This window comes from Acartia tonsa, chromosome 11, assembly GCF_053477335.1.
Source record: "Acartia tonsa isolate MP-2025a chromosome 11, ASM5347733v1, whole genome shotgun sequence".
NCBI classification, from domain to species: domain Eukaryota; kingdom Metazoa; phylum Arthropoda; class Copepoda; order Calanoida; family Acartiidae; genus Acartia; species Acartia tonsa.
The window spans coordinates 8398849-8543027 of NC_137270.1; the positions used below are offsets into that span (position 1 = coordinate 8398849).

The window sequence follows — 144179 nt, forward strand, 5'->3', positions numbered from 1 at the left end:
ATATTCCAGGTACGGTTATCAAAAAAAAAAAAAAATTTCCCTATTGTTCTATTCAATAGGGAATACAAATATATAGAGCACCTTATCGTTCTACTACTTTTTTTAGGCCTTATAACACACACTTTTACGGGATTTACTAGAAAATGACCTCCCTCTTTCTTGTATTAATAAGAATGGACGTACAAAATTGATTAGATAGAGTTTATATATAGGAAATATATTATATATCTAACAATAAGTTCACAAAACTTTTATTTAAAATAAAATTCAAATTGTAGCATGCAATACCGACTTACCAAGTAATTGTTGTATATTGGAAGCACTTTACAACAGCTAATATTATTATCACATTTTGCACATAGTGTAATGGACGAACTGATAAAATTAATATTATAGTAACTACACCACTAAAACTATTCACGCATTCATCTTTTGGTTATGTTTGTTTTTACAGACGAGAAACCCTTAAATATCTATAAAAATGTCCCTGAAAGTTTTGGTCGGTTGCAAGAGAGTCATTGATTATGCCGTTAAAATTAGGTAAGATATAGATTACCTAGCTTTTTCTTAAAACAGTTTTATGAATATTTGAAGTCTGTAGTATGTCTTAAATGAATGGTATTTAATCTTACGGTCGGTCATGTAATTTACAGCTAGTTAAGTCTTTCACGATATGTTTTTTTTTTACTTATAGAAGGTCGATTCAAGGTAGTTACCTAACTTAAGTATGATCGATCCTTCAGAAATCCATTTTTTGTCAATTGCAATATTATTGACCAACTTCTCAAAAAACATTATTTTTCATTTGTGGATTTTGACATCCTTGTATGTTATGATATTGTATTCTTTTTAGAGTTCGTCCTGATAAACTTGGAGTAGTTACTGATGGAGTTAAGCACAGTATGAATCCTTTCGATGAAATTGCCGTTGAGGAAGCAGTAAGTAACGTTAGATAGAAGACATTACAGAATTGTAATGAAAATATCTTAGTTGAAAAGCAGAATGTAGAGTATTATACCTATAGTGATGTGAAAAAAAGACTGGATTAGATAGACTGAAAATATTAAGATCAATCCTCTTGGAGAGGGGGGTGGAAACATTTACTCCCTGAAAAATATAAATTTGGAGAGATACCTAGTTGTAGAAAATTGTCAAACCATTCTAAAACGTTTTTGAGGTATTACATCACACACAAACTAACATCTAGTTCTTTAGCATTTGAATATTATATTTTGTAGGTTCGTCTAAGGGAGAAGAAATTGGCCAAGGAAATTGTTGTTGTTAGTTGTGGTCCAGCTCAAGCTGCGGTAAATATATTTTAATTTTAAACAAAGAAATCTTTATGTCTGTATCCTATCCCATAATACTTCCTATTTTTTTTACATATGATTTCCTTAAAAGCTCTTTAACCTCTGAACCGATTAAGTTTCCGTTTTAGGTAAAAATCACTTAGCTCCTGGGGTGTAACTACTACTACTACTACTCTTTGCAATTCCCTAAATGTCAGGGGCAATGTCATGTCACTATTATTATCTTTTAAAACTTCAAAAAGTTTTTCTATGTAACAAATACCTAAAAGAAATAAAAATAAGTGATAATCGGATTACCTAGTCGCTGTATAAATTTTTAATTCATACATAAATAATCTCATACAGATTCAAGTATTTTATATCAAAGATACCTAGGTATATTGTTAAACATTTTCTTTTTCTTTTTAGCCCATTAACAAGAAAAACTTATAAGTTTTTATGGTAAAGACTTTGACGTTTAAAATCCTTTAATTTAAAAAAAAGGTTTTAAAATTGTCTGATATATGTTTTAATTTAATTGGAAGATTTTTTTTAAATATAGAGTTTTTTTTTAGGAAACCATCCGTACAGCTTTAGCCATGGGAGCTGACAGAGGTTATCATGTTGATATTCCAGCTAATCAAATGGATACCCTTCAACCTATTCATGTAAGTTTAATGCTTTATATCATAATGCAATGGATATAGAATACGTAGATATTGTGAGATATTCTCGCAAACCGCGATAAAATATTTCTCCAAGGGGCTAATATAACGATACAACCGGCAACTATTATGACTAGCCAATACCCTGTCCACGGAGGAACCTATCGACCAATATCTGAGCCTCTGAGGACTTCATAAGCAATCCAAATTGATGACAAAAATACATTTTTACAACATCCACTTATTTTATATTTATTGTTGATGCGTTGACTATATTAAAAATAGATGGGGAATGGGGCACCTCGGGGCTAAAAAAACTGGTTTTAATCTTATAATTGTACATTCTATATCAACGGAAAGCTGTTTATAATACGATGCGAGAAATAACTAATACGCTGTGTAGAAATATTATTGTTAGGTACCAGAGCTTACTAAAAAGCAACTTAATCTAGCCTCAGTGTCTTACTGTAATCAAGAAACAAAAAAGCTTATTAAGATAAAACTAACAAATACTAATAAGATATGCATTTTAAGATGGTTAAGAATTAATTTTAAACTTAAACATCAAGTATTGAATGTTTTTTTTCTCTTATCCAAAACAAATACCTATTTAAGGTGAGCAAAATCCTGGCCAAATTGGCTGAGAAAGAGAAGGCTGACATTGTTATGTTGGGTAAACAAGCAATTGACGACGACAGTAATCAAACCGCTCAAATGACCGCTGCCCTTCTCGATTGGCCCCAGGTATGTACATTGTACAACAATTAAATATTTGTCCAAATGCAGCACAGCTATAATAAGATAACAATAGTTGGGAACAACATAAATATTGACATGTATTTAAAAAAATCATTGTAATTTAAATATTTTTGTGTTCTTTTCATCTTGAATTAAACATTTTTATGGGTGCCTTGTGAAAAAGCGAACATACACATTTTTTCATCCAGATCTGACATCTACAAGTGTTAACGTTCGTTTATCCTACCATTTCAGATCTTTGCTTTTATAGATGTTGTTATCCTTGTTTTTGGACACTCGTGTAATTGTCTTGCTTTGATAAACATGAAATCTGCAAATCTCAAAAGATTTAAATTGCTCTGATAAAATACGTGAAAGTTGTTAGCAACAGAATTAAATGAAAAATATTTGGAGAAAAATTGAATTTTTATTGTACAATATATGCAATGCATGCATTGTGTATATCAGAAAAAAGTTTCAAAAAAAAGTTTCTATGATTAGGGTCGGTTCACATGTCCAGAACGAATAGCTCTAAACAATAATTAAGGCAATCAATTTTAAACTTGGATTTTATCTGGGAAAAGCTTTTTAATGTCATATTTAAATCTGTTTTTACTGTTCTTTTAAAATAATTTTCTATCTCATTAATACTATAAGTGCAGTCATACTATATTTGTCAATGTTAATTTGGATGTATATTAATTTATCGTCCATTGTTTTTTCTAAGGTCCCTGTTTTTAAACAGATACTCACGTCATATCCAGTTATTTTACGTAGAGATAAAAGTAAGAGAAATCAAACAAATTATGTTAGATGTAATATCGTCATTAAGCTTATTTCTACTTTTATTTAGGGAGTTTTCGCATCTAAAGTAGACAAGGATGACCAGGGTTTGACTGTTGTGCGTGAAATTGATGGAGGTCTGGAAACTGTCAAGCTTACTCTGCCTGCTGTCCTTTCTGCTGATCTCAGGTACGGGCTATACACATGGAGGAAGGTGACAGTGGGCTGTTTATGACACTAGTCCCCAAAGTTTTATAATGTTTTCTCATTTGTTGGCTTAACAACTTTGGGAAGTATTATTGAATTTTGATTGGTTTGTTTATTAAGTTTAGAATCTAAACGTGTCAACCACTAATTGTAATCTACGGAAGGGGAAATTTTGTGTATCATTAATTTCAAAATTGAAAAAAATATTTCTAAAAGGAGAACGCCGAAAGTTCTTTCGGTACACATAGACCTACAGACACACATTCTAATACTTAAATGTTAGAATAATATTGTTTATAGATTAAATGAGCCAAGATATGCTACTCTTCCTAACATTATGAAGGTAAACTTTATCCGTTATTAGACAAGTAGTATTGAATTAAAATTATTTCTTAGTTAAAGGGGACACTTCCACGAAGTACAAGTACAGTAAAACAACTACTTTCAAACTGTATGAATTTTCTTCGATTAATTCAAAAATATTTACCTATCACATTATATTCTACTAATATAATTAAAATTTCAGTAAAATCGTCAATAACTTGGTATATTCTATTTATATAGTAACTATTTTTATGTCTGATCCTTATTTCAACATGGAATGTTATGATTTAGGTTGCCAAACGAAATGCTTCTATTTAGGCCAAGAAGAAGAAGGTTGATAAAGTAACTCCCGGAGACCTTGGAGTTGATATTTCACCAAGAATTGAGGTTAGTAACTATCTATCTATTTCTAGAGTTGATAAAGTAACTCCCGCAAATCTTGGAGTTGATATTTCACCAAGGATTGAGATTAGGAAATATCTAATCTATTTACCTCTAGAGTTGATAAAGTAACACCGCTATTGCTATCGCTATCTGATAGATTATTCGAGTTATTTTAATAATAAAAAATGTTTAATTATATATTTATAACCCAGACAACTACCTAACCTGCAGGTTCAAGTGGTGGGGACCTTTTTAGTTATTAATGCAGATATGATATATTCTGCAATAGCTGGGAGGGAGGAGACAAATGGCTGTTTATTACACTAGTTCCTAAAGTTTTACATTAACGTTTTTTATTCGTTGGCTAAACAACTTTGGGGACTTGTATTGAATTTTGATTGGTTTGTTTATAAATTGAGCGTCCATTTCAACCACTAATTTTAATCAAATTGTGTATCATCATTGGGGATGTACATAAATTTATCGGCAATTGTCTTATCCCGTTAGATTCCCGGCAATGCAATAAAAATTAGTTTCGCTTCTATTTTTGTCTTTCATCTCTATACATGAGAACACTTTAGTAAAACAACTATGAATGTATCTAGGTTGTAAGTGTAGAAGACCCCCCTGTCCGCGAGGCCGGTCAAAGTGTTGCTGACGTTGACGAGCTGGTCGGCAAACTTAAGGAGAAAGGATTCTAAAATGTTGTATCTACCCTCAGTCCAAACTCGCTACATCATTGATTTTCTAGGGAAGCAACTTATCAGAATTATCTCCCTGACTAATCCATATTTATTCTATGCCTTCTTATGCCGCTTAAAAAAACATGTACGTTTTGGCAGTTGGCAGCTTTTTAAAAATCATAGTTTTAATTTGAGATACAGTAACTGATTTATCATGAACTGCACTAGATAATATACTAAATTCTTAATAATTTTTTTTCGTGATATTTTGATGTAATTTTTAAGCCTTGCTTTAATTTCTCGATTAAACTTCCTAGCTAGAGCCTGCTTTACTAAAGTTGTAACGACATAATATGTAACATACAAAAACTGTAGAAATGCTTCGCCTTTAAAAATGTTTAAAATCAGTTGCTTCTTCTATTTTAGACTGTCCAGAAAATACATCCTGCAACTTTTGACATCTAAAAAAGATGAAAATATTGTCGACACCTCTTGGTGGTGGTACGACCTGTAACATCATTTTTAATCATATTATGTTGACATTTTTCATCCGTTTCTTGTGAAGAATTTTAAACTATTATTGTAAATAAAATTCCTATTTTACAGCAATACTTATTTTAATTTATTTTAAGATATGTATTTCATTTTTGTTTAATGAATCTTTTGGTACTATTAAAAGAGCTTAAATTGCCTCCATTTCTTTTAAAATTATAATCTACTGAAAAGACAAGCATTTGTTTGGTTTTAAAAAAGATTATTTTTGATTGAAAATATTTAAGGAAAGTGCCATTTTTATTCCTTTATATTACCAATTAAAAATATTTTTCTCTAGAAAGTGCAAGAAAAACCGCGCTAAACTCAACAAAAACATATAAAAATCTAGTTCAAATGAATTTACAATAAGAGTATAGTTTTACTTATATTTATGATAGCAACAAAGTAATGAAATAATAATAATGTGATTGATTTATTTAACATTATAATATTGAACTCTGCCTTATTACAGATTATTTTAGAATATAATGTTAATGTTATAACATTAAGTAGTCAGATACAGAGCCTACAAAAAAATCAGGTATTGTATGATAAACAAAACATGAAAAACTATTGTTTTTGTTGGCTTATTTTTTACTAGCGGCTACGCCCCTAGAAGCCTCTAGGTGCACTTAAGGTTGGAGGGGGAAAAGTCGACCTTATCCCATTTAAAATTTGAGTTTCAAAAGATTTAAGAAAAATATATTTGGGGGGGGGGAGTGTTTACACCCTCCCCAAAAATAGTTTAAAACCTTCCCAGGACCTATAAGAAGCTTCACTGTAAAGGAGAACAAAATGGTTTTAGCGGGTAGCGAGATCCTTCGGGACAGACAAAAAACGCTTACTACTATAATAGGATTGGGTACCTAGTACGATTTTTGTTATTTTTGCGCTACGTTATTCCCTGGAAGCTGCCAGGTTCTTAAACCTGGCAAAAACTGATGATGATCTAGGCTGAGAAGGAAGGGCTTCAAAAACAAACAAAAAACGTCCCCTAGACGTAAAAATCCTTTTTAGGAAGATGTATTTGGGGTTCTTTTGTATAGGTTTCGTATAAAAATTCTCTTATGTGTGTAAAACTTTTACACACATGGGGGAACTTTGCCTACATTGATATGGAGGTGAACGTTAATTTATCATACATTGTCTTGCCCATTAAAATCTCGGAAAATCCTTATCAATGATTCCAAAATTGACTCTGAACGTACATTATCTAATCCATTTGGTTATTTAGATGTATTATATCTTGTTTTTGTTTTATAATGATATATTTTTTTTAGAGTATTAGAAATGGCGCAAGAAGAGTTTTTATTGAAATGGAACGATCACCATGTTTCCTTCTTCAATATTGTGGAGGAATTGTGTAGGTCAGAGCAGCTATGTGACGTCACGCTTGCCTGTGGCGGTCAGGTGAGTCATAATTGTGTAGGTCTGAGCAGCTATGTGACGTCACGCTTGCCTGTGGCGGTTAGGTGAGTCATAATTGTGAAGGTTAGAGCAGCTATGTGACGTCACGCTCGCCTGTGGCGGTCATGTATGACACAATTAGGAAGATTTAAATTTATTCTGTGTTTATTTTCATGGATTTTTTGTATATCTTTAGCTTTATTTCGCTTGTTTGCTTGCTTTAATTAAGTTGCCTCTCAATGTTATAGTATTACCCTTTTTACCGTTTTATTTAATTAATATCATGATAAAGCCATTAAAGACCCTAAACTCGGCTGTCTTGCTTTTTATTTATTCTTTATAATTGAAGTTCCAGTCGTACTATGGAGTTTGTACTTATATTTATACCAATATTTATTTATCCTAGGTATAATGTACCTATAGTAGCAAGGTTTGTTTGTCTGAAGCAGAAGATCTCTAAAAATTTTGATCCGAATTGCCTATACTTTTGAAGGAGCCTATCTATATAACTGTCTTTATGGTGGTGTGGTGTTAGGCTATTTTTCTGATCTTCCATGTTCTTCTCTAATAAGGGCTAGGGGCGAAGTAGCTAGTATTTTATGAAGTATAAAGGTGTGAGATTTTATGAAAACTAATATTATTTCATTTTTAGGTGTTTGAGACACATAAACTTATCCTATCAGTTTGCAGTCCTTTCTTCAGAGCTATGCTAAACAGAACGGACAAGTAAGGGTTTTTTTTCTTGAGATATGATCTTTATCTCTACTATTGGAATCTTTTTTTTTTCTCAAAAACTCGTAGTTTGGGCACCGTAATATGTTGTAACGTTACCTTTTTTTGTGTCGGGGAATGGGGTGTTTTTTTTACATACCTAAAAAAAGACAAATATTTTTTGCTTTTTATGTCATAGCCTATTTTGATTGTATCACAAAATAACTGTTAAAAACTTCAGTTTAACGTGATTGAATATAATATAAATATATACTCCGACGAGCCCCGGGCCATATATGAGGTGCTAACATAAAAATAAATCAAACTTCTTTTAGGTGTCTCTCAATCTATACTTTAAAATGACCCTCCCCCTTCCCCCTCCATTAAAATGCTACCAATCCTTAATTTATTTAGGCATCCTATTGTATACCTAAAGGATGTGAACCCGAAGCACCTGGAACTATTGTTATCCTACATGTACAAGGGGGAGATCAACGTACTGCAGAATGACCTGGGTCCCCTTATTGAAACAGCTAAAGGCCTTCAAATTAAGGTAAGATTAATCATTTATGTAATGCTGTTATTTTTCAATATAATATACAGGGCGACCACTGCATACTATATATACTATTTATACTATATAGGATCAATTTGGATACTATATCATACTATATGACCAAAATTTACTATATATACTATATAATATTACATTTATTTTACCAAAATTTACTATATATACTATATGATATTACATTTATAAAACAAAAAACGAATATTGTCAGTTTTGTGACAACGCCTCTTAAGGAGCGTTTTGTCTTATTTTTACAGTAGGTTTTCTCCTATTTCTAGCCCTTGCGGGGGGCTCTAGCCCTGCGTGGCAATCATTAAACTTTATCTTACCTAACCTAACCTAAAATAACCTATCAAAAGATACTGTGATAGGACAAAAATGAACAAAGCTCTACAGTAATAAAGGGATGAAGAAAATCCCTGAAAATATATTATTGTTAGTGATTATGTTTAAAATATCAGTTATTTTTCATAGAATTAACTTAAGGGGGAGGGGAAGTTTTGCCACTTTCGCTTACTCTGTGATTATTGCTCTGTGAGGCTAGGTAATAATGTGAGACTACAGGTTATTTGGGATAAAAGTTTACTTTTGGGTAGTAGTTCACTTATATTTAATCATTATTTGGATAGGTCTCCAGGTTCAGGTGCTGCAGGTTGGAAGGTGGTTTCCGGACAGGTAAATAAAATTTTAATTTTTTGTTTGAAGATTTAGAGATCAATTTATTATACAAAATATGCATCTTTTAGAATGTTATTAACATAACTGAAGAAAAAAAATTAAAAATGGCCTCCAGGTCCACTCTGGACAGGTTAAAAAGTAAATTTCTTATCTTAGGAGTTAGAGGTCAACTTATAAAACAGAATAGGTATTTATCTTTTTGGATGTTAGTAACAATTTTGAAGAAAATATTAAAATTGACCTCCAAGTTCAGATCCACTTTGGACTGGTAAAAATTCAAATTTCTTGTTTGAAGAGAATATGCTTTTTGGATATTATTAACATAACTGAAGAAAAATTTTAAATTGGCCTCCAGGGTCCACTCTGTACAGGTAAAAATCAAATTTCTTATTTTAGGATTTATTGGTCAACTTATAAAACAGAATATGTATCTTTTTGGATGTTATTAACAATTTTGAAGAAAATAATCGACCTCCAAGTTCTGGGGTCCAGCAGTCCTCCAGGTCCACTCTGGACAGGTAAACACTCAAATTTCCTATATGAATAGTTAGAGGTCAATTTATATAACAGATTATGCATTTATTTGAAGAATATAAGCATATCGGACTCTAACTTCAAGGTTCGCCCAGGACAGGTAAAAGATTCAATTTTTTATTTGAAGAGTTAGAGGTCAACTTATTAAACATAATATGGACTGTTTGAATGTTATTAACATATCTGAAGAAAAATTAAAATCGGCTATCAAGTTCAGGTCCTGTAGGCCTTCAGGTCTTCTCTGGACAGAGTCTACATGGAGGTCTTCAGCACCTGAACCTGGAGGGCAATTGTATTTTTTCTTCAGATATGCAGGGTGGCCACAATGTACGGATGTACGGAAATGTACGGAAATGTACGGAAATGTACGGATTTTTAAAAAAGTGCTAAAAAAATGTACGGATTGTACGGATTTTTCATTTTGGTGTACGGAATTTCCGAGCATGGTGTTATAATTAGTGTATTATCTTTAAAAATTAAGTAAAATGTATCATTTTTTGGGATCATGAAAAGAAAACGAAGTTTCCGGTTTTGTCGTTTTTTTCACAGTAGCCTTTCTCCTATTTCTAGCCCCTGTCGGGGGCTCTAGCCCTGCGGGGCATATTTTCTAACCCTGCGGGGCAATCATTGACATTTAATTAACCTAACCTAAAATAACCCTTCAAAAGCTGCTGTGAAAAAATACGATAAAACCGGCAACTTCGTTTTCTTTCCATGATCCATTTTTTGTTCTGTATCATTATAATATTTGTAAGTTACATTTAGATTTCACGGGAACCAGTTTGGACAAGAATGGTGTACCAGAAGTTGAATTATTCAAACTATTCAAGATTTGTCTTCAAAGTTTCTATTCAAGGGGAGGGGGGGGGGGGGAAGTTCTGACACTTTTGCGTAAACAGTGATTATAGGCTTTGTCTTTGGAGTGAGAGGATAGGTTATTTGACAAAAAAGTTTCCTTTTGGGATGTAGTTTTCCTATTTTTAAAAAAATTTTGGATTCGGCCTCCAGGTTCCGGTACTCCAGGCCTCCAGGTGGATTCTGGACAAGTAAAAAAAAAATTTCAAGAACAAAACTTATTTAACAAAAGTAGCTTCTTTATAGATGGTATTAACTAATTTGAAGAAAATTTTGAAATCGGGCTCCAGGTTCAGGTACTGCAGGCCTCCAGGTGGATCCTGGACAGGTAAAAATTGAAAATTTTTACTTTAAAAGTTAGAACAAAACTTATTTAACAAAAGTAGCTTCTTTATAGATGGTATTGACTAATTTTTAAATATTTTGAAATCGGGCTCTAGGTTCAGGTGCTGCAGGCCTCCAGGTAGATCCTGGACAGGTAAAAATTGAATTTTTTTACTTTAAAAGTTAGAACAAAACTTATTTAACAAAAGTGGCTTCTTTATGGATGGTAGGAACTAATTTGAAGAAAATTTTGAAATCGGGCTCCAGGTCAAGGTACTGCAGGCCTCCAGATGGATCCTGGACAGGTTAAAACTGACATTTTTTTCTATTAAAGTTAGAACAAAACCTATTTAACAAAAGTTGATACTTTATGGATGGTATTAACTAATTTAAAGAAAATTGTGAAATTGGGCTCCAGGTTCAGGTACTGCAGGCATTTAGGTAGATCCTGGACGGGTAAAAATTGAAAATTTTTACTTAAAAAGTTAGAACAAAACTTATTAAACAAAAGTAGCTTCTTTATAGATGGTATTATCTAATTTAAAGAAAAATTTGAAATTGGGCTCCAGGTTCAGGTTCTGCAGGCCTCCAGGTAAATCCAGGACAGGTAAAAATTGAATTTTTTACTTTAAAAGTTAGAACAAAACTTATTTAACAAAAGTGGTTTCTTTATAGATGGTATTAACTAATTTGAAGAAAATTTTAAAATCGGGCCCCAGGTCAAGGTACTGGTAGGATCAAGGTAGGATCAAGGAACAGGTAAAAACGGAAATTATTTACTATTTAAGTTAGGAAAAAATTTATTTAACAAAAGTTGTTACTTTTTAGCTAGTATTACCTAATTTGAAGAAAAAGACGAAATCAAGTTTTGTTCTAGCTTTATTAGGAAAAATTTTCAGTTTTTATTTGTTCAGGATCCACCTGGAGGCCTGCAGTACCTGAACCTGAAGCCCGATTTTAAAATTTTCTTAAAATTAGTTCCTACCATCCATAAAGTATCAACTTTTGTTAAATAAGTTTTGTTCTAACTTTTAAACTAAAAAATTTCAAATTTTACCTGTCCAGGATCTACCTGGAGGCCTGTAGTACCTAAACCTGGAGCCCAACTTCAAAATTTGCTTTAAATTAGTTAATACCATCCATAAAGTATCAACTTTTGTTAAATAAGTTTTGTTCTAACTTTTAAAGTAAAAAAATTCAATTTTTACCTGTCCAGGATCCACCTGGAGGCCTGCAGTACCTGAACCTGGAGCCCAATTTCAAAATTTTCTTTAAATTAGTTAATACTATCTATGAAGTATCAACTTTTGGTTAATAAGTTTTGTTCTAACTCTAATAGAAATTTTTTTCAGTTTTTACCTGTCTGGGATCCACCTGGAGACCTGCAGTACCTGGACCTGGAGCCCTATTTCAAAATTTTCTCCAAATTTGTTCCTACCATCCATAAAGAGCAACTTTTGTTAAATAAGTTTTGTTCTGGAGGCCTGCAGTACCTGAACCTGGAGCCCGATTTCAAAATTTTCTTCAAATTAGTTAATACTATCTATAAAGAAGCTACTTTAGTTAAATAAGTTTTGTTCTAACTTTTTAAGTAAAAAATTTCAATTTTTACCTGTCTAGGATCTACCTGGAGGCCTGCAGTACCTGAACCTGGAGCCCAATTTCACAATTTTCTTTAAATTAGTTAATACCATCCATAAAGTATCAACTTTTGTTAAATAAGTTTTGTTCTAACTTTAATAGAAAAATTGATCTTGATCAGTACCTAGTATGAAACCAATTTTACTAAATAATATATTTACTACATAGTAGAAAAATGTACGGAAATGTACGGAAAAATGTACGGATTTTTTTTTTAGCATGCACGGAAATGTACGGATTTTTTTTAAAAACCTTGTGGCCACCCTGGATATGTAAATAACGCCTAAAAAGATGCTGGTGTTTTATAAACTAACCTATAACTCTACAAATAAGAAATTTAAATTTTTACCTGTCCAGAGTCCACCTGGAGGCCTGCAGCACCTTAACCTGGAGGTTGATTGTCATTTTTTCTTTATACACATAAAATTTATTATACACATAAAAGCATCTAAAAAGATGCTTATGTTTTTTAATAAACATAAGATAATTTTATGAGGAAAAAAGTTTATCTCAGATGATTGAGAACTGTCTAATTTGGCGAAAAAAGGCAAAAAATTCGGAGGGAAACGGCGGTTTTAGGCGGTTTTCGGCGGGAGGTTCCGCCGCCGTTTCTTCACAGTTCCATATTGTTCTTCACAAAAGCAACTGCTGTGCAGAATTTTAGAGTTATAACTCTTTTATGGGCTGAGATCATGCACGTTTTACTTTTGGTTTCCAAAAGTGGCACATCCGCCTCCCCCCTTTGAATTTTACTTGTCCAGAGTGGACCTGGAGCCCTGCAGGACCAGAACTTGGAAGTAGATTTTAATTTTGTCTTCGGTTATGTTAATAACATTTAAAAAGATGCATAATCTGTTTTATAAGTTAACCACTAACTCTTCAAATAAGAGATTTGAATTTTTTACCTGTCTAGACTGGACCTGGAGGCCTGCAGGACCAGAACTTGGAGGTCGATTTTAATTTTTTCTTTAGATATGATAATAGCATCCAAAAAGATGCATATTCTGTTTTATAAGTTAACCTTTAACTCTTCAAATAAAAAAAATGATCTATAACCTGTCCAGAGTGGACCTGGAGGCTTGAAAGACCAGAACTTGGAGGCCTATTTTAATTCTTTCTTCAGATATGTTAATAACATCCAAAAAGATACATATTTTGTTTAATAAGTTGATCTCTAACTCTTCAAACAAATATTTTAATTTTTTTACTTGTCCAGAAACCACCTTCCAGCCAGCCTGCAGCACCTGAACCTGAAGACCTATCCAAAAAATGATTAAATATATGTGAAATACTATCTACCCAAAAGTAAACTTTTATCCCAAATAACCTATAGTCTTACATTAAGACCTAGCCTAATGGAAAATTTCTTTGATAACAGCTTTGCTTTGAGTTATTATTGATGATATATATTACAAAATAATTCAAATTCCGATACTATATCATACTATATGAGTAAAAAAAAATATACTATATATACTATACGGATTAAAAAAATATACTATAAATATACTAGGTATACTTTTATTGTTTTGGAGTGGTCGCCCTGAATATATGTAACTTTAGTACGTAATCGGAATCCTGATATGAAAGAATCAGGATGTTTGTACAAAAAGATCTTGCTAACCGCTTGTTCCATATGATTCTCTATTAAAGAGCAGCTTCATTTGAGTCCTGGGAAAATTATTGAAAAGCTGCACAGGCTTAATACAAGCAATCGCACTTAGAACCATCCCCGCCCTCCAATAAGAAAATATATAGAGAGATTAAGGTGTCCCTGGATGTGTCTAGGGGCGCAGCATCTATTTATACATTGGATTATTAACCTAATAATATTTTCATTACTTTTTTCACGCATTCAAGGATATTGATTGAGGTAGGTTTTTTTTCTATTGCTTTAGAATTGATTATATACCTAATGATTTTAAATTATTCTACAAGATTTATTTTTAAACTACGTAAATACTATATCATAAAAGTAGTAATATGCAGTTAAGGAGGGGACTTTGGAATGAGAATTACACTAGTACCCAAAGTTTTATTAATACGTATTATTATTTGGTTAAAAAAATTGTTTGCTTTTTTATTAAAGAGTAGTTGCACGAAATGAATAATTTAGAGAACCACGTACATATTTTTTCCTGTTCAATGGTTTAAACTATCTTTATAGGGCTTATATTTCAAAGAATTTATTTTTTTCTACCACGTAGTTTTAAAAATATCGAGACTAAAATCGTGACTTTTATCTGCAAAAATTAGACATTTTAGGACTTAACACTAAAACTACCTGGTAAAAGTTTATTATTATTTCAAATATCTTCATGGCTAACCTATATATATATCATATTATACAAAAAAAACAAAACAGTTAAAGGTTCACTTGTACAATTAACCCCAACTCGTTAAATGTATTTCGTGAAACTATCCCTTTCAATTAGTTGTTTCATTAAGACGATTATACAAACATTTCAACCAATAATTTTAATTTACATAAGCCGTAAGAATTAGATTATTTTTCATCATTGGGATGTTCATTATTTTATCGACCATTATCTTATCCCTTAAGATTCCCGAGATGTTTTAGTCCTGTTTTAACCAACTACATAGTAGAAACTCAAAATATCAAGAATATTTTCCAATTCCTAGGGCCTTGCAGACGCTGGGGATGACAGCAATGACCAGTCTCGCCCGCCCCCCGCGGAAAACGGTGGACACCCCCTCCAGCTACCATCCCAGCAAGTACCGATGTTGGGGGGTGTCAAAAGGCCCACCCCTCCACCCCCGAAAAGAATATTACAGAATATCACACCCCCCTCATTTCAACCAAAGATGCCGAAAATTGACAAGGTAAAGCTTTTTTCGATGACAATTCCTACTAATTGAAGAAGAAAAAAACACGACATCCTCAAATTTTGTTTAAGGACGTCCCTGGTTTGCAGACTTGAAAGTCTTTAATCCCAGGAACATTTTACTGCGATAAGATTCAATAATATTTATTCTTTTGTTTTTAGGTAAAATCCGTGATAATACCTGATCTGGCACAGAGTGGGCAGGGCCTGACACCCATTCCGCCCGCCCTCACCTCTGCAGCTGTGTCTGGCCCACCTCCCACTTCAGGAATACAATTTTGACAGCGATGCATTAGAATATGTCCGCAATTTCTCTCAATTCGAAATTCAAAATAAAAAGGGATGTGGAGTTTTTTTTACATTTTTAATTATTTATAAGGTCAGGTTAGTTTAGGTTATATTGTGTACTGTGTGGGGGCATGAAAAAAAAAGAGAACAAAAAAATAGCCCTTCCCCTGCAGCCTCTTATTAGACTATGTAGTCCACAGAAAACGGCTACCCTGTTCCTCCATGTAGTCCTGTCCTTGGCATGTGCTTTAGCTTCTACCCATGTCCATCCTAGCTCTTTATTTTTTTCAGCAGTGTTAGGCCTCCAGGTCGTTTTAGGTCGTCCCTGTCTACTTTATATATACTGAATGTAAAATTGTATCTCTAGTCGGAGCTCCTAGAATACTTACACCTACAACCATTGCACACGGAAATAAAGAATTACAGACCAAAAAATCAGATTCAGGTATAGAACTCGATAGATAGATCAACAAGGATGACAAGTTTCCAAGCCCAAAAAACCGAGGGTATGATGGTGCTTTCAATAAGATTTTTTTTTTATAAATCTTAACAAAGATACTAGTGTACTGTTTTATGATTGTATGAGCATAAAATACATGATTTCTAATTTGGACGTACTTACATTTTAAGACGTACATATAAAGATGCTATGCTTATACTAAAGTTGATATTTCCATGTTTAGGACCACCAGGCTTGGTAAAGATGGAGCATGATGTGGACGTTGACAACAATGAATGGACCGGTATGGAAACATTTGTCCTTGTTAAAAATTTATTATTAATAGCGCGGCTACTCTTTAATTAGGGGTTTCATTCTCTGAAAAAGACGTTTAGACGTATAGCTCTGTTTACGTATTAATTTCCGTTTTAAAGATCCATTTAATTAAAGGGGAGGTATTTGCTGAGAATCTTATTATCAACTCTGGTCACCTTTAAAGGTCCTGTATTGACATAAATTTAATCCCTTAATATTTTTTTTCTCGCAAATGGTCGTTCCGCATTAATTAAACATAATTCATACATATTTCTATTTTAATTACCTATAGGAATTGAAGAATATCCCCGCGAAAATATCCAAGAAAAATCGAGCTTTGAACAGGTATACATTCATTCATTGTAGTGCAGCATAATCCATTATAATGCCCAAAGGATAGGTTATTAATGATAAAATCATTCTTATATGATGAATTTCACGAAGTTTTAGGATTTTTTGGATAAGCCTCCAGGTTCCGGAGCTCCAGGCCTCCAGGTGGTCTCTGTACAGGTAAAAATGAAAAAAAAATTCCAAGTCACAGGTCAACTTATAAAACAAAATATGCATATTTTTTCTTCAAATATGTAAATAATATTAAAAAAGATGCATATTTTGTTTTATAAGTTGACCTGTAACTTAAAAAAAAAATTTTTTTTTTCATTTTTACCTGTACAGAGACCACCTGGAGGCCTGGAGCTCTGGAACCTGGAGGCCTATCCAAAAAATCTTAAAACTTAGTGAAATTCATCATATAAGAATGATTTTATCATTAATAACATATCCTCTCAGTCCAAAGATAAAGCCTAGGTGCCAGGTTTAAGCAAATGTGTCAAAACTCCCCCCCACCCCTCCCCTTATTCTAAGACCAGTTTACCTAATAAATTTGGAACTAAACAACCTACTTGTAAAATAGCCTTAAACCTGCCCTGCTGAGGCTTCATTGTTATAGACATATCAGTAAAGTGTTAAACGAGATTTTATTGAGAACACGCATAAGTTCACCTACTCTAATGAACTCGAGTGACTTAGCCCGTAGCCTTTTTGATCTTTAGTAAAGTTTTAGTTTTATAGTGAGGTTTTTTCTTTCATAAGAGGGTAATGCAATTTCCCACACTGCCCTTAAACCGTTTCTGATATCTTATATGACATACAAAAACACTCTTTGCCTTCAAAAGTCAGTGTACAAATTGTCATAGGAATTACAGCAAGAAGACGAGCAATACATCCAACCAGAAGGATTATCCCAACAACAAATCACCATGCTGCAGCGAGAAATTCAGAAAAAATATCCTTGCGAATTTTGTCATAAAAGGTTCGAAGGTTTTTCATTTAATAGCATTCAAAACTGTCTGTCCTAAAAAAAATGTTGATTGACAGAAATTGAAAAAAAAGAATGAAGATATACAGAAGGAAAACCAATTTGTTTTGAAGACCTCGTCCTCGTACATGCTTCCTATTCTGCTTTCCTAGCCTCTAGGGAAATCTTGATTTGGGGATAAATAAATTAAACCAATAAAAGCGCCCCTTAAATCAAATCGATTTTGCCTAAGGGAAGATCTTAATGTACAGACAAAAAGCCTCACTGCCCTTATGATTGTATTAAGTAAGTTATCGTTTATAAATTTTAAACTCGTCAATAAATAAAATCATATGAATGCGCTAAAAAAGTTACTAAGCATTTTTTACATATTTTTAAAAGCGAAGCTTTTCTATAATTAGGGTCGGTCCGTCCGTACGTCCGTCACAGAGAGTTAGCTCTTTTCATTAATTTAGGCACGTTAGAATTGTCCTATCGAATTCAAACTTTGCATGGTGATTCCTGTAGTAGTTAGGTACGAAAAAGAAAGCGTAGCAACTCTATAATCATTACCAGAATGTCCGTACGTCCATTTTAAACATGTTGAATTTTTTACTTTTTTAACCACAAATTTTTATGTGATCTAATTATCCAATTGATCTGATTTTTCGGATACTGATTCCTGGGACAACAAAGTACAATATTATACGCGAAGCAACTCTATCTATAATCAAGTCCTAAAAATGTAAGTATGTCCATAAACATTAACCTGTATCAAGCAGTTTTTCAACAAATTTACTTATAATTTTGCTTTGACTCTTATACATTTATATTCTTATTATTCAGTTCTGACACTATATAAAAAAATGTAAATGTCCGTTTGTACTACCGTTTTAGTGCTTCGCTTTTATGGATGTTGTCATCCTTGTTTTACTTAATTTTATATTATGGAAAAATTGACAATTCTTTTAGGTTCCCAACTCCAAGTAAATTAAACAGACACAAGCTCGTCCACAGCGGGGAAAAACCATACATGTGTCACCTGTGCAAGAAAGGTTTCACACAAAAGGTAACTTTTCCAAAACTGATTAGGTAAAAAACCTTTATTTTATCAGCAAGGCTGTTGAAAAAATATTTATATTTTTGTGCTCTTACTTTTTAAATTAGGTAGAGTCTTTTGAATTTTTGAAAAGTCTTTTAGAACTATGTCTGTCTGTTTTGGATATAATTAAAAGAAATGATTGATTATCTGAAGCTTAAAAATTAATAACCTCCGGACTGACAAGATTTTTATTTCTCAGGATATATATTGGTCCTGCGGTGGTTTTAATCTATTTAAAAAAAGAATCCTATTTTTTTTTGGTAAAAAAAGGATTTTGGGAAATTAGAAAAAAATACATTTTTAAAATAAAGGACCAGTTAGCTATTTAAAACAAAATTGCCCCAGTTTTGATGAAAAGTAATCTTGTTTTCAGGTGCATCTGAACACACACATGCGACAATCCCATCCTGCCGTCATGCAATACACAGATCAATTGGCGGCTGCGGGCGGCGGACTTGTCATGGGACATCAGGTTCGATTCTCCTGTTTTGTAATAAGAACTCTATAAAAAAGGTTCTGAATGGTGCATGAAAATGTTCAAGGTTTTTTCGGCTTTAACAACAGATCTATAGAATAGATGTTTGTTTAATGACCCAATTGAGAGTCGGCACAAGGACATTGTGATGGGGAGATACAGTCTAGTGTTTTACTCTAATCCTTCAACATATAGTGTAAGCATTGTACGTGACTTTTTTATCAGAAATAGATGGGATGCATTGGCAATGAAAGATCTCAGAAACAGTATTTTTATTTAGATATCTGGAGATGACAGTAACAGTGCCTCTGGGCTGGGTGACAGTGGACTGGAGGATGGAGAAGTTCTACCTGGATCTTTAGGAACATATCACACAGAAAAATATATACAGATCTATTAATCTTACCCGCTGCTTTTGCGTACTTGATACCTCACCTGCTTGCGGTCAGGGAAGTGTCAGGGTCGAGTCAGGACCACACCGCGTCATATTGGAGCCGTTAGATTAAATTGTACCAACTCCTGATGCTGTATATTCCTATAAATCATGGATACTTAATTTGGACTTGCTTACTTTATTGGGAGTTGGGTAATCATAGAATTGCAATGCCTACAACATTGAGCCAAATTTTTTACAGAAATCAACCTTTAAAGATTAAATTGGATAGGCCATTGTATTATAGTTTAAAATTATTGTTTTATTGTAATAGGTATTAATGCAACGCTTTCAAAATTTTCCTTAAAGTTACAACTTACAGGAATCTTTATACAAGGGTTTTAAACAAAGAAAATAAATGAAAAATAAAATTTTTAAATGTGTGTGTGTTTGACGGGTATAGGAGGAACAGTGGACCTAAAGCCTACAATTATAGAGGATGAACTGAGTAGGGGAGAAATGGGGGAGGAGGCTGCTAGTTCGGATACGGAGAACCAGCTTTATATTAATATGGATGTGGCGGAATAATCCTATTTTTACAGATTACATCTAATTATAAGGGGTGCATGATTTATGGCACAATCCCGTAAAACTGAGTATTTGATTTCTTAAAGTTTACAGCAAATCGATAAGGTATATTTTTTAATTGTTAAAAATTTAAACAGTTTACGATAAATTGCTGTATGTATTATATATTAATGGTAAAAAATGAATTTTTGGATATTAATTTTTATTATTTGAATGTTTTTTTTTCAGAACGCCCAGTTTTACTGGATCGTGTCATATATTGTGCCTCCCTTTGTACAAAGAATGAATTTAGAATGTGAAAACTATTATTTTGTTAGTAATTTTTGAGAATATTTTTAACTTTATATAAATGACAATTTTTTATATGATTATATTTTTGCTAAAATCTTCCAGTTTACATACACCAGAAAATTTTGCATTTATTACCTAAGCATTTTATAAGTTTATATTTTTATAATTTTATAAAAAAAAAAACATCACATATTTTTTAATGTTGAATTTGTTTAAGAAAGTATAGGTACGTGTTTGTAATTTCGATTTAAGAAAATTAATGAAACTTAATATTAATACTCTATTACATACCTACTTAAATGAAATTATGACAAAACGTTACAATTAATTGAGATATTTTAAATTGACAAAAAATATATAATAATTCACCAAAGAGAATAGGTAAAATTCGTCACATTTATTTAATTATTTAGCACATGTAAAAACGCACCCTTTCAATTTTATTGTTTATTTTTAAGCTTTTTCTAGGTTGCACTTTTTCATTGTTTGTATAGGTAGATTATATATTATTTTTTAAGCAAATTATTCAAAATTTTGATCATTTTTTCCATTTTCCTCTCATCCTTTGTGAAAAAAAAAAACTAAAATGTGTGGGATGGGGGATAATATAAAAAAGATAAAGAGTTTTGAAATTTTTTTAAATTTTACCCCTTCCTTGCTTGAAAAAAACCAGGAGGGACAAGAAAACAAATTTTGCAGCAGGGGAAAAAATGAATCTTGAGCAGAATATTATACACCTCTGGCTATTTATTCCCATCCAAAAATTAATAATCATTTCTATAAGATATAATCCATAAGCAAATATCTATCCCAATAGATTAATTTCTCAACCAAGATGATTAGAAAGCCACCCCCCTCCCATTCCCTTGTTTACCTATCTAAGTACCTTAACTGAAACTATTGCATTTAATTTTTTATTATTATTTTGAAAGTTCTATTTTAACTTGTTATGAAGGGTTTTAACAGGAATATATAGATTTAAATTTTTTTCTTGCTGTTAAAATGATTTTATTATCCTTGTATTTCTGCTTTTTAAAATGCGCTTTAAATGAATTAAATGAAGAAATTGAAATTTAATAATTTTGTATTCCACAAGGAAATAAAAATGCACAATAATGTACAATAACATGAATAAAATTGCAATAAAAATGATACCTATGTAATTATTCAGTAATAAATTTTGGAAAACTGCTCCGTAATATTTATACCTAAATATTAATTTTGTGTAATGATTTCAGATTTTATGAAAATGACTTTTTAGTAAAAATGTATTGATTAATATTATATATACAGGGTGCGCCACATAAATCCGGACTTTTTCTTATTTTTAAAAAAATGTACATAAAATCGTCAATTTAAAAGATTTTATTGAATTTTAAAAACTGGGAAGCAAACTAGCTATATGACTATTAGATTATTCAATAAAATCGCCGCCAGCCTCAATCACCGCCTCTACCCGCCCCCTGAACCGCCCCCAGACCCTGGTCACCATGTCCCTGTCCAGGCTGGCGAAGTTCTCCTTCATAGTGGCAATGAGGGAGGTCTTTGTGGTATGGGCGCGTCTATTGGTTCATGATTTAATGGCGCTCCAGGCCCAAAAGTCAATTGGATGAAGATCGGGGCTGCTGGGAGGCCATATCTCCTTAGGGACGCGAGTAACTGCAGGATCCAAATTCACTCATCTTTCAAGCTACCCTTCGACACGGCGGCTCTCATTTGGGCCACAATTAAGCTAGAACAACGTGTAATACCTTTTTGGAAATGGCATGAAGATTAAGCTAGGGTTATCATCGCAACACATAGTCTAAAACGAGTTTTAAGGTTACAAATGGGCCCATGTAGTCGAGAACCGAGAAATTTTCACGAATTTTCACGATTTTTGACGTTTTTGACCTCTCAAAATCTGCCACGTTTCACTTTGATGGAGTACTACGGCCAAGCCATTTCAGATAGAGAGCTCTAGTCTTTTTTAGTGTCTTACTTATGTATCTAACAGTATCCCCAGCAAGTTGTATAACTCTACCTCACCTACAGATGGGCTGAGGTCAGATTTAGTGGGCCCTAGTCAAGAATCCAGGGTAAACTATCAGCGCGTTTCGATTCTGCCATGTTGAACATAAGCGCTGCCAGCTTGGAGAACACGTCCTCCATCGTCTAAAAATTTTTATGAGCAAAAAGATAACTACCCAAGCTTTTTATAGTGTGGTCAAACGTCATGATTGGTCAAGTAGTTTTGGTGCTATGGCCGTTTGAAAAAAGTCCGGATTTATGTGGCGCACCCTGTATATTTTTAAAAAGGCATTGTTCTATGAATTAGATTACTTTCTTTCCATTTCATTAGAGTTAAAATGGAAGTAAATACTATAGAAAGCTGTAAAACATATATAGCTTTCTAGGAAAAGGAATTATCCAGCCCAATTGAAGAAAATGTTAATTTTATTCGACCGTAAAATATCGTCAAATGTGTAAGTATATAACAAAAATACTTCTCTCTTTCAAATTTATGTGTGAAATGTCGCTGAGGTGGGTTATACCTAATTATAGGGGTTATAGGAAGACATTTTCTTTAAATTCAAACTTGATTTTTCTCTCCTTTCTAGTTCTTATAATTGTACCATTAAACCTCATCTTTGGTAGTTTATTCTTTTTATAGCAGAAAAAGAATGGTAGATTTTTCACAGATATTTCTAGGGAGTCAAGTTAAACTGGTACCCAAAGTTTTATAAACATGCTCCTTCATTTATTGGTTCCAAAAGTTTGGGTACAAATATTAAATTCTGATTGGTTGGTACAAACATATATGCAATGGACAAAAATATCAGGGGTGTATATTCTGCACAAGATTTATTTTTTTCCCCTGCTACAAAATTTTTTATTTTTCTTCCCCCCCTAGTTTTTTCTCACCAAGTAGGGGGAAAATGGAATAATATTTAAAGAACTCTAGGTATAGGTATTTTATTTATTTTATTCCTCCTACCACACATTTTAAAAGTTTTTTACACCAAGGAGGGGGGGGGGGGGGGGGGAAATGGAAAAAATGTTTTCAGTTTTCTTAATTTTTACATTATGATTTTTTTTCCCTCTAACCACTTATTTTTTATTCCCCCCCTCCCCCCTGAGCAGGGGATCCCATGTAGAATATACACCCCTGAAAAATATTGAAACTAAAATCTTACAGAAAGGATCATTGGGGATTAAGTACATCAATTTTTCTTTCATTGTATTATCCCTTAAGATCCCACCGTATTTCACAGAACATCTTCCCTAGAAGGCTGAAGAAATAATGTTGAAATCTCTGCCCAAAGTTGAGCTTCACGCTCACCTCAATGGATCTCTAAGCTGTGAAACTATTGAGAAACTACTCGAGTATCACAAGACACAGTGGCCGGATGAAACTATGCCCGAAGGTTTTCATTTTTGTTTGTCAGAGATCTAATATTAAGCTGAAGTATAAAAGTAATAGGATGTCTGTCTTTATGTAGTAAAAGATATCACGAACTGCTGGACCGATATGGTTTTCCTTTGCAGTAAAGTTTAGCTTCTTATAAGTTAGTTCTGAGCAATATTTCAGCCTTTGTAAGTGAAGAGTTCCTTGCCCCTAATTAGTTAGGCCCAAATTGGGCGAAACTCTATAAAATGCACTGCACAGTTAGGACTTTCAGTCAAAGATCGTGCAATTAAAGGGTTTGTTGTCTGAAAAACTAATATATATTTGTCGTGTTTTCTTTTATTTTGCAAATTGAACTAAGCAAAACATTTGATATTTCGGGAAAATCGCTAAAATTTAGTTTTTTAAAACTGCTGGAAAGTTCTAAATATCATTTGCTCTAATTCTTTTAAAATCAGTATTTTTGTCAGGATCAGAAACTTGGCTGGCTACTGGCCTCCAGGGTACTTTGGATGATCCGTTCAGAGCCTTCGGCCTCATTCACAGGAACATATATACTTGAATATTGTCTGATAGTATAAAATAGTGTAGTTATACTTTCAATTTTATCCCTTAGGAAGGTAGGGGAAGATCAATGAACTGTAAATTATATTGGTAACCAACGTTTTATGACCTCTTTACATTATCCGTTGGCTCGAAATTTGAATTTTGATTGGTTGGCTCCAAACTATTAGTGTCCAAACTTTTCAACTAAGAATTTTATCTATAGAATCTCTTACTAACAATAGGGAAAGGATACAGAGCAACTTATCGTTCATTGTCATATATCCCTTAAGTTCCCTGTATAGAAAGAGTTTTTATTTTACTTTTATTTTAGGAGTATTTGACGAATATATAACATAATTTGTTTTTCATTTACTCTATTTTTCTTTCTTAAAAATTTTGCCTTCTCTTATTGCTGTGTAACTAAAGGACACATTTTACTTAAATATTGAAGTATCTCGTAATAACCAGGATAACAGATAATACCTGGGCAGCATCACAAGCTACTAAAGATGTCATTAAGGGATTAACACAACATACGTTTTTGAATATCCATTAATTCTTCAAAAATTGATGTGTTTCTATTACATGTTTTGTCTTAAAAATGATGAAAGGCTGTTTTTATGCAAAATAACTGTAGTTAATAGGTACTAATAATAGAATTTAATTTTTAATACACTTGAATCCTATTTTTTTCAACAAAATAATCTTTCATTTTTCATACTGGGGTGTATATTCTACATGGTCTTCCCTGCTAAAGGGGGGGGGGGGGAACTAAATATTTTGCAGCGTTGAAAAAAAATCTTATGTAGAATATACACACCCCTGTTTTTATAATGGTTTAAACATTTTGGTAACTAGTTCTACTTCCTAGAAAAGTTCAAAAACTTTGTTCTCTTAGAAGTCTTTTAGCAGTTTTTCCTACGATTATCATATTTCAATTCTTCTCAAATAATCATAGGTACTTAGTTACCTAATTTGTAGTTGTGTTAATCTATGAAGGAGTTTTATGAGGATGGTGTCGTGTATTTAGAGCTTAGAACTACACCAAGGCAGGGTCCAGGAATAGGTTAACATAAAGATGATAACATTCTCCTACAAGTGTTGAATGAACATATATATAAATGTGGTAAATTAACAACTCATTGATTAAATGACTTTTGTTCGTATGTATGTCAATTTTAGAATATTGAGAGGTAGGTACCTACTATATTTAAGGCATTAGCAGATTGGCCCCTACCGTCTATCTCCTGTGTATTCAAAGGAATAAATTGGGAACACAAAAATAGCCTAAAGCAATTCCTGGACTTTTGTCAAGCTTCACTAAAAAGGAAACTTAATCAATTCAGTAGTTATTAAATTATTAAGTTTCAACAAAACAACCTGTAAACTTTATAAAATAGGATTCGGCAATTATTTTGTGTAAAAACAAAGATGTTAGGTACCTATTCATTGAACCTTGGTATTAGAAAAGTGGAAGGACGCATGGAAAAAGAGGATTATCTACGAACAGTGCTAACAGAAATAAAAACTGCGTCATCCCTGTATCCAAACATGATAGTAAAGGTGTGCAATCACGTCCGCTAGAGTTTTATACCTGCAAATTCAATTGTCAAATATTACATAATCCTTATAATAAAGTTACAGGATCTGTGTGTGCCTGTACCGAAGGATCTAGCTAAATGCTGAACCAATATGGTTCTCCTTTACAATTTAGCTTCTCGGAGGCCTGGGAAGGTTTATAACTAGATACCAGTGTAATGTCCCTTCCATCCCTGAAATTTCAGCCCGCAATTAAGGTATCCAGGTGAATTTTATAATTAATTCTACCTTCCCCTGGAACTACAAGCTTCATTGATAAGTCCTGTGGTAAAGGAGAGGTCTTTCTGCAAGTCTCGTGTGATAAATACCATTGTCTTTAAGTAGACGGACATTATATCATATGAAGATTTTACAGAAATTATGTCAGCTTTTTTTCCAGTTGTATTGCGGTTGCAAAACCATGCTTTTGCAGACGTGATTGAAATGTAATTGTAAAGTTGTTGATCTCTGTGGACAGACGCAACTCTCATTTCTTTGATGAACACGTAGAGCTATATCATCAAATGAAAAAGGCACAACATCCATTATCATTAATTTTGTACCTAAATAGATTCATTGAAAAAATATTTCAGTAATGAAATGATATTGGTAGGGCAGTTCAGGTACAGGAACTTTAATGGTCAGGGTTAATCTCCTCTATTTCCCACGGTTTATTTTAAAAAAAAGAGGAGGATGGGGGGGGGTTTATTAGTGCCTAACAGTACCGTTGTGTGAAAGCACCCAGTGAGGGAGGGGACATTGGGCTGTTTATTACACTATTCCCCAAAGTTTTTAACAACGTTTTCTTCTTCGTTGGCTTAACAACTTTTTTGATTTAATTACATGTTGATTGGTTGGTTAATTAAGTTGAGTGTACAAACGATTTAATGTAGAACAATTTGTCTTATCCCTTTATATCCCTGGATTATACCAAATATCAATTACAATGGATGATGTTTGAAAAGGAGTTTGGACCTCTGGTGGCAGGAATAGATATTTCTGGAGATCCTAGACAACAAGACATAACTCTTCTACTACCAAAGCTTACTAAACTTAGAGGAACACTTTTAGATTATTTTAATGTGGTAGAAGATGATTTGATTTTGACAGAAAAGTAGGAAAAAGGAGTTCATTAATTCTGAAATTTAGAGGCCATTGGGATAAACTTTTAGACTTTCTTAAATAAATCTTCTATTACCATCAAGGCTTGAAGGAACAGTCGTATTTTTTTTTATTTTATTTTTTGCCTTTTTCGCAACTTTCTTATTTTTTTGAAATGAAGAAATTCAGAAATATTTAAATTTCATTCATGGCTTTGCTTCAGTAGTATAGTTTTTGAAGGGGTTAGGGCGGGGGGGGGGGGGGGAGTTCTTTCAAAGACCATTTTACTGTGAAGTTGAGGTGCCTAACCCTTAAGATAGCTTAAACCATCCATAAAACAAAATATTCTTTAGAATGGTTAGCAAGATCTTTACTTACAGTCAGATATAGACATCCTAGTACTTTGAAAAGGGATTTAGAACAGACCAATTGAAAATCTAGAGTGTCCTTTCTATGAACAGAAGAAAATATTAAGTTAGCCATCCACCTGGCCGAGGTACCTAATGAAAAAGAAGTCGAAGAGTTCCTCAAATTCAAACCAGACAGGTAAAAGGGATCTGCTAGGATAACAACCACCATAAGTAGCGAAGCTCACAACAAAAATATTAAAATAGTATACACTAAAGAACATTAAAATCTGCGCTGTGTATTGAGACCTAGTGAGTTCGAATAGAATAGATGTTTATTAGGTAGTCAGGGAAATCTTTAAAAAAATATTAGTGTACGAAAGTTTATCTTCATATTATTAATTTGATGATTCTTAGATAGAGCACTACTAAAGTGTCATATGTACGCTCATTGTTCAGAAAAGTTAAAGTCTATGTAATTTAGTAGCGGAGCTTTTCAATAATTCGGAATGAAATTCCCTACATAAAGAATCATCCAGTATATGACCAAGTTACATGGCACAGTTATGGAATCTTAACGACAAAGATTTTTTTATCCAATCTTGACAAGAGAGGTATTTTTGGAAAGAGGAATATATATAGAAAACGCCTATGAAAATAAGAAAATCCGCAGAAATCATATTTGCAAGTTATTTGCAAAAATCTGCAATGCTAATTTGCAAAATTAATTTTATGCCTTAAATGACTTATTTAGAAATTTTTTTTTTTGAAATGTGTTTATTTATAAGTTTAGAACATAATTAGGGCAAAAAAAATTTCTTTAGTGTTACTTTTTTCACCTTATATATGAAAAAAGCAGTTTCTCACATTTTATGATATAAAAAAGGTATAGGAACAAAAAATATGATTTTTCTTGATGTAAACACAATAATTGGCATAAAATCTATCATCCTAAATGTAAAAATCAGATATAGAATCCTTTTTAGAGCTAATATAGTGCAAAAAGTAACCAAGACATTTTTGCAAAGTATGAAAATCTGAAGAAAATAGTTCTTTTTGCTTTTGATATACATATCAGATAAATGTATATAAAATTAGTGATTAAAAACTATAAAACATCTTATAAGTTTTTTCAACATTGTCATTGATTAAATTGCACTTTTAGGTTTAAGAATTACCGAAGTAGTGCATAAAAACTCTTTTTATGATGTAATTAAACAAAATAAATGCCAAAAAACCAACTACAAAATGGTCTAGTGCATTATAAAAAACGCCTAATTGTTGATTTGAATTTATTTTGTTTAATAACTTAATAAAAAGAGTTTTTATGTGCCACTTTGGTAGTAAGTAAACCTAAAAGTGCATTTTAATCAATGATAGGGTTGAAAAAGTTAAAACTTGTTTTATAGTTTTTGATCACTAATTTTATATACATTTATCTGATATGTATATCAAAATCAAAAAGAACTATTTTCTTCAGATTTTCATACTTTGCAAAAATGTCTAGGTTACTTTTTGCACTATTTTTGCTCTAAAAAGGATTCTATATCTGATTTTTACATTTAGGATGATAGATTTTATGCCAATCATTGTGTTTACATCAAGAAAAAACATATTTTTTGTTCCTATACCTTTTTTTATCATAAAATGTGAGAAACTGCTTCTTTCATATATAAGGTGAAAAAAGTAACACTAAAGAAATTTTTTTTGCCCTAAGTTTGTTCTAAACTTATAGATAAACACATTTCATAAAAAGATTTCTTTTTAAATAAGTCATTTAAGGCATGAAATTAATTTTGCAAATTAACATTGCAGATTTTTGCAAATAACTTGCAAATATGATTTCTGCGGATTTTCTAATTTTCATAGGCGTTTTCTATATATATTCCTCTTTCCAAAAATACCCCACTTGTCAATATTGGATAAAAAAATCTTTGTCGTCGAGATTCCATAACTGTGATGGTCTGTCTTGTATGTCAATCATACTACAAACTATTTCATTATTTTCTAGATATTAATTATCTTTTTCGGATCATGTTACTTGTCGATGCAGCGCTGCACTTACAAGTAACATGTTTAACTTTGCTGCACTTACAAGTAACATGTTAAAGGGAGATAAAAAAAAGGACATAGGCAGACAATGTTAGTTATATTTTTTTATTGAAAATAAGCTTTAACCAACACACAGGCCATTGAGTCCTACTGGAATACCAAGAAGACTCATATCAAAGCAATGAGAGGTTGTCACAGAACCTTCTTACAACGTTATTTGGATGAATACATGTGGAGGGATCGCTATAATGATAATGTATTTTACAATTTGTGCAACCAGATTGCTATTCAATATCATGTGTAATTATTTAATAATATTTTTGCATATATTCTAAACCATTACTAATAAATGTTTAGCTAACGAATTAATTATAATTGTTTCTATTTTAATTATATTAGTATCTCTATAGGGAATGGAGGGGGTTATTGCTGCATCTACAAGTAACATGTATGAGTTTGCTGCATCTACAAGTAACATGTGATAAGCGCTGCATCGACAAGTAACATGATCCTCTTTTTCTCTCTCCTTATATTTAATGATCACTGAACATCTGCCTTGTCCGTTTTTCAATCCGTGATTTTGTGCTTCGCTACTTAAAGATTTTGTTAATTGTCATCCTTTTTTTCAAGACAGTTTATTTAATAATGTTACTAGGATTGGACATGGAACTTGTATCCATCCCAGCTTAGGTGGCAGTGAGAACCTCTGGAACCTGCTGAAGACTTCTGGAGTCCCTGTTGAGGTGTCAGGACGTTTCCTCTTTTTATTTTACTAGAGGCTACACCTCTAGAGGCACTTAAAAAGTTTAGGATGGGAAATTGACTCCCCAATTTTCAATTTAGTTGAACAAAAAAATATCTTTTTTTAGGAGCTATTTCTCTCGCGAAAGTATGGGTAGTCTCCTCCCAAAACAGTCCAAACTATGAAATCCTATATGAAGCTTCGCTGTAAAGTAAAGCCATAGGTACTGATCCACAGTTAAGCAAGATCTTTCACTACCTATTGATATTATTCCTTAATATATTATATTGAGAATGAATAAAATACAATGAGATACAATTTCAAGCTAATGAAGCGCATTTAGTTGTAAATCAAAAAGAGGAAACTGGTTTTTACAGGTTTGCCTAACTAGCAATCTTATTGGTGGGAATGTTCCTTCCATTTTAGAACATCATATCAATCATTTTGATCTCGAAAAGGTTTCGTTAGCCATTATTTCATTACAAATAGGAGCAATCCTAAATAATAATTTCATTATAGATAATATCTTGTGTTCCACAAGCAATATTTGTGGCATTAGTTCAAAGTATAAACCCTTCAGTTCATTATCATGCACTAGAACTTTCTCACAATGATTGTATAATCAGTGAGTTGGTTGTCTGTTAGTTGTTACTAAACCTAAAACATCTGTGGAACAGGGCAACAAATTTCAGATGATTTAATCATTGTTGGAAAATTTTTGACTGTTATCTCAAATAATGACTAAAGAAAAAATATACCAGGTGCCGTATATAATATGTACGGATGACAAGGGGGTGTTTTCATGCAACCTTAGTCAAGAATATAACATGGCCTGTGAGGAATTTAACTGGGATTCAGAGAAAATATTCCAGGTGCGTTTTTTAGTAGCGAAGCAACTATTTTTGTCTGTAGGGGTGACCTAATAGGAATTGACAAACAATTCTTAGTGAAAATTTCCCCACAACCCTCTTCTCTTATTTCTCCATCTTCTTACCCACTTCCCTTCAGTTACATCAAAAAAAACAAGTTTTACACCAACAAAAAATTTAATTTTGCGGTAATTTCAAATGGAATTAATTGGCTGAAAAGCAGCCTCTGCCTATTATATTTACATAGCTGCTATTATAAGAAATAAAGGTATCTTATGCTTAACCGTCGGTCTGCCTGTAATGCTTTTAAGAATGTAAGTTTTAGTGGGGAAGCGAATTTCTTAGCTGCTGTTATAGATAGATATCCGAATTCAGTTAATCAATGAGCATCCATCTTTTACAAATTGGCTGGGCATATGTTTTGTCACGTGCACACATTTTTTAGTAACCTGTGCCTGCATAACCAACTAACTAATAGATCCTCTCTAGGTTGCATTTGCTGCGATAGATCATTGTTTTGCCAGTGAACAAGAGAAACAGAAGTTGAGAGATATTTTCTTGTTGTGGAAACAAAAGCATCCCCTGACTGGTTAATTTTGAAGGGTTTTAGTAGAGATACAGGGAGGGATAGGACAATGGATGATAAAATTAGTCTGAATTTAAGTAAAGTTCTCCTTTAGTTTGCTTCTAGATGATATATTTATCAATTATTGCCCCCCTCCCCTTCCTTTATCAAGGCATTATCAAGTACACTTAAAACAAACTATGGTAAATCATTCTTTTTATTTATTCTTTTCTGTCCTAAGAATATTGGAGAAGGATAAATTTCCAGTTTTTGTCTTTTAGAGCATGGGGGGGGGGGAAGTTTTGACACATTTGCGTAAACAGGGAGTATAGGCTTTATCTTTGGACTGAGAGGATAGGTTATTAGGGATAAAATCATTCTTATATGATGAATTTTCCCAAGTTTTAAGATTTTTTGGATAGGCCTCCAGGTTCCGGAGCTCCAGGCCTCCAGGTCCTCTCTGTACAGGTAAAAATTTAAAAAATATTTTTTTTTGAAGAGTTAGAAGTCAACCTATGAAACAAAATATGCATATTTTTAAATGTTATTCACATATTTGAAGAAAAAAACGCATATTTTGTTTCATAAGTTGACTTCTAACTCTTCAAAAAAAAAATTTTTTTTTTAATTTTTACCTTTACAGAGAGGACCTGGAGGCCTGGAGCTCCGGAACCTGGAGGCCTATCCAAAAAATCTTAAAACTTGGGAAAATTCATCATATAAGAATGATTTTATCCCTAATAACCTATACTCTCAGTCCAAAGATAAAGCCTATACTCCCTGTTTACGCAAATGTGTCAAAACTTCCCCCCCCCCCCTTATTATATGTATACTAGTCAAAAGATTTAAAAATCAGTAGAATAGACAATTTAGATATAAATGTAAAATATCTGTTTAAATGCAGTCTGAAAAAGGGAATCGAACCCTTGACTTTTATTTTCATATTCGCGGACAATCGTGTTTGTTATCAAGAATCTTTTTAATGTTGAAAGTTGTTGCCTAATCTAAGTGTTGTTTGTATATTGTATGACAGGGATTTATGGATGGGACAATGGACGATAAATTGATTCTCCTCCAAAATTATTGGTAATATTTAACTTATGGTGGCTGCTTAAGAATGTTGGGGGATTAAAAGGAGTGTAAATAAATTTATCTACCATTGTTCCCTCCTTCCAGGGACTTTAGGGATAAGACACTGGACACTTCATTAATTGTTGTACAATGTACATCCTCAGTGATGACAAACAAAATTTAAAATTTTGGTTGAAAAGTTTTGACACTGCTTGTTTGAACCAACCAATAAAGATTGAATATTAATAGGTACCCAAAGTTTTTAATCAAACGAAAGAGATTTGATATTTATAGAACTTTGGGAACCAGTGAAGCGTCCCCTTAATCCTTACCCCTGCCCTAAATTTTAAGACTGAGATGTAAATGTTAATTGTTAAATGTGATTAAATTAAACGTTAAATGTGATTGTTAAAACTATAAAAACAAAACAAAATAGTTTTGTGTTTTTCAGAATACTATGATGATATGTTAAACCAGCGAAGTATTCTCGCCTTAGTATCCAGTATTAGCTGTTTCAGAGCTCTTAATCCGTCATTATCTGTTGCTGGTAAAACAAGGTCAGTGTTTAGGAGCGAAGCTGCTATTAGTCTCAGTTCAAAATATCTGTCCTTACTGAGCCGCAATTCAAGAAAGACAGCTGAAATTTTTGTGAAAATTAGGTTTAATAATGATTATAAAGCATAATATAGTTGGTCCGTCGGTCTGTCGTTCAAGCTACAAAAGACATTTATGATGAAATGTTTGGATATTAGAGTTAAAATGAAGTAAAAAGCAGTGTTCTGGAGCCGGAGCCGGGAGCAGCAACATTTTTGGTGGAGCCGGAGCCGGAGCCGTATTTTTCGTTAAAAACGGCTCCGGCTCCGGACTAGCTAAAAATGATTTTTTAAAGTAATATTATAATTTGGCAACGGTCTATTTCCATATAATAAACTGAAAAACTATTGTTACTTAACAAATAGACACACATCCTTCTACTTTTATATAGCTTTAATCAAATTAAAGCAAAATATTTTATACCTATTATTTATTTTATTTTATCAAATTCAATAATGAAAAAAAATTTATATTATATTAATTTTAAGGTAGGAGCCGGAGCCGCATCAAAATTATACGGCTCCGGCACCCTGGTAAAAAGTAAAAATTCCCTTTCTTACCAAATTGTGTCAATAATGTGCTTGTATTGGTTTATTGGGGGATTTTTTATATTTATTGTCTAAAATTACATTGTTTGAGACACATAGACGTACATACCCTAATTGTATAAAAGCTTCTCTCAAAATAAAACTTGTATAATTGTAAGTACAAATTCTGAAATTGTTGCATAAAAATATTGGAATTATAGAAATATCGGGTAGAATAATTTCAACAAATTATGCTTTAACTCAACTATTTTTTAACCTTGTCAATACTAAGAATTATCGCAGCAAATGTACAATATTTTTACAGCAGCGGTTAGATTTTCTGTCTGTCATTATTAATTAATGACTTGTTAAAGTCTCGTTTTGAACGTGCAGCAAATCGTTACATGACTCGCCATACAAAAACAGACGGACAAATTATATAGTAGCTTTGCTACTATTAAACAAATGACTAACATTTATGTAAGATAAGAATTTCAATGAATTTTTATTTATGTTAGTGTTTGTCAAAGAAGTTGATGATTAATGTATTAATATTTTGTAATTTTAGAAGGTAAGCTACTCCATGACAACAAGAAACTTATTAGGTCCCATTTGCAATTTAGTTAAAATTCAATTGTATTTCACATTATCAATTAATAAAAAGGGGAAGTCGAAATTAGAACTTATAAACAAGTAGCAAAAGAAAATTTTATTACTTTAATTTTTATTGCAAATTGTGTAATTGTATTACTATGTGAAACTTTGAAGAAACGGCCATTTTTAGTCAGCATTCCCTTTTTCCTGGGCCTTTGAAGACATTTCTGAGATTTTAATGATCACATGCACAGACAGAATTATAAATAGACATACACACAATTACTTTATATAGGACAGGATATGAAAATGGTAGACAAACAAGTTTTTGTCATCAAAAACTATGCAAAATATTGATCTATCTATTTCAACTCTTCTAACTCGGTTGCCAATTTTTATAAAAGATTTTAATACAATAAGCACAGTAAATAACGGCATACTATTGATGGATATTTCAATATGTCATACCTTTACCGTATGTTCTAAATAAAATATAGGTATAATGTATATTAAGATATTTAGGCCAAGATATTCTTAAACCCATATCAAGCATTGTCTTTAAAAAAAAAACATTATAATTGCAGACTCTTAAATTTTGCATGTGTTCAGTATATTTGATACCAAGCAAAATGTCCTTATTAATGGGCAAAGGTTTTCCTCTAATTCTTAGTTATTGATATCAATCGTAATTTCGTTTGTTTTATGGCAATGATAAATACGAGAAAAGTATTTATAAACAATTGCCATCCCAATTTTACTTCTTTTTTTTAAACATCTACCTGTAATTTTTCTTGTATTGTCTTATACCTGGTTTAACTGTTAAGAAACTTTTTACTACTTTTGATAATAGCATTCATTTAAAAATAAAACTTGTCCTCCCTGTTTTATTTTTGTTGCATGACACCTTTAGTGGTATCTAGTATTCATATAAAACAGTAAAAAAGTACCTAGTCCTAGGGTATGATGACAGCTAAGGGAGGACAGACCAATAAATGAACCCATAAGTCTGAACCCATACGACTACCTTGTTCCAGTGTTGACACTATTTTGTCTGCCTGCAAATTGCTTTCTGCTGTTTTGTAGCGACTTGGCTGTGTTAATATTTCTGACTCTATTGACTGATATACAAAGACCCAATTAAATGTCAGCACAGGAACCCCACCCCATGAACATACAGTCATTTAACCACTGCCCCCTCTTTTTAATAAAATCATTTATTCCTATCGTAGTAAAATGGAATCTAGTTGTTAGTAGCGAAGCTACTGTATAAGACACTTGGTTCTTCCGTCAGTCCGTAATGCCATGTTTTTTCAGCTGCTATTTAAGATACCTAGACCTTTTCTCCGTCTATTTTTTTATGACCACTACACATTTGCTCTGTGACTCAAAACTCACTCAATATGTTCGTTTGTCCATCAATGATTTGTTGTGCTTTGCTGTTTAGTATTAAACAGTTTTATATGAATATCTATTGGTCATAACTTCAGTTTTACTTTAGACAGAGTTGCTACACAAGCACTGAGAAGAATTTCAGTTTCAATAACAAATATTGTATTTCAACAATTATACAGGTTAGAGAGTACAGTTTGCATTAAAAAGCAAAGTATTTCTAACTTAAGTGTGTGTCCGTACGTTCTGCCGCTCTAATCTTATTACTGGCTTTGTTAAAATTGTCCTAACGCTTTTAAATATGATATAAGTTGTTAATACTGTTATAATCATAACATCTCCACAATTGAATTATATAAGAAGTTAGTACGCTTATTGTGATGGTTGTTAAAGGCGTAGCTTTTCTTCAAAGTAGGATACTTCATACGTCCTAAAGTATCGCTCTTATCGTAAATTTAGGCATGTTATAATTTTCCTATTGATTTTAAACTTTGCATGATTGTTCATATAACTATAGAAAGCGTAGGTAGCTACAACTCTAGAATCATTACCAGAAAGTCAGTAAATAGTAAATACCTATATGTTGATTTAACAACAATTTTACCTATATAATGTAATTATCCTATTTATTTGATATTTAGAATAATGATTCTTATGACGATTAGGTACAAATTTGTAGTAGACTTGTGTATATCCAAATTTTGTTCAGACATTAAAAAAATTCTAGGAATTACATTGCTTTAATACCAAAGGTGTCGTCACTCTATATTTGTTTACTAGCGGCTACGCCCCCTAGAGGCCTCTAGGGGCACTTGAGGAGAGGAGAGTGGAATTTAATAACCCAATTTCTTATTTTAGATTTTAAAAGAAAAAGAAACAAACAAACACACAGACACACAAACATCCTGTTACTTTAGTATAAGGATGTTCGTTTGATTGTCTGCTTGTTTGATTGTTGATCTTAACTTATATGAATGTTGTCATCAACCTTGTTTTTTATTAGACTAGAGGCATGCACGAGAAAGCCAGATGCGCAATCTACCCTTTGAAAGGACAGGCTGATCCAGTGAAAAGATTTACAGTTCCCAATGACAAGGTAAATACCTTATTTATTAGCAATGCTACTTAATAATAAGAACATTTTTGTCCGCATGTTCATTAAACAAAGATTGTCTGTACACAATTTCTTTGTGTCACTGAAATATGATTTAAAATTATCTATAAATAATTTCTTATCCTACTAGAAATCGGCGTTTTCCTTGTAGTGTAATGATCTAATTTAAAAATTGAATCCAAATGGTTTGTTTAAACAGTCTAAACAAACCATTCAAGGTTCAATTTTCAAAATAAGTATTATAGTTAAATTAAACTAGAAGTTTCAAAACAATAATTATAACTTACACAAGGGGTAATTTTGTTAATCAATATTGGGGATGTACATAAATTTACCGTCCATTGAATTATCCATAAAAATATTTGAATTGTAGGTAGAGTGGAGTGTAGAATGGACGGATTACTCCCCTCTAGAATTCACTGCACCGTTTGTCTTGACTGCCGTGTGGGCTGATCCACCCCTAGACAAAAAAGGTACAATTTTTTTTATTTAAGGTTAAAAACACAACTTTTATATTCACCGTTTAAAAAGCACAGTTAAAATTTGATTATAATTTAATTACAATTACAAGTATCATGTGTTCATGTGAACTATAGTAGGTATTTATACTATTATTCAACAAGAATTGTAAGAGAGTCGTCAATGATTGTTGCCCAAAAGTTCTTTTGGCCATTATATATTTGGTACTAATGCCAAGAAAATAGCCTAAAACCAATCAGTTTCAATTTTAAATCTTCCCTGAAAAGTACCAATATTCGGACCAGCTATTTTAGAGATCTTCAGCTTCAGACAAAAATACTTATTATACTGGTACTGATTACGCCCCACTTGAGGTGGTGAATACGACCCCCCCCCCCCCCTCTCTGGATTATTGAAATCTTAAGCCTTAGGCAAAATGATCTTATTACTTTATATGAGAGGATATTTTACCTTTTATTAATGTCATTTTCATTGATTGATTCAAAGCTAATTTCTATTGTCATTGCTGCGCTACAGAAGAAGTAATCGTCCTTATTTTTAGACTTCAGTCCATCCTGGAACAGTCTGGATGAAAAGGTCAACAGAAAAAGTCATGAGGGCGATTATAAAATTCAGGTAAGAAAAACGTTTACTAAATGTCAGTCTGACACTTTAGTATAATTTTCCAGTTTTTACAAATAAAAAGTAAAAAATGACATTAAACAACACATAAAAATTGCCTAAAATATAGCTACCAACAATGGGTCTTTTAAATCTCTTTTCTTAATCATTTAATGACATACATAAAAATGCAAAGATTGTCATAAATACCCCCCCCCCCCCCCTCTCCAATTTATTGCCTAAAATCCATTTACTTTTTCTATCTTGCATTGGGTTGCCTTACCCCCTCCCCCCTTCATATCCTCCCCTCCATTAAAAATAGTCAAAAACCTGATCAGGGCCAAAACTAAACTATCTATAAGATAGTGAAACTGTCGGTCATCTATTTACTAGATCTTTCTGGACAATAACATTCTGTTAAATAATGATGTATTATTATTTGTTGCATCAGGATGGTAGGCCATTGAATCCACATGGTAGAACAGGCCTCTCTGGCAGAGGCATCCTGGGACGGTGGGGACCCAATCATGCAGCGGACCCGGTTGTTACTAGGTAATAAAAGAATATTAAAAAGGATGACAACATACATTATTATCGAAGCATGAAATATCTTGTCTAAACTAACGGACAGGGATAGGGTATGGTATCTTCACAAGAATTTTTACTCGTCTATCCTAAATCGAATAGAAATGAATCACATTTTGCAAAAAAAAATAAGAGACGAACATTTTGAATTATAGAGTAGCTTCGCTTATATTAATGTTAGCATAGCAGTTGCTTTAATAAGTTACATTGTGGAACTGTAAAAATAGGTGGTGTAGTAGCTGAATAAGACATTTTAAAATCATTTGAGACCATCTTGATTTATTTTAAAGGCTTTATAATAAAAATTTTTCAAAAAATATCACAACTTCTTAACATAAAAAAGTGAAAATGTAGGTACCTGTTTTTGTGGGGATTTTTTGTACAGAGAAAGTTTGTCTCTAACCCTGCACTGAATTGCACATCTGTTTTAAAAACTAAATGAGACATTTTTATTTCAGATGGCAACGAGATGGTGCAGGTTCCCAGATTCTGAACACTGATTCTGGCCTCCCTGTCCTAGAGTTTGTGTGTATAGAGAGGGGAGATGGGGGTGGCTGGGCCATTCCTGGCGGTATGGTGGATCCAGGTAATTTATTGTCTATGCGCTTGATATCAGAAAGATTATTGGTTCGAATCTCTGCCTATTCCTAAAGTCTGACATAATTTTATTATCATAATTTAAACTATGAATGGAAGGACTCTAGACAAAGGTCATACAATCAAAAATATTTTGTGTTGGCATTGGCTGGCTTGAACAAAATTGTTTTAAGTAATCTTGCCTAAATGAAAACCGTAATTCCAAGAAACAAAAATATCCATTTGAGTAGGGGGAGCGATTAAAGGTTCCACCATGGAGGGAGATGACAACCAACTCTAAATAATTCTTATACCTAATGTCTTATAAACACGTTCTCCCATACATTGGCATAAAACTTTGAGTACTTTTATTCAATCGTGATTGGTTGGTTTAATCTAAAAGAGTTTACACAATTCCGTCAATGATTTTAATCTTTTAGATCCCTGGGTTTGCTAATTATAGGAAGGATATTCCTTAATAATAATATTTAAATTACCTAGGAGAGAAAGTGGCAACAGCATTGAAAAGAGAATTTATGGAGGAGGCGATGGACTCCACCCAGGCTAGTAGGTCAGTTTATCCTATCATATAAAGTAGTAAGCTTTTTTTGTCTATAGCGAAGGATCTTGCAAAACGTTGAACTGACATAGTTCTTCTTTACAGAGAAGCTGAAATTTAATATAAGAATACTCTTGCATTTAGCTTTAAATTATGTTTCTTTAATTTTCCCTATGAAAATGAACATCAATTTATCAATTAAAGATTTTCTGCTTTATTATTTCAGCATACTTTTTTTTTATCTTTAATATGACAAAAATTAATGTATATTGCTTCAACATAAATGATTGTGAAAATGTTGGAGGTTAAATAAACCTGTAAACAGGTATTAGGGAGCATAATTAGTACCTATGAATTAAATATCAAACCTTATTTTTACATCATGTGCTTTAAAAGTAAAGAAAAACTCTTAACTGTTCCTGACAAGTTTACAACGCATTGTTTATAGAAAGCAACGTATTGGCTTTTACCTTTCTAGGATGTTTTTAACTAACTAAAAAAAATATTTAAAGAATATCTAAGTAGTTCCCCCTTCCTTCAAATAGAATACTCTACCCAGAATCCAGTTTAATGTGTTTTAAAGGGATAAAAGAATAAAATAAAATTTCTATAAAATAAAATATTTACCTAGTGAAGAAAATGCAGAAAATTCAGCTCTGGTGGACAAATTCTTCTCTGAGGGAACTGAAGTCTACAAAGGATATGTTGATGATCCAAGGTTAGTTTACTTATTATGAAATTAGAAGAGTGTCTGTTAAGTAAGATCTTTAAAATAGCATAAGTAAACATTTAATAAGGATAATAATATTGCTAAAAGTATAGGTATTTATAAACAAATCAATTTTGTTCTTGCTAGCTTTATATTAAAATTATATTGTAGTAGCAAATAAATTTTCACATAATCTTTAAAATTTGTTGAAAGTGACAAAATCAAATATTAGTAAAAAAAATAATCTGTCCTTTTACTTAGTAGGTATTTAAATCTTGCAATTTTTTAGAAACACAGACAATTCATGGATGGAGACAGTTGTGATGAGTTTTCATGATAGCACAGGAGATAGTGTTGGCAAACTTAAACTTAAAGCTGGAGACGATGCAAAGTAAGTTTTTAAATTTATTTAGGTGAAGGTTGACATTTAAAACTCTTTGGTTGACAATTGCTCAACTACTATTTTTTTTTAGAAAGGAAGCTTACCTTTACAATTTTTTAAAGAGTAATGGGGTTGGTTGAACCTATATCAACTAATATTGATTAGGTTTCAACTAAATTGAATTTTATTTTATTATATTTTGGTTAGGTATATGATAGAGAAAAAATTACATTCTTAAGTTGTTGAATAATAACCAATAACAGTTGATAAGAAATCAACTGATGCTAATAATATACAAGATTTTATTAAATTTGGTTGATGAATTATCCACTAAAGTTGATAAATCACCTACTTATGGTAAAAAATATTATTTTTTAGAAACCTAAAGTGGATGGCAATCGATGATACTCTTACTTTGTATGCTAGTCATAAGGTACACTTCATTTCGTTTTAGTAAAACATTTCTGTAAATAGTTTGTGTAGGTAGTTAGTCTTAAATCCTTTGTCAAACAAATTAAATCAATAAAGTTGAACTTATTTTAGCAGAAAAATAAAAATCTCCTTAGTAGTGTTTATTTATATTTTATTCTTTACACTTTTAAATTATATTTTGATTACAAATAATTCATATTTTTCTGATATACCTACTGAATATATGTATTTTTAGGCTTTTGTGAAAAAAGTAGCTGAACTATTAAAGGCTCATTGGTAGATGTTGACAATCTTATCTTTGCTTTCTTATTGGTTGTTAATTTATAGCTAGATTATTTTTAAATTTACAAAATTTCATTCTTAATCATAGAAAACTGAGTTTACATTTTACTTATTTAATTTAAATTTAAAATAATATTCTTAAAGCAATCCGTCCTATTATTAAAATGGGTATACTCTTTATTTTACATTTATTTAATCTGTAATGTAATGTATTTATAATTTTGCATTATTATTATAATCTGTGATCTTTAATTGAATTGTTGATGTATTATGAGCTTTAAAAATACAGTTAAGTTTTAATTATAAAATTAGTCACAATAATGTACCTACTGATCTACTCATTCAAATATTTTGAAAAATCACAAGATTTTGTTAATATAATGATGAGTAAATGAAAGATAATTTAATCTTCTCAATAATTTAAAGAGATTGTATGTATATGTACATCATGTTAATATTCTAATGTTACTGTAATTAAAATATTAAGTATTGAGTCTTGCACCATAAAGTTGGAGGATTGGCAGATGAAATTATACCCCACCCTCTTTCTTATATTTTCATGGTAACAAAGACTCAATTATAATTTAGAGGAAGATTAATTTATCCTCTATTGTATTATCCTTAATTCATGCTAATGCACTTTTTCAGATCTTGTATAACATACTTTAGATTATAATTAGATAATAAAAATGGTATTATGGAAACTGAATAACAGTCAGCTGGTGGGGATCATTGGGATTGGTGGCATGTTTGTAGGAATAACTGGTCTAATTGTCAATGATAAAATGCAGAATAATCTTAAAAAGACACCTCAGGTTTTCATACAAAATTGTTTTTTAAATTTCAGGCTAAATATTAGAGACCAAAGACTTTAAATTAGTACCTGCTTCTAATAAAGGGGGGGGGGGGGGGCGAAAGTGACACTTTTTGAAACCAAAACTAAAAGTCAACAAAGGAACTCAACTAAAAAAAGAGTTACAGGTCTGAGATTTTGCATGGCAGTTGCTTTATAGGGGTACAATATGGAACTGTGAAGAAACGGCTGCGCAACCGCCGTTTCCCGCCGAAATTTTTTTTGCCTGTTCTCGGCGGTTTTCGGCGGTTGCGCCGCCGTTTCTTCACAGTTCCATATTGTACCCCTATAAAGCAACTGCCATGCAAAATGTCAGACCTGTAACTCTTTTTTTTAGTTGAGTTCCTTTGACTTTTAGTTTTGGTTTCAAAAAGTGTCACTTTCGCCCCCCCCCCCCCCCCCCCCCTTTAAAATAGTTAGATATTGTCACATGGGAATTTTTGTTTACAATTTTGGTTGCTAATATAGGGATCACCTATTGTTCTATACGTTCTTCTATGGTCAGAGGAGGGAACTCGGTACAATCATAAAAGGGAGATCGTTATATTAGCCAGCTGGGAGAAACATTTTTTCTGGATATGCGAATCTCTCACAATATTAAAGTATTCTACATCCATTTTGATACTGAAATTAATTTTAAAATCATTATTTCATGTAGAGGGTTTGCCTATCATTTCCTACATTGCTCTTTGCAAATGGATTATTTTAATAGGTAAATGTTTTTTATCTGTGTAGTTCGTGATTGTTTTGTATGAATTGTCTGAATGTAGATGAGGTCGGCTATACACGCTGTCAGATTTCATCCTGGAGCCCAGCATCTTTTAGGCATATTGTGATAATTTGAGTCAATAATTAGCTTGCATAAAACTTTATCTACAGAAGGCCAGGGTTGTCTTTGTTTATTTTATATAGATTTGTATATAAATATATCATCCATTGTCTAATCCCTTAAGATCCCTTGATAATCTTAACTGTATCTTCCTAATTCCTAACCTGAGTAAATCCACCAACAAAAAACTAATGTGTGACTTTGATGAAATAAAAATGAATTAAAGTAAAAAAAATAGTTACCTAAGTAATTTTTAACCAAAACATATTAGTTAGAGAAATTAGGGAAAAGTTTAATTCTACTTGTCTGTAGAATCTTTAGATTCAGAGCTCTTGAGGATTGGAATAAGACAATGGACGATAAATTTAAGTACACCCCTGCTGAAGATAAAGAAAATTACCAATTTTTGGGAATAGTCCCTTTCTTAACATCGCCCCATAAGGGGCGATTTGTCGTATTTTTAAAATGGCTTTTTATAGGTTCTGTTAGGTTATATTGGGTTAGGTGATTGCCCCACAAGGTTAGATAATTGGCCTTGCAGGGGCTAGAAATAGGAGAAAAGCTACTGTGAAAAATACGAAGAATCGCCCCATAAGGCGCGATGTTACGAAAGGGACTATACCCCAATTTTGTAGTTTAATATCTATTTAAACTTGAAAAGTTTGGAAACTGCTAGTTTGACTCAACTAATCAAGATTTTATATAAGTACCCAAAGTTTATGTGCAATAAATGAAAAACCATTGGTATAAAACTTTGGGTACCTGTTAATTTAAATCTGATATTTCTATCATCCAATTGTCACAATTCTTGTTAAAGGTAAACCAATAAAAGATTTAAAGTTGGACCTCTCGGACAAATATTCTATTCAGAGAGAGGAGAATATAACTAGATATAAATTACCTGTCAAGGAATAAAGTAAACAAGATATTTAATAAATTAATAAACAAGGATGACAACATGCATAATTATCAAAGCGCAAAGAAAACATGATTGTACAAACAGACAGTCAGCTTTAAAGCACTATGTCAAGTGTCATAAAATATATTTAGAAGTATTTAATATAAAATTTGGGGTATAGTCCTTGAAAAAGGATTCTTACCTTTAGAATAGAAAATAAAGAGACCACGATTTTGATTATTTAGATACGTTTTATATGTTTTAATTAGACAATAATAGAATATTAAGATTGTGAACATTAACTTTAGCTAATTAGACATTAAGATTGTTCTAAAAGAATGCTTTAAGGAGTCTGAAAGTATAATAAGTCAGTAATAATTAAATATCATACAATCCTTAAAAGCATAAAGATCACAAAGTTAATTACTAATCACAATTTTTAATAGAAATCTATTGCAATTTAGAGCTGGTGTGGGATTGCTGCAAAACTCATAATGTCGTCTTCTTGTGTGGAAATAATATCATAAATCATTAATTTAAACAAATATAATTTTGTTACACTCCCGCAACAAAGATTTCAACACAATAGCGTACATTTCTTGTAAACAGTTAGGTTATTTAGTAAAACCCATACTGTTAATAACACCAATTATATATATACTTTTACAGTTAGGTTATCATAAAACCTCTACTGAAAATAAGACTTGTCATAATTATGTTATTTAGTTAGGTTGTAAAAAAAACCTGTACTATAATAACATTAAATAAATCATATTTGCAGTTAGATTTATAATAAAACCTCTACTGACAAATAGATATAAATACATTTTTATGGTTATATTGTTTGAAAAAACCTTTACCATGATAATAATAGTGTAAATAACTTGGGAGCTTTTCAGTTAGGTATCTAATAATCCCTTTACTGATAAAACTCTCTAAGACTTGTTGAAGTATTCTTTGTATCTATCCTCAGAATTAATAAAACTAGAATTTTTTAAAACAAGGTAATCCTCACAAAAAAAATCTTTAATGAAACCTTTCACACAATAATTGAATACTATTACAATAAAATTAAAATCACAAAATATAAGTCGATAGGTATTGAAATAAAGTAGATATTTTTGCCGAAAGCAACCAGACATTAATCATCTTGATTCTTGAAATTTTTCCATATAAACTCTCTGTCCTACACGAGGTTTAAATCCAGGAATGTATAATTCCAAACCTTTTAGGATTTCAGAGTCTGGTGGTTTTCCATGTGAATTGGTTAAACAAAACAATACAGAATAACATGGTCTTTCAGGATTAATCTTATTCATAGATTTACACCCTTTGCATAATAAAATCTTTGGAACAGATTTTATATTTATGCATTTACCACCATGACATGAGAGAGATGATTGGAGACAAACAGCACAGTGTTTATATATGAAATCCTTCCTATGCTTAACTCTTTCCTGTGTTGAAAGATTGAGGAATTTAGAACACTCATTTACACTGTGATTGTGTCCAGAAATAACACAAGGAAATGATCTCTCACCAGCAGTTGGCTGCTTTGATATGCTAACAGACTTTATCCTTTTGTGATAGGAGATACATGACTCCTCGTCACAATTGGAATACTTTGAAGCAGAACTATCGTGCTTTAAGATTCTATCATGAATTTTGAACTGAAATCTGACTGTATCCAACAGAACATTAAATGCTATTTTACCTTTAACATGAATAGTATCCTCATTAATCAAATCCATCTGCTTAAAGAATTCTTTTTTAGCATCATGAGGCACAAGCTGTAAGAGTTTATGAAGAAACTCTTGTGAAAAGATACACATCTCAAACTCCTTTAAATGTTCAGAATTAGAATCTAGGTATAAATTTATTGTTTCAAGAACTGCTTGAAACTTCCTGTAGTATGTAACTGAAACAACAGGATTGGAATGACTGTCAGGTAAATTTAGATCATGTAAAGGTTGGATAAGATTCATCACAATGGGTTTAGGATCTCCATATTTGTGAATCATGTAAGATTTGATAGCTTCATAATCATGCCTGTATCTTGTGACTTCTTCCTGATGAGTTTCAACAAGATACTTGGAATACAAAAAGTCAGCTCTTTCAGCAGAATAATCAAAGTCAAAAGTTAAAGCCTCAAATTCCTTAAAGAATCCATAAATGTCAATATTAGGATCTTTAGAGAATTTACTCAAATTTCCATACAATTTTTGGCCTTGAGATTTCTTGAAGAGTTCCTTAGACAGGAAGAGATGTCTAATATCAATAGTCCAATTAATTGCATTCTTTACTACTTCAGCAACAGATAAAGCTAACTTAGCATCATGAAATTTGAAAGTGATGTAGTCTCTAAGAGAATGCTGAAGTGAAGATATTTGCCTATCTACAACAGGAACATGGCTATTGTGCAAATAGACCAAATAAGAATGAGACAAATCCTTACTAGGTGTAGCAATTAAAATCTTGGAAAGAGAATGCATCTCATCATTCAGAACTTTATCAACAATATCAACCTTCTTCCTTTCATTATCCAGAGTTGGATTGTCAGTTGGAATGTTTTCAATATGACCAGAACAAGAACCACTGTCTTCAGAGAATAAAGACTGATGCTGGTCTTTAGGAACAGAATTGGAAACAGTTTTACTGCAAGAAATTGCAGAATCCAAACCTTCAAACTTGGCAATATAATCACGAAACTCATGTGAGTTTTGTATTATATTGGTAGGAATGACATTTTCCTCTAAGGAATCAACTGCATTACTGCTATCATTGTCAGCTGAAACATCAAGCTGAGTTTTCTTTGTAAGAGAGAGAAAAAGATGATTCGGACAGTTAACTAGCCACTCAAGTTTACTTTCCTCAATCTGAAGAATTAAAGCACAACATTTTTTAATATGTGTAATAGATTTCATATTAAATGCTAATGCTTGAGCAAAATGTAACATTACATTCAAATGTTCATAGGATAGAAAATGGCTATTCAAATGAGAAGAATTTGAATATACACTGCCATATACTTCTAGTCTAGAAATCAGTTTTTCAGCATTGGCAAGAAACAAGTCCAATTCAGTAATAGAACAATTATCATTCAAGTCTGGAAGTGAAAGGTCTGAACTTGAAGCACCTGAATTACTCAATGAACATGTGCTGCTATAACCTGATTCACATTCTTCAGGTATTAAGGGTAAAAATCTCAAATTTTTATATGACAACATGATTCAGTTATGATTATGCTTGAATAGGCAATTATTGAGAATGAAGATTCAGAATTAAGGGGGGGGGAAGTTTGTACACTTATAGGAAATGAAATTCAGTATCAAAGTTTGGGAGGGACGTGTGGGCTTGTTTTTAAAGTTATCAACCTAATTCTTTTTGTAAAATCTCTTATATGACTGGATGTACACGGAAAACTTTGAAAATTGAATTTTGGTACTTTCCTTCAAGAGGCTAGTGGAGCAAAAGACCCCCCAAAACACTAAAAATATGAGTTCTGAGCTTATTTTTAGAGATATCAACCTAATTTTTTAAATGAAAACTTTTTAAAAATAACTGAACTTAGTAACCATTACACATTTCATTTTGGGACTTTCCTTCTAGGGGCTTGTGGGGCAAGAGACCCCCCAAAACTAAGAGAAGGAGTTCTGAGCTTATTTTTTAGAGATATCAACCTGATTTTTTTCAAAGAAAACTTTTTAAAAATAACTGAACTAAGTAACTAATACACATTTCATTTTGGGACTTTCCTTCTATGGGCTTGTGGAGCAAGAGACCCCCCAAAACTAAGAACAGGAGTTCTGAGCTTATTTTTGAAGATATCAACCTGATTTTTTTCAATGAAAACTTTTTAAAAGTAACTGAACTTAGTAACCATTACACATTTCATTTTGGGACTTTCCTTCTAGGGGCTTGTGGAGCAAGAGACCCCCCAAAACTAAGAGAAGGAGTTCTGAGCTTATTTTTGAAGATATCAACCTGATTTTTTTTAAAGAAAACTTTTTAAAAATAACTGAACTAAGTAACTAATACACATTTCATTTTGGGACTTTCCTTCTAGGGGCTTGTGGAGCAAGAGACCCCCCAAAACTAAGAACAGGAGTTCTGAGCTTATTTTTGAAGATATCAACCTGATTTTTTTCAATGAAAACTTTTTAAAAGTAACTGAACTTAGTAACCATTACACATTTCATTTTGGGACTTTCCTTCTAGAGTCTTGTGGAGCAAGAGATCCCCCAAAACTAAGAATAGGAGTTCTGAGCTTATTTTGAAGATATCAACCTGATTTTTTTAAAGAAAACTTTTTAAAAATAACTGAACTAAGTAACCATTACACATTTCATTTTTAAACTTTCCTTCTAAGGGCCTTGTGGAGCAAATGACCCCCCAAAACTAAAAATAGAAGTTCTGAGCTTATTTTTGAAGATATCAACCTGATTTTTTTAAAGAAAACTTTTTAAAAATAATTGATCTAAGTGACCATAACACATTTCGTTTTTGGACTTTCCTTCTAACGGCTTGTGGAGCAAAAGACCCCCCAAAACTAAAAATAGGAGTTCTGAGCTTATTTTTAAAGATATCATCCTAAATTTTTTAAAAGAAAACTTTTTAAAAATAACTGATCTAAGTGACCAGAACACATTTCATTTTGGGACTTTCCTTCTAAGGGCTTGTGGAGCAAAAGACCCCCCAAAACTAAAAATAGGAGTTTTAAGCTTATTTCTAAAGATATCAACCTGATTTTTTAACTTTTTTAAAATAACCGAACTAAGTAACCTTTACAGATTTAATTTTGAGACTTTCTTTCTAGGGACTAGTAAAGCAAGAGACCCCTGAAAACCATAAATATTAGTTCTGAGCTTATTTTTAAAGATATTAGGTAAGCTGATTTATTAAGGAAAACTTTTTTCATTTAACTGAACTACGTAGCCACAATAGATTTTCTAAAAATCAGGTTGATATCTTTAAAAATAAGCTCAGAACTCATATTTTTAGTGTTTAGGGGGATCTTTTGCTCCACAAGCTGCTAGGAGGAAAGTCCCAAAATGAAATGTGTAATTGTTACTTAGTACGGTTCTGTCTAAAAAAGTTTTCTTAAAAAAATCAGGTTGACTAAGAAACCATTACACATTTCATTTTGGGTCCTACTGGGAGCTGGTTGGGCAAAAGACCTCCAAAACACTGAAAATATGAGTTCTGAGCTTATTTTTAAAGATATCAATAATGTAGTGGTAATCAAGAGTGTGTAATGGTTACTTAGTTCAGTTATTTTAAAAAGTTTTCTTATAAAAAATCAGGTTGATATCTTTAAAAAAAACTCAGAACTAATATTTTTAGTTTTGGGGAGTCTTTTGCTCCACAAGCCTCTGGAAGGAGCGTCCCAAAATGAAATGTATAACAGTTAGGTACTTAGTTCAATTACATTAAAAAAGTTTTCTTTGAAAAAATAAGGTTGATATCTATAAAAAAAAGCTCAGAACTCATATTTTCAGTGTTTTGGGGGGTCTCTTGCTCCACAATCCCCTAAAAAGAAAGTTCTAAAATGAAATGTGCTATGGTCACTTAGATCAGTTATTTTATAAAAGTTTTCTATAAAAAAATTAGGTTGATATCTTCAAAAATAAGCTCAGAACTCCTGTTCTTAGTTTTGGGGGGGTCTCTTGCTCCACAAGCCCCTAGAAGAAAAGTCCCAAAATGAAATGTGTAATGGTTACTTAGGTAGTTCAGTTATTTTAAAAAAGTTTTCTTTAAAAAAATCAGGTTGATATCTTCAAAAATAAGTTCAGAACTCCTGTTCTTAGTTTTGGGGGGTCTCTTGCTTCACAAGCCCCTAGAAGGAAAGTCCCAAAATGAAATGTGTAATAGTTACTTAGTTCAGTTATTTTAAAAAAGTTTTCTTTGCAAAAAAAAATCAGGTTGATATCTTCAAAAATAAGCTCAGAACTCCTTTTCTTAGTTTTTGGGGGTCTCTTGCTCCACAAGCCCCTAGAAGGAAAGTCCCAAAATGAAATGTGTAATGGTTACTAAGTTCAGTTATTTTAAAAAAGTTTTCTTTGAAAAAAATCAGGTTGATATCTCTAAAAAATAAGCTCAGAACTCCTTTTCTTAGTTTTGGGGGGTCTCTTGCTCCACAAGCCCCAACAAGGAAAGTCCCAAAATGAAATGTGAAGTAGTTACTTAGTTCAGTTATTTTAAAAAAGTTTTCTTTGAAAAAAATCAGGTTGATATCTTCAAAAATAAGCTCAGAACTCCTTTTCTTAGTTTTGGGGGGTCTCTTGCTCCACAAGCCCCTAGAAGGAAAGTCCCTAAATGAAATGTGTAATGGTTACTAAGTTCAGTTATTTTTAAAAAGTTTACATTTAAAAAATTAGGTTGATATCTCTAAAAATAAGCTCAGAACTCATATTTTTAGTGTTTTGGGGGGTCTTTTGCTCCACTGGCCCCTTGAAGGAAAGTACTAAAATTCAATTTTCAAAGTTTTCCGTGTACATCCAGTCATATAAGAGATTTTACAAAAAGAATTAGGTTGATAACTTTAAAAACAAGCCAACACGTCCCTCCCAAACTTTGATACTGAATTTCATTTCCTATAAGTGTACAAACTTCCCCCCCCCTTATTCAACAAAAACTGAACAAAGTATTTGATTAGGTAATACAAGACTCCTTTATCAAAATACTTTGTGCCACAAAATTTCTAGCAAGTTATTTGTAATCTGTACAAAAGTCTCCTTAAAAAGACAAAGAAAACAAGAAAAGAAAGTTTTGTATCTGATACACACAAACTTTAACTCAATACAAAATAGTTAATCATACACACCAGTAGTGTACACTTAAATTATGATAGTGAATGATTTTAGGAATATATGTAATAACTTGGTAAGAAAAATGAGTATGAATGGATTTTTCCTTTCTCAGATATTCTTAATGTCAGAAATTACAATGACAAGGATAACAACATCCATAAGTAGTACGAAATAAATGTTTAGAGATAAACAATTATAATATTTCATAAAGTTTTTATTACATCAATTAAACTGTGAACTTACAATCATTTATATATAGCTAATTCTCTTAAACATTCAAACAGAAACCAGAGAAAATATTATAGCCTTTAATTTTGTCACAACAATGGTATAGGGAGATATGACCCATATATGAAGGCTCCGCCCCTAGAAATTGGGTAAATAGACTTGAAGAGCTCCACACTTAGAAACAAAGAGGGAGAAGAAATGCTATCCCTTTTATCTATATTGGGTTGGAGATTTTATGATATTACAAAACTATTTTGTCCTTGCCTAACAAAGCAAATAATAAATAATTTGGGAGGTATGTTAAACCATGTCTTTCCTTCTGAACAATAGAATGGAACAACAATAATGATTTCAAACTAGTTTATACAAACCATTAAATCTTTTGAAGGGTAGAATTATGAATAATAATTGGGAAAGAAATATTTCCCCTATTAAATATTCAAACTTAAAACTATGTTTGAAATAAATCAATAAGTATATATAAACTATTATATAATATTTCGCTGACTCCACCTATAAGTGAAGAGGGGAGGGGAAATAAAGAGAAATGTGTTACCACAATTAGCTCCGCCTATGAAGAGGTTAGGAGAATATGAAAAGGGGTTACAAACCCTTTCTAATAAAATACCTTTTTCTTATAAAAAGGGGAGGAGTAGTAAACCCCTTGGAGTATGTTATCAAGTAACGATGTAACAAAAACATAAGCACACAGAACCAGATAGCAACAAGGTTAAACCTTTGCCAGTAGTACAAGATTGACTAACCTCTACCTTGTTAACCTGTTATCAACAATTGAACAGGGAGGAACATACAAATGTTGGGATATTTATTTAGGCCACTCTAATATAAAATTTCGAGGACTATATTAAATATTGCCCAACTCAATATAATATACACATAGTGCTGTACGAGCGTACATGAAACACTAAGGTAAAGATTAGAATCAAAAGTTGTAAAGAATTAAAAAAAAACGTTCAGTAAGAAACAGACTGAAAATTGTTTTTGAAGAATGATAAATTATTCTTCCAATGGTCTAATGATAAGCCATGAATATAGTATTGATAACTAATATTCCTTACCAATACCAACAAATAAGATTAATTTTGATTTAAATTACTTAAAAACCCTTTCATACAAGAGGTCTAAATAATTTTGAATGATAACTTCTTAGAAGTTAAGAAAATTACAAGTGTAATGTTTCCTTTAATATTATAAGAATCAAAGAAACATACAGTAATATGTGAAAGTACAATTACACAAGAATAGGTATTAATAATAGGAATGTAGTTTTCCTTAAATTTATTCTTATCTTATATTTGTACCCTAGAAAGAATTTTATCTATGAAAGATAAAAGCTTCATAAATTAGGACACAAAAGCCCTGATAAATACTCAACCATAATATACAGTGAAATCACAAATGGTCTACCTTTTGAGAAGTAAAAGGAAGAGGGTTGTTACACTTTATGGGAGATGGATTTACAAAGATGAATAGTACATATTTGAAGTGTACAAAACCTTTCAATAGATTATCCCTTTTCTATGACTCAAAAAGGGGATGAAAGGGAGCAGGAATGGGTTGTAATAAAACCCCTTTCCAAAAGAACTTAACTTCCACCCTGAGAAGGAGGGGGAAGAGGAGAAATGGATTTAGACTAACCCTTTTCTTTGAATTTTAATCCCTAAGTTACTACACTATAATAACTGTAGCAGGGATTAGAGGTACTCTAATGAGCTTTGAAAGTTTGGTGGTTTTATTAACAATGGATATATGTACTATTAACACTAACCTGATATGTTATGTAACAAGTAACATAAGAACTCACCACTGTATAACAACACCAATTAGCAGTTCATTTTAATTCACTTGTTGAAAAAATTAAGTTGAAATTAAATGCCTTGCCTTTGAAAGAAAGAATTGAATTAACGTAAAAAACACGCAAACGTTTTTTAATGAAAATCGCTAATAAAATCTTTTAGAACTGAAAAAGGATTCTTACCTTTAGAATAGAAAATAAAGAGACCACGATTTTGATTATTTAGATACGTTTTATATGTTTTAATTAGACAATAATAGAATATTAAGATTGTGAACATTAACTTTAGCTAATTAGACATTAAGATTGTTCTAAAAGAATGGTTTAAGGAGTCTGAAAGTATAATAAGTCAGTAATAATTAAATATCATACAATCCCTAAAAGCATAAAGATCACAAAGTTAATTACTAATCACAATTTTTAATAGAAATCTATTGCAATTTAGAGCTGGTGTGGGATTGCTGCAAAACTCATAATGTCGTCTTCTTGTGTGGAAATAATATCATAAATCATTAATTTAAACAAATATAATTTTGTTACAGTCCTTTCCACGACATCCCTCCATAAGGAGCGATTCTTCGTATTTCTCACAGTAGCTTTTCTCCTATTTCTAGCCCCTGCGGGGGGCTCTAACCCTGTGGGGCAATCACATAACACAATATAACCTAACCTAACCTAAAATAACCTATAAAAAGCCATTTTAAAAATACGAAGAATTGCTCCTTATGGAGGGATGTCGTGGAAAGGACTATACCCAAAATTTGTATACATAGGTCTTCTTTTGTAACAAGAATGTCAGACCTACGGACCAAGTCACTTATATTCTGGATGTTCATTAATAACAGGAACCTCTAACTTCACTGACGTTGGCGTTTGAATATTATGTAGTAGCTTACCTACCTACTTAAAATTACTTTTAACACTGTTTGAAAACTACATGGTAAAAACTTATAATATTATTTACAATTTGTTTACTTTATTCTTGAAATGTAGGGACCTGATGGCAACGGTTTTTATCATATAGAATGTGTAGTAAATGGTAACTTTTATTTTAAAAAAATAACATTTTTATTCCTGATCTTTGTACGTCTCAAATTGTAGGTACCTAGTTATTTTTATTAAGTTAGATAATACAAAAATTATCTTCTTTTTCGTTTTTGCTGTTTTATGCATTAAATGACAATTCATGTATATAATCAAATCATAATTAAATGTGTGATTGTGATACTGTAAGATCTCGTAAACAATTGAACCTATCAGTCTAAAAATTCATAACAGCTCCTCTTGGGGCAAAGTCACTAGTTACTGAATTAATAGTCAGTCAATCGATTTGTGCTGTGACTCGGTCTGACGGACCAATCCTAAGTATAGAGAAGCTGCGCAAATTAAAAGTATTTTAATATTAATCATTTTTAATATGTTTCAGAAGATAAAACCTGGAGAGTTGTTTCAAGTCATTTAGAAATTAGAGAAACTGATAAACTAGGAAAATCAATCTTAATATTTATTCTGTAACGTGGACTTCTAAGTTCTTATAGATGAGTTCAATTTTAAAACTTACCTTATAGCCATTTTTTATTGGAAAATATTTAGTTCAAAGGAAATTACATAAAGGATAAATGATATATTTTTACATAAGAGTGGCAGGAGGTCTGTCTGTTTGTCCCCTTTCCCGTCTCTCTGTTTGCCTGTAAGACTGTTTTAGTGATGCCTTATATAAGTCCTTGGGGAAGGTTTACTGGGAGGGGTATCTTTAACCGCCCCCCCCCCCCCTTTAGGCCCTCTAAAAGAATAATTACTCCTGAAAAAATTACCCAACCAAAAAAGAGTATCCCTGTAGGTAACAAATGCAGCGTGGCCACTTTTTTTAGTATACTGAAAATATTCAGTAGGTATTCTTCAGTATTTGGAAATTGGGGGTTCAGTATTTTTAGTAAATACTGAATATTCAGTATTTGAAAATTTTATTCAGTATTTTTCAGTTTTTGGAAATTTTCATGATTCAGTATTTTCATTATTTCTTAAATTCCAAAAAATTTTGCATAAATAAGATGTTTTTTCAAGTAGTTGATGTCAGATTTTTTTCGGCGCTTCGCGCCTCACTTTACTTTCCTTTAAATTACCCTATAACTTTGTACATCAATTTGCTTTTTTTATGGTAATCATAGACGTCCAAGGGGGTGGGTAAAGTGGCGATTATCCCCCCCAAACGTAGGCACCCCCTTATTTTTTTTCATTTTACCCCCCCCCCCATTTAAAATTTTCCCCTAACCTGAGGGTGCAAAAACAATTTTTTGGGGGAAAATACCCCCCAAAATAAAAATCTCTAAATATTTATCAGTCATTTTCTGCTTAATTGGTGCAAGAAAATCTAAGCGGCAAAATTAAAAGATCTTTAAGATATCCCCCTAATAATAAAGCTATGATATATGAAAGGGAACTATCCACAAACAAGAGCAAGTGATTCTAAGTACCTTCCAGCATTGATCCATGGTATTTTTTTTAGTAAATATACTAGGTTTATGTTTATTATTTGGTTTATCGACTAAAAAGTTAGGTTTCACCATGGTTTTATATGAAAAAACTTTGAAATGTAAATAGTTTTTTGATGGAATATCATCAAATGCTTTGTTGAGTTCAAAGGACAAAATGAAATAACACGACAGAAAAGCATCAATGCTATAAATTACAAAAATAATTTAATTAAACTGTTTACAATATTACAAGTTACCAACCCTTTTCTAAATATACATTTTTAAACAAAATAATATACTTTTGTGTCAAGGCTTTTAAACAACAGTTTGAACTCATCAAAACATTCGATGATTTTGCACTCTAAAATGCTTAACATTTCAAATTTTTTTCATATTAAACCTTGGTGAAACCTATGTTTTGTCGATAAACCAAATATTAAACATAAACCTAGTACATTCACTAAAAAATACTATAGATCAATGCTTGAAGGTACTTAGAATCACTTGCTCTTGTTCGTGGATAGTCCTCTTTTGAAATGAGGAATCATATAAAAAAATACTTATTCAGTATTTGTATTTTTTTGTTCAGTATTTCAGTATTTTTTCTTACTTTAGGATTCAGTATTTTCAGTATTTCCTTTTTTTTTTCTTCAGTATCAGTATTTTTTTGGTTGTGGCCACACTGCAAATGTATGTATTACATCAAACCGGAAAAAAATGTACATTGATTGATTGATTGTATACAGAGGAAGAGAAATACAAAGATAAACAGCTGTTAATTTTTAATGAACAAAAACATGGAGACATTGCTTCATATGCTCAATCATTAATGAGATAATTTAAAGTCTTTGGAAAATTATTATATTCCTACATTATCAAAATTTATACAACCATTTTGTGATTAAGAAAAGAGACTAAGTTTAAAGAGACTGTCCTAATAAAGGTATCATGTTAATTATTAGTAAATCTTGTCTCTATTTTAATTAAGCAAATACCTATCAGAGAATAATCCCTTTTCGAACTTTGCCCTTAAGAATCAAGAGGACGTTTTAAGAATAGTTTTTTATTGTTTTGATTATTTATTGATGTATTTTCAGAGCAAAATGAGCTTTCTTACTCTAAATAGTTATCTTTCAAAGGTGAGATATTTTAATGCAACGAATATTTTTGAAGGTTTACAATCCACAACATTAACAAGTCCCCCTTATTTAAGAAATGGATAGCCACTGTTTGATGTCTTTACCGCCCAATGGCTTCTTTTCAACCATGATTAAATTAACATAGAAAGAAGAATTACTTTTTAAAAGCGAAGCTTTTTTATAATTAGGATAGGTCCGTCCGTCCGTCACAGTTAGCTCTTTTCGTTAATGTAAACAGGTTAGAATGGTCCTATCGATTCCAAACTTTGCATGATGATTCCTGTAGTAGTTAGGTACAATTTAGAAAGCGTAGCAACTCTATAATCAATACCAGAATGTCCGTATGTCCATTTTAAACATATCGATTTTTAACTTTTTTGACAACAAATTTTTGTATGTTAGAATTATCCGAATCTTCTGATTTTTTGAAAACTGATTTCTATTACAACCAGGCACAATGTTATAAGCGAAGCATCTCTATAAACAAGTCCCAAAAATGTCAGTATGTCCTTAAACAGTATCATCTATTTATGCAGTTTTGCAACAAATTTACTTACAATATTGTTTGTACTGATGAATTAGGTAATATTCTGCTAATTCAGTTCTGACAATCTACAAGTGTTAATGTTCGTTTGTCCTTCCATTTGAGGGCTTTGCTTTTATGGATGTTGTCATCCTTGTTTTAATAACATCCAAATCAGTTTCGGAATAACACTTATGCAATGCTTGGGTCAAACATTGCATAGGAATTCGAAATCCGAGTAAATCAAAATAATGCACCAATAATACTTCAATTTCTGCTAAAATATTTGTTTCTTGTGTTTAAAACTTTGTAGGCATCTATTCTTAAAATTATTTTGATTTATTAAGAATTTATTTATTAAGGTGAACAATGCGTATGAAGATTATGATGGTAAGGCGTTGTCAAGCCTTCTATCTTTTGAAGACAGCCACATCACTAGTTCCAAACTACAGGTAATAAAATCAGGCTGGGGTTGGAGGGAAACGGGGCATAGACGTCGAGGGGGTGAGTTAAGGGGCGTATTCAACCCTCAAACTTTTTACACCAATCAAATTTTTTTTAAAAATCATTATATTATCCCCCTGAAACCTTTGAAACCCATTGTTTCACCCCAATCAAAAAAAAAAGCTTAGAGGTTCTTGAAAAGGGGGAAATTAAATTCCAGAAAATATACTATATCATAAAAATATAGTGGCTTACCCCAAGAACCCAACGGCTCTGTATTCGAAAAGTGAGGGGGGGGGGGGCAGAAAATTATCTCAAAACAATCCAATTTTAATGAGAAGCCTCCCCAAAGTGGAGAACTCGATTAGTTAAGTTCAGTGGCTCGCGAAATCTTGGCGGACAAACAAACAAAACTGATAGGTAACTTTTTAATGGATATTGGATAGGTAATACATGTGGATGACACCTATCTTTTTTCAATATTATAATTACCTTTCAAACTAAGTGAATCAAAGAAAAACAATTTGAGCAAAGGAATATAAACTTAAAGACAAATGTTGTGCAGATTCAAGAGCCCGAGGCAGCTGTGGAAAGAACCCTGGACCAGCCACTGGATGAGGTGGTGGCTGCCCATCTCAGAGCCTGCTGGGCTTGGGCTAATTCAGGTTAGGTTACGCAATAGTAGGTAGTTGATAACAGGTTCCAATAAATATCAAACATTGCATAATGATTCCCGTAACAACGAGGCATTGTCTTTAATTCGAAGCGACTTTAAAAGACAGTTAATAAATTTACACAGAAGTTTATACTTATATTGCGTTTCCTTGATTATGCATAAGTAATGTTATCACGATAGCATCTCTTTAACTTACTGTATAACAACAGCTTGTTATCGAATTATAGTTTAGATTTCTTAATGCTATTCTTTAATACCTTTTAAATTTTATGGAAGTTGTCATCCTTGTTATTATTTTAGAGTTCAATGAAGCTTTCAAATGCCAAGAAATCGTGGTGAACAGTTTCTCCAGACTTTTGAGTGCAAGTAAAGACGACAATTGGCTGCTTCCTGTTATGCAGGTTTGGAAAATGGATTTATTACTTGCATCTTACACCAAATTGTCATGTTCTATAATAAAGTTAACTCTGTAACATGCTAAAATAACGATCTCCCACATCACCCTCCCTTACCCCATCCACTCCATTCCTACTGGATAAACTGCCCGACCAACAAAATCGAGGGGAAATTACAACCTAAATTGACGACATTTTTCTCCTGTTTTATAATCCACGTATACTCAATCTACATCCATTGTTTGGAATAAAAATAGATTTATGACCCTAGATGGTCAATCTTAATAATCCGTCAAACTAAAGATTCCTAGCAGACGAACAATTTTAGTTCATTTTAAAATTTAAAGAGACTAAATTTTTCGAAGATAGTGAGATCGTTCGGTTCATACAGACAGACATCCTGTTACTTTTACATAAGGATTGTTCCCTCAATCTAACTTTCTATCTTGATATTTATCTATCTATCTATTTCAGGTTGTGTGTCTAGACTTGAGGAATTTTGCATTGCGGGCTGACCAACAACTTTCTAAGGTTTATCATTTTTTTTATTATTTTAACAAGGGCGATTGTTGTCTTATGTGGCGTAACTGCAACAAAGATATGGGAATCTTAGAATATGTATATTATAGGTTATGTTTGAAAGAAAAAAAATATCTTAATACAGTTTTATAGTGTGATCAAGTCTATATTTACAATTACCTGCAAGGATTGTACATAAATCACACAAAATGACATATTCAATACTTAGATGGCCCACAAAATTTAAAACCTGTCAAGTAACAAAGAATATTCCTTCCATTAACATTTTTAACCTACTCGGAAATTGAAACATTGTTATACTCAAAACACGCCCATCTCAGAAAACGCCTATCTCAAAAAACGCCTTTTTCATAAATTGCCTACTACTTTTTAAAAAAATAAAGCCTAATTTATAACTACCTAGTATTCAATAGAATAATAAAATTCTTGTCATTCATGATCTCTTATCTAAAACACAAATAAGCAGTTACCAAATAAACCAGTCAATAAACTATGTACAAATATGGATAAAATGGTAAACTAAAGAGTAGCTTCTACATTAAGAGAATAGGGATAGTTTAAATAAATGGAAAATGGGGGATGTGATAAAATTATTGGGCGTTTTTTGAGATTACCCGTTGTAACGTACCTATAGATGGACATATCCAAGTTTTAGGGTAGCTGCGCCTCTTAACTATTTAGCAAAAAAGGCCAAGTTTTGTGAATTTGGTCATTCTAGTTTTCCTGTTCAGACGAATAAGATTGCAAATGAACTTTCTATTGGTTTCTCTAATTCTTAGAAACTTTTTGTTTCCAATAAAAGAATCTTTAGGTATGTAACTTCAAGAATTCAAGTTAATATTAGGTATTTTAATATCATTTAAGTAAAGTAATGCCTTAAAAATTATTATAAAAATCTATAAACGACTTATAATATTACAGTTCTTTAATTTACTAGCGGCTTTGCCACTAACTTACATGGGGCTCAGCTTAAGTAACAGGGGAGGGGGTTGTTAATAGGGCACCATAAACCCCATCAAAAGACATGTATGAAGCAATAGAAAAAGTATAAGCCATACCTGAGGTCTTTTATTCAAACCAAAGATTAATACTTTGTACAGTACAGATGCATTTTGCAAGTAATTATCATGTGCTTCGCCTCTTTGAATGTTATTATTCTTGTTTCCTTCGCTCATTTTTAACTGCTAAATAACTTTGTTTAAATTATTCTAGAAGAACTCAAAGCACACCCCTGGCCAGATGGTTGAAAAGGCGAGTGAGGGTATCATGGCGTGTTTCAGGTATGACTCTACACATGGACGTCCAAGAAAGGGGGGGGAGAGGAAAGGGGTGCTTATCCCCATTATATAAGTTTTGTTCTAAAATTTCTTAACATTACCCCCCACCATTTCACAAAAAAAAAGCTTAGACTTTGCATGTACTTTTTACAATATAAAGATTATTTTTGTACAATAAAAAGTTGTTATTAATAGTATTGTGAGTTCATGTTAACAAAATAAAATTTCTTACCAACAAAATTTTCCCCCTGATAAATTCATATTTTTGCTGTGCTGTAAGATGTAAAAATAGTTAAATGTCTTGTTTAGGTCTAAAGTACATAAATAAAAACTCACGTGTAACACTTATAAATCCATTATTTTTTAAATTCATCATAGGTATAGATGTGTTTTTTTATCAACAAAGTTGATGCTATCTAGCTACGATATAAATATAAAAAAATAGTGTATCGTTTCATCTAAGATTTAAATCAAAGTTTGGGTATAGTCCTTTCCACGACATTCCTCCATAAGGGGCGATTCTTCGTATTTTTTACAGTAAGTTTTTTCCTATTTCTAGCCCCTGCGGGGGGCTCTAACCCTGCGGGGCCAATTACCTAACCCTGTGGGGCAATCACTTAACCCAATATAACCTAAAATAACCTATAAAAAGCCATTTTCAAAATACGACAAATCGCCCCTTATGGGGGGATGTCGTGGAAAGGACTATATCCCAAAGTTTTTCAAAAGATACTACCGGCTAGTTTTACAGTTATTTTAAAATTATTAATATTTATTTAATTCTAGAGTTTGTGCAGCGGATGCCAGAGCAGCAGAAGAAACTTCTAAAAAGTAAGTTTTGATGTTATTAAAAGAACAGCTACCTACTAGTACTCTATAAATATAATGTTGTTTGTATGTCTGATGAGTCGTATGAATGGGTACTAGGGTAGTTCTTAAGCATAATAGAGATTTTAGCATAATGAATAGCAAAGGAAATCTCTCTTGAATTTGGTCAGTTTTTTTCCGTGATCATAAAATTTAGCCGATTTAGAAACCAACTGCTTAAATAATGTAAATCCTTTATTTATATCATCTACAGTGTGTTTTTTTTTATGAGAACTTTTTTAAAAGCAATTTTACCCCACTTATACCTAGTTATCATAATTTAATGATTAATGGCTTATTTTCATCGTTTTTTAAGGGAAATTATGAAACAACAAAAAAATTACAGTTTTTGTTGAAAAAGTACAGTAAAGTTGAAAATTAAAAACTTAGGTGTCAACATCTAAAAATGGTTTTAGCGCATTTTTCTTATGCTCAAATAATCAACCTTTTGCAAGAATGACTGCTAAACACTTCAAAGTTGAGATATAGAGCTAAAAATGTATACAGATACTATTAGGGACATGTACTAGAACATATCAAAGCTTGAAGGTCATATCTCAACCAGGGAGGGAGTACTGGCCCCCCAAAGTCGACTACAGAAAATCCATTTTTTAAAGAAAAATGCGCTAAAACCATTTTTATATGTTGACACCTAAGTTTTTAATGTTCAACTTTACTGTACTTTTTCAACAAAAACTGTAATTTTTTTTTGTTGTTTCATAATTTCCCATAAAAAACGAAGAAAATAAGCCATTAATCATTAAATTCTGATAACTATAAGTGGGGTAAAATTGCTTTCAAAAAAAGTTCTCATAAAAAAAACACACTGTATAAAAAGTGTGTATTTAGGTGGGGTATGCTGAACCTTGTTAATCAACTCTTCAAGATTTATTTTAAGGTAATCTTTGGTTCTTAAATATATTCATTTTCAAAAGTAAAAAAATAGGTATGGCTTTGACCATTCGCATTTTTTGAACTTTTTACCTTCTTTAAGTTATATCACTTAGAACAAGAAAAGTTATGAAAAAACACTCACAACCCCTTATTTTCAATTTATTTTAAATAAGGGGGAGGGGGGAGGGGTTAGGCTTTCAGTGCTTGACATGTAATTTGAGGGAAAACACCGATATAGCATATGCAGCGATATTAGACTAATACCTTTTTTTATAATGAAAAAGAATAGAATATTATGTTCTTTTATCAGAGCCTGATTGAATTTTGCATAATAGGAAAGTATCATAGATACCTTTAGTGGTTTCAGGCTATTTTCTTGTCCTCCTTTCTTACTACCAAACTCCTAGATGATAGGGGACTGGGATCAGCCACTAGTAATTTTATATTGAACAAAACAGATTAATATTAAATAATATCAAGGTGAACAAACTCCACCTGACAAAGCCACTTATTCGAGCTATAGAATCCTCAGCACTGAAAGACAGATATCCTAAATCTCAGCTGGTAACCTATAAGTAAGTGGTCATTTTTTTAAAAGAAACATTCCCTTCTTCATTCCTACAATTTAGGAAATTTCACTTAGTTATATTGTTTTATTTGCCGCTAAAACAGGCATAAAAATCACAAATTATAATTTTTCTCCCGGTCTTCATATTTTGCACGTGTGCAAAAATTTTAAGAAATTCTATAGGTAACAATAATTGAGAGTAAAACCTAACTCTTCTAAAAAAGTGTGAGCTTTTTGATTTTTGTAATAAAAAAAGTAAAATCATAGAGATGATTAGTCTAGAACCCTTAATCCAATGACAAATCTATTGAAAATCTTCTTACCTCCTAACATTACAAGAAATGTGAAATAAATAAAAGATAGAATGTACCTACCAACTTAAAATTTATGACATTTATTTCAGGTATTATGTTGGAAGAAAATACATGTTTGACTACAATTTCAAGGAGGCAGAGGAGTATCTCAGGTATGCAGGGGGATGTGGATGAAACCTGTAAAATTTCAGGATTATGGAAAGAAAACGAAGTAGCGGGATTCGACGTATTTTACAGTAGCTTTATTTAGGTTTTGTTAGATTATTGTCAATAATTGCACCGCAGGGTTAGACCCCTCACAGGGGATAGAAATAGGAGAAAAGTTACTGTGAAAATACGACGAATTTCGTTATTCGTTTTCTTTAGCTGGGCCTCGGGGCCCTTGTGGCTAACAAAACAAGTTTTTAATCTTTATTATTTTAATATCCGCGGAAAAATCTATAATACGATGTGTTAAATAACTATTTTTATTCAGATACGCTTTCGAGCATTGTGATAGAACACGTAAGAGGAACAAACGACTGGTCCTTATGTATCTCGTTCCGGTGAAAATGCTTCTAGGTAATTACAATATATTATATTCTGTCCGTCAAGTATCTAATTCATACTTAAATTGCTTTATCAAGCATAAGAACCCCTCACTCCCTTCTTTTGAAATAATTTGGCAATATGAATTTTTCTTATGTTTGGATGGTCAAGTTAGTTAAGTTTAGAACACTGCAGGTTAGGCATAAAGAAAAAACTACCCACGTTTGTTTGACTTTTCCGAATATTTTTAGTAGCGAAACTACTCTATAATTTGAAATATCCGGCTGTCTGTATGTTCGTCTGAAACGTTTTGAGGTAAACATGATTTTCTCGGCTCCTATAAAATATTAACTGTTGAAACTTTTTGTCAACATTCTATCATTAAGCATAATTAACTTTAAAACATACATGACGGTCGGACTGCTTTTTTTGTGCAGATTTTTGGCTAATTTTATATTTTTCACATTTTCGCCAATAGCATTGGTTATTTTGGTCCGATTTACAAAATTTTCGTTGAAAAGGATAGGTATTAAATTTAAATTTCCCGTCGTTCTAAGGAAATATTATATCCATAGCGATCGGACTGCTTTTTAGCAGGTTTTTATTTTTCACATTTTTCTCCATATCTTTTGTGTTTTTGTTCTGATTTACAAAAATTTTGTAGATACCTAAGGATATTAAAATTAGATTACCGTTTTTTGAGCAACCAGTATGGTTTTAAAATTTCCTTGTCTGTATTATTATTTTTGGTTCTTCGCTACCATGTTGTTATTATCCTTGTTTTTTTTTATTTTTCTTTTGTTTTGTTACTAATAAATGTTTCAATTCTTGTAGGACAAATGCCAATTCCATCTCTACTGGTGAAGTATGATCTACTCGAGTTTAAAGGGATTATGGAAAGTGTCAAGGAGGGGAATCTACACCAGCTTAATCAGGTACTATCAGGGATAAGACAAAGTGACCGTTCTAGTGAATTAATATTATTGGTTGAAAAGTTTTGACACTGTTAAATTGAACAAACCAATCAAGATTAATGACCAAAGCATTTAAGTTAATGAATAAGAATGTGTGTGTACAATTTTGATAACTATAAATGATAGTCCAATTTCCCCTCAGTTCCTATATTATCAAAAAAATTTTATATAGTTATATAATATATATCTACAATCTATCCGCCAAATTGAAGAATTTTAAAATATTCTTATTTCTGCTCTGACTGCGATGGAGAATAATTGACTATTTTCTAAATTGGCGCAACTTATGCTAAAAATATATGAAACTTCAATACTTGCAATCGAAGGTCAGATTGTATGGAATTCTTTTAATATTATCTATATGTGTCATGACCATATATATGTTTATTTTTATACAAAAAATTAAGGTTTTGAATGAAAATTAATACTTTTTTATTTAAGGAGTTAGAGAAACACGAGAGGACTTTTATAAAATGGGGAATCTTCCTTATCCTAGAGAAACTTAAAATCATCACTTACAGAAATCTTTTCAAAAAGGTAGGATAATCTTTAATAGCTAGCGCGTTTGCTCTAACAATATATTGTCTGTTAGTCCGTTCACCCATACATTAAGATACAGAATCTGTTCAAATATTTTGATCAGGATGTTTTAAGACTGATTTATAGGTGCACAATCACATATGCGTTTTCAAACTTTTTTTTGGGCTTTTATTAAGGATATCCACTTTAAGGTCCAACTCGCTTCATACTTAAGACAATAAAAATGGTCACTGTTGCTATGTCTGAAGGAAACTCTTATAATAAGAGGAAGGGGGAATGCATTGGCCCATAAATAAGCGCAACTTATTTCGATTCATAGTTAGGACTTAAAGACAAAGGTCGTACAATAAAAGTGTTGCTTGTTTGTTAGTTGTTAGTGTTACCCAAAAGCCTACAACCTTAATCATATTTTGCTTTGTCATTTGTCCATATAACCATATTTTTATTTTTTTCTATAAACCATTTTTTTAACTATCCTGTATCTATCTATCTTCCTATCTATCCAATAATTGTACATAAATCTAGGTATCCCTATTGATGAATACCCATCAGATCTCAATTGATGCCTTCACCACGGCACTCAGGTACAGTAGAAATTCACACAGCTTCAATTGATAAACATAATATACATGCAATATTTAAATCGGCGATGTTTATATAAATAAAAAATGAGAATCACTCATAAGACGGCGTTTCAAGACATAATATACTTCAACGTGAAGCGTGAGCTGGTTAAAATAGCCATACAATAGTGTCTCGTATTACTTTAGAAGTCTTAGGTACAAAATCTAAGAAAATTTGGCTAATGAAATAAATATTTAATAAACGATGAATACTAATAGGTAACTTTGTATAGCAAGAAACTTACAACATATATATTTTTTTAATTAAAAACTAAAGAGAAAATAAGAAATAGTGAGCCTTGAAATATAAATTGATATACACTTTTAATGATTATTAACAAAATCACACCTTAATTAAATTAAAAACAAGGATGACAACACTCATAAAAGCGAAGCACTGAAACGGTAGGACAAACGGACATTAACACTTGTATAGTGTCTGAACTGAATAATCAGAATATAAAAGTATCGAAAGAGTCTAATCAAAATTGTAAGTAAATTTGTTGAAAAACTGCTTGATACAGGATAATGTTTTGGACATACTTACATCTTTAGGACTTGATTATAGAGTTTCTTTGCTTATACTATTGTTCTTTGTTGTCCCAGGAATCAATATACCAAAAATCAGATCAAACGGATAATTACATCACATAAAAATTTGTTGTTAAAAAAGTAGAAAAATCAACATGTTTAAAACGGACATATGGATATTCTGGTAATGATTGTAGAGTTGCTACGCTTTCTAAATCGTACCTACCTACTACAGGAATCATCATGCAAAGTTTGAAATCGATAGGACAATTCTAACATGCCTAAATTAACGAATAAAAGCTATCTATCTCGGACGGACGTACGGACCAAACCCTAATTATAGAAAAGCTTCGCTTTTAATAAAGACAAATAGATTGAGACTGTTGGCTTAATCCAACCAGTCAATTATCAATATTTGATATGAAGCATAAACTAAACATGCTGTTAGGACTTTAATGCAATTCTTACAGGTTGATGGGTGAAGAGGACGTTGATAATGACGAGACAGCCTGTATCCTAGCCAACCTTATCTATGAAGCAAAAGTCAAGGTAATCCATAATATAAAAGTAGTAGGATGTTTGTCCCATGAGGTTTGACTTCTCAGGGAATATACATCTATCCCTGTATACATCCAGCGGTGGTTTTAAAGCTATTGTATGGGGAAGGGGAACGCCCCACTTCTATAAAAATTGGCCCACAAACAATTCTTATTTTATATTGAGAGGAATCAACCTTTACCTGTTGCGACGAAGAACATTTGTAAAACAAAAGACATTAAAATTTTAATAATCTGTCTATTTACACATCATATGTCTAACTATCTATATTTCAGGGGTATATACCACACTAGCATAAGAAGGTTATTAGTAAGCAGAATTATCTATCTATCTATAGGATATATCTATCTATCTATCTATCTATATTTCAGGGATATACATCTCACCAGCATAAGAAGTTAGTTATTAGTAAGCAGAATTATCTATCTATCTATAGGATATATCTAACTATCTAACTATCCATATTTCAGGGGTATATATCTCACCAGCATAAGAAGTTAGTTATCAGTAAGCAGAATTATCTATATATCTATAGGATATATCTATCTAACTATCTATCTATATTTCAGGGATATATATCTCACCAGCATAAGAAGCTTGTTATCAGTAAGCAGAATTATCTATCTATCTATAGGATATATCTATCTATATTTCAGGGGTATATATCTCACCAGCATAAGAAGCTAGTTATCAGTAAGCAGAATTATCTATCTATCTATAGGATATATCTATCTATATTTCAGGGATATATATCTCACTAGCATAAGAAGTTAGTTATCAGTAAGCAGAATTATCTATCTATCTATAGGATATATATATCTAACTATCTATATTTCTGGGATATATATCTCACCAGCATAAGAAGCTAGTTATCAGTAAGCAGAATTATCTATCTATCTATAGGATATATATATCTAACTATCTATATTTCTGGGATATATATCTCACCAGCATAAGAAGCTAGTTATCAGTAAGCAGAATTATCTATCTATCTATAGGATATATCTATCTAACTATCTATATTTCTGGGATATATATCTCACCAGCATAAGAAGCTAGTTATCAGTAAGCAGAATTATCTATCTATCTATAGGATATATCTATCTATCTATCCATATTTCAGGGATATATATCTCACTAGCATAAGAAGTTAGTTATCAGTAAGCAGAATTATCTATCTATCTATAGGATATATATATCTAACTATCTATATTTCTGGGATATATATCTCACCAGCATAAGAAGCTAGTTATCAGTAAGCAGAATTATCTATCTATCTATAGGATATATCTATCTATCTAACTATCTATATTTCAGGGATATATATCTCACCAGCATAAGAAGTTAGTTATCAGTAAGCAGAATTATCTATCTATCTATAGGATATATCTATCTAACTATCTATATTTCAGGGGTATATATCACACCAGCATAAGAAGCTAGTTATCAGTAAGCAGGATTATCTATCTATCTATAGGATATATCTATCTAACTATCTATATTTCAGGGATACATATCTCACCAGCAAAAGAAGTTAGTTATCAGTAAGCAGAATTATCTATCTATCTATAGGATATATCTATCTATATTTCAGGGGTATATATCACACCAGCATAAGAAGTTAGTTATCAGTAAGCAGAATTATCTATCTATCTATAGGATATATCTATCTATATTTCAGGGGTATATATCTCACCAGCATAAGAAGTTAGTTATCAGTAAGCAGAATTATCTATCTATCTATAGGATATATCTATCTATCTATATTTCAGGGGTATATATCTCACCAGCATAAGAAGTTAGTTATCAGTAAGCAGAATTATCTATCTATCTATAGGATATATCTATCTATATTTCAGGGGTATATATCTCACCAGCATAAGAAGTTAGTTATCAGTAAGCAGAATTATCTATCTATCTATAGGATATATCTATCTATATTTCAGGGGTATATATCTCACCAGCATAAGAAGCTAGTTATCAGTAAGCAGAATTATCTATCTATTTATCTATATTTCAGGGATATATATCTCACCAGCATAAGAAGCTAGTTATCAGTAAGCAGAATTATCTATCTATTTATCTATATTTCAGGGATATATATCACACCAGCATAAGAAGCTAGTTATCAGTAAGGAGAATTATCTATCTATCTATATGATATATCTATCTATCTATCTATATTTCAGGGATATATATCACACCAGCATAAGAAGTTAGTTATCAGTAAGCAGAATTATCTATCTATCTATAGGATATATCTATCTAACTATCTATATTTCAGGGATATATATCTCACCAGCATAAGAAGTTAGTTATCAGTAAGCAGAATTATCTATCTATCTACCTATAGGATATATCTATCTATCTATCTATATTTCAGGGATATATATCTCACCAGCATAAGAAGTTAGTTATCAGTAAGCAGAATTATCTATCTATATATAGGATATATCTATCTAACTATCTATATTTCAGGGATATATATCTCACCAGCATAAGAAGTTAGTTATCAGTAAGCAGAATTATCTATCTATCTATAGGATATACCTATCTATCTATCTATATTTCAGGGGTATAAATCACACCAGCATAAGAAGTTAGTTATCAGTAAGCAGAATTATCTATCTATCTATAGGATATATCTATCTATCTATCTATATTTCAGGGATATATATCTCACCAGCATAAGAAGCTAGTTATCAGTAAGCAGAATTATCTATCTATCTATATGATATATCTATCTAACTATCTATATTTCAGGGATATATATCTCACCAGCATAAGAAGTTAGTTATCAGTAAGCAGAATTATCTATCTATCTATAGGATATATCTATCTAACTATCTATATTTCAGCATAAGAAGTTAGTTATCAGTAAGCAGAATTATCTATCTATCTAACTATCTATATAATATTTCAGGGGTATATATCACACCAGCATAAGAATCTAGTTATCAGTAAGCAGAATTATCTATCTATCTATAGGATATATCTATCTATCTAACTATCTATATTTCAGGGATATATATCACACCAGCATAAGAAGTTAGTTATCAGTAAGCAGAATTATCTATCTATCTATAGGATATATCTATCTATCTATCTATCTATATTTCAGGGATATATATCTCACCAGCATAAGAAGTTAGTTATCAGTAAGCAGAATTATCTATCTATCTATAGGATATTTCTATCTATCTATCTATATTTCAGGGGTATATATCTCACCAGCATAAGAAGTTAGTTATTAGTAAGCAGAATTATCTATCTATCTATAGGATATATCTATCTATCTATCTATCCATATTTCAGGGGTATATATCTCACCAGCATAAGAAGTTAGTTATCAGTAAGCAGAATTATCTATCTATCTAAAGGATATATCTATCTAACTATCCATATTTCAGGGGTATATTTCACACCAGCATAAGAAGTTAGTTATCAGTAAGCAGAATGCATTCCCACCCCTCAGTGCAGTATCATAAAAGTAGCATAAAACAGGACAGACTAAGAATTAATTTCAGGTGTAAACTGAAAATTTAGGTTTCTTTGTTTTAAAAAAATAAAGCATTCAAACAGGTTTTAATTTGAGACTTCATCGCGACTGAAGCGCGGCTGCTGTGCTCTAATAATTTTAACTAAACTAAATCGCAGTTTTCAGTTAATAGTAACAGGACGGGGGAATGCCTTTACTCATAATATATGGTTAGATTGTTTATACCTAATTTTAATCATTTTCTGTCCTTTTTATGTGAATGTGAAATGTATTTATTTTCATTTTTTATTGACTTTGTACCTTTTAATTTTTGTAACATTTTGTAACTCATTAAATAAAAATAAATACTATTATTTTGGTTTTAGTTTTAATAATGTATAGGTACCCTTTAGAATTTTAACCCATATTTGTAACCATCAGCCACGTTTTTTCCTTACTTTAGGTTAGGTTGGGTTACAGGGCAGCCCTTCAGGGTTAGGACACCGCAGGTATAGGCCCACAGGCTTTGGGACAAATCAGCTGGTTCTAATATATTTCATGTTAAAATTAGCAGTCTGCAATGAAACGCTGCCGCCGAATTATATTGTCGTTTAAATTATGTTTATGTTTTATCATTTAGTTTTGAGATTATTTTTCCATGTCCCTAGGACTAAGTTAACTAATTAGTATGAAACCTTTTTCTAATATGAGAGGAGAGTATTTTTCCATGTCTCTGGGACTAAGTTAACTAATTAGGATAAAATCTTGTTCTAGTTTGAGATTATGTTTCCATGTCCTTGGGACTAAGTTAACTAATTAGTATAAAATCTTGTTCTAATTTGAGATTAGGTTTCTCTGTCCCTGGGGCTAAGTTAACTAATTAGTATAAAATCTTGTTCTAATTTGAGATTAAGTGTCCATGTCCCTGGGACTATGTTAACTAATTAGTATAAAATCTTGTTCTAATTTGAGATTATGTTTCTACGTCCCTGGGACTAAGTTAACTAATTAGTATAAAATCTTGTTCTAATTTGAGATTATGTTTCCATGTCCATGGGACTAAGTTAACTAAAGGGTGAGCAAAAAAAAATGCGTACTTTTTTAAAATTAAAATTGCGCGGCTTGTGTTAATAGTAGAAAAATGTAACGCATATCGTTAGAACCGTTAGGAAGTCTATTTTTTGGAAATATAAAAACGATTCCTATGCTACGTATAGTTTAGGAGCTATGTGGTAAAATGTCCCAACTTGCTTAAAACTTGACTTGCGAGTAAATCATTAAAGATTAAATTAAAGGGTATGCAAATAAAAATATGTACATTTTTTAAATTCTAATTGCTCAGCTTGTGTTAATAGTAGAAAAACGTTATGCATACCATTAGAACCGCTATGAAGTATATTTTTTGGAAATATAAAAATGATTCCTGTGCTATGTATAATTTATGATCTATGTTGTAGAATGTGCCCACTGAATTAAAACTTGACTTGCGAGTAAATCATTACAGATTAAATTTTTCCACTTTTCTCACATTTATCAATACAGCTCCTAAACTAAAAATAGCACAAAAATCGTACTTATATTTCCAAAAAATAGAGCTTATGACAGTTCTAACGATATACATAGCATTTTTCTACTATTCACACAAGCCGAGCAGTTTGAATTTTAAAATTGTCCGCATTTTTGCACACACTTTTTTTTCTCTTTAATGATTTACTCTCAAGTCAAGTTTTAAGTCAGTTGGGACATTCTTCTACGTAGCTCCTAAACTATAAGATGCACAGTAATAGTTCTCATATTTCCAAAAAATAGACTTCATAGTGGTTCTAACGATATGCATAACGTTTTTCTACTATTAACACAAGCCGTGCAATCTCAACTTTAAAAAGGTACATATTTTTTTGTATGCTTTAATCTTTAATGATTTACTCGCAAGTTAAGTTTTAAGCCAGTTGGGACATTTTACCACATAGCTCCTAAACTATACGTGGCACAGGAATCGTTTTTATATTTCCAAAAAATAGACTTCCTAACGGTTCTAACGATATGCGTTACATTTTTCTACTATTAACACAAGCCGCGCAATTTCAATTTTAAAAAGGTACGCATTTTTTTTTGCTCACCTTTTAATTAGTATAAAATCTTGTTCTAATTTGAGATTATGTTTCCATGTGCCTGGGACTAAGTTAACTAATTAGTATAAAATCTTGTTCTAATTTGGCTCTCACATCCAAGCTTTGTCCCTGCAAACTTTGATGGAAAAATTACCAGGGATATAAGGGATAGGTGTTCTTAAATCATAATGAAACTATCTTAATTCAATAGCTTCGTTATGAGACTCCAGGCTTATTTATTTTTTGATTTAACAAAATAGAAATCTTTTGCGAAGGAGGGGACTTTGGTCTGTAAAAAACATTGGTACTCAAAATTTTATAACTTTGTCATCGTGTATTTCAACTAATAATTTTATCCACAGAAGTTTTTTATCATCATTTGAGATGTGATAGATATTCATCGCATCGTATTGTAGACATCTTTCCTTGGTTATTGAAATAAAAAAAAACTATAAGATTAAAACCAGTTTTGTCAGTCCCGAGGTGCCGAAGGCCCGGGTCAACCAAACTGGTATTAATTATTTTTATTTTAATATTTGTGGAAATTGTTTCTAATACGATGCTATACAGAATTTTTTCAGTATGGTTGAGAACCCGTTCTAATCCAGTGGATATTAATCGGTTTCGACGCGATACTGGAAATTTTTCTTGAACATTTAATTCATGGGACAACATTTAAAATAATGTGGTCACTCCTTGATTCCTGATAAAAATGTGAATAGTTTAGAGATATCTGGTGCCAAATATGAGGCATATTTTATATACAAACTTCTAACTACCTCTGCTTTAAGCTTTCTACATTTTTTTCATACGCTAGGTCCAGGTTCTTTTTTAGATACTAGCGGATACGCCCCTAGAGGCCTCTAGGAGCATTTGAGGAGGGGGGAGTCGAATTTGATAACCCAATTTCTTATTTTAGATTTTAGAAAAAGTAAACAAAAATTTGGGGGGTGGAAATTTTTTTTTTTTTTTTTTGGGTGGGGGGCACTTTTAATTTTTAATTTTAGTTAACAAATTAATTTTTTTTTTTTTTGGGGGGGGGGCTATTTTTCATTTTTGGGGGGGTTGGGGGTGTCCCACCCCCCAAGAAAATAGTTATAAACCTTCCCGGGACCTATGAGAAGCTAATCTGTTAAGGAGAACCCGATCGGTTCAGCGGTTAGCGAGATCCTTCGGTACAGACAAACATCCTGTTACTTTAGTATAAGGATAGACATCATCTTTTAAATCGTAAATCTAATATAAAAATCTAGTTTTTGAAGGTGGATTACACTACAGGGTTTGTTATCCTGTTTCCGACATTTTTTTTCAGAGGGGGGTGGGGATCTATTAAAAAGGTTAAAACCTGTCCAGTTATAAAACAATTAGTTACCCTCAATTTTAGTTATCTTTCCAGTTTTGGGATATTAAGAGACATGAAACTCTGCATAAAAGTAATTGGATCCTATGTATAAAGTTTCCTTCTAATTAATAAACTTGTGTTTGGAGATGGGATAATATAATCTACAGGGTGTCTATAAAAATATTATATTTGCGTGTCCAGTAGGTTATCTAAAACGGCTTCAGCTATACGTTTAGAAAACAAGGATTATCAAATAACTGAAATTTTTTTTTTTAGTTAGACTTTCTTTTTAAAAGCGAGGCTATTCTACAATTAGGGTCGGTACGTCCGTCACGGACACTAAGCTCTTTATGTTAATTTTAACAGGTTAGAACTGTCCTATCGATTCCAAACTTTACATGGTAATTCCTGTAGTAGATAGGCACGATTTAGAAAGCGTATCAAGTCTATAATCGTAATTAGAAAGTCCCTACGTTCATTTAAAACATGTAGAATTTTAACTTTTTTAATGACAAATTTCTATATCATAAAATTATCTGACTTTTGGAATACTGATTCCTAGGACAACTAAATACAATATTTTAAGCAAAGCATCTCTATAACCAAGTCATAACTGTATGTATGTCCTTGCTAATGCTAATGTCGTATGGGTGAGTTGCACCTGGACTGAACAGTCAACTTGTCAACTCAAGGCCAGACTCTTGGTCCTTCACCTCATACCCGTGGTACAGTACATTACAGACAACCAACTCTCTGTGATGCACGACCTTTGTCTGAGAAGTCCTAACTGTGCATGGTAACGAGTTGCGCCTGTTTTGGGCCAAGGCATTCCCCCCACTCTAACTATTTACGTCGCGCATCTGACATAGTAGCAGTGGGAACCATTTTTAACGTCTTTAGTTATGACACGGTGTCGGACCGAGATTCGAACCTAACACCTTCCTGACGACGAGCGGATGCGCTACGTGTTGAGCCACGGTCGCGGGTATGTCCTTAAATAATATCTTATTTATAAGCAGTTTTTCAACAAATGTTCGGCCAAAGAACTAATTTGAGATTTCAATTAACAGATAAGAAAGTTCTTCATGTATAGGATAGGTACAAAAGCCCTCACAATTTGTAAGTAAAGGAATGAAAGAACAATATTATAAAACTTTTGATACCAATGTAATTTTCAACCAAAAAAATGATGTTTTTTTTTGGGGGGGGGGGGGGGGCACAAAACCATTGAAATAAAAGAAATTGGCTCTTCGCAAATTCTTGGTTTAACTAATCAAGCAAATTATGGAAATAATTGTCAGTGTTTTAGAACATTAGTTCCATGTGAAGAATGGGCTGGATGCATTTATAAATTAGGTCAGAGATAAATTTACATTTTAACTAATTAATATTTGATGTTGTACTAAAAGACGTCCAAGCTTTCTATTTGGGAGGGGGGAACTCGATGAAAGTCGAAATTCACTGGTTCGCTTATAATATTGTACTTTGTTGTCCCAGGAATCAATATACCAAAAATCAATCGGATAATTAGATCACATAAAAATTAATTGTTAAAAAGTAGAAAAATCAACATGTTTAAAATGAACATACTGACATTCGGGTAATGATTATATTGTTGCTACGCTTTCTAAATTGTACCTAACTACTACAGGAATCACCATGCAAAGTTTGAAATCGATAGGACATTTCTAACATGCCTAAATTAACGAAAAACGCTATCCGTCACGGACGGACGTACCTACCCAAATTATAGAAAAGTTTCGCTTTTAAAAATAAACGTGAATTCAAAATGATTTATTCACAAACATGAAATTTATACAGCTTTACAAAATATAAAATTATTTTAACTATGTTTAATTTTTATAGTAAAAAAAAGGCAAGGTATACACAAAAGTAAAACATATCTTATAATAGAATTCCATATGTAAACGTTAGAATAAGTCATAGATAGATACATTGTCAGCCCTCCACTTCATACATGTTAGTTTATGGAACTTCCAGTCAAGTTTCTGGCAAGCTGGTGTGCAGTACACAACATTGCGACATGCGCTACATTTCTTTACTGCAGGTTCCAAGCAATATGTGAGTTCACATTGATTAAAACCTTTTATTAGCACTTCTCTTGCCTTCGCAATAAGATCCTTGGAGCTGGAGTAGTTATTCTCCAAAAGTATTCTTATAGCAACGCCTTCTTCATAGCTGTAAGGTTCTGCGTCCAAGTCCAATAGTAAATCTAAAACGCTCCAATATTCAGGTTTATCCATCAATCTCTCAACATATAGATTGAGGGTACTAAAAAATTCTCTACGATTTGGGTCAGCCCCATATTTGAATAGTATTGGCACGACTTGATCACAATCAGGATACATGCAGGCATAATCCAGTGCGGTGTTTCCAGTTATGTCATGGGCATTCACATCAGCACCAAGCTCAAGCAGTTTCTCAAGAATCTTGAAGTGATCGTTTTCATTTTTACCATTCCACACCGTCCTGATGTCCCTGACATTTTGTTTGGTGAGCCACGGCAACTGTTCAATATAGATCATACGCCTGCCAATGACGGGGGCAAACACAGGGCTAAACTGGGGATATCCCTCCCTTGCATTTAATGCTCTCTTCAGCTCCTGTTCTGACAACTTCTCTATATGCTGTATAAAATCACTATAATTACCAAAGAACATATGAATGAATAAATCACTATAATATCCCTGTCCTATGGGGTTATACTTGCTACCTGGAAGGTCAATTTCCAGAGAGCATTTATCCATCAAAGATTGAATAACTATATTATTATCTAAATCCGGTTTAGTTGTACAAAATTTTCTCGAAAATCTCTTAGATATAGTATCTGGGTTATCAAAATTCACTCGTGGGGGATTTTGTTTTAAGTGATTGTTGAGAGTTTCAATTTTTGTGCAGCACCAATATTCTTTTAAATGCTTCTCAATTCGGACTTGTTTTAAATAATCAAAGCTATCAAAACGTTTAAGGTGTTCTGCAGACAATGAGAAAACACCATCAAACGGCCTGTGTTTGTTATGGATACTTTGTAGCACTTCCATCAACTCTTGACATGAATTAACTCCAAATAATTTGAACCATGAAGATATTTGTTGCAGATTCGCTACTGTAAATAGCTCTTGAAACATTGACATTTTCTAAATCAACTCCACTGCAAGCTACAACTGAAATAGCACAGAGATTTAGGGTAAGGTTATTACTGTTTTTTTCTGAAATGTTAGTGGTATCACCATTTTTATCAACATTTTTTTTAGATTTAACTTTTGTCCAATTGAGATAAAATCCATCCCCAAGTAAACAATAATAGTTTTTATGAAAATTTGTGCATTTTTTCTATAAAAAGGCATAAATCCAACATATCAAAATTATTTTCAGTTGATTTTGGGATGATTAAAAAAAGACTAAATTATTTGAAATCTCACATAAACAGGCACGATTGCTGTCAAATAAACATTTTATAGCTACATAATTTAAACAATTAAAATAGTTATTCATCATATCGTATTATAGGCAGATTTCCGAGGATGTTATAAGATTAAAACCACTTTTGTTAGACCCGAGGGGCCGCAGGCTGGAAAAGCAAAACTGGTTTTAATTTTGTGGTTTTATCTTAATATTCGTGGAAATTTGTCTGTAATACGATGCTATATATAATTTTCAGTATTGCTAAAAACCGATCCTAATACAGTAGATATTAACCGGTTTCAAAGCCATATTAAAAAAAAAACGTTTAGTCAAAATAATTGAAAATGCGATAAACAAATTGACAAATAAATGTATAATTTCCTATAGACTTACACACTTACATCCTATTACTTGTGAGAGAAAAAAATGAAGATTCGATTAAATCGGATAAGATAGGAAAAAGTAAAGTGGACAGACAAACAAACCTTTTGGAATAGTTATTTCTTTCATCGTATTAAATATAAACGGCTTTCCGCGGATATAGAATATACAATTATAAGATTAAAACCAGTTTTTTTAGCCCCGAGATGCCGAAGGCACGGGCTAAAAAACTGATTTTAATCTTATGATTGTACATTTCTATATTCGTAGAAAACTGGATATAATACGATGCTAGACATAGTTTTTTTCGTATTGATGAGAACCGGTTCCTACCCACCGGATTCGAATGAATACGAGAAACAAAATTACGAATCAAATATTTTCCTTGGGGGGAAAAGTAAAAACTATATGCATATTTCATTATTGTAATAAGAATAAAAAATAACCTTTAAAGCTATGTGGAAGATTGTTATAATTATCTGTATAAGTTTACGCTGACTATAAATGACTGAATTTTATTTTTTCAGAAACCTAAAACAAAAACTTTTACTGCGCCTTAAAATTGTTATTTTAACCAAATCTTATTTAATCTCCGCCCATTCGCTTGCATCTGATGTTCATCAAAGATGCGCTACTCCACCCACTAAACTTTACGTGGGTAAAGTTGTAAGAAATGGGCGGAGTTGCATTATGTTTGACTCTTTTATAAATCACGTAAATTTGGCGGCAAATACGAATTTAATTAACAGGGGTGTATATTTTTTAACATAGTTAAATTTCTTCCCCCAATTTTTACATTATATAGCAAGGATAACAACATCCATAAAAGCAATGCTCTAAATTCCAACGGTAGAACAAACGAACTCACGCCAGGCTACAATTGAATCAAGACAAAAGTAAGTGCCGAGCTCTGGGACCTATGTATGGTGAAATTAAACATAAAACCATGATTATTCCAGGTAAAACCAAAATATTTCAGCGGGGTCTTTTTGAGAAATTTAGATTTGAAAATTTCAAGTTCAATTTTCATCCGCTAGGAGTTACAGCATAATCATGACAAGAAAAGCAAAGATTATTTAATCAAAATTTTGAACAACTTTGCTTTTATGAAATCTTTCATAAAACCTCTCTAAATATGATTTATTCAAGGCTGAATTTCCGTGACCTTAGCAAAGCAACTGATAAAATGGCCATTAATAAACCTTCAGGAGTGGTTTTATGAAGAACTTTATAAAAGCAAAGATGTTCAAAATTAAAAATAAATAATCTTTGCTTTTCTTGTCATGATTATGCGGTAACTCCTAGTGGGTAAAAATTAACTTGAAATTTTCAAATCTAATTTTCTCAAAAAGACCCCGCTCAAAAAATTTGGTTTTCCTGGAATCATCATGGTTTTATGTCTAATTTCACCATACATAGGTCCCAAAGCTCGGCACTTACTTTTGTCTTAATTCAATTGTAGCCTGGCGTGAACTTGAATTCTTTTAGTGTGCCAGTAAGCAGAAAATTAATTTAGGTGAAAAAAAATTGCAGAATATCGGGTGAATTTATGATAATTATTTCACACTAAATTTGTATAAAAAAAAGTTGTAAATAAGCATGTTTACAGACTTTCTAGTAACGATTTTGGAGTTGATATGCATTCTAAGTTGTACTTAACAAGAACCATGTTTGAAATCGATAGGACAATTTTATCAATCCTAAATCTACTATTAGAACTATCCACATGGATACCCTAATTATAGAAAAGCGTGACGGTTTAGATATATTACCTGCTGAATAATCTCTACAGAGAATCTTCAAATAATCTGAAGATTCTCTGTAGAGATTATTCAGAAATTCAATGATTTTAATTGTTTTGCTCAGGCAATGTTTATTACTCAATTTGCATCTAAAACATAAAATACTTAATAACACTGGAATTATTGTAACGTTATTGATAAATTTATTGATTATTTGATGCTCAGTAAAAATAATGTCCAGTTATTTTGCATTAGTTAGATATTATAATTTACAATATTGTATTATCATAACATGATAATTATACCAAATATTAAATGTGTTTAATTTGTTTCATTGAAATAAATTTTAAAACAACAACAGAGAATCTTCATCAAAATTTTTTTATATTTCTTAGAAAAAAGGGAAATCTTATATTAAAATCCTTATCTAGACAAATTTTTAAAATCTGACTAAAAGCAGTCATAAATGTTTAAAGTTATAATTATCCTCCATAATTATAGGTATGTTGACACGAAGTTTCAGCCTTCTATCTTATTTAGGAGCCAAGAAAATCACGTTTCCACACTTCTTGTCTTACAGACGGACATTTTGATTTGTAGTGTAGCTTCGGCACTAAAAATTGTCAATAAATTACACTAAATTACAATTTTGGTTAAATAAAATTATTATTTCTTATGTTTAGACGCCCCACATCCTAATTATGGAGTTGATATGCAGCTAAAAGTAATCATATTTTTTCTAAAAAAAAGCTTAATCTAAAAATGCAATCTTTTTGAATAATTAAAATAAGTAAAAAGTAGCCTTTTATCTTATTACTCTACATATGTTGCTGAATTAATTAAATCATTTGGAGTCAAACCAGTGTTTTTACAAAACTAATATGATTTTCAATCTTTAAAACTAATTTTTAAAATTAAAGGTTCAAAAATCATAATTGTTAAGTTTAGAAAGGTAACAGATTATTAATAAAATGTATATTAATGGATGTAGAATTTAAGTGGAAAAAATTGTCGTCAATTTGTTTACTATTTCCCCTGTCATATATTGGTAAGAATGTTCATCCTGTAGGAGGGGTGGGGTTGGGAGATATCGTTAGTTAAGCCCGCTAGAAGTTTCATTTTATTAGAGTACATGATATTCTGGTGTAATATCCAAGAAATAATAAATCCATTTGTATATTTGTCTATTTATAAATATATTTTTGATGGGTATTTTATTCAGGGGCGATTTTTCTTGGCAGGATGGAGATACCCTTCTCCAAAATAGCTACAAACCTTCCCAGGACCTATCAAAGCTTTACTGTAAAGGAGAACCATTCTGATCAGTGGTTAGCGAGATCTGTTGTTATTAGACAGAGACGCATCCTGATACTTTTATGTAATGATTGATATATATTTGGATACTACCTTTAAAAAAGAAACATAACCATTACAAGGATAATATGTTACAGTTTTGTGAAAATGTTTTAGAGTGGTCAGTTTGTAATTCCCTTTTCTTTGTATTATATTCAACATTTTACTATAGGGACAGATATTCATCCGTTTAGATCATGTCAAATTATACTTAAAAGAAGGTGTATTAACTTTTATTTTTATAGCTAGCCAGTGCTTTTAGTATGTAGTAGATGTAAAATTTTCCATAGAATTCAGATATGCAATCAGTTTTTTGTAGACCTCATATTTTTAAAGTAATTTAAGTTTTTTTAAAAAAATTAAGTCGATTTTAAGTTACTAAAACGCAACAAAAAAATGGAAGAAAATGGCCATTATGAACAAAAAGATCTTAATTTGACATCTTACTTTTTGAATTCTGTAAGGTAATTATTGAAAAAAAACGATTTTTTAAAATCCACGAGAATAAAAACTTTGAACTTTACTCATTACACAGGCATAATAAATAGGCGTTATATATACTTTTAGAATGAGAAAAATATTACAAATCCATTCTAAGCAAAATTGAAATAAAAAGTTTACAAAATAGTAAATAAACTACAATAAAAGGAATTAATATGAAAATATTATATCATATTATACAGGCAACCATCTTATTTCTTGTTTTGAGAATAAAAATGGGAAGGGGATAAAGAGGGGTTGAAGAAAGTGTTGCCTGTACAAAATAATAAGTTAGGCCATTTTTTATATTTTTTACTTTTTTAAAATTTTGCTTACAATGGATTCGTAATATTTTTCTGATTCTAAAGGTATATATGAACCCATATTTTTTACCCTTACTCCATCTCTCTGAGTAAGTTATCAAACAGAGGGGGTATATGAATTATAAATCAGTAATCTAACTTTGCTGTAGAAGAGCTAGAAGTTCATAAAATTTTATAATCATCTAATCAAGGCTGACTAATCTATGACACTACGGACGTCTGTCAAAGACTGTTCTAAAGTTTTTTGGTTAGTTACTATTGATTTTGAGGTCATTTTATAGTGCAAGAAAACTGTATATTATTATTAAAGTTATTTATCCTGTAAATTTCCTGAAATAATTGCTGATTGTTTAAGGTTTGTACGTTTTAGCAAGAAAGGGTACCAAAGTCTTTTTTTCCATTCCATTAAGGCATCAGTTTTCATGAAAACAAGTCTTGCTATTTCTTATTATCTGTCTCTTTGCCTGAATCTTAGATTCATCTTATTTCTAGAGTGGTTTTGTTTCATCATATAATAGGAGTATCAGTCTACTCAGATGCTGTTTGTATTGGTGCAAAAAATGGGGACAATTTTTAAATTGATTTGACGGGGCTGTTTATTTACGTCAAAAGTGAGGGGAAAGAAAAGGGAAGGAGGAAAGAAACCCCCTAGAAAAGAGATGGGGGTATGACGTCACACGCCAAAACAATTTGAAATTTGTCCCCATTTTTTGCACCAATACGTACAGCATCGTCTACTCATGACTGCAATGCTACTGTGAAATCAAACTACTAAAGTATTCTAGAACTCGTCCCCATTTATGCAAAGTTAAATCCATTCATTTTACACTTTGGTCTAGAAATTATTGTAATTGAACAAAATTAAAATTTTCTTGTTACAAAGCTACTTTATATATCCTATGTGAGTTAATATGTATAAAGTCTACTAATATGACGTTTAATAGTTATGACTTCTAGCGAATATGGAAAAGTCTTGTTGCATTACTTAAAAAAATTACAATTACAACATGCCCAAATTGTTTTTGCACACATGCAACAATTTTTCCCTTTTTAATGGAAAATGCTCTAAAATTAAAGAAAATAAACCATAGTGGAAATGGGACTTAAAACATTAAAGTAAAGTAAAATATATGATAAAAATAATAATAATTTTTGTCCGAAATATGATTAGAAAAATTATAAAAGATTGGCAGAAATATTTAAAAATATAACATTAACTAAACTTTTTCATCCACTTTTTAAAGCTTGCTATTGATGTGCTATTTATATGAACACAATTGTCCTTGTACATCTATCTTAGCACATAAAATGTCGTTTCTTTTTGGGATCATTCATAATTTCTCATGAAAAAGCCCAATTATTATTTTTTTTTACAAATAACATTTAACACTTTAAAATACTTTTGGGTTATATTGTACCAACTTACATTTTTAAAAGCAAAGCTACACTATTTTTTTCAATTTGTCCGTTCATCCGACTGTCCATAATACTATGTGGGAGAAATATGATTTATCGGCAGCTAGTTATTACACTAGTCCCCAAAGTTTAATAATGCCATTTTCTTATTTGCCGGCTCAATAACTTTGGGGACTTTTTATAAAATTTTGATTGGTTCGTTCATGAAGTTAAGTGTCAAAACATTTCAACTGTTAATAATAATCTACAGAATTACAAAATGGATATTTTGTGTATCATCATTGGGGATGTACATCAATTTATAATTGTCTTATGCCTTTAGGTCCCTGGTTAATACGGCATGACTGATCGTTCCACAAATTTTAGAAAAATTTTCATTTGGTCCGGGGAAGGTTTTGGCTTTTCGGACAGGGGTGGGGAAACACTCCCGTTTGAGATTTTAACTCAAAAATAAATTCCCCCCCCCCTTTTTTTCAATTTCAAACAACATAAATAGAACATTATTAGAGGTTAGGGGCAAATAGGTGGGGGATTGATATGGTACATTTTACTTGAGTAGGAAAATAGTAATTTATCATATTTATGGCTAAAATTATATGTCAAGAACTACTGAAAAGACGTTATAAACGGTTTCTAGAGAAGTCTAGTTCTTATTAATCACAGTTAGAGCAAAAGTAATGTTAGCCTATTACTGCCAGGAATCTAAATATATAAGACAATGGCCGATAAATTGATGTACATCCCCAATGAAGATACACAAAATTACACCTTATGTAGATTACAATTAGTGGTTGAAACGTTTAAACATTCAACTAAATGAATCAATGAACCAATCAAAATTCTATAAAAGTCCTCAAAGTTGCTGAGCCAACGAATAAGAAAATGTTATTATAAAACTTTGGTGATGCAATAAACAGCCCAATGTCTCCTCCCTCCCTGTATTACTCTACTGTTATACTTTTTAAACAAGGCTTTTCAGAAACCACTTTATATATATTATTTTCACACCAATTTATACGTTTAAGCAATGCAACTTTTATATTTTTATATTTATTGCATTTTTTATATTCAGAATTTATTATAGAAAACTGACTATAATACGATACGAAACATTATTTTTCATTGTGGCTTAGAACTGGTCCTAATCCAATGTATATAAATCGGTTTCGAAGTTATAAGGGGAAAATGTTTATGAAAGTAAAGAATATGTTCTATTTATTACCTTAAATATAAGGATTGCATTTTATTTTCCACAAAAAAGTATTTCTATTTTTGGTTGAAATATGTGGACACGTTGGCTAATATTGTGGCCCCTTCTTCCCCAAGAAAAAAAGTTTATTTGCGGAAATTGTTTAATGATAAACTACTTTTTTAGCTGGTTTATTAAGAAATATAAAAATATAACAAGTAATAAATCAAAAGTATATATATAAACAAGACTTACAGCATTAAAATCATAATGAAGGACAGACAAACTCTTGTAGAGTGTCAGAACTTAATTATCAAAACAAAATTGTAGTTAAATTTGTTGCCTAATTGCGTGAATACATAGGACTTGAAAAGATTACAGAGTTGATATGAAATAACCTAACTGTTATAGAAATCATCATGTAAAGTTTAAAATCGAGAAGACAATTCTAACATTTGGTGTATAAAAATATAATCTAAATATATATGTAGTAGTAACCACTGAACCCGCTGGTAAAAAGATCATATAGTTCAAGTGTAAGTGGCAATTTTCGCCTTGGCAAATAATCTTTACCACGCTTCATAGCTTTTTCTGTTATAATATTCACACCAATTTTGTTTTTAAAAGCAAAGCTTTTTAATAATAAGGATTAGTTCGTACGTCCGTAGGGGATTGCATATTTCGTTAATTTAGGCATGTTAAAGTGGCCCTACCAATTTTAAACTTAGCATAATGATTCCTGTAACAGTTAGGTATGATTTAGAAAGCGTAGCAACTATACTTTCGTTACAGAAAGTCCGTAGGTCTGTTTAAAGCAAAAAGATATTTTACTTTTGACAACAAAGTTAAAAAATAATTCCCTTTATTAATTTTTAGATAGTGATTCCTAGTAAAACAAGGTACAATATTATAAGCCTCTCCATAATAAAGTCTTTGTTCATTATTGTTACAAAGCTACTCAAAAAGTAGAGAAGATTAGACATTTTTTTATACAAGTAAGTGAACTTTACAAGAATAGGAATTATGGAACTGATAAAGATTAATGGCATCTTAAAGGTAATGATGTTAAACAAAATTACCCCTTCTCTAGATTAATATCATTGGTTGAAAAGTTTGACATTGCTAGTTTAAACTAATTATGCTTTTATAAAGTTTTAAAGCCAACGAATAAAAGAACATGTTTATGAATCTTTAGGCACGAGTAAAATATACAGTCAATGTCCACTCCATTCCTAAAAAAATGAAAAGATGAAAATAACACATGCGTCAATCTCGTTAGATAACTAATCTTTAGCTAAAAAACGCCTTTTTATTGGCCATGGCATTTCTCCTAATCAATTTTGCATTTAAGCCTTAATGTAACCAAAATGAAAGAGATTTTGCTTGAAACTTTTTAAAGGCAGGCTTAAAGACGAATAAATAACCATCTAACTTAAATAAAACTTGTTCAACTAATTTTAAAAATCACGAAACCTTGATTTCTAAAAATTCTACTTCTCTCTTTCAGTTAAGCTAGCGTGTGTATCATCTAGGAGATCAGTATTTGAAGTGAACCTAGAAAATAGGCTGAAACTATCCCAAGACTTAAATCTTACCACTAAATAGCGTAAAACATCGTTAGACCTATGTGAAGCTTTCAAATTCAAACTCAAAATTTACTGTTAATTATGGATGTTTTATTAACCTTCCCATTAAATAGTCTAAAACCTGCTTATGAACTTCTGATTTGTGTACTCCTATGGTTTCTTTGACCTAACAATTGCTTATTATTTAATTTTCTATTTATATATCCCTTTTTTTCTCGTACAAAATGTATTATTTTGTATTTACATTAATGATATGACAAAAATATAAGATATTAAACAACTTATCAAGGTTTGTCATAAAAACAGATTATTATTTGTCATATAACAAGAATATGTTTGTCATTAATTTGCGAAGCAAGTATTGGGTAACGACAAAATTAAACAGTTATTTACTACATCCAATTAAAGACAGATTCCGCAGATATTAAAATGAAAAATTTAAAGAAGGACCGGCCTAACAAAACTGGTATAACTTTTGTGATTTTTATCAGGGGCGTCCAAGCTTTTTCATTTGGGGGGGAGGGAATTTGAAAACAAAAAATTTTTTTTTGAGGGAGGGGTAATCCTTATATCATAGAGGTAATTTTTTTTATTTGGGGGGAGGGGTAAAAATTGAAAAATATTTGGGGGAGGGGTAATCACCCCTTGGACGTCTTTGATTTTTATTTTAATATCTGTACAAAATTGTCAGTAATATGATGCTTTACATGGTTTTTCAGTATGGTTGAAAACTGGTTCTAATCCAGCGATATAAGCGGATGGGTTTAGAAACCATACTGGAAAAGAAATTTGAAGTTGTTGAAAATCACCTTGATTTATTTGAATTATTAAAGGTAGTTATTTGAAGCAAACTTTTCTGGTGATATTTCTGGTGTGAATTAGTTGTACTTTTCTGGGATGGTTTAAGGCTATTCTCCAAGTCTTCCAGGCTCTCCCCTAGATGCTAGGGGCAATGCAACTTGTAATTTTTGGTAAATAAAGGCGATTTTTAAATGAAAATTTATTAAATGGTAAATTATTTTGTGCTGAAATTCACGCAACCTCTTCCTACACTAGAGTCTACGCGGTCCAATATCTTAGTTGGAAAAATGTTGCCGTTTCTCATTGGCCAAGATTTCTCAAGACATTATCATACTTAACGCTCATTGGCTGAGACTTTGACTTGCTTTCTTCTCATTGGTTGAGATTGGGTGGCGCTTATTTGTGATTGGCTGAGATTTTGGTGGATTTCTTGTAATGTTGAGGATAAGCCCAACCCATTTTCTTTAAAATTTTTGATGTTAAGAAACTGGGGACAATAAAAGTTTCTTTTATAAAATATAAAGTTGAATCAATTGCAAAAATATATTTTAGATCCTTTTTTGCCAAATATATATAGGTAATAATTGATGTTTTAAATCATTTAAAAAAAAAATTTAATATATATTTTTAAAAAAACATATGTTTTATTAAATGTAATAAAACAAATATGACTTGATGAAATTGCATAATGAACAAATAGATATTATAATAAAGTAGAAACATATTTTCTCGTATTTATTCGAATCCGGTGGACAGGAACCGGTTCTCATCCATACGAACAGATTCGGCACCTCGGGGCTAAAAAACTGGTTTTAATCTTATAATTGTACATTCTATATCCGCGGAAAGCTGTTTATAATACGATGCGAGAAATAACTATTCCTGTATGGCTCAGAAACCGATTAATTTCCGCTGGATTAAACTGATTTTAGGTTAAACGGAAAAATCAAGTATCGTATTGTGTAATAAACAATTTTCTAAGAATAATAAAATAAAAATCTTAAAACTTATACTAGATTTGTTGGCCCAGACCTACAGTTAATCATGGCTAAAAAAATTGGAATTAATCTGGAAACTATCCGCGGAAAGCTGTCTATAATACGATGTGATAGATAGCTATTCCAGTTAGGCCCCGAATCCGATTAATTTCCGCTAGACTCAAGAAAACCTAAAGTACGAAAAAATCATGGATCATGTTACTTGTAGATGCAGCGCTTATCACATGTTACTTGTAGGTGCAGCAAACTTATACATGTTACTTGTAGGTGCAGCATTATCCCCCCTCCATTCCCTATAGAGATACTAATATATAGAAATAGAAAATAGAGAAAATATAGAAATATAGAAACAATTAAGATTAATTCGTTAGCTAAACATTTATTAGTAATGCTTTTGAATATATGAAAAAATATTATTAAATAATTACACATTATATTGAATAGCAATCTGGTTGCACAAATTGTAAAATTCATTATCATTATAGCGATCCCTCCACATTTATTCATCCAAATAACTTATGATCCAAAATTATATAAAAATCTATGTTTTATTGGCCCAGGCTTTCCAACGGAACCATAAAAACAAGAACTAATTTTGTTATTTGTTTTCAATTTATTTTCCGCGAAAAAGTGCCTTTAAAATTTGGTGCATTGATTATACATTTTTATACGAAATGTTTAAAAATGAACCATATATAATTTTACTGTTTTTTATAATTTTGTAAACTGCGCACATAACGGGTATATGGCCGGGTCCTAGCTGTTAAATGTTATTAAATATAAGATTACCAAAAACTTCAACTTAAAACTTTGAAACCTAAAGAGATAAAAACATATTATACAATTATAGATTTCTACCCCATGAATAGATTAATAAAAAATTATTTTAGCCCAAAATGCTGTGTAGGTTTTCTTGTAGTTTCTCCTTTTTTTCCCTTTTTTTTTTGGGGGGGGGGGGCGGGGGTTAATCTAGCCTATAACTTGCTCAAGACTAGTAAGAGCTTTATACTATAATATTGTATAACAAGAGGTCCATCCGTATTGGAGATCTAAGAGAACATTAAAAACGCGTTTTGTTGTTGAATTTATCAATATCCTACTTCATATTGTAAGTTAACGAGTTTCATTTGGTCCCAACAAATCAAGTAAATTGATATCGAAAAGGAATTGAATATTTGAATGACAGAAAAGTTGCATGATGAGATATCTTAAACCAATATACATATATTCAAATCTTTGTCATCACTGTTATAATTTTCTAAAAATTTCTAAACATTTAATTCTCAATTACAGAAATATTTTAATTTTAGAACATTAATTATCTAGAACCTGTGAAACATAAAAACATCTTAAGCCCAAACCTTACATAATCTGTTTAGAATTTAAGACTTTCTAAAAATAGGACAAAGATGATATAATAATAAGTATAACCAAGGAGATTAGGCAGCTAAAAATAACTTTCAAAGAGCTGACCGCCCGGCTAACCTGGTTTAACCACCCTGAGCGCACTGAGAAAGGGGAGATAGGTAAGAAAAGGGGTAGTAAGGAAGGTGGGGAAGTAGTAAAAATGGAGGAGGAAGGAAATGTAAAGATGGGGAAAACAAGATTGCAGGGAAAAGGGGAGTAAAAATGTAATTGTGGAACTATTCTAGACCATATTATAAAGCAGGTAATTCTTCCAAAAAAATGAAAATTAAAGAGAGCAAATTTTTCCCTGATTTTTTGAAGAGCAACAACATATCACACGAATCTCAATTTTCCAACTTTTGTAAAGCAACAAAAAATATTTCCCTTATTGATTTAGTGAAATCTCTCCTTGTATTTAATCTTAAAAAAAAGACAGATGCAATAATATTGCTATTATATTTTTTTGCTGTTTTCTGAAAAATACTCTAAGACAGGTTAGGTTAGCCAAGGGGGGATTTGTAGAAAATTATTTCTAACAAAATTTACTTTTACGTAAAGCTTTATTATCTTTATGAATATTAAGTGGATTTTTAGGCAAATACATGTCTTGGAAGTCAACAATATCTGTTGAACTAAGAAAAATTATGTTGACTTACAATTTCAATGATTAATTTTGACTGTAATTACGATCAATGAGTTATTGACTGACATATTGTCGACTTTCAATTATAAACTCAACATTATCTATAATACAAAGTAGAACGATGTTTGTCCGTCTGTCTGTTCATCTGAAGCTTAAGATCTCAATAACCGCTGAACCGATTGGGCTCTACTTTTCAGGGATTATACCTACTGGTCCTGTGATGGTTTTAAGCTATTTTCTTGAGGGGTGGGACACCCCAAACCCCCCCAAAAACAAAAACAAAATCATTTTTTTTATTATTGCAGAAGATTTCCTTGGTCCTTTTTTTTGCAGGAGATTTCCTTGGTTCTTTTACGAATTTCACCTTAATTTTTTTTATCACCTCTAGGGGCGAAGCCGCTAGTAATGATTTAAAGCAGCCAAAATCAAAGGAAGCATGCAGCTCATACTTATTTTTTACTTAAAGACCATAAACAGGATATAACCTATAACATAAAGAAGCTTAATACATCGATAATTTCTGAATCGATTGAGTTCTCCATTTCAGGGAAGCTTCACATATCTTAGGTTGGTTGGCAGCTGCTAGTTATCTATAAATCGTAAGTTTAAACTGTAATAAATGCTAAAAATGTTCTTTCTGTACTTGTTATTGTTGCGCTACTTATGGATATAATTGTCCTTTTTCTTTTACTTTAAATCAGGGAGTAAGGGAGGGGACAATGGATCGAATATTCAATTTTTATGAGTCTCAGACTTTGGGGACTGGCTTAAAGGGAATGTGCAAGAATTTAGCAGTTTCTGACTGAGTTTGGGGACTTGCGCATAGAATGCCGCTACTCGTTATGTATGTTTTGAATATTGCAGACGGGGAGAAGGGATAATGGAAGTGGGGGGAAGGGAAATAAACACTCGTTGTGTTAGTTTGGAATGTAGCAGACGGGGAGAAGGGAGAAGGGAGGTGGGGGCAAGGGGCAAGGAAAATAAACAGAATAAAAAGGGGCAGTCATATTCTTGCTAGCAGCTAGCCGGGTCCAATAATCTTTTAATATAAAAATCACACCAAAAAACCTCAATATATTTCATCAAAAACAAGTTGTGATTTCACTTTACATGACGCTATGGAAATCTATTATTCAATTAACAATCCCTTTATAATTTCCTACAAATTTATTGGATTAAACTGGATTTCATGCCCTTTCTTTGATAACTCTTATATTGAATTAATTACCCATTGTCCCCTCCCTTACTCCCTGACTTTAAATACTATCTAATAATTATTTGATGGGGGATTGGTAGCCAGGGATCTAAAGGGATAAGACAATGGTCGATAGATTGTTGTAAATTCCAATGATGTACAAAATTACCCCTTCTGTAGATTACAATTAGTGCTTGATCCAACCAATCAAAGTTTAATTAAAGCCACCAAAGTTGTTGAGACAACGAATAAGAAAACGTTATAATAAAACTTTGGAAACTATTGTCATAACCAGCACAATGTCCCTTCCCTGCCTGGGTTATGGTTAAAAATAGAAAATGCTATCTTAAGAATGTTAACCCTTGGATTCTCCTCACCTAAACTTGTAACAGACCTTACCATTATATTTACAGCGCAGCTACTCTTTAACTAAGCCCTATTTGTTCTACAATTAACTCTTAATTTATTATAAAATATAAACTAGAAAAAGGGGAAAGGGGTGGCAAATAAAATAGCCTAAAACCATCCATAAACTTGAATTTGAAAGGAGCTTAGGCTAAAACCAATCTTGGATTTGAGTAAATCTTCCCCAAAATGCTAGAGTAATTCGCAAGATCGTAACAAACACAAAAAAAACTTACTACTTTTAATGACTTAAGCTTTTTCAGTAACACAACACTTCACTTCATGTTATTGTTAAAGCATAACCTTTCTTATATTGCTGTGCTACTTACATTGGATATAGTTGTCCTGGTTTTCCATTCTTATTAACCCTATCCATTCCAATCCTCCCCCCCAATTTTAAATTTTTCTTACTTACAGATAGGTGGTTACTTAACATTTGGAGGTTTGGATTTTGAAGATTTTTTACAAGCAAAATTGTTAAATCAAAAGACTAACCTAATCTTTGAAAACATAACTCTAGCAAACCTTTATCCAGCGAATTTAACAATAATAATTCGAACTAAAAAAAATAATCTTCAAAACTACCCTCCCCCTAAATGAATGGTTTAACCAAATTGTATCTTTCCTAAAATATAATATTTCTAAGGGTTATTATACCTATAAATCAATTATGAAGATAGATTTTCAAAATTATGTATACATCAATTTAGGTTATGTAATGTTTTTGTAGATTTTTCTATTTTAGTAAAAAAGATGACAAATAATAGAACGTGCTTTTTTAACTTTGGGTACCAGTATAATTTCAGTTCTCATCCTCCCTGAATATCTTATTCGTTTAACTCTTTTGACTGCACTGCATTTGTATGAAAGTCATATCTATGAATTTAGTTGCCATTTGATTGGTTGGTTCATTAGATGGAGTGTCCAAACGTTTCAACCACTAATGGGTAATTTTATATATCATCATTAGGGAGGTACATCATTTTATCGACCATTGTCTTATCCCCTGATAACCCTGGCAATGTCGCTTATTAGGCCCCTCAAGGAGGAAATATTTATATAACAATTGGTTAACGGAATAAACATTCAAGTATAATACAATTTTGGTTGGGTCAAGGGATCGTAACATGCTTTCTGAAAAAGCAGATACAAATATCTGTAGGTGAGGTGCAAATGTAAATATACTGGAGACCTACATCTAACATGTATTGCTATTCTAATAATGATATGTGGCTGGCTTTCAATAAGATGGTTTAAAGAATCATATTTGTTGATAACATCAAAGATTGAAATATCTTTCTTGTTCTAGGGGAGGGAGGGGAGGGTGATTACACTAGTACCCAAAGTCTTAAAATATCGTATTTGTGTATTATAATAGGAGAGTACATCAGTTTATCAGTCATTTTCTTATCCCTCTAGATCCCTGCTTCGTTTTTAGAAAAATTCTCTCTGTTCTAAATGTTATAATATTATGTCATTCTTTCCCTTTTAATTTTCTTCCCCCCCATTTCTCCTTCTTGACATTTTCTCTCCCACCCCTTTTCTTTCCCCTTTGTATCCCTCTCTCTTTTAATGTTATCCTTTTCCCCCATCCCCTTAGTGAAGTCCCCCATTCCAACGGTCAACCTATACTACAAAGGCCCCCACTATGCTAGGTGACCTAAGAATAATATTATATCTGAAATGATGGACACACAAAAGAAAGTCTGATTGCGTCTGCTTTGTTTAACAAATATTTTACTAAGGTTTACGTTTAGTTTCAATATTAATAGTATTATTAAAAGAAAATATATTTCTTATCATAGGCCGGAGGATTTAGAAATTTAAATTTTGCCATTTTGGACTATAAGTCAAACTGGTCCCAATTTTTCTCTCTTATTCGTTGGCTCAATTAATTTGGGGACTTTTCAAAAAAATAATCTACACTGAGAGAAAAAATAACTGACAGTTTTTATTAATTTAGCATTAATTTTCTTATACTTTAAGTCCCTTTATGAAACCTTATTTTTCACTGTCAAAATATATTTCTTTTGGTGACAAATCCCTAAAAATAATGAAAAAATAGTTATTTCTCGCATCGTATTATAAACGGCTTTCCGCGGATATAGAATGTACAATTATGAGATTAAAGCTAGTTTTTTTAGCCCCGAGGTGCCGAAGGCACGGGCTGAAAAAAATGGTTTTAATCTTATGATTGTACATTTTTATATACGTAGAAAGCTGGTTATAATACGATGCTAGACATAGTTTTTTCGTATGGATGAGAACCGGTTCCTATCCACCGGATTCGAATGAATACGAGAAAGAATTTTATAAATATGCTGTTGGGGGTTTCCTTAATTATTACAGAATTGAAATAATTTAATTGATTTGTTGTTATTAAAAGAGAAACAGTTAACTCTGAAAATCAAGTAATACGATTTATTATCATTGGAAAAATATATAATGATATCAAATACATATTCGTAACTGACCAACCCTGGTCCAACCTAAACATTTTACAGGACTATTTTGTTTACAAAATGTGACGGAAAATGCGCTCTTAAAGTTTGTTTAGTTGAGTCATTAAGGGTGCCAGAGGGTTGAAGTTTTTCCCTCCACCCAAATTTTTTTTTTGTAAAACTTTGAGATTAATTCAAGAAGTGCATACCAATATTTTAGCATGCCCTGCTATACTTGATACAAAATATTCAAGCCTTTTTGAATTTGTAAAAATTAAGCATGTTTTTTTTCAGATAATAAATCGAAGAACTTTTTTGTTGATTTCATCTTTAAAAATTTTGACACCTTGGTTTGTTATGGAAAAGGGCTGGTATCTCACAGTTCCCTAGGGATAGAATGCAAACTTGAAACCATTCAGCTCCCCTTTAAAATTATACACTTTTGTCCTATTATGAAAGGTGCCAAATTAGATTATATTATTTTTGACGTAACTCTTTCTTATTTCTATGAGTTAGAAATAAATGATTTTCATGGAGCCTAAAACTATCAAAAGGTTTGATAAAAAAGACGCTTCCCTGAAAATTATATTCCTTTGAGAGTAAATCTAGCTGTTTCAGCTACTTAAGAGACATCCTATTATATAAAGTAGAAAGATTTTTTTTTCTTCTACAGCTCAAGATTTTAATACCTTCTAAATTTATTGAGCTACCCTTTTTGAAGCTTTTTAAAATTACGTTTTACTGGCCTACAATTTGTCAAAAAAATGTATTATGCCGGCCGGCCATTGGTAATTTAGTCTGTGTATTGGCCTATCATTAGTCATTTGTATTGAACGCTGTCATTTTTTCACTTTTTAGAGAACCTTTATTTAAGTCTTGGAGTGGTTTAATGCTATTTTCTGCACCCCGCTAACCTCTTTGAATAAAAAGCACCTAGATGCCAGGGGTGCATATGCTAGTTTACTTTAATCCAAAGGATAATAATACATATTTTTCTGTATATCTAATCCATTTTTGATTTTGTTCTATAATCTTTAAAATCTCCTTTGCTCTATGGCTTATAGTAAAAACTATCAACGTTTTATATTGTAATATATATGATGTATAAAGATATACATATATCCATTAGGATTGTTCATTTTGTACTGTTTGGTTTTATTTATCATACTGGTTTAAAAAATGTATTATTTTTAGTCTTTTTTAGTGATCATAGAGTTTTTAAATAAACAAACAAGTTCAAAATCATTAGGATAATTCAAATATGCCTAAATTAACGACCAAGGCTTTCGTTACGAATGGACGTTCGAACGGAAGAACTAATATCAATGTAGCAAAACATGTAGTGCATCCGCTAAATGTTGGGACTTGAATCTTGGCCCAAGCCGTATCACAACAAAGGATGTTAAAAGCTGTACCGAGTGCGGTTATGTCAGATGTGTGACATTAATGGTTTTAGTAGGGGGCATAACTTGGCTTTAAAAAGGCGCAACTCGTCACAGTAAGAACTTCTCTACAAAGGTCCTGGAATCAGAGGGAATCAATTATTAATCAGAAGTATTAAATGTAGAAAATTTTTATATTAAAAGTTAAGATAACGGAAAGGGCTAAAAGCACATTTATATGGAGATACATAAATGTATTTTGGTCAAGATTAGTTCAAAGTTTTGGTTGTTTAGAACTTTTAGTACAATCTTATAGTCAGAGGGATAAATATGTATGAAGAGACAGGTAGCTTATTTCTTCATTATTGACTCATTGAGCCTTAACAATGGATATAGAACATACATGGATATTATAATGGGGGAAAGTTGTCGTCAATTTAGGTTGCTAATATGAAACTCATCTATTGGTCAGCTCATTCATTCATTAGAAGGGGAGAGGATGGGGTGAAGGGGCTGGATGGGGGTATCATTATTGTAGCCAGTTAAGAGTTTCACTTTATTAGAGAACATATTAATCTGATGTAAGATCAAAGTATCCATTGCCTTAGCTTAGCCGTAAAACAAAAATGTTTCTTGACTTTTTAAAGCCAACGAATAAAGAATTTTTGTCAATAAAACTGTGGGTACCGGTGTAATTTACAGCCCAATTTTTCTTACCTCTCATTGAATTACGCTCACAAAAAGTGAATAAGGATAATCGAATTTCTATATAATTTTGCAATAACCCTTTTCTATCAGGAACTAAAGGGATAAGACAATGGTCAATAAAATGATGCACATCCCCAATGATGATACACAAATTTACCCTTTCTGTAGATTAAAATTAGTGGTTCAAACATTTGAACACTATAATTAATGAACGAACCAATCAAAATTCACTGAAGACCCCAAAGTTGTTAAGTCGACGAATAAGAAAACGTTATTATAAAACTTTGGGGACTAGTGTAATAAACAGCCCATTGTCCCCTCTATCTTCGGTTTCCTATGTTATTCCTCCTCTTAATGCATCTCTATATGTATTTTATTACAGGGAGGGAGGTGACATTGGACTGTTAATTACACTAGTCCCCAAAGTTTTTAAAAACCGTTTTTTTGGATTTTGATTGGCTGATTCACCAAGCTGAGTGTCCCACCACTAATTGTAATCTACACAAGGGGTAATTTTGAGTTTTTTTCGGGGGGATTTGCATCAATTTATCGGCCATTGTCTTATCCCTTTAGATCCCTTTTTTTTATAGTTTAGCTAAAAAAAAGAATTTTTATGTGATCTAATAATTCGATTTATCTGATTTTTGGTATAATGATTATTTGACAACAAAGTACAATATTATGAGCGAAGCAACTCTATAATCAAGTCCTAAAAATGTAAGTATGTCCATAAACATTATTCTGTTTTAAGCAGTTTTTCAACAATTTTACTTACAATTTTGCTTCGACTCTTATACATTTATATTCTGATTATGCAGTTCTGACATTATACAAGTGTTAATGTTCGTTTGTCCTACCGTTTCAGTGCTTCGCTTTTATGGATGTTGTCATCCTTGTTAATTTTGTAATCTGCTTTTCACAAAAATGGATGTTTTCTTTCTCGTTGTCTTTTTCCCTTTTCCCCTTTCCATTCCTTTTTACATCGAAATGTTTCCCATTTTCCTTCCCCTCTTAAAAAGTGCATTTTCTATCTATCTATCTATCTATCTATCTATCTATCTATCTATCTATCTATCTATCTATCTATCTATCTATCTATCTATCTATCTATCTATCTATCTATCTATCTATCTATCTATCTATCTATCTATCTATCTATCTATCTATCTATCTATCTATCTATCTATTTATCTATCTATCTATCTATCTATCTATCTATCTATCTATCTATCTATCTATCTATCTATCTATCTATCTATCTTTCTATCTATCTATCTATCTATCTATCTATCTATCTATCAATCTATCTATCTATCTATCTATCTATTTATCTATCTATCTATCTATTTATCTATCTATCTATATATCTATCTATCTATCTATCTATCTATCTATCTATCTATCTATCTATCTATCTATCTATCTATCTATCTATCTATCTATCTATCTATCTATCTATCTATCTATCTATCTATCTATCTATCTATCTATCTATCTATCTATCTATCTATCTATCTATCTATCTATCTATCTATCTATCTATCTATCTATCTATCTATCTATCTATCTATCTATCTATCTATCTATCTATCTATCTATCTATCTATCTATCTATCTATCTATCTATCTATCTATCTATCTATCTATCTATCTATCTATCTATCTATCTATCTATCTATCTATCTATCTATCTATCTATCTATCTATCTATCTATCTATCTATCTATCTATCTATCTATCTATCTATCTATCTATCTATCTATCTATCTATCTATCTATCTATCTATCTATCTATCTATCTATCTATCTATCTATGACATGAATATAAAAATTTATGATATATTTTGCAACTATTGGCTATATTACACACAAAAATGTTCCTATAAACAGACTAAAAAATTAGGGATTTGCTGAAAAAAGAACGGCAAACTGTAATACAGAAGTGACATAGACAGTCATATGTCTAAAAAGTAAATTGGCAGGTGTTCCATCTATACGAAGCAGCTTATAGTGCCTATTAAAATGACGTCATACAATACAAATAACCAATGATAGGCCAGTATACATTTTACTATTGGTCAATTACAATTTTTAATGGTCTATCATTGGTCATTTGTATTGTATGACGTCATTTCTTTATGGAACTATAGGCTGCTTCATTCTATACCCTATGTAAACGTGTATGTATGTCTGTTCATTTACTGGGCTGTACAGGTTTATTTGTCTGTCTGTAAGGGGTTGAAACTACGATGTTGTGGATATATCAAATCATTTTGAAGGTATTTACAGTACTAATAAAAACAGACAGACAGACATACAGAAGTAGCTAGAGCATGTTTGACAAAAACAGCAAAAAAATCATTGAAAATTTAAGCATACATCCTATTACTATAAACCTAAATATTTGATGTTTAGATGGATGTCTACTTACATTTTTGATCATACATCAAATTTCCATATACTATTCAATACTAGTATAGCTAAAAATTTACTAATTCTATTTTTATTATTAATAAAGTTTTTTTTCCTTTTCATATTTGATTTATTTCACAACTGATGTGGATTCATAAAAACAAGGATGACAACATCCATAAAAGCGAAGCACTGAAACGGTAGGACAAACGGACATTAACACTTGTATAGTGTTTAAACTGAATAATCAGAATATAAAAGTATAAGAGTCGAAGCAAAATAGTAAGAAAATTTGTTGAAAAACTGCTTGATACAGGATAATGTTTATGGACATACTTACATTTTTAGGACTTTATTATAGAGTTGCTTCGCTTATAATATTGTTTTTTGTTGTCCCAGGAATCAATATACCAAAAATCAGATCAAACGGATAATTAAATCACTTAAAAATTTGTTGTTCAAAAAGTAGAAAAATGAACATGTTTAAAATCGACATACGGACATTCTGGTAATGATTATAGAGTTGCTACGCTTTCTAAATCGTACCTAACTACTACAGGAATCATCATGCAAAGTTTGAAATCGATAGGACAATTCTAACATGCCTAAATTAACGAATAAAAGCTATCTATCTCGGACGGACGGACGGACGTACGGACCGACCCTAATTATAGAAAAGCTTTTAAAAATTTGCCACACTAATCGCTAATTGTTTTCGTGAAAAATCCAATAAAATCCTCTGGTGTTTATTTTATTAAAAAATTGTTATATGTAGTTTTATTATTTTTATATTGTCTAAGTATAATATATGCATAGCTATTCTTTCATATGTAATACTGAATTCAACATATATGTATGTAAAGCTATCGATATATTATTACTTGGATGTTGCACCAGAATATCATGTACCCTAATAAAGTGATACTTGCAGCTGGCTAAAATAACAATACTCCTATCAACCCTCTTAACCCCATCCCGAAAACTCCTACTAGATGGATCAATAAATTAGGTCCATATTAGCAACAAAGTTTCTCCTGTCAATATATCCAGGTATTTTATATCCATTGTAAAAGCCAATATATATTTACAGTTGTTGCAGTATACTTTTTATAGATTTAGGTTTCCAACCTTATTAGGAGTGAAGCTACTTTTTAGATAATAGATGGTTAGTTGGTTTAATTTAGCATTGTTAGTTGACTAAAGTGTAATCGAAATCGCGACCTTAGCTCAACACGTAACGTATCCGCTCAAAGTTGGTAGGCTGATAGGTTCGAATCCTGGCCTGACGCCGCGTCATTAAGAAAGACGCTAAAAATGTTTCCTACTGCTGCTATGTCAGGTGTGTGACATGTGAAATCTGGGTTTAAACATCAAAAATTGAACAGTTAAAAAATGCTATAGATAGACATATTGACTTTCATGTAATGATTACATAGTTGCTACGTTTTTAGATTGTACCTTACTCTTAAATAAATGGGACTATTACAGCATGCTTCAAGTAAAGTAGATAAAACTAAATTTAAGATATAAAACTGTCTTATATAGTTAAATGATGGGTCATGACTTGCCTAAAAATGCTTAACCACTTTTTAAATACCTTCTAGTTTTTAAGACAATCACCCACCCGCTCCCCTCACCCCCACCCTTACGGCTACACAAATGCAATGGATATATATTATGTGGATTTTGTGATAGGTTCATGCATACCCTCATATACAATGTTTTTCCCAGCTGGCTAATATAATGATAACCCATTCATCCCCCCTAACCATGGAGGAACGTATTGACCAATAACTGAGGACTATATTAGCAACATAAATTGACGACAAAAATTCCAGAGGTACAATATCCACATATTATATAATCCATTGCTACACCACCTTTTTTCTTCTTCCAACTTTGACACATAAATTAACCTTTTTCGCGGTGTTTTGATATAAGACAGCGCTCCCTATTCTTGGCTTTTTTAGGGGGTGAAAAAGACGTTTTTTGAATTTTACAAAAAGTTTAATTTTTAAGGAATTTTAAGGCTTTTTTATGTTGTTTTCACTCAAAACTATTTTTTAAGACTCCCATCGCCCCCACCCCACGCCCTCCTCTCAATTCTTTGGGGTATATTCTAATATTAACTTAACTAAACCTAACCAAAAACAAGCATTTACACGATTAGAATTTATAAATATTCTACTTTTGATTACTTTATTTGATATAGCAAATTTAGCAGTATTGAGAAAAAACCCTGACAAAAACTGCCAGGGTTTGTAGTAATTGTTTTAGGAAACTTAGCAGATTCTTTATATTAACGAAGCTACTCTATATATTACTTTGTCTTTGGAAATGAAAGTCAGAACGTCCTACAAATCAACTGTTGTACAGAACAGAAAAAAACAATATGGTATTAAAGTTATTTTATTTCATTAAATAAGATAACAAATTATAAGTTATAATTTTCTTTTTTAAAGGCTTCTTTTTTCATAGTTGCCCTACTTATGGACAAAATTACCCTTGTATGGATTCTTTTGGGTAATTTGTTAACTAGAGTTGATTCTATGGACATTCTTAATAGAAATATGACATTACAGTAATGGGGGGCCAAAATATATTGTAAATATTCTTTCAAACTATGAAAATATGTAACAAAGAATCCAGCTAGAACCATAAGATAAATAGTTGGTAGGCTTTTAAGAAACAGTTAAGGGTTCTTTTTTGGGGATACAAGGATTTAAATATTTATAAGTAGCGTAGTAATAGTAAATGCATGACATCAGTAAAATGTATGCCTTAAAAGTAAATGATTTGAATTAATAAAACAGCACTAAATTCCAGGACGCAGGGAGTTTTGTTATTTAAATCATACTAGTCCCCAAAGTTTTATAATTATAGTATCTCATTTATTGACTAAAATTTTCGGTTATTTTTGTTACATCTTGATAAATTGGTTTAAATAGCAACATCCAAACTTTTATCCAAGAATTTTGATCTATTGCTTATATTTTTTTCTTTAAGATCACTGACTAAACTAGAGTAAATGTATTTACTAACAAGTTATATGGACTGACATACCAATAGGTGTTGAGTAGCTACGATACAAAAAAATGGATAAATGGTTTGACAATGACCATGAAATGAACAAATTCAACTAAACGACGGAAGCGTAGCTTATCTATATATTGTATATGTCCGTACGTCGTCTGCAACAGTCTCACCCTTCCCCTTCCCAGTGAATTTATTTTTCTAGATCTTTAATTAATTAACATATTTTTAATTATAAAGTTTTTGCTTTATGTATTTTCTCATTCTTGTTACATTAACGGCTGCTTAAAATTATAGGTTATGGAATTAAGAATTTTGAGGACTTTAAGTATGGAGATGGTTCTATTAATGCATCCGCTAGTAGATGAGTTTCAAACTGCGGCATACTAATGACGTTAAAATTAAATTTACTGCTACACCGTCAGGCGGGCAACATTTATTGTATTTGAAGATAAATGCCGTTAAATAGTAATAAGACAATGGACGATAACGTTATTATGTACATCCCCAAATGATAACTAAAGAAATTACCTCCTCTTAAGATTTAAATAATGGTCGAAAAAATAAGAAACCCCAACATCCAATCAAGATTAATAACATAGGTCCCCAAAGTATTTAAGTCAACGAAGGAGAAAACATGTTTAGAATACTTTGGGTACTATGTAATCCCCTCCCTTCTTGATTACTGGCCAATCACAAAAATGTGTTAATTTTTGCCTTGTTGGGGAATAGAATAGTTAGTGCGCGTCCTTTTTATGAATATATCACAAAAATTTTGTAAGTTACGGAGTTGTCATGACTCTTTCTAAAATGGATTTATTATTACTTGGATCTTACACCAGATTACCATGCACTCTAATAAAGTGAAACATGTAGCTGGCAAAAATAGCGATCTCTCCCTCCCCCCTTCTTTACCTCACCCCTCTCCTCCTACTGGACGTACTAACTGACCATTAAGTGATGTCCATGTTAGCAACAAAAATTACCGACCCTGTCATAATATCCACGTATATTTTATAACCATTCTTTCTAAGAAGTCAGAGCACATGCATTTACTTCTTTTATATGATATACTAATTTTTAAAAATTTACTAAAATTCTTTATGCATTTTTTTTACAGCGCAAAGCCACTCTACTACATTTTTTGGATACTCTCATAAACTCTTGATTGGCTGTTTCAAACAAGCGTTCATAATTTTCAACCAATAATATTATTATACAGATTAGGATGTACATTGTACATACATTTTAAGCCCATTAAGATCCCTAATCAAAGATCACATTATGTTCAAACTTCACTATTTAGGTAAAAATCGTAACAATTATTACGCATTACTACTAGAGCCCGGTATCCACATATAACGCTGGTTTTAATAACGTATGATTATTAGATCACATAAAAATTTGATGTTAAAAAAGTAAAAAATCAACATGTTTAAAATGGACGTACGGACATTCTGGTAATGATTATAGAGTTGCTACGCTTTCTAAATCGTACCTAACTACTACAGGAATCACCATGCAAAGTTTGAAATCAAAAGGACAATTCTAACATGCCTAAATTAGCGAAAAAAGCTATCTGTTACGGACGTACGGACGGACGTACGGACGGACGGACCTACCCTAATTATAGAAAAGCTTCGCTTTTAAAAATCTTTTTACATTATCATTCTTGTTATATATGCAATTGCAATGTCGTGTATTTAGAGATTGGGCTAGATATTATTAATTTTAAATGAATTTTAATCATGTTAAAAATACAATCTATATATTATTACTTGGATGCTGCAGCAGATTTTCATGTACTCTAATAAAGTAATACTCGCAGCGGGCTAAAGTAACGGTACCACCCAATTTACCCTATCCCTCAGCCTTCTACTGGATGAAATAACTGACCAATAAATGGGTTCTTCTCTGCAAGCAACACGTTAAAAAAAATAGCGAAACATTTTAAAATTTTAAAAGCAAAGTATTACACATTTAGTGAGAATAGAAAGTGAAGGGAGGAGAAGAGAGGTGGATTGGAAGGGAAGGGGAAGTTTGGAAAAGTGACATTACATCAGACAGAAAGAAAGTTTTCCAAGCAAAAAATAGTATGCTAACTAAAAATGCACACAAAATGATTTAATTCATGTAATAATTGTTCCAATTTCTTAGCATATATAATAAATGTGTGTGTGTTTGTAGGTATGTTTGTATGTGTGTGTGTGTGTGTGGGTGTGTGTGTGTAAGTATAAGAGAGAAGTCATAAGAAAGAATTTAATTGGTATCCCTTTTTCAGAGAAAAGAGATACAGATCTGAGTTTAAACTATCAACACAATGGTTTCGTTCGTTTGTCACTATTGTCATAATTGTACAGCATTGTACCTTCCCTGTCCAAAAATCAATAATTAAACAGGACATATATGAAGATTCCCTTACTTTTATATTCTCTGATTTTGCATTCTAACATATTTTTGTGTTTTCTTATAAAGAAAAGGCAGGACCTAAAAGGAACCTAGTAAAAGTGTCTGACTCTGATTATGACGTAAAAAAAATTAGCCAATGAGAGGCCAGTATACACTGTAATTGGCCAATGATAAAATTTATAGTGGCCTCTCATTGGCTAATTTTTTACGTCATAATCAGAATCAGACACTTTTACTAGGTTCCCTAAAAGTCTAGTGGCAATAGCAGGGATCAAAAGGTATAAGACATTGGACGACAGTTCGGTAATTTAAAACCAAATATTATTCATATTTATTTATTTTAGTTTATTTTAGAATTATTGGTGAAAAACCTACTATTTCGTTTAAATCAATCTTTGTAGATATAAACAAAAGTAACAAAAGCCTTCCCGGGTTATAAAGATTCTAAAAAAAAGAACATACTAATATCCACTTTTTTTGTTTTAGGATATATTCCTACATTCCTGAGTTACTATCGAAGTGGAACATTTCTGACATTTTTAATCCTTGGAAATTGTTGACAAAATTGAAGCTGTAATTATGTTTCTTTATACCATGTCCTTACATTTCTTTAATTTGGAATATGATACACTGACTAAAATGATACCAAAGTTAATTCAATTTCAAGTAGTAAAATTAGAGCTATAGTTGTCATCTTGTAATTATACATACTCATCATTTACATGAATAATAAAAAAAAAGTTTTTAAATATTTTGGGTCAATATATCTGTCTGTCCAATACGGATAGTTGTTATCCTATCTGTAACTGTTGGTTACAATTTAGAAAGCATCAACTCTATAACCATTACCTTAAAGTCAGAATGTTCATTTTAACTTTTTTTTTACTTTTTTAACATTTTTAAAAACCATATGATATAATCATCCTATTAACTTTAATTTTGAATATGGTTCCTAGGACCATTAGGCATAATGTTAATGGCAAAGTATCTCTATAATCAAGTCTAAAACAAAATAGTTTTCTCCAGTCATATATTTAGATTTACTTGAACAAAAACTTTATTTGTATAAAGATGTACAATCATAAGATTAAAACAAGTTATTTTGCCTGTGCCTTCAGCACCACGGGTCTTAAAAAACTTGTTTTAATCTTGTAATTGTACTTTTTATATCTGTAAGAAGCTGTTTATAGTTCAATGCGATAAATAACTATTATAGAAACTTTACAAAATGTTTTCCTTTTCATCTTTTGTGTTTCCAAGTTTAGAATATTCAAGGGTAACTCCTGCAAATATTCTCTTGTGATATATGACACTATAATTTCATTAAAAGTATTCTCTGCTAAAATTACAAAGTTTTCAATGAAGTTTGAGATTTAATACAATTTTCTCATTAAATCAGTTAAAGAGTTGGTGTGAGGAATAAAGTGTAAATAGATAGATAGTGCATCCAAAATAAACACAAAGAGTATCCCAAGAATATGTTTTATGAAGAATATATCAAATGACTTTTTAATTTTATGAAGATTTTTATATAAAAATTCTGTCATACTTGCCTACCATTGGTCCTTTAAAATGTATACTGGCCTGTCATTGGATATTTAGTCTGTGTATTGGCCTATCATTGGCCATTTTCATTAAATTGTGTCATTTTCCCATAGACACTTTAAAGAGCCTCCGATTTTATTATTGTTGTTGAAAAAAATTGTCACTTGACTAATTTATCATTATCCAACTAAAATAAATTTAGAAAAAAGAAGAAAGTAAAAAAATCCTTAAATTTGGATAATAGAGAGCTCAGATGGTAGTGGTATTAAAATGAATTTTTGTCAGTGGTCATTTTCTGAATATGCTAAAAGTTTACTTATGTTTTGTAGTAATTATTTTACTTGTCCTTGAAAATTTTAGATAGCTATTATTATTTATATTGTACTACTTTGACCAACTTGGCTTTCATAGAATTTTTACATAGGTCCAATAAATTTCAAAATATATTTGTTTGTAATAACCTTACAAATTTAATAAATCATAAGGATTAATATAGAGCTATTGTTACTACTTCCATATAAAATAACTTTGATAACCAAGTTGGCATACATAATATAATCATGACATGGGTCCCTATAAATTCCAAAATTAATGCATTCTCTTACTATATTCATACTTTTATTGAAACATCTTTGAAAATCATATTGCTTCTGCAGACTGCTATTTTTAATACTTCCATATAAAACAACTTTGATAAGCAACTTGGCTTACATAATAGAATCTTAACATGTGTCCTTATAAATAGTAAGAAAATAGGAATAATAGAAGGACAGGTGCCCCCCCCCCCTTCTTATTCTACCCTCACCCCCCCCCCCTAGATTCGTCTTATCAATTTCTTTTATACACAGAAAAGTGTTTTCTGAAGTTAGCTAAAGAAAAAGATACTGTGAGTATTGGTGCAAAAAATGGGGACAAATTTCAAATTGTTTTGGCGTGTGACGTCATACCTCCATCTCTTTTCTAGGGGGTTTCTTTCCTCCTTCCCTTTTCTTTCCCTTCACTTGTGACGTAAATAAACAGCCCCGTCAAATCAATTTAAAATTTGTCCCCATTTTTTGCACCAATACTCACAGCATCAAAGAAAAATTTTATTTTTAGCTTTACATAATGTTGTTTAATGATTCTTTAATATTGAATTCTCTAACAATATTTAGGATAGAAATAACAGTAAAATGTAATACAGTACCAATATTGAAGAATGTCAACTCTTAATTACGAAAGTACTACTAAATAATTTTAAGAACCTGCCTTCCTTTTAAAGACCTCTTTCGTCTGCTTCAAAATTATTTTCTGTTACTTGACTGTGTTAATATAAGCGACACCATGGGTTGATTTCAATGACCCAATAGAAAGGTTGCACAAGGTGGTTGCGATGAGGAGGTAGGGTTATTTAACCATGTCTGCCTCTAGTGTTTTACTCTAATTAACATACCATAAAAACAACCTCTTTGCTTCTAGAAATATGTAATATGGGTGTAAAATGATGTTTGGCTATATTAAAAAAAAAAATACTTCATTATGTGGAATCCAAGTATCCTTTTCATTTAAAACTCCCTCCATTCCCTTTGAAATTTTCCCCAATTTTTTTCTTTTCTTAGTATAAAGCTTAGGTTTGCTTATCTTGCCCTGTGCATATGTTCAAATCTATTTATGCACTTTCATGGATTTTTTGCCCATTGGTAAATTATCCACATGATTTTTAAAAAGAAACTTTTCAACATTTAGTTTCTTTGGACCTTTTTGTCCGTTCAATAAGATAGCTCTTATTTGGCATGTTAATATAGTCCTATTAATTTCAAACCTTTTTAAAGATTCAAGCAACAAATTACTCATTACCATATACACTTAGTACTCATAGACAAAGGTCTTAAAATCTAAGAGATGATTTTATATAATGATATATATAAATATAACAGTTTAAATCTTTGCTAATGGCTGCGGTCCTTGCATTTGGGAGAAAAGGCATTAAAATGGTATATAGGTATCTTATTTTAAACTACATTAAAGATTAACCCATGAAGCCACCCTAAAATGGAGAATTCAATTGGTTGAGTGGTTGGTGAAATCTTAACAGAAAAGCCCCACTACTTTATGATAAAAAAAATATCACACGTTCTATAAAGCAACAGTTGAATTACAGAATATATTTCTGCCACGAAAATCTATGAAAACATTTACTTTAGGGGCTTTTTGTCCATGAATTAACCATTTCAATCAAGTTAAATAGCTTCAGTAGCTTTTATAAACGTTTTCACGTTATAACAAAGATTTTGTAACTTATGCTAACAAACAAGACAAACAGTCATTTGATTGCAGGATACTTTTGCACGGAAAACACTTGTAATTGGTAGTTAATTCCATCTTTTATGGGACAAGGCATTTTCTTTGTCTATTCTTTTAGGGTCAAGCAACGAAATAATCGATAATATATTTTAAGTCTCTAGTATGCCGTTGTTAAAGAAAAAAAATATAAATGGTGTATTGTGATTTCGCCATATTTTACCTTAGCTTTTCATATATTTCTAGCTCTGCGGGGTTCTCTAACCCTGCGGGGCCAGTTGCTTATCCCTACTAGGCAATCATTAACATTTACCTAACCTAACCTAAAATAACCTAAGAAAAGCTACTGTGAAAATACGGCGAAACGCCCCTTTAGAGGCAATATCACGAAACCGATAATGATATGACAAACCAATAAATAGAGTACTTTCGCCAATTTAAAAAATTAATTTCTGTGAAAAATATACAATTTCGTATACACATAAATTTAGATATACACTTTATAGTATAGGTTTTCTGAATTTAATTACAAGGCACAAATGTTAATTGCTTTGCTTTTATAATAAGTGTTCATAAGAGGGAAAACAATTTGTGGAATCGGTCATACAAACATATTCATACATTAAGTAAAATGTCGATAATATGTCAGTCAATACATTTTTAAATTTCATATATTGTCGATAAAAATAAGTGATATGGATGTACGGACAAAGACTAGTTAATTGTAGAGTTGCTGCACTACAAACATTGTAAACCAGTAATCTTAAGAAGCGTAGCAAATGTATATAAAGTGTGCTTGAATTAACTAGAATGATTATGTTAGTGCGTGCAATATTGTAAGGTAGGGGTAGGACATCTGCAAATAAATCTTTCCTCGATTTACCCTCAAAATTAGTCTTAATTTTAGTTTTTGGGTACTCTCTTTATGACAGGGGTTGAATGGAAATGAAAATGGCCGTAAACCATCCCACGAATTAATTTTATAAGATAAATTGCCTAAAACCAACCCAGGACCTAAGTAAAGGTTCACTAAATTGAAGAACCCAATCGGTAAGGAGCGAGATCTTAACTGGCCGAAAAATACATTTTAATTTAAGTTTTCATAAAACGATTTGTTTTAGTCATTATACTTGTCCAGTGTGACTTCTCTTTGGATATTAAGGGTACTTTCAACTACTGGACCTGTAGAAAGATCCATATCAGTCTAGCAGTCGTCGAGATCTTGAGGTACAGACAGGGAGACAGAAATCCTGTTACTTTTTTATATAAGAAGTTTAAAAAAATTTTAAACCAAGAGTACTAAAATGTTCAAAGCAAGGGAGATGGGGTTATATTAAAAGAAATTAACTAGAGGCAATGTTAAAAATCAGGTTAGGGGTGGGGGGGGGGGAAGTTTAAGAAAATATCTGAAAAGACTGAAGGCACATGCCATATACACAAGCAACAATACATACACACACACACACACACATACACACACACACACACATCAGTCTTAAATCCCACCCCACCCCCTTCCTTCTTTTTCATTTAATTTAAAATCAGGAATAAAGAATATTTAACGGTGTATTAAATATTTATGTTTTTATATATCTCTCATATGAACACAGTTTTCGGGTATAGTCCTTTCCATGACATCGCTCCATATGGAGCGATGATTTTAATTGATCGCCTCTTATGACAAGGGGCGATGTATTGGCTCCTTGAAAGGAGCGATTTAATAGCCCCATATAACAAGAGGCGATGTTATGACTCCTTGAAAGGAGCGATTTAATAGCCCCTTGCCCTAAGAGGCGATTAAATGATCCTTTATCGCTCCTTTATCGCCCCTTCTAAAGAGGAGATGATATGTCCTCTTATCCCAAGGGGCTATTTAATTAAATATCGCCTCTTCATGGCCCCTTCACTATTATATATATCTTAGTCCCTTGATGGCCCCTACATCGCTCCTACATCGCTCCTCCATCGCTCCTTCTCCAAATTTATATTAGATTGTACTTTGATGGCCCCTACATTGCCCCTCCATCGCTTCTACATCGCCCCTTCATCGCTCCTTCTTCAAATTTATATTACATTGTACTTTGATGGCCCCTACATCGCCCCTCCATCGCTCCTACATCGCCCCTCCATCGCTCCTACATCGCCCCTTCATCGCTCCTTCTTCAAATTTATATTACATTGTACTGTGATGGCCCCTACATCGCTCCTACATCGCTCCTTCATCGCTCCTACATCGCCCCTTCATCGCTCCTTCTCCAAATTTATATTACATTGCAACTTGATGGCTCCTACATCGCTGCTACATCGCTCCTACATCGCCCCTCCATCGCTCCTTCATCGCTCCTTCATCGCTCCTTCTCCAAATTTATATTAAATTGTACTGTGATGGCCCCTACATCGCTCCTACATCGCTCCTTCATCGCTCCTACATCGCCCCTTCATCGCTCCTTCTCCAAATTTATATTACATTGCAACTTGATGGCCCCTACATCGCTCCTCCATCGCTCCTTCATCGCTCCTACATCGCCCCTTCATCGCTACTTCTCCAAATTTATATTACATTGCAACTTGATGGCCCCTACATCGCTCCTCCATCGCCCCTTAATAGCCCCTTACCTTAATTTATATAACAAAGCTCCTATATGGCCTCTCTATCGCCCCTTAATAGCCACTTACCTTAATTTATATAACATAGCCCCTACATAGCCTCTCAATCGCCCCTTAATAGCCCCTTACCTTAATTTATATAACATAGCCCTACATAGCCTCTCCATCGCCCCTTAATAGCCCCTTACCTTAATTTATATAGCATAGCCCCTACATAGCCTCTCCATCGCCCCTTAATAGCCCCTTACCCTAATCTATATAACATAGCCCCTACATAGCCCCTTCATCGCTCCTTCTCCAAATTTATATTACATTGTACTTTGATGGCCCCTACATCGCCCCTACATCGCTCCTCCATCGCTCCTTCATCGCTCCTACATCGCCCCTTAATAGCCCCTTACCTAAATTTATATAACAAAGCTCCTATATAGCCTCTCCATCGCCCCTTAATAGCCCCTTACCTTAATTTATATAACATAGCCCCTACATAGCCTCTCAATCGCCCCTTAATAGCCCCTTACCTTAATTTATATAACATAGCCCTACATAGCCTCTCCATCGCCCCTTAATAGCCCCTTACCTTAATTTATATAGCATAGCCCCTACATAGCCTCTCCATCGCCCCTTAATAGCCCCTTACCCTAATCTATATAACATAGCCCCTACATAGCCTCTCCATCGCCCCTTAATAGCCCCTTACCTAAATTTATATAACAAAGCTCCTATATAGCCTCTCCATCGCCCCTTAATAGCCCCTTACCTTAATTTATATAACATAGCCCCTACATAGCCTCTCAATCGCCCCTTAATAGCCCCTTACCTTAATTTATATAACATAGCCCTACATAGCCTCTCCATCGCCCCTTAATAGCCCCTTACCTTAATTTATATAGCATAGCCCCTACATAGCCTCTCCATCGCCCCTTAATAGCCCCTTACCCTAATCTATATAACATAGCCCCTACATAGCCTCTCCATCGCCCCTTAATAGCCCCTTACCTAAATTTATATAACAAAGCTCCTATATAGCCTCTCCATCGCCCCTTAATAGCCCCTTACCTTAATTTATATAACATAGCCCCTACATAGCCTCTCAATCGCCCCTTAATAGCCCCTTACCTTAATTTATATAACATAGCCCTACATAGCCTCTCCATCGCCCCTTAATAGCCCCTTACCTTAATTTATATAGCATAGCCCCTACATAGCCTCTCCATCGCCCCTTAATAGCCCCTTACCCTAATCTATATAACATAGCCCCTACATAGCCCCTTCATCGCTCCTTCTCCAAATTTATATTACATTGTACTTTGATGGCCCCTACATCGCCCCTACATCGCTCCTCCATCGCTCCTCCATCGCTCCTTCATCGCTCCTACATCGCCCCTTAATAGCCCCTTACCTAAATTTATATAACAAAGCTCCTATATAGCCTCTCCATCGCCCCTTAATAGCCCCTTACCTTAATTTATATAACATAGCCCCTACATAGCCTCTCAATCGCCCCTTAATAGCCCCTTACCTTAATTTATATAACATAGCCCTACATAGCCTCTCCATCGCCCCTTAATAGCCCCTTACCTTAATTTATATAGCATAGCCCCTACATAGCCTCTCCATCGCCCCTTAATAGCCCCTTACCCTAATCTATATAACATAGCCCCTACATAGCCTCTCCATCGCCCCTTAATAGCCCCTTACCTAAATTTATATAACAAAGCTCCTATATAGCCTCTCCATCGCCCCTTAATAGCCCCTTACCTTAATTTATATAACATAGCCCCTACATAGCCTCTCAATCGCCCCTTAATAGCCCCTTACCTTAATTTATATAACATAGCCCTACATAGCCTCTCCATCGCCCCTTAATAGCCCCTTACCTTAATTTATATAGCATAGCCCCTACATAGCCTCTCCATCGCCCCTTAATAGCCCCTTACCCTAATCTATATAACATAGCCCCTACATAGCCCCTTCATCGCTCCTTCTCCAAATTTATATTACATTGTACTTTGATGGCCCCTACATCGCCCCTACATCGCTCCTCCATCGCTCCTTCATCGCTCCTACATCGCCCCTTAATAGCCCCTTACCTAAATTTATATAACAAAGCTCCTATATAGCCTCTCCATCGCCCCTTAATAGCCCCTTACCTTAATTTATATAACATAGCCCCTACATAGCCTCTCAATCGCCCCTTAATAGCCCCTTACCTTAATTTATATAACATAGCCCTACATAGCCTCTCCATCGCCCCTTAATAGCCCCTTACCTTAATTTATATAGCATAGCCCCTACATAGCCTCTCCATCGCCCCTTAATAGCCCCTTACCCTAATCTATATAACATAGCCCCTACATAGCCTCTCCATCGCCCCTTAATAGCCCCTTACCTAAATTTATATAACAAAGCTCCTATATAGCCTCTCCATCGCCCCTTAATAGCCCCTTACCCTAATTTATATAACATAGCCCCTACATAGCCTCTCAATCGCCCCTTAATAGCCCCTTACCTTAATTTATATAACATAGCCCTACATAGCCTCTCCATCGCCCCTTAATAGCCCCTTACCTTAATTTATATAGCATAGCCCCTACATAGCCTCTCCATCGCCCCTTAATAGCCCCTTACCCTAATCTATATAACATAGCCCCTACAAAGCCTCTCCATCGCCCCTTAATAGCCCCTTACCTTAATCTATATAACAAAGCTCCTACATAGCCTCTCCATCGCCCCATAATAGCCTCTTACCTTAATTATGTAACATAGCCCCTACATAGCCTCTCCATCGCCCCTTAATATCCCCTTACCTTAATTATATAACATAGCTCCTACATAGCCTCCCCATCGACCCTTAATAGCCCCTTACCCGAATTTATATAACATAGCCCCTTAATAGCCCCTTACCTTAATTTATATAGCATAGCCCCTATATAGCCTCTCCATCGCCCCTTAATAGTCCTTTACCTTAATTTATATAAAATAGCCCCTATATAGCCTCTCCATCGCCCCTTAATAGCCAATTTATATAACATAGCCGCTACATAGCCTCTCCATCGCCCCTTAATAGCTCCTTACCTTAATTTATATAACATAGCCTCTCCATCGCCCCTTAATAGCCCTCCATCGCCACTTAAAAGCCCCTTACCTTAATTTATATAACAAAGCCTCTATATAGCCTCTCCATCGCCCCTTAATAGCCCCTTATATCCTCCTTCAAAACAGTTATACACCTTCCCAGGATCTATTGGAAGCTACCCTATAAAGGAGAACCATATCGGTTCTGCAGTTAGCGATCTTCTTTGATACATACAGACAATGATCCTGTTACTTTTTATAAGGATTAAAAATAAAATGGCCTAAAGCCATCTCATTACCCATAGGAAGCTTCACTGTAAAGGAGAACCATGTCGGTTTAGTGGTTAGCAAGGTACAGACAGACATACATACAGACAAAGATCCTGTTACTTTATTATAAGGATTAAAATAAAATAGTTATTAACCTCCCCAGGACCTATGAGAAGCTACCCTATTAAGGAGAACGATCTCAGGACCTATAGGAATCTTCACTGTAAAGGAGAACCATATTGGTTCAGCGGTTAGCAAGATCCTTCGGTACAGACAGACATTCATACATACAGACAAAGATTCTGTTAATTTATTTTAAGAAATACAGATAAAATTGTTATAAACCTTTCCAGGCCTAAAACCATCTCAGGACCTAATTTCTCGACAACTCGAGTTAAGTTACTATATTATTTTTACAATGTTTAACTTATCTGTTATTATTGGCTGACGAAAAGTTTGGGCAAAAAAAAAGATTTATTCTTCAATGAAATATCTCTCCAGTATAATTTTGGCAAGTGCTAATTTATTAAGAATAAAGTTTGCCACAAATTTACCAAAAAATCTCATTGTCATTTCGCCAGGGAGGATTGGGATAGTTCCCAAAGTGTTATAAGTTGGCTTATCCAAGAGTGCTGTCTAGTCTCCAAAGTTTTATAATACCGTTTTCTTATTCGTTAGATTAACAACCTTGGGGACTTTTTATTGTTTAGTGATTGTTTAGTTCATTAAGTTGAGTGTCTAAATGTTTCAACCACTAATTCTAAACTAAAGAAGGGGTAATTTTGTGAATCATCAATGGGAATAATTAATATATAAACATACATATATATAAAGTGTTTTTTTTATGAGAACATTTTTGAAAGCAATTTTACCCTACTTATAGTTATCAGAATTTAATGGCTTATTCTCTTCGTTTTTTATAACCATTAACAGAAAAGCAAAAAAATATTTCAGTTTTTATTTAAAAAGTACAGTAAATTCAAAATTTCAAAACATGGGTGTCAACATCTAAAATAGTTATTTCTCGCATCGTATTATAAACGGCTTTCCGCGGATATAGAAAGTACAATTATGAGATTAAAACTAGTTTTTTTAGCCCCGAGGTGCCGAAGGCACCGGCTAAAAAAACTGGGTTTAATCTTATGATTGTACATATCTATATTCGTAGAAAGCTGGATATAATACGATGCTAGACATAGTTTTTTCGTATGGATGAGAACCGGTTCCTATCCACCGGATTCAAATGAATACGAGAAATGGTTTTAGCGCATTTTTCTAATGCTCAAATCTTCTACCCTTTCCAAGAATGGAGGGAGTACATTGGGGGGCCAGTATTCCCTCCCTGGTTGAGATATGGCCTTCAAATTTCAAAATGTTCTAGCACATGTCACAAATAGTATCTATATAAATTTTTAGCTCTATATCTCAACTTTGAAGCGTTTTGCAGCCATTCTTGCAAAGGTAGATTATAAGAAAAATGCACTAAAACCATTTTTAGATGTTGACACCTAAGATTTAAATTTTTTAATTTACTGTACTTTTTGAATAAAAACTGAAATATTTTTTGCTTTTCTATTAAAGGTTATAAAAAAAGAAGAGAATAAGCCATTAATCATTAAATTCTGATAACTATAAGTAAGGTAAAATTGCTTTCAAAAAAGTTCTCATAAAAAAACACACTGTATATATGTATATATATCATTTTATCAACACTCGTCTTATCCCTGTAGATCTCTGATTATCAGAGCATTTTTGAAATATTTGCTGCTTATTTTTTGGCTGCCTTTGGCAAAATAATTTTTTTTCATAAAAAATGTATACAAAATTATCGTATTAATTTGGTAAATATATCATTGCACTTGAATTATTTTTAAGTCACTAACGGCTAATCCCATAGATGACCCTAGGAGTACTTTAATGAATAGATGTGGTGGAGAGGGGGGGGAGGGGGAAGGTTAAGAATTTAAGGGAAGTGATACCTTCCGGGGGCTGAAAGTGTTGGTCCCCTCCCCAAAATGAAAACTTTTCCTGCGAGTAAAATAAGCTTCAATGTAAAGGAGAAGCATATCGGTTCAGTTGATACTGATAAACATCCTGTTACTTTAATGTAAATATTAGTTTAAGGATAGTCTGTATAATCTCAGGGAGAAAGGAAACATTAGGCAATTTTTACAATAGTCTCCAAAGTTTTATAATGAAGTTTTCTTATTCGTTGGCTCAAAACTTTGGGGACTTTTGTCATATTTTGGTTGTAGTGTTGCAATTTTGTGTATCGTTATTAGGGAAGGATAAAAATTTATCGGCCATTGTCTTATTCCTTTAGATCCTCGGTATAATCAACTGAATAACAGTTCCAACAACAAAAATTAAGATATTGCTTCGCTTTTTATGGACAAATATCCTGTTATTTTATTATAAGGAAAAAAAATAAACTATCTTAAAATCATCTCAGGACTCAGCGGTTAGCAAGATCCTACGATATAGACAGACAGACATACATCATATCGGTTTAGGAGCAAACGAGATCCTTTGCTACAGACAAAAAAAAACTTTGTATATCGACTAGCGGCTACGCCCCCAGCATCTATTGGCTCTGTATTCAAAGGGGAATGAATAAAAGCCTAAAACCTTCCCAGGACTTAAAATAGAATAGCCTAAAACCATCCCTCGACTTAAAATAAAATAGCCTAAAGCCATTACAAGACAAATATTAAGCTTACCTGAAATAGAAAGCGCAATCTGTTTAGTAGTTATTGAGATCTTAAGTTTCAGAACAGAAAGCCTTACTAACGTGGACAAACGCAGGATATTTCGGACAAATGTCGGAGTGGACATTATATAAGTAAAACGCAGAAGTGTCTATAATATCTTAAAAATTAGGTTTCAACAACATTTGTTTAGTTATTTCTACACAGGTTAGGTTAGGTTAAGATATAAATATACAAATAAGCCCCCTGCAGGGGTTAGGCATATAAAAAAACATATTTGACAGTTGTAAACAATGTGAGAAAAAAATATGTTTTAGTTTAATGAAATGTTCTATCTGTTTCAAACCTTTGCCTTTCGATAGAACTTACCTACTTTGGAAAACTGTCAGACTGATTTTAAAATTTCAGTCTGTGAGAAAAGATATTCAAGATTTTTTTTTTGTTTTGAAAGATTTTTATCTTATAAATAAAATTAAAGACACTCCTGCGTTTTACATAAGCAATGTCCACTCCGACGATTGTCCCATTCCTAGGTTTGTCCACTCCAACGTTTGTTTATGTTTTACTACTTTATATAATAGGATAATATGTATTCTTCTTTTATATTTCTCTTTTCTTATTCACTTGCAGCTGCGCTCTTTTTAATGTAAGGAGGCAGAAAAATAGCCTAAACCAATTAGGGGCTTAAATCTGAAAATGAAATAGCAAAAAACCATCCCATGACCTATGTGAAGCTTCCCTTAAATGGAGAATTTAGTCAGTTTATGAAATTTTTAAGCTTCAGACCAAAAAAAATACTTTTTTTGTTAAAAGAGAAACTTTTCTACAATTAGGGTTAGTCCTTTCGTCATTGCTCTTCTCATTAAGTTAAGCATGTGGTTTTCTCTGCTATTGTTAAAGATAGACTGTTGAGATTTTTAGTGAATATTCCCATGACATATGTATATCCAGTCTATAAATTATTTTGTCTGTCTCTCAATTATGCTTCAAAAGACTTAGGTTTCGTGATAATCTTTGAGTAATAGCATATTCTCTTAAAGTCTGCTCTATAACTTACTTTGTCTGTTTGTCCATTATATGATCCTTATTCAATATTCTATTTAACTAAAAAATTTCATTCTCTTAGTTTATTTTTTTTTCTTTATTTCATTATGTTATTATATTATTTATATTTATTTTATTAATTCATTATATTTTCATTATAATTTTCCTTTTTAAATGTGAAACTTTTCTATAGTAAGGATTGGTTTGTCCGTACGTCCAAACGGTTAGACGACATTTTCTTTAATTTAGACATGTTATAAATATCCTATCGATTTCAAACTTTGCAGAATGATTTCTATAACAGTTGGGTACAATACTATATTCATTACTAGAAAGTATGTACGTCCATTTTTTTTGTATAATATCATTGTCCCATTCATCTGGGTTTTGGAGTAATGTTTCTTAGGACAACAAGGTTTAGTATTATAATCAAATACTAAAAATAAAATTATGCCCTTTTACTATATTCTATACTAGCAGATTCGCCCCTAGCCTCTAGGGGCTTTACCCCAAGAGGTGATAAAAATTTTTTTTGGCGAAATTCGTAATAGGACCAAGAAAATCTTCAGCAAAAAAAAAATGGGGGGGGATTTTTTTGTTTTTGGGGGGGTTGGGGGTATCCCACCCCCCAAGAAAATAGCCTAAAACCACCACAGGACCAGTAGGTATAATCCCTGAATAGTAGAATATAATCGGTTCAGTGGTTACCGAGATCTTAAGGGACTGACAGACAGACGGACAAACAGACAGACAGACGGATGGACAGACATCATTCTACTTTGTATTATAGATTTACGCTAATTTTAACAAAATTTATGTTTGACCTCCTGATTTTAGAGCTTTGCTTTTGTGAATGTTGTTATCCTTGTTATCTTGCTTTTTTTTCCTTTTTCATAACCTATTATATAAAGTAGTAATCTTTTTTTGTCTGTAGAAAAGCTAACCGCTGAACCTATATGGTTCTCCTTTACAGTGAAGCTTCTTTTAAGTTCATAGAGGGTTTATAATTATTTCGAGGGAGGGTATCTCCACCCTCCCAGAAAATTCACCCCAAGAAAAATATTACCCCATCCCCTCAAAAAATCTTTTTAACTTTTTAAAAGCAAAGCTCTTCTATATTAAGGATCAGTCCGTACGTCCGTAACGGTTAGCTATTTTCGTTAATTTAGGCATGTGATTCCTGTAGTAGAAAGGTACGATTTAGAAAGTCTATAATCATTATCAGAATATCCGTACGTCCATTTTAAGCATACTAATTATTAACTTACAACAAATTTTTATGTATCAAAATTATCCGATTAATCTGATTTCTGGGATACTGATTCCTAGGACAACAAAATAGAATGTTATAAGCGAATCATATCTATAAACAAGTCCAAAAAATGTGAGTACGTCCTTAAGCATTTTCCTGCATGTAAGCAATTTCTCAATAAATTTACTTACAATTTTGTTTCGAATTTTAAATTTATGTTCTGACTATTCAGTTCTGACATTCTACATTATTAATGTTCATTAAACTTTTTTCTACCGTTTCAGAGCTTTGCTTTTATAAATGTTGTCATCCTTGTCATCCTTTTAAAACTTAAATTTAAAACTGTAGAGGGTCACATTCCTTCCTTACCTTAATGCCCTACCTTCTATAATGAAGGGGCAATACAATTACAGAGGCTGTACAGGAGCCATAAAGGGCCTATGTTATATAAATTAAGGTAAGGGGCGATGAAGAGGCTATGAAGGGGCTATGTTATATAAATTAAGGTAAGAGGCTATTAAGGGGCGATGGAGAGGCTATGTAGGGGCTATGTTATATAATTAAGGTAAGGGGCGATGGAGATGCTTTGTAGGGCCTATGTTATATAAATTAAGGTAAGAGGCTATTAAGGGGCGATGGAGAGGCTATGTAGGGGCTATGTTATATAAATTAGGGTAAGGGGCTATTTAGGGACGATGGAGAGGCTATGTAGGGGCTATGTTATATATATTAAGGTAAGGATTATATAAATTAAGGTAAGAGGCTATTAAGGGGCGATGGAGAGGCTATGTAGGGGCTATGCTATATAAATTAAGGTAAGGGGCTATTAAGGGGCGATGGAGAGGCTATGTAGGGCTATGTTATATAAATTAAGGTAAGGGGCTATTAAGGGGCGATGGAGAGGCTATGTAGGGCTATGTTATATAAATTAAGGTAAGGGGCTATTAAGGGGCGATGGAGAGGCTATGTAGGGGCTATGTTATATAAATTAGGGTAAGGGGCTATTTAGGGACGATGGAGAGGCTATGTAGGGGCTATGTTATATATATTAAGGTAAGGGGCTATTAAGGGGCGATGGAGAGGCTATATAGGAGCTTTGTTATATAAATTTAGGTAAGGGGCTATTAAGGGGCGATGGAGAGGCTATGTAGGGCTATGTTATATAAATTAAGGTAAGGGGCTATTAAGGGGCGATTGAGAGGCTATGTAGGGGCTATGTTATATAAATTAAGGTAAGGGGCTATTAAGGGGCGATGGAGAGGCTATGTAGGGCTATGTTATATAAATTAAGGTAAGGGGCTATTAAGGGGCGATGGAGAGGCTATGTAGGGCTATGTTATATAAATTAAGGTAAGGGGCTATTAAGGGGCGATTGAGAGGCTATGTAGGGGCTATGTTATATAAATTAAGGTAAGGGGCTATTAAGGGGCGATGGAGAGGCTATATAGGAGCTTTGTTATATAAATTTAGGTAAGGGGCTATTAAGGGGCGATGGAGAGGCTATGTAGGGGCTATGTTATATAGATTAGGGTAAGGGGCTATTAAGGGGCGATGGAGAGGCTATGTAGGGGCTATGCTATATAAATTAAGGTAAGGGGCTATTAAGGGGCGATGGAGAGGCTATGTAGGGCTATGTTATATAAATTAAGGTAAGGGGCTATTAAGGGGCGATTGAGAGGCTATGTAGGGGCTATGTTATATAAATTAAGGTAAGGGGCTATTAAGGGGCGATGGAGAGGCTATATAGGAGCTTTGTTATATAAATTTAGGTAAGGGGCTATTAAGGGGCGATGGAGAGGCTATGTAGGGGCTATGTTATATAGATTAGGGTAAGGGGCTATTAAGGGGCGATGGAGAGGCTATGTAGGGGCTATGCTATATAAATTAAGGTAAGGGGCTATTAAGGGGCGATGGAGAGGCTATGTAGGGCTATGTTATATAAATTAAGGTAAGGGGCTATTAAGGGGCGATTGAGAGGCTATGTAGGGGCTATGTTATATAAATTAAGGTAAGGGGCTATTAAGGGGCGATGGAGAGGCTATATAGGAGCTTTGTTATATAAATTTTGGTAAGGGGCTATTAAGGGGCGATGTAGGAGCGATGAAGGAGCGATGGAGGAGCGATGTAGGAGCGATGTAGGAGCGATGTAGGGGCGATGTAGGGGCCATCAAAGTACAATGTAATATAAATTTGGAGAAGGAGCGATGAAGGGGCTATGTAGGGGCTATGTTATATAGATTAGGGTAAGGGGCTATTAAGGGGCGATGGAGAGGCTATGTAGGGGCTATGCTATATAAATTAAGGTAAGGGGCTATTAAGGGGCGATGGAGAGGCTATGTAGGGCTATGTTATATAAATTAAGGTAAGGGGCTATTAAGGGGCGATTGAGAGGCTATGTAGGGGCTATGTTATATAAATTAAGGTAAGGGGCTATTAAGGGGCGATGGAGAGGCTATATAGGAGCTTTGTTATATAAATTTAGGTAAGGGGCTATTAAGGGGCGATGGAGAGGCTATGTAGGGGCTATGTTATATAGATTAGGGTAAGGGGCTATTAAGGGGCGATGGAGAGGCTATGTAGGGGCTATGCTATATAAATTAAGGTAAGGGGCTATTAAGGGGCGATGGAGAGGCTATGTAGGGCTATGTTATATAAATTAAGGTAAGGGGCTATTAAGGGGCGATTGATAGGCTATGTAGGGGCTATGTTATATAAATTAAGGTAAGGGGCTATTAAGGGGCGATGGAGAGGCTATATAGGAGCTTTGTTATATAAATTTAGGTAAGGGGCTATTAAGGGGCGATGGAGAGGCTATGTAGGGGCTATGTTATATAGATTAGGGTAAGGGGCTATTAAGGGGCGATGGAGAGGCTATGTAGGGGCTATGCTATATAAATTAAGGTAAGGGGCTATTAAGGGGCGATGGAGAGGCTATGTAGGGGCTTTGTTATATAAATTAAGGTAAGGGGCTATTAAGGGGCGATGGAGAGGCTATGTAGGGGCTATGTTATATAAATTAAGGTAAGGAGCTATTAAGGGGCGATGGAGAGGCTATGTAGGGGCTTTTTTATATAAATTAAGGTAAGGGGCTATTAAGGGGCGATGTAGGAGCGATGAAGGAGCGATGGAGGAGCGATGTAGGGGCGATGTAGGGGCCATCAAAGTACAATGTAATATAAATTTGGAGAAGGAGCGATGAAGGGGCTATGTAGGGGCTATGTTATATAGATTAGGGTAAGGGGCTATTAAGGGGCGATGGAGAGGCTATGTAGGGGCTATGCTATATAAATTAAGGTAAGGGGCTATTAAGGGGCGATGGAGAGGCTATGTAGGGCTATGTTATATAAATTAAGGTAAGTGGCTATTAAGGGGCGATAGAGAGGCCATATAGGAGCTTTGTTATATAAATTAAGGTAAGGGGCTATTAAGGGGCGATGGAGGAGCGATGTAGGGGCCATCAAGTTGCAATGTAATATAAATTTGGAGAAGTAGCGATGAAGGGGCGATGTAGGAGCGATGGAGGAGCGATGTAGGGGCCATCAAGTTGCAATGTAATATAAATGTGGAGAAGGAGCGATGAAGGGGCGATGTAGGAGCGATGAAGGAGTGATGTAGGAGCGATGTAGGGGCCATCACAGTACAATTTAATATAAATTTGGAGAAGGAGCGATGAAGGAGCGATGTAGGAGCGATGGAGGGGCGATGTAGGAGCGATGGAGGGGCGATGTAGGGGCCATCAAAGTACAATGTAATATAAATTTGGAGAAGGAGCGATGAAGGGGCGATGTAGGAGCGATGAAGGAGCGATGAAGGAGCGATGTAGGGGCCATCACAGTACAATTTAATATAAATTTGGAGAAGGAGCGATGTAGGAGCGATGGAGGGGCGATGTAGGGGCCATCAAAGTACAATGTAATATAAATTTGGAGATGGAGCGATGAAGGAGCGATGGAGGGGCGATGTAGGAGCGATGGAGGGGCGATGTAGGGGCCATCAAAGTACAATGTAATATAAATTTGGAGAAGGAGCGATGAAGGGGCGATGTAGGAGCGATGAAGGAGCGATGTAGGAGCGATGTAGGGGCCATCACAGTACAATTTAATATAAATTTGGAGAAGGAGCGATGAAGGAGCGATGGAGGAGCGATGGAGGGGCGATGTAGGAGCGATGAAGGAGCGATGTAGGAGCGATGTAGGGGCCATCACAGTATAATTTAATATAAATTTGGAGAAGGAGCGATGAAGGAGCGATGTAGGAGCGATGAAGGGGCGATGTAGGAGCGATGTAGGGGCCATCAAAGTACAATGTAATATAAATTTGGAGAAGGGGCGATGGAGGAGCGATGTAGGGGCCATCAAGTGGGATGTTATATAAATTAAGGTAAGGGACTACGGAGGGGCGATGGAGAGGCTATGAAGGAGCCATCATGGGGCTATAGTATAGCCTCTTATCATAAGAGGCGATATTAACGCCCCTTCAAAGGAGCTATTAAGAGGCCATGAAGGAGCTATAGCATAGCCTCTTATCATAAGGGGCGATATGAACGCTCCTTAAAAGGGGCTTTCACATCGCTCCATATGATAAGAGGCTATGCTATAGCTCCTTGAAGGAGCTATAGAAAATCATCGCCCCATATGGAGCGATGTCATGGAAAGGACTATACCCCAGTTTTCTCTTGATCTAACCCTGCGCGGCACTATCCCTGCAGGAGATATCTAACCTTTACCTAACCTAACCTACAATAAGCATCTAAAATGGTTCAAATTCAATGAAAACTTTTTTTTAACACAGTTAAATTTTTTACCATTAAAAATTTTACGATAAAAGTTTTACTTTAAAAAAATCTTTTTACTCCTGGTTTTTTCTTCAACCCCCCCCCCCCCCCAATTACATAATATATATATATTCCTCCCCCTATTATATTGAATTCACGTGCCCCTCATACCAAAACCATTCAACTAAAAGTTTTTATTCTAATTCAATAAGACATTTTTCTTATTCATTCAATTTGGTAGTAAAATGTCTTCAATTCTTTGATTGATATAACAAAGCATTTTATATATTTAGATTCTTAAGGCAATTTAAATTTAAATATCTGTTACTTAAAAACTCCAAAATGGTTTTACTTTATAGAAATCGAGGAGACAAATCATCGTCAGTTTAGGTTGCTATTTCCGCTGTCATTTTTGGTTAGTTCGTTCATCAAGTAGGAGGGAAGGGTATGGGGTATAGTGGGAGGATGTGTGGGGGGGGGAGGGTCGATATTTTAGCTCGCTACAAGTTTCATTTTTAGAATACATGATAATCTGGTGTAAGATCCAAGTAATAATAAATCTATTTTTAAAGAGAGTTGTTTGATGTGTTAATGGGTTCAATGATTAGTGTATATACTTATTGGTTTTAGCTTTTTAGGAAAGCTGCTCATTTGCGTAACGAAGGTTTAAGGTAATTTCAGGGAAGTTTTATCAGGGAGGGAGGGGACATTGGGCTGTTTATTGAATTAGTCTCCAAAGTCTATAATAATTTACTTATACGTTGGCTTAACAACCTTTGGAACTCTTAGTGAATTTTGATTGGTTTGTTCATTAAGTTGAGTGTCGAAACGTTCAACCATTAAATGTAATCTACAGAAGGGGTAATTTTATGTATCATTATAAGGGATGTACATCAATTCATCGCCCATTGTCTTATCACTTTAGATCCCTGAGTTTCCTGCTTGTTCGAGTAGTTTGATGGTATTTTCTCGTATTCATTTGAATCCGGTGAATAGGAACCGGTTCTCATGAATACGAAAAAACTATGTCTAGCATCGTATTATATCCAGTTTTCTACGAATATAGAAATGTACAATCATAAGATTAAAACTAGTTTTTTTAGCCGGTGCCTTCGGCACCACGGGGCTAAAAAAACTAGTTTTAATCTTATAATTGTAAATTCTATATCCGCGGAAAGCCGTTTATAATACGATACGAGAAATAACTATTCTTGTTTTTACAAATTTAATTTTCTTAGATTTTTCTTTGTTTATGATGAAATCTGTGGGCCAAAAGGTTGTCTTTTACTGACGCACTGATTATCAAACTTGTAGCATAGCATCGCCGGCATGTTTACATAAAACATAATAGTTATTTCTCGTATCGTATTATAAACGGCTTTCCGCGGATATAGAAAGTACAATTATGAGATTAAAACTAGTTTTTTAGCCCCGAGGTGCTGAAGGCACCGGCTAAAAAGTCTGGCTGGTTTTAATCTTATGATTGTACATTTCTAAATTCGTGGAAAGCTGGATACAATACGATGCTAGACATAGTTTTTTCGTATGGATGAGAACCGGTTCCTATCCACCGGATTCGAATGACCACGAGAAAAAAGTATTGTAAACTAAAGAAGAAACTAGTGGACATATTTTTTTTCTAGTTTATTGTCAAATAACATCAACTTTACACGTCCAGTTTTCACACCACCTGAACTTTGGCACAGTGGAAAATAAGTTAAATATTAAGACTTTCTAGGAAATGAATTTTGAGTTCAGAGCAGGCTAATTTCTAGATATCTTTTTTGTCAACTGTTATAAGTAAATTAAATGTTTTAAAAATTGACACAGTAGAACATAATCTAAATATATAAAAATGAGCATTTAGGCCAAAATTGGCTATTTTAAAAAAATATCAATTTTGAGTCTAGTTTTTACACCACTTGCTATTTTACACAGTGCAGTGGAAAAACATATTCCAAATTTTGGGAAAACTTTAATTTGACTTCAGAGATGGTTGAATTGTATTCGTTTTTATTTCTATTATATTTATTTCTTTATCTATTGTGATAAATAACAAATACTATTGCAACTCCAATTATTTCCCACTGTGTTTTGTGATAACATAAAAGTATTGTTTAACATCTTATAATGTAACTTTTACTTCTTCTTATTTGATTTGACAACATGTCTTTGTTGTAAATAGGGTTATTTAAGTTTTATAAAGAAAACTATGCTTAGAATTTATTAATAAAAATTTCTTTTTTTGTCATACTTTTTTTTTATTTACCTACTTTTCTTTATTATGGGCTGCACTTTTAGGACTTTAACGACCTGCCCCTCTTTCCCTAGGATCTTTTTCGTCTGCTAGCAAATTGTTTTCTGATACTTAGCTGTGTTAATATATTCGACACGATTGGTTGATTTTTAAAGACTTAATTGAGAGGTGGCACAAGGTCCTTGGGATGGGAACATACAGTTATTAAACCCCTTCCTCCTCTAGTGTTTTACTCTAATTTTCATCTAAGCTTATAAATTGTACCTTATGGTTACAGAAATCACCATGAAATGTTGGTATTTAACAGGAATATTCTAACATATCAAAATTTTCGTAAAGAGCAGTTTAATAAATTCAAAATTTAAAACCTTCGCAAAAAATCTTCGAACTTTGTTATAAAAATCTACGAAATAAAATTGATTTCTGTTTTCAAAATGGAAGAGATTAAAATTACTTTTTGCTTGGTTTCTTTCAATAAAGGATTGACGTAAGTATAGTAAAATGATTATTTAGAAAGTGTAGCAACTCTAGAATCGTTACCAGAATGTCCATACTTCCGTTTATAACATGCTGAATTTTAACTTTTATGAACGTTTTTTTTTAAAATACAATTATCATATTTTTCTGTTTTTTTTAATACTGATTTCTAGGAAGTACAATGTTATTAGCGAAGCATCTATATAATCAAGTCCAGAAACTGTAATTATATCTTTTAACATTATCCTGCATGTAAGCAGTTATAAACAAATTTACCCATAATTTCTTTAGACTTTTATATTTTTAAAATATTTATATTCAGTTCTGACACTCTAAATTTGTTAATGTTCGTTTGTCCTACTGTTTAAGAGCTTAGATTTTTTAGATGTTGTTATCCTTGTTTTATTAATAGGTGGTATACAATTATATTGATGTTAATAGCTATCTGTGGTCTGGCTGCTTCTTGGTTTATCGACAACATCATTCTTTTGGAACTTAATGTATTCTGGTTTTCCATGATAATTTTCTCACATATTGCTACCATTTATGCCATGTATAAAGAGTGGAAGTCACTGTTGATATTCTGTTGGATATTCTCCACTCTGAACATGATTCCCTATCTTGTTAATGGAATTATATCTATCTATTTGGAATACTATCTTGTTGGTGCTCTTTGGATGTTTTTGTGTGTTTTGTCAATCTATCAATTTTTGGGAGTGATGCACCTCATTGAGCTACTATCCGCTGAATGTGAATTAGGAGAAGGAGTAGTACCCCCCTCTATTTGTATTGAAAAAGCTCAAATGCCTTAAAAATATACATTATTGGGGTATAGTCCCTTTCGTGACAACGCCTCTTAAGGGGCATTTTGTTGTATTTTCACAGTAGCTTTTCTCCTATTTCTAGCCCCTGCGGGGCAAATTGCCTAGCCCTGCAGGGCAATCCCTTAACCTTACTTAACCTAACCTATTAAAAGCTACTGTGAAAATACGACGAAACGCTCCTTAAGAGGCGTTGTCACGAAAGGGACTATACCCCATTATTGTTTTTACTTTTGTAATAATATTGAGTTAAACTGTTAAATATTTTGTTGATTTAAAATAAATTTCATAATTCATTTTATAAATAGGCTTTACTTAACCATAAAAAAGCTAAATTAAAAGGCTTTATTGTTTTTATATACATGATTTAATAATATAAAAAAGAATTCATTTTGTTCTTTTCTTTTATTCGTGCCATTAAGTTTTAAAGGCTTTCACATTATTAGTTATAACAACCATTTTTTAAATTATTACTTTTAAAGGATTCAAAACGCAAAGACATATTATTTTTAACTCTTATTTTATACATCTTAATTGGAACTGATGATGTATTTGGTAGTGAAAAAATTGTCCTTTGTTAAAAAAAGGTTAAAAAAATAACTTGTGTTCTTATATATAATCCTTATACTAAAGTAACAGGATGTCTGTGTGTGTATCTGTGTGTCTGTACCGAAGGATCTCGCTAACCGCTGAACCGATCGGGTTCTCAGTAACAGGGTAGCTTCTCATAGGTCCCGGGAAGGTTTATAACTATTTTGGGGGAGGGTACCACCACCCTCCCAAGAGAAATAACAATAAAATCAAAAATATTAAATATTTCCGCCGCATAGTGCCGCTAGCATAGACGCGCTACGTAGTCGCGCTGCGTAGACGCATGAATTTAACAATTCATAACATAGACAAGTTATTTCTCAAATTAGATATTTAAAATAAAAAAAAATTTAAAGGCCACTAGAGGCCTCTAGGGGCGTAGCCGCTAGTTATTATATAAAGTAGTATGGTTTTTGTTTCAGTTAAAATCTTGCTAATCTCTGAACCGATTAAATTAATCATTTTGGGAAAGCTTACTTTAATTCTAAACTAAAGGATGGTGTTATGCTATTTTAATGCCCGCCTCAAATAAAGAGCCACTAGATGCATGGGGCAAAGCCGCTAGTTAAAAAAAATACCTTGTTTTTTTTCTTTGATATGCAACAAATTGCTTAAAATACCTTAGAACTACAATTAACAAAAAAATCAATTAAGTGGAAGCAGATGTAACCTAAAAAATCTTTTAAAATGGTTAAAATCAAATCCTTTTATTTCTTCAAATGGTTTCTAGTACAGCTACGGGGTAAAGTTAAAAATAAATTTCTAATAAGTTCTAAGAATTAACTTTAAAAACAACACAATTTTAACTAAGCTAATTATATCATCGTAGAGCAGACTACCAACTATTTGATTATATAACTTTTGTCCTAAAGTCTCAATTTTTCATTCCAATGAGATGCGACTGTTTAAAGTTATGGCATTCCCCACTAATGTCAGGCATCTGACGAATTAAAACTTGTACTTAATGAAAAATATTAAAAAACTACTTAGCATTTAAGCTTAAATTCCAAAAATAACATAAACAAATAAGAAAAATAAAATAAGAAATTGTACAATTTTAAAGGTATTTAGATATCTCAAAAACTCTGGTAAATGAAAGGTATAGAGACATTAAATGAATATTCTGAATTCTACCAATGCAAGAGTATCCTTGCAATCCTACCAAAATATCTATATTTTAAAAATTAAAAAGCTTAAATCCTTCTAGGACCTTTATGATGGGAACCAAACTGGTTCTTTTGGTTATTGAGATCTTAAAGAAACACAAAGATATTCATATATCATTGTATACTTTATAAGAATCTGCTAAATGATATGAACGTCAAAATGGCTAAACTGTAACTATTGGTTGTGCACAAAGACCCCCCAGGGTCACTGATAAATACCCTTAAATTGGTCAAAATTGCTCAGCCTTTGATGGAGGCAGCGAGCCGAGATAGTAAGGAATTAAATAGAAGATATCTTAATGTTACAGAATTGATAGATAGATAGCTAGTATAGAGTTTAAAAGTAAATCAAGAAATAGATGGAAAGATGATCAAATAGATGAACTTTATGAGAAATTTATGCTTGTCCACTGTAAGATCTCCTAAACAGCTAGACACATCGAGAAGTATGTAATCATATTATATAAAGTAGTAAGGTTTTTTTTTGTCTGAAGCTTAATTTCTCAATTACTACTGATCTGATTTAAGCTATTTTTCTAATCTCTCTCTGCCCTAGTTTAGAATACAGAGCCCTTAGTAGGGCGTAGCCGCTAGTTTATTAAAGAAGCATTGCTACTATAGAATATATTCGTCCTGGTAAGAAGTGCAGTATCTATATAATAAGGCTTGTCCATTCCAACCGACTGACCAACCGACCATTTATTAAAACTATTTTTTAACCTAATACCTAGTTAGGGTGAGGTCTTTTTGACTTTATGTGATCGTCCTTTGACCTTTGGGCATCGTTCATTTTAGCTTTACATTAATTACTAATTACTCAATGGGCAACAAACCCATGGATTGTACAACCATTGTCTGAAAGTCCTAATATTGTGCGGTAATGAGTAGCTCCTATTTATTGGCTGAGGCATTCCCAATTAGTGTACTGCAGCAGTATTTAATAATGTTGGGTATTAAATGCGTTGTAACTGCATATCTAATGATATATACATATATGGATAAGACAATGGACGATAAATTGATATACATCCCCAATGATGATACACAAAATTCCCTTTTGTGTAGATTACAATTAGTGGTTGAAACGTTTGGACACCCAACCTTATAAACCAATCAAAATTTAATGAAAGTCCCAAAAGTTGTTAAGGCTACGAATAAGAAAATATATTATAAAACTTCCGTCAAGCTGTATTTCTAATTGTCAAATTTGTTGAGCATAGCTTTTATTGATGTTGCCATCCTTGTTATTTTTGAGACCTAGGACGTGCAAAAAAACACTATATCGGTTACCACATGTATTTCCAAATAAACTTTCAGAAAAAATCTTTTCCAATATTTATACAGTTTCAGAATGTGAAAATATTTAAGATATTTTTATTTGTTGTTAGAAATTGGTTAGTATTGAATAATTTTGTAAGGGCTATTAAAATAAGTATTTTTTTGTTGTTGTTGTATATGTGTCTCTATAGAATTGAGGAAGAGAGAGAGAGAGAGAGAGAGAGAGAGAGAGAGAGAAAGAGAGAGAGGGAGAGAGAGAGAGAGAGAGAGAGAGAGAGAGAGAGAGAGAGAGAGAGAGAGAGATATATATATATATAGAGAGAGAGAGAGAAAATGTAAAGAAGGCTTGGAGAAAATTACATTAAAAATCCGGTGTGCATTATTTGTAATAAATTTTGGCGACCATAGAAGTATAACAATTACTTGAGGTATGAAATTGGTAATTTTATACCAAGAAAAAAGTAAATTCAATTAAGCATTAAGAACGTATTATTAGGGCTTACAAGTGGCTGCGCCCATAGAATTTAGGCAGAACAGATTATAAGAATTGGGGCCGGGGTCAGTTTTTAAGGGGGGGTAAGTTTAAGGGCAAAAACTTTTATCCAAGAAAGGTGTATTAGATATTAAAGTTAAAGGTATACGTGCAACTAACTAAGCATTACAGACCTAGAGACTGATTGACAGACAGACCAAAAGATATCTCCTTCTTTTTTCTAATACTAAATGCTCATATTTTGAGAAATTTTAAAAATCAACGGAAGTAACATTCTGGAGCGTTCCTAAAGCTTAATGTTACAGTTAAATATTAGGTTAGCTTGCCTAAGTGTAATAGAGTGTCAAAAATTAACAAAAAGTCTCTAAAACCCCGGTTAATGTTTGATATACATTTACTCATAAAACCATCAAAAAGAGGTTAAATTCTTTACCCTCAAACCCTGCAAAAGACAGTCTATTATTGCTATATATCATACTAGTTGAAGCGCCCTTAGCCTCTTGGAGTTTTCTATTCAAAGGTACAGAGAGGGGCTATAAAAATAGCTGAAAATTATCCAAAGACTTTAACTGAAAATAAAGTAGCCTAAAACTAAAACTAAAACTGGACTTTTGTGCAGTTTGCCCTAAAAAGAGATCCCACTGATCGGTTTAGTAGTTATTGAGATCTTAAGTTTCAGACAATAAAATTTTACTACTTTATATAAAAGGATATCAAGATGATTTGGTTTGGACCTCGTAAATTACCTCAAATGGGCGAGGATGCTGTCCAAGACACTGTAACGTCAGGTCCAACAGCCACGGATAATAAGTGGAAACGTAGCTGGGCATGGCAACTAGTTGTACCTGTTTTTGTGCCAAGGCACTTACTACAAGCTTCTCTAATCGATCAAAAAACACATTTTTATCCAAAAATGAAAGCCAATTGTATCCTTTTAAAGTCCCTTCTTTCCTTTCTGTTTAAAGATGCCCAAATAAATTATACCTTTAATGGGGTAAAGATAAAGCGTCCCTACAAAAAAGTAGTGTATTGTTTTTAGCGAAACCACTCTGTAAAACATTCAGATCGTTGGGTCTATTTGTCTGTACGGAGCCTTAACGGTCAGCAAGTCTTAACAAGGTCTTTATCCATATTCCTAGCCATATATACATAAAAAGCATAAGATTTTAGCTTTTTAGCATTGTATTGTAAAAAGATGGAAAGAAAAAGAACCAGTGGATTTATTATTACTTCGATATCACAGTAAATTATCACGTACATTAATAAAGGGAAACTCGTAGCTGGCTAAAATAACGCTACCTACTATCCACCCTCTTTACACCACCCCCTCCCCTACTGGATAAACTAACTGCCCAATAAATGATGTCCATGATAGCAACCTAAATCAACGACATTTTCCCCCTGTCATAATATCCACGTATATTCTATATTTATTATTAATTTATTGTCAATAACACAGGGAAAATTAGTTGTTTTGAAAAGACATGTAAAGATAATACTAGACAAAAAAGTCAGTGTATCGAATCGCCGTTTCCACTTCTGTAACACGCAACAAGGGACGTGCGGAAGGTAGGGTGGGGTGGGGGTGTTAAATATCCCTAGTGTACACTCCTTTCATTATTTCAGTTGCGTTTTTTTGACAAGTTTTGTTTATACCATTCAAAAATTCGATTACAATTTTTGGTGCGCTTCGCGCAATTGCCTCGATAATTCTATTCCAGTATAGCTTCGAAACCGATCAATATCCGGTGGACTAGAACCGGTTCTAAGCCATAAATCACGTATAGCATCGAATTACAGACAATTTTTGACAAATCTTAAAATTAATACCAGTTTTATTAGCCCGGGACTTCAGCCCATCGTGGCTAACTAAACTGTCTTTAATCTTATATTTTTTAATGTCCGCAGAAAGCTGTCCATAAAACGATGCGAAACAAAACTATTCTTGCTTAATCTTAAGTTTTTGTATTTAAAAAACACGCCTACAACACAGATGGTCAATGGGCATATATAAATACATATTAGGCAGGTATTAAAGATATTAAATTAGACTATGACAGTATCATAACAGGATGTTCCTAAAATAGTTTTACTGTCCTATTACTCAATTTTGAAAACTCTAGAATCCGCTTATTTTGAGTTACACGAAATATTTGTATTATACTAGACTGATAATTTTAATCTTAAAAGGTTAAAATGTCTATGATAAAAATAGTGTATATATTTTATTTGTTATAAACAATTGAGTATGATTAATGAATACATAATACAAAGAAAATCAATAAGCTTTGCCTAAATTAGCATTAAATTTTTAAACATACCAAAATTTTATATACCCTGTACCGACTTGCAATGTGTTAGCTAAACACAGCCAGGTTTCTTTTTCTAAAAGTAACCGTAAGCTTCAAAAAGCTGAAATTAAAGTTTGATGAAATTCTTTATCTTCTGTTGCAAAAAGGTATTTAACAATGGAATCAGGTAGTTGTCTGGAATATATATCTACACTTTTACATTGTGGAGGGGGTCCTTTTCTAATCTAAAATTACGTGATCCGGCAAAAAACCTAGCGCGTTCTAGACATTCTATGCATTGAAACTCTATTACAGTATTTAAGAAAGATAATTTGAGCTTCTGGCTTATTTCATCTTCACTTTAAACAAAAGAAAAAAGTTGTACATACAAAATGGCGATTTTTTAAGAATTAGCATTGCTGAATAAACAATAATAGAACAGATAAGATTTAGAATTATAAATGAACAAGGATGAAAACATTCCTAAGCAAAAAATCTGAAATGAACACACAGTAAGAAAAAAGAGAGAGAATATTCAAAATCAGAAAAAATTACGAAACCTTAAAAGATTCAGTTTACATATTTAAGGCATAACCGACATAAAGATGGACAACACAACGTATAGATGATATGCCCATATGTCATAGGAATCTTCACTAAAAAAATTATCTGTCTATCCCTAATAGTTTCCGAGAAAATTGCATTTTCCTCATAGCGTTACTGGCAGACAGACGGAGGGACAGACAGACAAAGTAAACTATACAGCATAGGCGTCCAAGGGGGGGGGGTAATGGGCCATTTGGCACCCCCAAACGATTTTGGGGGTGCCGTAGGCACCCCCAAAATTTTGTGAACAATACCCCCCCCAAAAAAAAATTACCCCTACCTTGGGGGTGCCGTAGGCACCCCCAACTATTTTGGGGGGGGTATTTACCCCCCCAAACCATTTTGGGGGGGGTAATTACCCCCCCCCAAAATAAATGTTCTTAAAAAAAAATTTTACTGAAAATTTTTTTTGAGGGGGGGAGGGAGTAATCCCCGCCCCCCCCCCCCCTAAAAAAAGTCATAGTGTGACAACCCCAATATAGTCCAACCAGTTAAAACAGTTTTTAACCATGATAACAAAAAATTTAATAGTTTGATCATGTTTTATTTGCTTGGGCCTTTATAAGGGCTAAAACCATCCCGGGGATCTATGATGTAATTGTAAAGCACTGAAGATTCCATAAAATAGATACCTAACTAAATTAAATATTTCATTAAATAATGAAAAAGAATTTCTATAGGCGATTTCTTTTGGGAGGATGTCAGGGTGTCTCAAAACAAGTTATAAAACTTACCAGGACCTATAAGACGCTTCCCTTTAAAGTATAATCATATTGGTTCATTGTTTAGTGAGTTAATTATTGTATTTTTATGTTCTAAAGAATGAGATACTACTATATATTTGAATAGTAGTGGCGCCCTTAGCATCTAAGAACTCGTGTTTTCTAAAGGGTAAAAAGGGAGGAGAAAAATAGCCTAAAACCACTCAAAGGATCGACCTATAATATTGTGGAACCATCATGGGATCTATGTGAAGCTTTCCTAAAAAGGAGAACTCAGTATTAAAAGTAATGAAATCTGAAGCTATAGTCAAATAAACCTTACTTACTACTTTATGTTATAGGATAGTACTTATTAACTTAATAGATTAGGTAGGTGATTTTTTTACATAATTAAATTACCCCCCCCAAAAATTTTACCCCCGGGGTAAATTAGTTTGGGGGGGGTAATTACCCCCCCCAACAGATTTGGGGGGAGTATTTACCCCCCCCCAACAGACTTTAGGGGGGGTAATTACCCCCCCCAATCAAATTTTACCCCCGGGGTAAAAATTTTGGGGGGGGGTAAAAAAAAATTTCGGCGCGCTTCGCGCGCCATTTTACCCCCCCCAAACACGAATTACCCCCCCAAAAAAAAGCTTGGACGCCCCTGCTATACAGTAGCGTTGCTGCTAAAAATAATATACGACTAAATGTAAAATACGAAAATTCTTTAATCTAACTTTATAGAATATTGCTCCAATGCACATTGGGGCAAATCAACCAAAAAGGGGATTTAATTATTTAGTACCCTTAAAATTCATCTCACAAAAATTTCATTTTATACTTTTTTGTATGTAATTTAACAACAAACAAATTTGCTTTTATGTTTTTTTCTGTCATTTGAAAGGAACATGGAGATAAAGGTCATTTTATGAAGGTAGATAGAAAATTACCAGATTAACCCCTCCCGAAAATAGCCCCCCCTTACCCTATCCATCTATCTATCCATCTATCTATCCATATATCTATCCATCTGTCTATCCATCTATCTATCCATCTATTTATACATCTATCTATCCATCTATTTATCCATCTATCTATCCTTCTATCTATCCATCTATCTATCCATCTTTCTATCCATCTACCTATCCATATATCTTTCCATCTGTCTATCCATCTATCTATCCATCTATCTATCCATCTATCTATCCATCTATCTATCCATCTATCTATCCATCTATCTATCCATCTATCTATCCATCTATCTATCCATCTATCTATCCATCTATCTATCCATCTATCTATCCATCTATCTATCCATCTATCTATCCATCTATCTATCCATCTATCTATCCATCTATCTATCCATCTATCTATCCATCTATCTATCCATCTATCTATCCATCTATCTATCCATCTATCTATCCATCTATCTATCCATCTATCTATCCATCTATCTATCCATCTATCTATCCATCTATCTATCCATCTATCTATCCATCTATCTATCCATCTATCTATCCATCTATCTATCCATCTATCTATCCATCTATCTATCCATCTATCTATCCATCTATCTATCCATCTATCTATCCATCTATCTATCAATCTCTCTATCCATCTCTCTATCCATCTATATATCGATCCATCTATCTATCCATCAACTATTCATATCTTTATCCATCAACTATCAATTTATCAATCTATCCCTCTATCTATCCATCTGTCTATCCATTTACTTATCCATCTATCTATCCATATATCTATTCATCTACCTATCCATCTATCTATCCATCAACTATCTTGAATTTCGTGTTTAAAATGTCTAATTAGGGGTTTTGGTTATCAGAGCAATATGAGAATTTTTTAGTAGCGCAGCTACCCTATCACTAGCTTTTTTGGCCCTTTAAAGTGTAACTAGGTTAATTGTAGTCCGATTTTAGTGTTCAAAGTGTTAAATTTGGGGTCATGGAATTCATTTCAGTAGGAGGGGAGGGGATGGTGTAAATGGGGGTGGATGGGGATCCTTATTTTAGCAAGCTACAAGTTTCACTTTATTTTTATGTTTAATAAATCCATTATAAATGTGGGCATGATTAACATAAATTTTTATTAACTAATATCTATATTTATAATGATATTATGATTCTTGTTTACTGTTTATATGTACACTAGCGGCTTCGCCCCTAGCCTTTAGGGGATTTGCCCCAAGATGTAATTAAACAAGGATGACAACATCCATGAAAGAAGCGAAGCTCTGAAATGGAAGGACAAACGAACATTAACACTTGTGAAGTGTCAGAACTGAATATTAATGCATGTCTATACAAAATTGTAATTAAAACTGATTAAATACATGTTACTGTTTAAGGACATACTGACGTTTTTAGGACTTGATTCTAGAGATGCTTCGCTTATAACAATAGACGTTATTGAAATAAATATATTCAAAAAATCAGATGAATAGGATATTTTTAAAATTCAAAACCATTATTTGTTGTCAAAAGAGTAAAAATCAGCTTGTTATAAATGGATGTACGGACTTTCTGGTAACGATTATAGAGTTGCTGTGCTTTCTAAGTCGTACCTAACTGTTGTAGAAATCAGCATGAAAAGTTTGAGATCGATAGGACAATTCTAGCCTGTTTAAGTTAAGTAAAAGAGCTAACTGTACCAGACGTACGGACGGACCGACCCTAATTATAGAAATATGAAAAAATTGAGGGGGATTTTTATTTTTTAAAAAGATCTTTAAACAACCACAGGACCAGTAGATATATTCCCTGAAGGGTAGAATTCAATCAGTTTAGTGGTTAGCGAGATCTTAAGGGATGGGCGGACAGACAAACAGACATCAAGCTACTTTGTATTATATATTAACACCTAGGGATCTAAGGAACAAAACAATAACCGATTAATATGTACATCCCCAATATTGATACATATTTAATAAACTATATTACAAAATTATTTGTCTGTAGATGACAATTAGTGGTTGAAAAGTTTTGACACTCATCTTAATGAACCAACCAATAAAAAATCAATTAAATTTCCTGAAGTTCTTATGCTAACGAATATAAAAACGTTATTATAAAACTTTGAAGTTTGGAGACTAGTGTAATTAACAGTCCCCTCCCTTTCTAAATAAAACTGCTGACTTTAAACATGAATACCCTGTAACTACATAATTTAAAAACAAAGCATTACCAATAGACAGACAGAAGACTACTTGCTAATTCCAATTTAGAATGATTATAAGAACCTCACGTTATTTGCATATTAACTAATTTTGAGGTAGGGGACATTGGGCTGTTTATAACACTAGTCCCCAAAGTTTTACAGTTGTGTGTTCAAACATTTTAACTACTAACTTTAATCTACACAAGGGGTAATTTTGTGTATTATCATTGGGGATGTACAACAATTTATTGACCTTTGTCTTATCCCTTTAGATCCCTGATATTTGTAAGAATCTATAGAAACGATTATTTAGTTACATTAAAACATCAAACATAAAGAGGTTTAGATTTAGGTTTAGCCCCCCCCCTCTCCTCCCCATCATTTAGTGCAAAAGAACTTGAAAATATTTATTATTAACTTTAATTCTAAGTCTGAATAAATATTTCCCAATATGTCTATGTTTTTGTGTCTTTTATTTATTTGAATTATATCGTAAGTTTTGACTTTAAAAGCGCATTTAAACGCCTTTTCTTACAAGCTTTTCGTGCACCCACGTTCAGAAAACGGGCTAAAAACCCCTACGGGGGCGCGGGGTGGTAAATGAAACCAGTACTGGCGATTAAAATATGTCTTTGGGTAATCAAATATCGTTTTTTTAGCCGGCGACACACGGCGAAAACATGTTTCCTCTTACTGTCTTCTCAAATGTTGATTAAAAAACAAACAAATAAAAACTAAAATCTTGACTTCAATTAGAATTATTTAGGACTAATTTCTTCAATTTGTGTTTTTTTCTTTTATACTGTCAAAATATATGTAATGCATGACTCATCAGAAGTTATTTTGTCTAATTACGTTAATTCTAAGAGATTTTATGATACTTTTAAATTTGTTGGTGAAACACAAAAAGTATGCCCTAAATTGACAACAATTTTCATTCAGTCATAATATTCATGTATATTGTACATCCATTATTGCTGCGCTTCTAATGTCCAAACTTGTTCTCGTTTCCATCCAACCATCCTTAGATATACAGGGATGGTACAATGGGCAGTTAATTCAATATCATAGTTCTAACTCAATATCTTTCAAACGTCTAAATCCAACAATTTAGCTGAAGAAATCCGTATTAAATCTTAATTAATTTGTTTAGCGGCATTCTTTGCGCCGGCCCCTAAAGTCTTTAGAATAAGCCAAAATAAAAAAAGTTGCATATTTCCAGTACCCAAAGCCAAGGACAGTCAGAAATATGATCCATTGTCCCCTCCCTCCCTTTACCCCTGATCCATCCATCTCGCTTAATTGACCTTGGTTGGTTAGCTGAGAAATGATCTAATTGCTTTAATAGTTGCTCAGCTCAAGTAGAGGTGTGCCGTCAAGACTGCTATTTTTTTTGTTATAGCGAAGATTAGGGATCTAAAGGGATTAGACAATGGTTGATAAACTGATGTTCATCTCTAATGATAATAAATATAATTACCCCTTCTGTATATTTAAATTAATGATTGAAACGTTTGAACATTCAACCTAATGATTCAACGAAACAAAATGCATTAATAGTCCCCAAAGTTGTTTAGCAAACAAATAAGAAAACGTTATTCAAACTTTGGGGACTAGTGTAATAAACAGCTGATTGCCCCTTCCTCAGTGGAAAAAATCTATTTTGTGCTGACAAAATAAAGCCGACAACAAAAATTTAAGAACACCTATATTTTAATTTCTTATTAACTTCGGATGCGAAATGAGGGTTTTTAGCTTATTTAGACTAAAATTTATGATATTGTAACCGAAACCTAATTTTAAGCTACTCTTAAAGTTTAACGGTACAAATATAAGGCTATGCGAGCAGTTTAAATGTAATAAATTTAAACGACAAAGAATAGTTTTACTGTATAGAAGAACAGAAAAAAAAACGGATGAGTAGATGGTTATAGATAAGCTTAGTTACAAAATTCAGCCCAAATAATATACAATTTTTTTTCTAAATTATTTTGAAAACTTAACCTTTTTTTCAAAAATAGATACATATTTGTAAATCATTTAATAAAAATAAAAACTTTATTTTTAATTAAATTTGACCATTGTAGAACGTGACTTAAAAAGATTCTAAAGTCGTAAGATTTTTAAAAAAAAACTTTAATTTGAATAGGAACTAAAGAGAGAAAAAAACGTTTTGTTTAAAAATGATTTGAAATCTACCTTTAATTAAACGTAATTTTTTTAATTTAAACCGACCAAGTTTGCGGTTTTTCCAATATAATTAAAAGGACTTTTTTAAGCTTTGAAAAGACACTCAGCATTTTTGATTTTTTAAACACTTTATTATAGTAAGAAGATATCTTTTTATATGTCTGAAAAGATCTAGTAAACGGCTGGACTGATTGTTTCGTAATTTTCAGGAAAGTTTAACAATGGTCCAAGGAAGGTTAATCTTTTTGGAGAGAGGAGGGGGATTTAATACTCTCCCTTTGAGAAAAAAACCGAGATAAACAGGGGTGGTTGGAAGATACCGATACTGTAATATGAAGTAGTAATTTATTTTGTCTGATGATTAAGATCTCAAATTGGTTGTCCTTTTCAGGGAAGATTTACATATCATCTGAAGTAGTTTTAGATTATTTTCCTGACCTCCACCGCCCTCCCCTAAATTCTAGGGGCAAAGCAACTAATATTACACCCTATATTATCATGTTATTATGTTTTATGCATTGCCTAGCCTAATTTCAGAGTTTTAAAAGAAGCTTTTGTTTGATAGATATCTATTAATACAAAAAAATGAGCATACCTTTAACTTACAATGTAAGTACATACATACATATATTATACATTATACAATGTATAACAGACCTGACATGATAAAAAAGTTCATTAGGAAAGGTCAGTTCTGCTTTTTAGGACAGGTGGCAGGGGCGTCCAAGCTTTTTATTTTGGGGGGGGTAAAATTTTTTTAGGGGGGGGGGTAATTTGTGTTTGGGGGGGGTAAAATGGCGCGCGAAGCGCGCCGCAAATTTCCCCCCCCCCAAAAAAAAATTTTTACCCCGGGGGTAAAATTTGCTTGGGGGGGGTAATTACCCCCCCTGAAATCTGTTGGCAGGGGTAAATCTAGTTTACCCCCCCCAAAATTTACCCCCGGAGTAAAATTTTTGGGGGGGGTAATTTAAATTTTATTAAATATATTGTCTCAACCATGACACTTTGGTTGAGTGTGACTTCCGAATTAGCGGGAAGTTCTAGAGATCTTGTTGACGTACACACAAACCCCCAATACCAGGAACCATCAAGTTTCAACAGCAGGTTTGATTATAGATTTATTGAGGCAACTATTTCAAAGTCCTGAAATTACAAAATCAATTAATACAAAATTCCAGTTTTTATAACCATGTAATCTTAATTGCTTTTTAAAATCATTTTTTTTCTACGGTTAAGAATCTTTGGAAACTTTGGCTTTAAAGGAAAATTATTTGGTTTAATAAATCATTGTTAAATGCAAAAATAAAAGCACATAAAAAATTACTAAAACATAATAATTAATCATAATAAAGTTTCATGTTTAGCTGGCTAAAGCCTTTTAAACTAAATATAATCGTCCTATACACCATTCCATTTAAATAAAATTAACAAATTCTACCTGAAGTTCTTATGGTTTCAAGCCCCTGGTATACTAGGGTCGTTCACGCACTATGAGACCAATGATAGGCCCAATTTTGTTCTCCGAAATCTTCACACACTCACATATCATTCAAAAGTAACGAACGTGGACGCATCAAAATATAAACAATCCATGCCGCGTCTCTTTAGAAAAGGAAAGTCAAACAAGACGACATTTGCGCTTAATTTGGGATAATGATAAGGAATTAATTTCGATCTTGATAAACACAAAGCTTCCTCGAAAAGAGGTTAAGACACACCCCCCGTTTGAAAGTCAAATTAACTTCTTTAACGAGATTCAAGGTTTTTTGCGCTGAGCACTAGCAACATTTCTCACTAAACTCAACTCACCATAATCACATGAGAATGGCCACATCCCGAAAAACATGACAATTTTTGCTCCTAACTAAATGAAACCCCGTGAAATGCATACACAATATTATACTCCTCACTAGGACTCATAATACCTCACATTTTAGGATAGAAGGATGGGGATTGGTTTGTACCATACAATATTCCAGGCACATGACACTCACAAGATCACATACACAAATCCTAAAATGGATAATCCTATTAATCATGATGTTGTAAATATAACAACTTATACTAATTAATAATCATTTCATAATCAATAGGTAATAAATCATTATTAATAAATCAATAAGTACCTACGAAATCAGGTTGAAATGTAAACAAATAATGGTAAAATATAAAACGAAATAAATCTTAGACAAGAAAATTAAGATTTATAGGTACTTAAAACTAAATTTGTTAAGCATCAAAAAGAGTAGTAAGAAAAAATATTTCAAAATCCTTGGGCAGAAAGTTTTTCAAACTTAATGAATAAGAACTGTAACTATCTTAATCAACAATAAAACTTTTCAATACTTAGATAATAGCAAAACAATAATAATATCTTTGTTAGAATTTTCGTCGAAATTATGAAAAAAAATACCAATTTTTTTCTTTGTAAAAAAAATATGAGACTTTAAATATGAATTTTCAATCATTCCTGATCTGAATAAAAATGTTTTACTTGATTGAAATTCATATGTAATCTTAAAAAAATCTGCTAAAAAATACTTGATTTTTTTCCTTAGAATAAGTATCGAATCACGCAACCTCGACACATTTATTCTTTTTTGGTAAACTTTTCAGGTAAGTTTTATAATGAATTGTACTTTTGAAAAGAAATTAAACTCAATAAAATTAAATTTGAGCATATGAAATAGAATAAAAATTAATCGCATTTCGGTTGATTCTTATTTTAGGCATAAAAATAGGCATATGAAAATGTGGCTTTTTTACTAAAAAAAATCCCAGTTTCCATAAAATAAGAATCAATTATTAATCATAATTTTTAATAACTGCCTGACTGATACAGCATGTTCTTCCAGGGGAGATTTATCTGTCAGCCTGAACAAGACTCTTGCAGTCTTTCTCCCATCTTCAATCCTCGTCACACAACCCCATCCGCAAACATCTCATCAGCGGATTGGTACTCGTAACCAGCACTATATCTCCGTCAGCTAGCGGCTCCGACATCTCATCTTTCCACTTGGACATCCTTAATATCTTCGGCAAAATCTCCTGGCGGTAGGAAGTCCAAAACTGGGCAGACAAATCTTCTAATAACTTCAACCTGGAGGAAATTTGGTCCTCCGGTTTCATCGCCACATTGCACAACGGCTGGCGGTCTACATTTCCCAGCAGCTGGCCTGGGGTAATCAGCCGCCAATTCTCCACGTCATTCGCAGCTTCTATCGTCAACGGTCTGCTATTCATTAACTTGCTAACCTCTGCCAACAGCACCAGAAGCTCATTAAAATTAACAGAACTATTCACCAACTTCTTGGACAGCAATCTCTTGGTTAATCCCACCATTTTCTCAGCTTGCCCAATAAAATGGTGGGCTCGGGCCGGAATCTGGGACCAAGAAAACTCTACCTGGCTGCCCAACTTCTGCTCTAAAACCTTGCGAGCAGCGGATAATTGTGTGCCCATGTCGCTTACTATAACCTTCGGCAGACAATGAACAGCCTCCAACTTGCGCAGGGATAACAGGATACTACTGGTATCATACTTCTCCAAGGCATCCAGCCACAGCGCGCCCGAGAACCTGCAGACTACCACGAACACCCACACCTTCTTCGTTGCTGTCTGACTCCTCGTTTTGGCGGTAGCTCTCCTCGTAACCAGCGGACCCATAAGGTCAACTTGCACAGCTTCAAATGGCCTGCTCGGAACCAACTTGTCAGGTAACACATCCTTCATGGTAGTACGACATTCCTTGGCCCTTTCAACACTGCAGGGCCAACACTTCTTCACCTCCATGATGGACAACCTCCTTGCCTTCACAATCCAGCACCAACGGCGGCTCTCAGCTAAAGTTCCACGGACACCAGAATGAAGCTCAACATGCGCTTCTCTCATAATGACAGAAGCTAACCAATTACCAGGCTCCAAAATTACTAAACCTGGCATGTCTTCAAATAGCATTTTACGGCCACCAGTAATGGCGTCAATGACGGGCTCGCCACGACCAACCATTTTTAGAATTCGCATCTCCCTGGTCACATAATTACCTCCGGGACCAACGACAGGCCAGGTCAATGATACTTCATGCACTGATGGATTCAATGACGAATAATTGCCTTTAGCGTCATTTATCCACTCATCCTGTTGGCTACATGACACAATGAAAAGTTCCGCCGCCGCCATAAAATTGTACAAAGACGGCTTGTACACAGAATCTGCGGCTGCTACATGACTACCAGCGGCTGTAGTCTTGCCTTCTTGTCTGCTCTTTAGCTTCTTCAACCAGGTGTTCGATGCTTGCAGGACAGCTGCCATAATACGTTTGGCCTGTCCAAATGATCTCCTGTGCTTAAACCTAAAGACATCTTCAGCGGCTTCTCCGGTAACTTTCATTGAACATAACTTAACCATTTTGGTATTCAACTCCTCCGGTGGTAAATCCTGCTTGACTTGCTCGGCAGTTTTCACCGGCCACGCACTTTCATCCTGGCGCAACCATTCTGGGCCCAATCTGTACCTGGAACCTGGACCTAAATCTGATACCTTGCAGGTGCTTCTGGTGCCCAAATCTGCAACATTGTGTGTCCCAGGGACCCACCTCCAGTCATCCTTGTTGGTTGCAGATTGGATTTCTCCAATGCGATGAGAATTAAATGTGTTCAACATGGCACTGTTGGAAACAATTTGTGATAAAACACACGATGAATCAGTAAAGTACATCACTCTGATAACATCAAAGGGCAGGGCATCTCTGATGGACTTTGACAACCTGGTGGACATCTGGCAACCCATCAATTCAAGGCGTGGAATTGATTCAGTCTTGACCGGCGCAACTCTTGACTTGGTGGCTAGCAGGAACGTTTCAAACCCTTGCCTAGTTGGCCACCTCAAATATGCCATACATGCATAGGCCTCTGATGACCCATCCGAAAACATCATCAAGGATGGAAGGCCAGTTGGTTCCTCCGGGACCACACAACGGTCAAACTCCAATTTAGCGACCTCAGCTCTGTCCTCCAGCGACTTAACAAGTTCATCCCGTAGACTTTTTGGAATGAAATCTTGCCAGCCCAAATTCAGCAAACATGTTTTCCGCAGGACAAGTTTAATTCTCAACAAGATAGGGCTGCAAAGCCCGAGCGGGTCGAAGGTCTGGGCGGCGAACCTGTGGACCATCTTCTTTGTCAGATT

General features: G+C 32.8%; 7 protein-coding genes and 1 long non-coding RNA gene across 15 annotated transcripts; all 8 read left to right on the plus strand.

The window, feature by feature from the left end:
• Positions 1-419: 419 nt before the first annotated feature.
• Positions 420-5701, plus strand: Etfb (Electron transfer flavoprotein beta subunit). The gene is made up of 10 exons (XM_080177218.1): positions 420-540; positions 854-938; positions 1239-1307; positions 1865-1957; positions 2570-2698; positions 3546-3664; positions 3983-4025; positions 4325-4393; positions 4996-5138; positions 5497-5701. The coding sequence occupies exons 1-9, from the start codon at positions 482-484 to the stop codon at positions 5089-5091; spliced, it is 762 nt and encodes a 253-aa protein (XP_080033344.1). The 5' UTR covers positions 420-481; the 3' UTR covers positions 5092-5138; positions 5497-5701.
• Positions 5702-6085: 384 nt separating this feature from the next.
• On the plus strand, positions 6086-21581 carry LOC145332263 (uncharacterized). 2 transcript variants are annotated; one of them, XR_013884109.1, is made up of 16 exons: positions 6086-6148; positions 6888-7017; positions 7667-7740; positions 8140-8278; positions 14972-15172; positions 15337-15440; positions 15828-15907; positions 16146-16205; positions 16509-16561; positions 17413-17528; positions 18486-18582; positions 18989-19087; positions 19371-19449; positions 19924-20109; positions 20289-20723; positions 21406-21581. XR_013884109.1 is itself a non-coding variant. In XM_080177217.1 (14 exons), exons 2-14 carry the CDS (start codon positions 6898-6900, stop codon positions 20049-20051), a joined length of 1350 nt encoding a protein of 449 aa, XP_080033343.1. In that variant the 5' UTR covers positions 6086-6148; positions 6888-6897; the 3' UTR covers positions 20052-20152. The 2 variants fall into 2 exon arrangements, 1 of the variants encoding a protein (XP_080033343.1); XM_080177217.1 differs by lacking the exons at positions 20289-20723; positions 21406-21581 and having other exon boundaries at positions 19924-20152.
• On the plus strand, positions 21579-25365 carry LOC145332265 (N6-Methyl-AMP deaminase-L-like). The gene is made up of 5 exons (XM_080177219.1): positions 21579-21636; positions 23611-23749; positions 24201-24273; positions 24742-24793; positions 25273-25365. The coding sequence occupies exons 2-5, from the start codon at positions 23626-23628 to the stop codon at positions 25345-25347; spliced, it is 324 nt and encodes a 107-aa protein (XP_080033345.1). The 5' UTR covers positions 21579-21636; positions 23611-23625; the 3' UTR covers positions 25348-25365.
• A 352-nt stretch (positions 25366-25717) lies between these two features.
• LOC145332266 (adenosine deaminase-like protein) lies at positions 25718-31795 on the plus strand. Its single transcript, XM_080177220.1, has 8 exons — positions 25718-25839; positions 26313-26387; positions 26820-26911; positions 27415-27501; positions 30010-30097; positions 30474-30554; positions 30858-30968; positions 31455-31795. The coding sequence occupies exons 1-8, from the start codon at positions 25759-25761 to the stop codon at positions 31557-31559; spliced, it is 720 nt and encodes a 239-aa protein (XP_080033346.1). The 5' UTR covers positions 25718-25758; the 3' UTR covers positions 31560-31795.
• A 562-nt stretch (positions 31796-32357) lies between these two features.
• Positions 32358-42073, plus strand: LOC145332269 (ADP-ribose pyrophosphatase). Of its 2 annotated transcripts, none has more exons than XM_080177227.1 (12): positions 32358-33158; positions 35815-35887; positions 36709-36801; positions 37193-37292; positions 37841-37914; positions 38351-38451; positions 38943-39070; positions 39562-39631; positions 40251-40337; positions 40618-40719; positions 41089-41143; positions 41378-42073. In XM_080177227.1, exons 1-12 carry the CDS (start codon positions 33067-33069, stop codon positions 41420-41422), a joined length of 1020 nt encoding a protein of 339 aa, XP_080033353.1. In that variant the 5' UTR covers positions 32358-33066; the 3' UTR covers positions 41423-42073. The 2 variants fall into 2 exon arrangements, with proteins under 2 accessions (XP_080033353.1, XP_080033354.1); XM_080177228.1 differs by having other exon boundaries at positions 33051-33158; positions 35819-35887.
• A 31-nt stretch (positions 42074-42104) lies between these two features.
• On the plus strand, positions 42105-56429 carry LOC145332270 (uncharacterized). The gene is made up of 6 exons (XM_080177229.1): positions 42105-42239; positions 43048-43102; positions 43924-44013; positions 53849-53896; positions 54284-54341; positions 56076-56429. Exons 1-6 carry the CDS (start codon positions 42114-42116, stop codon positions 56167-56169), a joined length of 471 nt encoding a protein of 156 aa, XP_080033355.1. The 5' UTR covers positions 42105-42113; the 3' UTR covers positions 56170-56429.
• On the plus strand, positions 56086-70576 carry PCID2 (PCI domain-containing protein 2). Of its 6 annotated transcripts, XM_080177226.1 has the most exons (18): positions 56086-56470; positions 57356-57445; positions 58003-58102; positions 58414-58514; positions 58983-59039; positions 60261-60328; positions 61112-61156; positions 62042-62090; positions 62567-62661; positions 63058-63120; positions 63444-63529; positions 64331-64431; positions 64912-65007; positions 65536-65594; positions 66635-66713; positions 69391-69418; positions 70161-70249; positions 70387-70576. In XM_080177226.1, exons 1-17 carry the CDS (start codon positions 56417-56419, stop codon positions 70208-70210), a joined length of 1221 nt encoding a protein of 406 aa, XP_080033352.1. In that variant the 5' UTR covers positions 56086-56416; the 3' UTR covers positions 70211-70249; positions 70387-70576. The 6 variants fall into 6 exon arrangements, with proteins under 6 accessions (XP_080033352.1, XP_080033349.1, XP_080033350.1 ...); XM_080177223.1 differs by lacking the exon at positions 69391-69418 and having other exon boundaries at positions 70133-70249; positions 70380-70576; XM_080177224.1 differs by lacking the exon at positions 69391-69418 and having other exon boundaries at positions 70133-70249.
• Positions 70577-125592: 55016 nt separating this feature from the next.
• LOC145332329 (uncharacterized) lies at positions 125593-126801 on the plus strand. The gene is made up of 2 exons (XR_013884156.1): positions 125593-125685; positions 126088-126801. It is a non-coding gene; the product is annotated as an uncharacterized LOC145332329 (long non-coding RNA).
• Positions 126802-144179: the final 17378 nt, after the last annotated feature.

Coding starts and splice junctions, on each gene's coding strand:
- LOC145332266 (XM_080177220.1), top strand. CDS start 25,759: ATGGAAAAAGAGGATTATCTACGAACAGTGCTAACAGAAATAAAAACT. Junction 27,502..30,009: donor CTCAAATTCAAACCAGACAG/GTAAAAGGGATC, acceptor TAATGTTACTAG/GATTGGACATGGAACTTGTA. Junction 30,969..31,454: donor ATTCAGAGAAAATATTCCAG/GTGCGTTTTTTA, acceptor GATCCTCTCTAG/GTTGCATTTGCTGCGATAGA.
- LOC145332270 (XM_080177229.1), top strand. CDS start 42,114: ATGGTATTATGGAAACTGAATAACAGTCAGCTGGTGGGGATCATTGGG. Junction 43,103..43,923: donor TGGAGCCCAGCATCTTTTAG/GCATATTGTGAT, acceptor TTCTTGTTAAAG/GTAAACCAATAAAAGATTTA. Junction 44,014..53,848: donor TAGATATAAATTACCTGTCA/AGGAATAAAGTA, acceptor TTCTTGAAATGT/AGGGACCTGATGGCAACGGT.
- Etfb (XM_080177218.1), top strand. CDS start 482: ATGTCCCTGAAAGTTTTGGTCGGTTGCAAGAGAGTCATTGATTATGCC. Junction 939..1,238: donor AAATTGCCGTTGAGGAAGCA/GTAAGTAACGTT, acceptor TATATTTTGTAG/GTTCGTCTAAGGGAGAAGAA. Junction 3,665..3,982: donor GTCCTTTCTGCTGATCTCAG/GTACGGGCTATA, acceptor TATTGTTTATAG/ATTAAATGAGCCAAGATATG.
- LOC145332269 (XM_080177227.1), top strand. CDS start 33,067: ATGTTAAACCAGCGAAGTATTCTCGCCTTAGTATCCAGTATTAGCTGT. Junction 37,293..37,840: donor TCCACCCCTAGACAAAAAAG/GTACAATTTTTT, acceptor CCTTATTTTTAG/ACTTCAGTCCATCCTGGAAC. Junction 39,071..39,561: donor TGGCGGTATGGTGGATCCAG/GTAATTTATTGT, acceptor TAAATTACCTAG/GAGAGAAAGTGGCAACAGCA.
- LOC145332263 (XM_080177217.1), top strand. CDS start 6,898: ATGGCGCAAGAAGAGTTTTTATTGAAATGGAACGATCACCATGTTTCC. Junction 15,441..15,827: donor TCTGGCCCACCTCCCACTTC/AGGAATACAATT, acceptor AATTGTATCTCT/AGTCGGAGCTCCTAGAATAC. Junction 19,088..19,370: donor GACTTGTCATGGGACATCAG/GTTCGATTCTCC, acceptor ATTTTTATTTAG/ATATCTGGAGATGACAGTAA.
- PCID2 (XM_080177221.1), top strand. CDS start 56,417: ATGTATTTTCAGAGCAAAATGAGCTTTCTTACTCTAAATAGTTATCTT. Junction 58,103..58,413: donor CTGGGCTTGGGCTAATTCAG/GTTAGGTTACGC, acceptor TTATTATTTTAG/AGTTCAATGAAGCTTTCAAA. Junction 64,432..64,911: donor ATCTACACCAGCTTAATCAG/GTACTATCAGGG, acceptor TTTTTATTTAAG/GAGTTAGAGAAACACGAGAG.
- LOC145332265 (XM_080177219.1), top strand. CDS start 23,626: ATGTTGAAATCTCTGCCCAAAGTTGAGCTTCACGCTCACCTCAATGGA. Junction 23,750..24,200: donor GGATGAAACTATGCCCGAAG/GTTTTCATTTTT, acceptor TATTTTTGTCAG/GATCAGAAACTTGGCTGGCT. Junction 24,274..24,741: donor AGAGCCTTCGGCCTCATTCA/CAGGAACATATA, acceptor TCTCGTAATAAC/CAGGATAACAGATAATACCT.